Source organism: Microtus pennsylvanicus, chromosome 2, assembly GCF_037038515.1.
Source record: "Microtus pennsylvanicus isolate mMicPen1 chromosome 2, mMicPen1.hap1, whole genome shotgun sequence".
In the NCBI taxonomy this organism is placed as follows: domain Eukaryota; kingdom Metazoa; phylum Chordata; class Mammalia; order Rodentia; family Cricetidae; genus Microtus; species Microtus pennsylvanicus.
In genome coordinates, this window is record NC_134580.1 from 145125608 (window position 1) to 145269786 (window position 144179).

At 46.8% G+C, this 144179-nt stretch overlaps 1 protein-coding gene and 1 non-coding gene across 15 annotated transcripts; both read right to left on the minus strand.

Annotated features, from left to right (window-relative positions):
- Positions 1-19477: 19477 nt before the first annotated feature.
- Bcas1 (brain enriched myelin associated protein 1) lies at positions 19478-107283 on the minus strand. Of its 14 annotated transcripts, XM_075963182.1 has the most exons (14): positions 107152-107283; positions 100653-100729; positions 98802-98880; positions 82986-83560; positions 64655-64810; positions 63997-64041; positions 61007-61141; positions 57255-57467; positions 50215-50256; positions 45544-45711; positions 35372-35437; positions 31011-31289; positions 28513-28583; positions 19484-25370 (listed from the first exon to the last, which is right to left on the minus strand). In XM_075963182.1, exons 2-14 carry the CDS (start codon positions 100722-100724, stop codon positions 25307-25309), a joined length of 1965 nt encoding a protein of 654 aa, XP_075819297.1. In that variant the 5' UTR covers positions 100725-100729; positions 107152-107283; the 3' UTR covers positions 19484-25306. The 14 variants fall into 14 exon arrangements, with proteins under 14 accessions (XP_075819307.1, XP_075819297.1, XP_075819304.1 ...); XM_075963186.1 differs by lacking the exon at positions 61007-61141 and having other exon boundaries at positions 25064-25370; XM_075963184.1 differs by lacking the exon at positions 35372-35437 and having other exon boundaries at positions 25087-25370.
- Positions 107284-118773: 11490 nt separating this feature from the next.
- Positions 118774-118936, minus strand: LOC142845336 (U1 spliceosomal RNA). Its single transcript, XR_012909895.1, has one exon. It is a non-coding gene; the product is annotated as a U1 spliceosomal RNA (small nuclear RNA).
- Positions 118937-144179: the final 25243 nt, after the last annotated feature.

The window sequence follows — 144179 nt, forward strand, 5'->3', positions numbered from 1 at the left end:
CAGATAGGAATGCATGTCACCACCCAGGATGGGTGTGTTTTATTGTCCCAGTGTGTCAGCGCTAAGCCTTGTTTTGAAGCCATCCCACTGCTGTGACAATGATCCATTTGCTCAGTCATAATGCTTCTGTCTTTTCTAGGACTTCCTGTAAATGGGTTCACAGACTTCTTTCACAGACTCCTGCCTGGCAATTGCTGAGCAATATCCCCCTGTCACTCGGACCTGGGCTCTTTTGAGCCAAAGAATGCACGGTGCGCTCTTGCTTCTTGTTCACTGTGAAGGAAGCAGTTGAGGACAGTCGCGTCCAAGTGTTGGTGGACATAGGTCGTTAGTTTTGCGGGTGACACGTAGGAGTGAGGTGGTCGAGTCACGCGCTAAGTATGAGTCTCACGATATAAAACTGTTTTTCAGACAAAAAAAATAGCTGCACTATTTTGTGTTCTCATTGGCATGGTAGGAGGCTCCGCTGTTCCATGCCTTTCCTAAGAGTTGGTGCCACCAATAAAGGTTAACTATCCTACAGTGTGTGGTGGCATTTCATTGTGGGTTCTAATTTGCATTTCTGTAATGACCGGTGACAATGAATAATTGTACTCAATGCTTAGTTGATAATCTAATGTCTCTTTGTTAAATGTATCTGTTCAGATATTTTGCTTAGTTAAAAATGCTGTCTTCTTTTTTATAGGTGTTTTAGAATTTTTTGTTTTGTTTTATTTTGTTTTGTGACAACATCGTCCTATGTAGTCTGTAGACTCTTGATCCTTCCGTCTTAGTCTCCCGTGTCTCTGGATTGCAGGTGTGTTTTTAATTTCATAAACATATTTAAAATAAAAGCCCTTTTCTCTAGTCTATGGTTTTTCTTTCCTTTTCTGTTTATTCCTCCCTCCCTCCCTTCCCTCTTCCCCTCTCTGCACCTCCTTTCTTTCTTCCTTCCTCCCTCCCTCTCTTCCTCCCTCTTTCCCTCCCTCCCTCCCTTCCTATGTACCAGGGTCTTGCTAATACAGCTTAGGATGACCTCCAGTCCCGATTTTTGAGTACCTGATTAGAGGCCTGTATAACACCCAACCCCTTCCATTTCCTTATTGGAGACCCTTGAACATGGAAACATCAATTTTTATGATGACTTAAGTGTCTATATAAAATTTTTTTTAAGGATTTTGAACTATAGGAAAAATTGGACAAATCCAAGGTCACAGGGTTCTTTTCCCATGGTTTCTCTCACGGGTTTTATAAATGTACCTTTCCCATTTATGTCTGTAAGATCTGCCGCCATTTCAAGTTAATATTTTACTTTCAGAGCCATGTCTGCCTTTGCACGCGGATATTCAATTGTTTCAGTGTCTTTCGTTGGGAAGACTCACTGACTTAAAAACATTAAATTAGCTGCACACTCGACTGTATTTGAGTGAGTGTCTTTCTGATGTCCCATGATCTGTCCTCTACCAGTAGCACACTGCCAGGCCCTTGAAGCTTTGTGCTAGATCTTGAGCGCAGGCAGTTGAAATCTGCCATTTTCAGTCTTGGAGAACCCATGTGTTTGCTGGAAGCGTCACCCCAGCCCCCTGGCATCCATATGTTTGGTGGAAAACTCCATTTCAAGCCCCTTCCCTTGGGAGTTGCCACAGTCCAGACTCCACCTCCGAGAAAACCCGCCAAACAGCAACCCCTCCCCAGAGAGGGTCAAGACCCCTCCCACAGGCAAGAATGAACAGGTGGTCTTTCCTGTTCTCCTTTTCCGGAGGGCCACCTGGGAGCGCTGGCATCCACTAAACCTGGGCCTTTTCCGAATTGGTTTGATTTGGTCTGATTGGATTATTGCATCGGTGGAGAGGTTTATTGGGCCGAAAAAACTTTGCACTATGCTTTTGAGTTTTGGACGAAGTATCCATGGGAAAACTGTAGTTAGTGGTTATTTCCATTAGTACGGTCACTAGAGAGAGAGAGCTGAGGGACACTGAGCTCCAAATGTACAGACAGGCAGCCACGAAAGCCCAGACAAGCATTTAGAGGCCTCAGAACAGCAGCTGTGAGGGGTCAGGTGCAAGTGAGTGGGAGGGGTCTTCCAGGTGAAGTCGCAGGAACGGAGACCCACTGGATGGCCTCAGAGCCTTGTCCACCAGGGCAAGCCTGGAGACCGCTGGGTGATGAGGCTGATCTCAGTTTTTAAAAGGTTCTATGTTATATAATCGGTTCTATCAGTCAGCTACTTTGCAATACAAATGAGTACTTGGTCTGTATTTCAGAAACTTCTGGAATCCTGAGAAAACACAACACTCTGGCTGCACCACCTGGAAACTCCTAGTCAGCCTCGGACCTGAGGTGATTTATGCAAACACTCAGGGGCAGATATTCTTCACTCGGTACTGATGAGCTGTCTCCCATGCAAATACGGGCTCTTCATTTTACTGCAAGTCACGGTGAGTCAGGAGGTCCTGTTTGCACGGCGTGACTAAGAGCTGTGAAGCTGATTGCAGCCCTTCTTGGCCCCAGCTCAGGAGATCCTTTTAAACTCGAGGTCAGCTTAAGCTTAGCACGAAGTCACAGGTATATAACCGTGTGAAGAGTCTGTGTGCAGCCTTTCTTTACCTGCTGCCTTCCGGTGATCAGGTTTGGGTTGTCTCCGTGCTCCTGGACCCTGGATGTCCCCACCACTGTCCACTCTCTTTGATGATACTGACATTTTAAATAAATTCAATGGCTCTCCTTCTACTCTGTGCCTCGCTATACCTTGATACTGTGCATTTTGGTTTCTCTGTGACTCTTTCACATCCCTCGACATGGGGACACACAGGCTGTCCCTCTGGAGACATGCGATGACTCCATCACTAGTGGACTCAGATGCCCCCAAACTGTTGTCCAGCATTTGGGAAAGAGACACAACGCAGAAGAAGAGAAAGAGGGGTGGAAAGCGAGACGCGCCTGCGCACCTGACGTTTGTCTGAGTCGTCCATGCTGCTCACTTCACACCGCAGAGTGAGGGAGGGCTGTGGTGAGCACACACACACACACATGGTATGTTCACCATGCACACACTATACACATACACACCCTGCATACGTACCACACATACCCTTCCACATATCACACACATACCATACCCCTGCCCTCTCATGGCTACTCACACATCTCCACCACATCATACACACACACACACACACACACCACACATACCACACACCCATAGGCACACAGACACACACTACACACATACATTTGTATATGCACACATGTATACACACACACATGAATACACACACATAGGTAGATACACACACAGAGTTCTATTTTGCATTGGTTAGCTGTCACAAAATTCTATTTAGCTTGGAGCACACTGCTAGAAATCACATAGGAAGGGCTGGAGAGATGGCTCAGAGGTTAGGAGCATTGCCTGTTCTTCCAAAGGTCCTGAGTTCAATTCCCAGCAACCACATGGTGGCTCACAACCATCTGTAATGAGATCTGTGCCCTCTTCTGGCCTGCGGGCATATACACTGACAGAATATTGTATACATAATAAATAAATAAATAAATATTTAAAAAAAAAAGAAATCACATAGGAAGACTCAGTTTCTTCATTGAGGTTCACAATGACTTAGCAGTTCCTGGTGATCTTGTGGAACCTGGAGAATTGCTGCTGCTGTGAGAAGCAGAAGCATTGGCCTGAGCCCTGGCTGCACATTAGCCTCACCCAGACGAACTAGGTTTAAAAATGAGAGGATCACAATGTGAAACCGGCGGGGGGCCAGTTCAGAGAGGAGACCTACCCAAGCCACCTGAGTGTGAAGACGAGGGATGGACCTGGGGATGTAGTTTAGACCCCTGTATCCAGCTGTGCTTGATGTTGTCTTGCTATATCTTTATTAAATATTCTTTCAGTTTTATGTGTATGACTGTCTTGCATATATATATATATATTATGTGTTCCTGGTGTCTGTGTAGGCCAGAAGGCATCTCTTTAGCTGGAGTTAAGAGACAGATGCGACCCACAGTGTGGGTTCTGGGAAGTGAACTCGGGTCCTCTGCAAGAGCAGCCAGTGCTCTTAACCTCTGAGCCATCTCTCCAGCTCCAAGGAGCTTTATTTCTTTAGGACATCGGGCACGGAATCCAGGGCCGTAGGCTTGTTTGTTCAGCAAGCAAGCACTCTTTCTGTGTATTTTAAGTTCTGTTGTATTTTACTTTTTTTTTTTTTTTTGAGATAGATTAACATTCTGTAGCTCAGGCTCAGCCTGAACTCATGGCAATTCTCCTGTCTCAATCTACCAGGTGATAAGATTACAGATGTGAGCCTGGCTTTGACAAGGACTTTTACGTCCCCAACCCTTCCGGATACTTGTTTAAGAATATCAGATATATCGAGACCAGCCTGGTCTACAAGAGCTAGTTCCAGGACAGGCTCCAAAGCCACAGAGAAACCCTGTCTCGAAAAACAAAACAAAACAAAACAAAACAAAACAAAACAACAACAAAAAAAGAATATCAGATATATATCCTTGATTTACTTTTAATTTTTTTAAATTAAAAAATGACTAGCTACATGTCACCTGTGTGTGTATGTGCCATCTATATTATCATCCCCATCCCCCCTATCCCCCCCCCTCTGTTCTTTTCACCCCCAAGTATCTATTTTCACCTCCTTTGCTTAGGCGATGTTGACAGTCTTGTTGGGGGAGATGGTGAGGAAGAGGGAGATATTGAGGAAAGGGAGATTTCCTGGTGTAGGTCTTTGAAGAGTTCATGCAAAGTGCAGTGTTCTTCCGTGGTCGTGGTCCCTGGTGTCACCTGTCTTACAGCCACCACCATTTTGTGGCCTGGCAGAAGTGAATGAATTGTCGAGCTGGTGACATGTGGGCCATCCAACCCCAATCTGGTCCCAAGAAAGGGCACCTATGTCTGCCTCTGGGGTTCTAGGTGCTGCCCTGGTCGTCTCCAGCTGGACTTGAAACTCCGTTTGGTAAAGAGTCCTGCGAAACAGTGCCTGCGGAGTCACAGCGCCAGGTTCCCGTGCCTTCCTGAAATTCCAGGCATGAGTTCCCTATGAAGCAAGCCTTGCTCGCCAAGCTCCCACGGCTTGCCCTTCAAATGGTCTGAATTATCTGGCACTCTGCATTGCCACTGAAATGAAAAGAAAAAAAGTTTCATTGGAAGCGAGCGTGCTCCCCCAAACCCGCAATGAGTGTGTAAACATTCTACCGTGAGACTCTGGAGCGCAGCTGCCCTCTGCTGGGGAGACCAAGGCGGCTGGTGGGAGCGAGGAACGTGCTAGCATCTTTCCGCGGTGCACGCTAGCTGTGGTGCATGACGGGAACCGAAACGCGGAACTAAAAAAGTCAATCTTGCACTAGCGGAACTGGCAATCAACGAATTCACATTGACTGTTTTTTTCCTTCTTACTGGAACTGTTGGAGTTGATAGGTGGGAGAGGATCGGAGGGGGAGGGGAGAGTAGATGGGAGAGGATCGGAAGAGGAGGGCAGGAGTGGGAAGACAGGGCAGGGGAGGAGGGGTGAAGGATAAGGCATTAACTTTTCTAACCCAACGAGACAAAGATTTGGAGAAAGTGCGCTAAGAGTGACCCTGCTGAAGAAATCCAGGAGTGCCCCCCACCCCGAATCAGACTGTTGGTTCCGACACCGTGCCGAGCGAGAATCTGCTAGACTGATAAGGGTGTTCTGTGCCTGTCCTATCCAAGACAGTAACTACAGCCCACACGGAAGAGAGGCTATACAATCGAAGAAATAAAATTTTCACTTTATTTTATTTTTGTGACTGTGTTCACGTTTAGAGAGCCACCCGTGTCTAATGGCTAATGTGTTGGAGAGTAGAGTTCTGGGTCCATTAGAAACTGGAACAAACCGAACGCCCACCACAGCAGTGAGGCTCCGGGTAGAGCTTGAGGGAGAGGAGCGTGATATGATTTCTTTACATATTTATTAGAGACAAGGTCTCATACTGGAGTCCAAGCTAGCCTCAAACTCATGGCAATTCTTCTGTCCCAGTTTCCTAAGTACTGGAATTATGAGTGTGTTAATGAATAGCTAAGAATTTGTTGATTGAAGAAAAACTCAAGCGGGTTTGGCTAATTCTAGGACCCCAGAGGCTGAGACAGAAGGAATGCAAGTTCAAGGCTTGCCTGGGCTACAGAGTGAGCTCAGTTTTGAGACGTGTGTCAGGATAATAATAGTAATAATAAAGGCTAGGGTGTGGTTCAGTGGTAGAGCAGTTGATTCGACATGCTTGAGGTCTCATGGTCCATCTGAAGCCCTGTGACAGGAAGGAGAGAATGAGAGAAGAAAGAGAGGGGATGAGAGAGGAAGGAAAAGAAGACATTTAGATTCCTGAGAAAGACGTATCTTCCTTTATCTTCCCGAGTTCAGCTGACGCCTGGTGGTCCGCTGTACACCATTCAAGACAGGCTCTGTCTTAAAGGTGGCCTCTGCGTGTCTCTGGCCTGGGTCATTAGGAAAGGCATTTTCAGCTTGCTTGCAGAACCGCCTTGGTAGCACGCTGAGTCTGCAAACGTTTCTGCCCATTAAGGAGAAGTCTCTCCTACTCGTGACCTCACCAGTGAAAATTTCTTTAATTGTCTCCTGGTGTTCTGGGCTTTGCATTTTTGTTTCTAGGGATACATTCCTGGGTGATGTCATGAAGTCCCCAAAGACACAGTGGGGCTGTGTTGGATTGGAAAGACACTATGTTGAGGACTTAACTGGAGGTGTCAAAAGGAAAAGAAGGGCAACAGGCACTTGGGGACATGTCCTCCCTCCAGCTCGTATTTTGGTTTAGCAACCGTGGTGGAGGAGATAAAAAACACATGGAAGTTAGAGGAGGCGGCACGGTCCCAGGAGGAATGGAGGCTGAAGGAGAGAGCTGGGCTGGCAGCGTGCAGGCATCGCACAGACTCAGAAAGGAAATTACAGCGTGGCTGAGTTTTCAGGGATCCAACAGGGACCAGGGTAGAGATTCTGTGGGTTCTGAGACAACTTGACTTCAGCCAGATGGTATTTGAATAATCTGCTAGAGAGAAAACAGAGATAGCAAACACGGCCAGATTTAGAGGCGAAGCTCTCGTTTTGAGTCATGTGCTGCTGCTCCCAGAGGTCAGGCTGACACTCAGCTCAAAAACAAGTGATGAATTGAAGCCATTGCTCAGATCATCCACAGCCATGGCGACGGGAAGGGCCACATCCCCAGAAACAGCGGGGTTGTTAGAAGCTGTTGGAGATTGGCACAGTTGTCTTGAATGTATGGGGCAGAGGAGATTACAGAAAAATCTAGAATGTTAATGAGGATATATTCGAGTTGAGTCATCAGTGTGGGAAACTGAGAAACTCCCATCCCCTAAAAGGAACATTTCGCTCTCAGCCAAAAAGGAAATAAAAATTGGGGCTTAAATCTGGCAAATGATTTAGAACTCTGTGTCGGTATTTCACTCGCACCGTGGATAATTTTCATGTTGGAGTTTATTTGGGCTAAAAGGTAGAAAATGGTAAAACAAAACCACACCTGAAGAATTTTGAGATACCATGGATAAAAGTAATGTTACTTACAGCTGTCTCTTAATTAGTGCTTCCTTCTACCTGAGGTAATTTGCTGGGCTAGTCAATGCAGAAAAGATCCCTCCTCCTCTTTTTTCCCCTCCCTTCTCCTCTCCTCCTTCTCTCTCTCCCTCCCTTTTCTTCCCTTCTCCTTCCCATCCTCCTCCTCTTCTCCTTCCTTCTTTCTTTCCTCCTTCTCCTCTGCCCCCTTCTCCCTTTCTTCTTCATTTATTCAAAGTAGCTTTTAACAGCATTCAGTTTACCTGTGTATAATGGAAAGATAGTTTCAGGCAGCTTAGGGAAGAATTATCTGTGTTCTCCAGTGTGGATTTCAGAGGTGGGTAACAATGAAGGTCAGAATTTGAGGATGTTCTCTTATTTGGCTTGGCACTTAGGAAGTGGGACGGATGAGCCTAATCTACCAGTTTGCACCACTAGACACAAGACCAGCCTTTCCCTTTAAGGGGCTGTTTGAGAAGCTCCCCACCAACCGCTTCTGGCATCTCATTGGCCAGAGGCCTCTTAAATGACACTCATAGTTGTAAAGGAGTCTGTGATTTGTGATTTGTAGTTTTAAAAGCCCCTCCAGACAGTTGCTACTCTCTTACCAAGGAAGAAGGGTGACAGGATATGGCTAGGTGTCTAGTAGATGTTACCACTTTAAAAAGCCTTAATATGAATCTGAATCTATTTTTAAGCTAGTGTCAAAAAATAATCTTCACATTTATTTGTGTGTGTGTGTGTGTGTGTGTGTTTGCCTGTATGTGCACCACATGTAGCTAGTGCTGGAGGAGGCTAGAAGAGGGCACCAGAGCTCCTGGAGTTGAAACTACACATGCTTATGAGCTGCCTGATGTGGGTACTGGGAACTGCAGTCTGATGTTCTGCAAGAGACTCTGAAACTCTATATAAAACAAGCAATTTGAAGAAATGGTCATCTATGACACTGGTGCCTTCAGTGACCTCCACAGGTTGGCCAGCCAGCCAAGTTAGTAGCTACTTCAAGGTCAGTTGGCTTACAAAAGCAGACTTTTTTCTCAGTGTCCTCCTAGGGACACTGGACAGTATCTGAAGATAATTTTAATTTTTTAAAATATTTATTTATTCATTATGTATACAATATTCTGTCTTTGTGTATGCCTGCAAGCCAGAAGAGGACACCAAACCTCATTACAGATGGTTGTGAGCCACCATGTGGTTGCTAGGAATTGAACTCAGGACCTTTGGAAGAGCAGGCAATGCTCTTAACCTCTGAGCCATCTCTAGCCCCTAGATGCCTCTTACAACTTAATTAACCCAATTCTGTTCATCTATATTCTGCCAGTTGGCATTACCTTGCACCTCCTGTTTCATCACCGTGTCTGGCTGATGACTCCTCTGACCCCACCCTTCTTCTCAATGTCCATGATCTGGTTCTCCTGCAAAAACTTATCCTGTCCAGCTACTGACTGAGCATTTATGATTAATATTAAATCTCCTAGAAAGACTCTTATCAGGGGAGGACTTGGGGACTTCTCTCTCCTCATTATCTTCCATTTCTTCCTCTTCCCCTACTTCCTTCTCCTCCATCTTCTTCCTTCATGACTCTTTACTGGCTTCTCTCCTCCGCACCTTCCTGTTCTTCCTCCTCCTCCACCCCTCCTTTCACCGTGTGGATGGCAAGCATGTTTGAGAATGGAGGAGTGTCCCATAGGCATGCCAAGAAACCAGTTGGGATGCTCTGTGCTGGGTTGTGACTGGGGAGGGAGGGCACACACAGTCCAGGCAGTGGAGTGAGCATGGATGGAAGGGCGTGCCACTTTCTGGAGCAACTGCTCAGGTGGAAGCCCAGGATGGGTTTCTGACTTGAAGGGCACAGTTCGTAAGAGGAAGGCCTGAGGAAGGAAGCACGTTTGTCTGAGGTAGAAGCTACGGTCTAGCTCCTTGCTAGCAGCACCTCCCCACGAGCATGCTTTATTAATCATGTGGGATTAAATTCTCTTCTAAATCTATTTTCAACTCTTAGGAAAGTGTCAACATTTGCATTCAAATTTAGATTTGCAGCTCTTTTGGGGGGGAAATCACCCTTAAGAATATGGATTCCCGGGTTCTCAGAAAGCCCTAGCAGCTGGAGCTGTGCGGGACTTCAGCTTGGTTCTAGAGGAGCAGACGTGCAAGATGAAACCCCAGGAGTTTTAATTATTATCTGTTTTTTCATTGTTACTTTGAGACCGAGTCTTATCTTGTCCAGGCTGGCTTCGAACTTTTGTTCTTTCTGCCTCCACCTCTCAAGTCCTGGAACTACTTGGCTGATAAAACCACTTTTATCGGGCTCCCTGAAGTTATGGTTGTGAAACCATGGGAGTCAATACCCTCCCTTGGGCAGAGAGAGAAAGTCCGAATCCCAGCCAATGACCACATCTCAGGACAGGTAGAGCAGAGGACCATGGCAGAAGGACTTCGGAAAGAGAGACGGGAGAGTGAAAAAGCCAATGAAACAGGGAAATGGAACAAGAAGCTCGCTATCCAGAGCCACGCAAGAGTCCTGTGGAAGGATGGAAGTGGGTTGAGTGTATTCAGGGTGAGTATATTTGTGCTACTGCATGTGCGCATGCGTGTGTGTGTGTGTGTGTGTGTGTGTGTTCAATACCTATCAATGGTGAAGGGGAAATGCGTATACCACAGTAGCTTCACGAGCAATTCTTAGATTCTGGCCTAGAGAAAGGAATGGCTTCTACAGAGAGACAGAGCAAATGGCGCCCCCTGTACTTTAGTGTGTGTTAAAGTCAAGGAGAAATAAATATTCTCCCACAGAGTCTCAGGTAGATGAACCACAGTTTATCTGTGCTGCGGAGACCTGGGCAACAGTTAAAAAGATTCGACACCGACAAACGTCCAAAGGCAGCAAGCGACGTCCAACACGCATAGGAAGAGGAGAACCACCCGACTCTTCTCTCGACGTCCAGCGCGCATAGGAAGAGGAGAACCACCCGACTCTCTCCCTAACGTTCCTCAAGGAGAAGATGTCAATAAACGGTCAAAGGGAGAGTTGTGTACTCTCGTCTTTAAATTGCATGTTATTTTAATTAGGGAAACGATTTTCAGCATAACCTGTGAAACCAGAAGTTGATTTGGGGTGCAGGACAATAGATTTGGTGTTCTGCAAGGGCTGGCTGTTTCAGAACAGAGAAAGGCAAGAGAGGAATGAGGAGTGGGGTGGGGTGAGGAGGGAGAGAGAGAAGTGGAAGCTGACAATAAGGGAAGAAGAACGGAAGACCACAGACAGGCTGGCCTTTGGCTGAGAGGAGTCAGTGCGAACTTGGTTAGCGTGTGCAGCGGTAAGCATGGATGTGCAAGCGTCTTCGTGGTGTATGACCAGGAGTGGGATAGCTGGCTTGTTTGGTCCTTCTAATCCCAGTTTTTGAGGATTTTGCTGTTCCATAGTGGCTGCACATTCCCATCAGAGAGCACGGTGTGTGTGTGTGTGTGTGTGTGTGTGTGTGTGTGTGTGTGTGTGTGTGGGCTCCTCTTACCACATCCTCGCCAGCAAGCGTGGTAGTTTCTGTGGTGACAGTGGCTGAGATGAGGTCTCTCTGTAGGTTGGCTTTTAACAGGGGTGACAAGAAAGCTCTACCTAAGGGCATTTTTGCCTTCTTCTTGGACAGCGATGCTTCCGTATAGAACAGTGAGGCCCATCTCTAAGTGGAAGTCAGTCTTGCTGTTACACCCAGCCCTTCCGAGGCAGGAGGGAAACTGGTGGGCAAACAAGACTGTGTCTTGAGATGAACACATTCTCCACATGAAGGCTCCTGAGGGACAAAGGCTGCTTGATGTTCAGTGCTCAGGACGGCCCCTGATGGAGCTGTGGTTAGCGATCTCCATCAGTAGAGCAGACACGGAGTTATTAAAAATCAATGTTTTCAAATTGTTAAATCTTTAAGGTAAAATCATTGACTTAGCAGTGCTGAGCCAGACACAGAGTGAGTGCTCTGCTACTGGACCAAGTCCCCGACTCTGGTTTCTTGAGACAGAGTCTTATTTTGTGCATTAGAATGGCCTAGGGCACAGGGTCCTCCTGTTCCAGGCCCCAGATGCTGGAATGAGCCACTACACCAGCCTGCCTGCCTTCTGGAATTTTAACTCATGAGGAGTAGGGGAGAATACACTTGTCTTCGGGTTTTTAATTGCTTTGAAGATACATCATAACCACAGCAACTCTTACAAAGAAAACATTTAATTGAGGTGGTTGCTTACAGTTTCAGAGGTTCAGTCCATTATCACCTTGGCAGGGAGCATGGCGGCATGCAGGCAGACATGGTGCTGGAGAAGTAGCTGAGAGTCCTACATCTAATGAGCAACAGGAAGTCAACTGAGACACTGGGCAGTATCCTGAGCATAGGAAACCTCAAAGTCCATTCCCATAGCGACACACTTCCTCCAACAAGGCCAAACCCACCCCAACAAAGCCACACCTCCTAATAGCACCACTCCCTATGAAATTATGGGGGCCAGTTACATTCAAATCACAACACTTTAAAGTGTTTTGTTTTTATTATTTTAACTTATGCATGTAGCTGGTTGGCAGTAGCACGTCTTTAATCCCAGCACTTGGGAGGCAGAGAGAGGCAGGCAGATCTCTGTGAGTTCGAGGCCAGCCTGATCTACAAAAGCCAGTACCAAGACAGCCAAGGGTACATATAGAAACCCTGTCTTGAAAAAACAAAACTAAAAAAAAAAAAAAAAGATAAAACAAAAATCACACTGGGATTGTTTTCTGCTTTTGCTGTTTCCCATTTCCCCAGATCTGGACTCTGGGTCCACAGTGAACCAGCTGAAAAATAACCTAACAAATTCCCCTTTCGGCACAGGAGACAGAAACCAGGCCATCTACTTTGTCTGCTTACAGGATGGCCGTAGGCTTTCTGTGTGCTCACTGTTCCAGACTGAAGGGGAGGATGGCAGGAGCAGAGACTGGGAAGGCTGCAGTAAAAACAGGAAGTTCTTCCACCCTGGGAAGGGTCTGGAAATGAGGTTTCAAAACTTGTTCATGCTCAGTTGGCCACAGTCTCCCTCCCAGGTTGACTGACTCATACATGTAAATACCCATGATTACATCTGGACTGCCTCTCTCTCTCTCTCTCTCTCTCTCTCTCTCTCTCTCTCTCTCTCTCTCTCTCTCTCTCTCTCTCTCTCTCTCTCTCTCTTCCAAAATGCCAGTGTACAATGTGAATGAGTCCCATTTGGATCCATAGCCCAGGACCGTCCCCCTCAACCTGGCCTCTGACACACCAGGCTTCATTTCCTCCATCAGAAGGTCTGAGCAGAGCTGTGGTATGCTTGCCCTCCGATCCGTTCCTTTTTTCCCTGAAGATCTGACTTTTGACCTGGAAAGATAATTAAAGGTAGTGAAGTGTTTAACATGGGGACGTGAATTTGGTCTTAAGAACTGGAGGGGGGCGGGGGAGAAAAATGTCAGATGTGGCAGCGTGTACTTGTGATTCCAGGGTCGGGAAGGTAGAGATGGATGGGTACCCTGGGCTCACTGGTTGGTCAGCCAGCCTAACTGAATTGACGAATTCCAGTCCTAATGAAAAACCTTTATCAAACAAATTAAAAAAAAAAGCCACACAAAGTGGGTGGCTCTTGGCTCTTGAGGAATGACTCACCCAACCCAAAGCTTGCCAAAGTTGTTTTCTGGCCTAAATGAGAAAGGGAGAGAGAGAGAGAAAGAGAGAGAGAGAGAGAGAGAGAGAGAGAGAGAGAGAGAGAGAGAGAGAGAGAAAGGCAGAGACTCTCTCTGTGTATGTGAGACAGAGACACTGCGTATGGCACAGAGAGAAAGAGAGAGGCTAAGACATGACTACCTTTACTGTGTGCTCTAGGCCATCAGAACTCCCCCGTCTTGCTCGTTGGCACAGTCCTGGTTATTGGAACAGCACCAGCACCCAGCAGGTGCACCTCCCTCTGTGGGTCTTGAACAAACACAGGTGCATGCGTCTGTCTATTGTCCTGTGGTGAGGTCTTACAGACGGATGCCTGGAGACAACATTGTCCTGGGTTGCTTGCTACTGCTGTGGTAAAGACTGTGGCCACTGGGGAAGGAAGAGTTGATTTCATCTTAGTATTCAGGTAACAATCTATCACTGAGGGAAGTCAGGGCAGGAACTCAAGGAAGCAGCTGAAGTGGAGGCCAGTGCAGGAATGCTGCCTCCTGGCTTGCTTGCCCTGGCTTGTTGAGCCTGCTTTCTGCAAGCCCGTATGCCTGACTTAACCAGCACATTTGAAACTCTCTCAAATGTACCTTTCATTCAGTCAAGTCATCTATCTATCTATCTATCTATCTATCTATCTATCTATCTATCTATCTATCTACCTATCTATCTATCATTTATCTATCTATCATCATTATCCATCTATCTATCTGTCTATCTATCATTTATCTATCTATCATCATCATCATCTATCATCTATCTATCTATCTATCTATCTATCTATCTATCTATCTATCTATCTTCATCATCATCATCATTATTATCTATCATCATCTATCATCATCATCATCTATCATCATCATCATCATCATTATCTATCTATCTATCTATCTATCTATCTATCTATCTATCTATCATTTATCTATCTATCTATCTATCTATCTATCTATCTATCTATCATCATCATCATCATTATTATCTATCATCATCTATCATCATCATCATCATCATCATCATTATTATCTATCTATCATCTATCTATCTATTATCTATCTCATCTATCTATCTATCATCTATCTATCTATCATCTATCTATCTATCTATCTATCTATCTATCTTCATCATCATCATCATCATCATTATTATTATCTATCTATCTATCTATCTATCTATCTATCATCTATCTATCTATCTATTATCTATCTCATCTATCTATCTATCTATCATCTATCTATCTATCTATCTATCTATCTATCTATCTATCTATCTCATCTATCTATCTCATCTATCTATCTATCTATCTATCTATCTATCTATCTATCTATCTATCATCTATCTAATATCTATCTTCTATTTATCCACCTATCATTCAATCATTTATCATTTATCTATCCACCCAGAGGCAGAGTCTTTGAGTCTCTTTACGTAGCTCAATCTGGCCTTGAACCTAAGGTCCACTTCTCTCTGCCTTTCAAATTTGGGGATTTCAGAGTATCACCAAACCTGACTTCTCTGCCTTGTTTTTGGTAGTTCATCCTCTTTCTTTTCTATTTTTTCTTTTGTTTCCAATAAATGTATTTAAATATAAAAATTTGCTTTTTGTTTCTTTGCTTTGTTTTGCTTTTTGACATAGGGTTTCTCTGTGTAGTCCTGGCTGTCCTGGAACTCACTCTGTAGACCAGGCTGGCCTTGAACTCAGAGATCCACCTGCCCGTGCCTCCCAAGTGCTGGAACCATAGGCATGTGCTACCAACGTCTGGCAAAAATTTGCTTTTAAGTATGTCTTTAGGTGAATCTTTGTTTTGGTATGGTAAAGGTTCACTTAGTCAAAATGCTTGCGTATGTGCACCATAGTTTGTGTATGGAGGTCAGAGGACCCTCTCAGGTGTTGGCCCTTGACCTCACCTTATTTGAGACAGGGCCTCATTGCAGCTGCGTACACCAGGCTAGCTGACCTGCGTGCTGCTGGCAGTTGTTGAGGCAGGTCTTCTGGGAAGGTTATCAAGTACCGGAAAAGCCTGCACCACTCAGCCCTATACTTAGGCTGACTTGGGTGGATATATGCTAGAACCTTTTCCACATTCCCAAGACTTGTTTCCCCATGTCCCCTCCAAGACGACTGATCTGTAATTTTCTTCAGTTAACACAGCTTTGGTGTGGTCCTGTCTCTGTCTCCCATCCCCTGTAGGAGTGTTGGGATTGCAGACTCACACTAGTTCGTGTGGGCTCTGGGGTTTGCACATCAAAGGTATTATCCGTTCAGCCACATCCCACGCGCAGGAAATGGTTTCTTTTTTTCCATTGGAATTTGATCTTGAAGCTGTGAGTTTTCAGAATCCTTTCACTCCATTTCCAACTACACAGACAAGTTCTCCTCTGCTGTTAGTTTCCAGCTAATTCTGCAGTGGTCAGGATGCACACCGAGTGTGTGTGTTTATTTTGTGAAGTTTCTTGAGGCTAAATGTATATATACAGTGTTGAGCAAAGTTCTTTATTTTTGGCTTTTGCCTTGTTATCAGTGACAGATAGTCTTGAAGGGCCTGCCACTGTGTGTGCTTTTCTTGATTTTGCCTTTTTAGGCTTGGCAACTTCTCTTTCTTGCATCTTGAGGCTATGTTTCTAGGTACATATAGATAGAGTTGGTTTGTCTTTCCAGAGGGCTTGATGAATTTTTTTTTTGCTATTATAAAATATCACTTTCTATTTATATTGCTTCTTTCCTTAAAATCTACCTCACTTAGTACCAAAGTTGCTAAAGCAGCTTCCTTTAGGTCAGTGCATTCATGTAATATGTTTCCACATTTAAAAACAACCCACTTATTTTTTGTTTGTATGTGTGTTTAGGGGTGCACATGTACTATACACTCATGTCGACATCGGAGGACAATTTGCAGGAATTGGTTTTCTCCTTCTACCGTGTGAGTCTCAGGGATCAAGGTAAGGTCATCAGGCTTCGTAGCAAGTTCCTTAACTAACTGAGTCATTTTGCAGGCTTGGACTAGCCTCAGACTCTCTCTCTTTCTCTTTTTAATTAATTAATTAATTAATTTTTTTTATCAATATTGATATTTTAGCCTGCATGTTTGTCTGTGCAAGATCACAGTGCCAGATCACGGACAGGTGCGAGCTGCCATGGGGTTGCTGGGAATTGAACCTGGGTCCTCTGGAATAGCAGCCAGTGCTGACCCACCTCTCCAGCCCCCTGGCCTAAGACACTTCATCATCTTGTTGTCACCTTGTTAGCATATCTTACTGACACACATCAACTCCACTGCCCAACTGCCAAGAATAGTCTCATTTTTTAATTTTCATCCTTTCTGAGTGTTTGTTTTCATATGCCTCATAGAATATAGTTGTCTTTTCTTCCCCCATTTAGTATGAAATCTCTTCTCTTGATCGATCGATTGATTTTTCAAGATAGGTTTTTTTCTGTGTAACAGCTCTGGTTGTCATGGAAATTGCTCTGTAGACCAGACTGGTGATGTGGGATGTCCCTCTGTGTGCTGTGAATATGTTTTATTACCATTGGTTAATAGAAAAGCTGCTTTGGCCTATGGCAGGGCAGAATATAGCTAGGTGGGAAAGCCAAACTGAATATAGAGAGAAAGAGTGGGGGAGACGCCAGCAGTTGCTCGGGAAACAAGATGTGAGGTAACAAGCCATGAGCCTTGTAGTAAAATATAGAATAACAGAAATGGGTTAATTTAAGTTGTAAGAGCTAGATAATAATAAGTATGACCTAGTAGGTCAAGTAGTTTATAAATAATATTAAGCATCAGAGTGTTTATTTGGGAACTGGTGGGCAGGAAAGAAACCTCCAGTTACAGGCTGACCTCAAACACATAGAGATCTGCCTGCTTCTGCCATTCGAGCGCCTCGGGATTAAAGGCATGTGCCACCACCACCTGGTTTCTTCTTCTTCTTCTTCTTCTTCTTCTTCTTCTTCTTCTTCTTCTTCTTCTTCTTCTTCTTCTTCTTCTTCTTCTTCTTCTTCTTCTTCCTCTTCCTCTTCCTCCTCCTCCTCCTCCTCCTCCTCCTCCTCCTCCTCTTCCTCCTCTTCTTCTTCTCCTTCTTCTTCCTTGCCTTCTTTTAAAAATAAATGTGTGTGTGTATGTGTGTGTATGAGGGAATGGAGTCTGTGCATACAAGTGCAGATGTCTTGACCACACCCCCTTTTGGGATACAGAGCCTTCCTATATAGCCCAGGCTGGCCTCCAATGCCAAATCCTCTGTCTTAGCCAAGTGTTTGGGTTGCAAGTGAGGGCTGCTGTACAGCACAGTCCCCTTTTGTTCTTCTCTTGCTTCTTAAGTTAAGGAGATCTTTGTTATCTTTTTTTTGTGTGTATGTGTGTGTGTTTTAGATCACTCCATGTCTCCTTTTATCTTGCTATTGTTCCATTCTCTTGTTTTTCTTATTGCCTCATGGACTGTGGTGATTATCCCTGATCATCAGAAATAAATAAAACTCAGTGTACTTACTTTCCTAGATCATGCAAAGAAAGAGCACATTTCATTCCTTTCTTGTCTTTCCTACCATGCATGCTATGGCCGCCGTGCATTAAAACTGTACGTATTGCCTGGAGGTGGTGGCACACGTCTTTAATCCCAGCACTCAGGAGGCAGAGGCAGGTGGATCTCTGTGGGTTGAGGCCAGCCTGGTCTACAAGAGCTAGTTCCAGGATCGGCTCCGTAGCTACTGAGAAACCCTGTCTTGAGAAACCAAAGCTAAAACAACAACAACAAAAAAAAATCTGTAAATATCTTTTGATGTCCATGAGACATTATTATCTCTAACTCAATTAGTTTAATTTAAATTCAGTAATGCTTTAATCCTGTTGCTCTTTATCTTTCCTGCATTTATAGTCATCTCTCCAAGATCATTTTTCCTCTGAGAGAACTTACACGCACACACACACACACATAAACACATACACAAACACACACACACACACACACAAACACATACACAAACATACATACACCACACACATGCACCTTAGTTGGTAGTATGTTAATTTTGTTTTTGTTTTTCTGAAAGCCTAGAAGGCTGCTTTCTTAGGAAACAGCTTCCCAGAACTGTCATGCAAAGCTCTTCCGCTGCAGACAGAGTAAATAAAGCTGCCCCCACACTCTAGATGTCCCATATTGTGGTTGACTTCAACCACGCCACCGCTGGCTCAGCTCTTTCTCATCAAGTCTCTTGTTTGGCTCAAGAGGCCATACGTTTGCAAAGCACGCCATTAAACAATTCTGAGACCTTGGCATGGGACCTGTTTTTTTCAAGGCCCTGATTTAGGGAAACTAAAGAAATCTGTCCCTCAGAAGGATTTTGCACTTTAGGTTTTGAGGGCCTAAAGTCCTGTTTTGGTCTTCTCAGAATCACTGCATACTTGTGAGGACTGGCCAGCAAAGCTACCTAGGCAGGGTGGCCAAGTGGGTGGGGCGTGTGAAGGTGGACCCCCAGAGCATGACTGTGGGCTAAGCTGGAGGAGCAGAGCGCTCGAGCTCCAGCTCAGGCCTAACTTCTGAAAAGGAGATGTTTTCATAAGAATTTGAAGAAAGTCTGGAGGCAGATCCTAGACGAGTAGTAAACAGGAGAAAAGAGACATTTTAGCGGGTTAGTATGTATGTGTGAATTTGGGTGCCTGCGTGTGTATGCAGTACACGCGCATGTGTGGTGGTCAGAGGTGAACATTGAGTGTCAGCCTCAACTGGGGCAAGGCCTCTCATTGAACCTCAAGTTCACCTATTTGGTTAGACTGGGTGGCCAGCAAGTCCCAGGGCCAGCTCTGGGGTTATAGGTGGGTGCCCCTACATCTGAATTTTTATGTGCATGCTGGTCATCAAACTGCGGTCCTGGTCCTTAACGTTTGAGCTGAAGGCTCTTTCCCCACTGAGTTTTCCTCCCACCCAGGCAGGGATTTCATGGCCTGACCCACCCTTTCACTTCCGTTTTCATTCCCTTTCCAGACAGCTGACTTTTGTCACCAGTGTCGCCACGGGAACGAACACTTAGTAGGCGCCAATCCACACTTAATAGTTCCACAATCACTTATCTCCTTCTAAGCATCGCCAAATCTCCATCACAGTTTGCTGAGGGGACTTTGCCCATCCCCTCCGTGGTGTGAAAGCAAGGCTTGAAGACCTTAAGCAGTTTGCTCAAGATCACATGGCTAGGGAGTAGCAGAACTCTGTGCACTCGGGGCCTGGGCTCTGACCGTAACCATCATTCTGTTCTTCTTCTTTATTTTTAATGTGTTTATTTAATCTTTAAAATTAACTTTAAGTTAGTGTACAAAATAACGGGGTTCATCCTGCCGCTCTCATACCCTGCCCGCTGCCCTTCCTCCCTCCTCTCCTCATCTCACTCGTCCCCACAATAGACCCCCTTTGGCTTTCACAGCCACGCCTTCCCCTTTCCCTTTAGATCCTCCCCGCACAGTTTGTCTTCCCAAGTCCCACATAATCACTTATTACAATGATCCCGGCCATTTTCTTGAAAATGTCGTAATCCCATTTTTCTTTACCGATGAATATTATGTATATACAGCAATCCTCTTTATACATCCACCTGTCGATGGGCATCTCTGCCGCTTCTGTAGCTTGGCTCTTGTGAATAATACAGCAACAAATATGGGTGCCCAGACGTCTCTGTGGCGTGCTGATGTGGATGGCCGGGGCATGTTCTCAACACTAACTTTGTTCTGAAGATAAAGCCATCGTGACCATTTCACATTGCCATTTACTTAGACCCACATAAGGGCTGGGACCCTCACCCCAGCTGCAACCAGGTCTCCGACCATGCTGTGGTGTCTCTCTAGTCCTCTTTCCAACCTCTTGTTCAAACTGCCTCTCCCAGGTTTTATTCCCGACAGCTTTTGGGTCTGGTGTGTGTGTGTGTGTGTGTGTGTGTGTGTGTGTGTGTGTGTGTGTACTTTCCGGGGCACCCTGGCTCCAGCTGTCCTCACCAACCCCCTAACACTCCTTCCCACAGGCACCCACACTGACACCTCCTCTACCTTCCTTCTCTGAACCTCTCTTCTGCAGGCTAGCTTTCTCTTAACCCTCCAGCACATCAAAACCACTGCACATACCCAGTTCTCGCCGCTGAACTATGGGCATGGTTGCAGCCTTCCTGAGCCGCCCAATATAGACACAGCCCCTGCCACAGAGTGGAGAGATGCTAGCCGTTTACTTGCAAAGTGATGGGTGGCAAAGCGGAGCCACGAGCACGCCACTCACTACTGTGGCTGCCCACTAAGGACTATGCAGGAATGTGGAGAGGACCCCTCAAAGCTGCTCCACAGAGAGACAGGAGGTTTATATGCCATCTGGGGACAAATTCGCAGAGATTTCCAGAACACCCTGAAGGTAGGTTGACCAAGCTCTGACTGCATCTGCAGAAGACCACCAAGAAGAGGGGCAGAGAAGGAGGAACTTCTGAGGTGGGAACCGTTAGTACCTCCTGGGAACTCTGAGGTGGGAACCTCCTGGGAACTCTGAGGTGGGCTGAAGATGGGGCAGCTGCAGAATCTGTTGCCATGGAAACCTTATATTGTTGCAACCAGGGAAAGTCAAAGGCAGATGGATTTCTTCTCCCCAGAAAAATGGATGTACTTCAGAATGGGATGCTCTCTCTAACGAGCCAGTAAGGGGACAGGATGGGACAAGGCATCCCAAAGACCAAATGCCTGCACACTAGAGGACATCCATGCTCTCCCCAGGTTAGATGCTGTCCGCAATCAGTAACTCTTGGTGTGCACTGGTGCCTAGCCACTGAGCTTGCAACCCTCGGTGGCTTCTCACTTGCTTTTCTCTCAACCTCCCAACCATTACCGCGCAGGCTCAACAGAACAAATGGTCTCTGACTTGCTCAAGCTCTCTGAGCCCTGCATTGTGCCTATGGATCGCCTGGGTGAATGGATGGCTGGGCCCGAGTCCAGTCAACACTGACACTTAGAAGTGAATGTTTCAGTGGGTGTCTTTCTAACAGCTAAAGCCATTGATAGGTTTTATCTAAGTGGGCATTTTTTATATAAAAAGATTTTATTTTTAATTATGTGTATATGTATGTGTTTGTATCTGTGTATGGGAGTGCAGTGTCCCCAGAGGACAGAAGGGGGTGCTCAATGCCTTGGAGCTGTAGTTACAGGCATTTGTGATCTGCCCCGTGTGGGTGCTGGAAACCAAACTCCTGTCCTCTGCAAGAACAGTAAGTTCGTTACTCTTAACCGCTGAGCCACCTCTCCAGCCCCTAAGTGGATATTTCTTATAGTCATTACCTAAGCTTAAAAAGAAATGATACATTTTATAATTAATATCTGAAGGATAGTCAGTCACATGGTAAATGCTGGCTGAATTGCTTGTACTAGGCCCTACTGGAAACCAAAATGAAGACATTTTAACTATGTCACCCCTCCAACTCATTTCTCTTGTATGGCTGCTGAGAGAGAGAGAGAGAGAGAGAGAGAGAGAGAGAGAGAGAGAGAGAGAGAGAGAGAGAGAGAGAGAATATGCATGTGCCAGGGGGATTATAGTCCTGTTCACGCTCAGTACATTGTCTTCCACAGGAACTATCCTCCCAGCTTATGGATAGCTTCAGATCCTTAGAGCGGGCTCCTACACATTCTGAAAGATCAGTGCTGTGCTGCTTCCTGGCCTCTGGCCTCTCCAAGGCATGATATCCAGCCAGCCGGCCAGCTGTAGTGAACTACTTACGTTCGCTCTGGGGAGTCTACAGTCCGGCACCTCCTGTTCTTCTGGGAACCCTTGGCCAAGCCTTCTTCATTCTTCTTGAATTAGCTCAACTGTCCCCTCTGTAAAAGGCCACGCTCCATTTAAGTGTCCTTTTAGCCGTGTTTTCTCTCTGTCCCACAATGTCACATCCTCAGACCATCGTCACTATCCTTGTCCTTCCCAAGGCTTCCGCAGGCCTGCAAGAGCTGGTGCTGGCCATGCCGGGGTGGGGGCTCAGTTAGCGGAGGGCTCTCCTGCCACGCACAAAGTCCCATGTTTGATCCTCAGTACCACATGATGTACACTTGTCAGTCCAGCATCAGAAGGCAGAGCCCGGAACAGCAGAAGTTTAAACCCATTCTTGGCTACATGATGAGTTCAAGGGCAGCCCAGCACACATGAGAACCTGTCTCTAAAACATACAAATAATACTTTAGGTTGGGTTTCAGCCTTGGGCAACATGGCTTTTACTCTGTGTAGACTCAGAGAGGTTTTTTTGGGGGGAGTAAACAAGACCCTCGGCATGCTGCACACTAGCTGGCGTCAAGTGAAGTTCAGAGCTGGCTTTTATAACCTGCATCTTCAGGGCCGGTCTTCGGACCACGTACTCAGAGAGGGGACTTCAGGACGTGGTCCCTCTCTGTGGTTTTCAGATTTTCTTTATACTGGAACTGTCTGAAGGCTACATAAGGGCACGGGTTGGCTGGGTCCTCCTCTGGGAAGCTTTGGTCAGAGTGTCTAGATTTGCCTGTGAAGACCCTATATCCCCGTTAAGCTCTCAATCAATGCTGCGGCCACTGGTCCAGGGCCGTCCACTGAGAGCCACTGAGCCAGTCATCTGGCAGGTAGATATGATCAGAACAAGGCAACATTTGGAGCTAAGTGAAGCTCACTCTAGAGCATATGGTGAGCTGTTCTCAGGGCTGGTGGCTGAGGAGTAGCTGTCCATCAAGCTAGCCGTCCAAGTAACATTTACTGAGTATCTGCCATGCCCAGGCACCGTACTAGGCTGCCTGACAGTGTCCATGAGAGACTAAAAAGTCCTGATCTGGGGAAGCCCACAACCCAGTGACTACGTTTGGGGGCACTAAGCTTCCACCCACACTGGCCCTGTGGCTAGCGGAGACTTTATAGGGGTGGTTGGTTTGAGGACGGCTCTTAACTTCTGGGGTCATTGTAGCCGCCTTCTGAGGCCGAGTTCACTCAAACACTCTGGTGAAACGGATTATAACGATCCCATCCACAATCCCCTTGCCTACAGTGGTACTTATCACCTGTCACTAGTTTTAGTCCAAAGTTAACCCATAGAACAAGGCAGAGCAAAGCCTCTTGGGACCCGAGCCAAGCTGTGGCACACCTGTTATATGTAAGGGTGTATTTCATTATCAGCCGGAAGTCTCTAAGAACCAAAGTGAAGGCCGTCACATAACACTGTGTGTGCAATGATAAATATCTGTATTGCTACTTTAGTAGCTGATGTGAGTCTGGCGGGGGGGGGGGGGGGGGGGGCTTCTGTTACTTACCACTAACGGGTTCCTACGCTGGAATGGCTGTTGTTTACTGAGTATTGATTGTGGGTTAGCCACTGCGCTGTTAACTGTGACACTGTAATCCTCACCTTTATTGCTGGAGGAAGTAGAGATGGAAATTCATTTGATCTCCAATTGAGTGTGTTCGGGAGGGGAGTCAGGGAGAGGTACGGTCAGGCCGTGGAACATGGTAGAAATAGCAAGGTTGCTTGGACGCTTGGCAGTCCCATATTTTCCCCAAAAGCTTTCTGCAGGGTGGAACAAAAAGGGACAGAAGACCTATCCAGCTCATCTTTGCTCAGAGGGCTGTGGGGGATCATAGACAGTAACTGGTCAATTTGTCTTAATTCTTCCAGTTCTCCTAATGAAATCCGACTGTATTCTAGAAGTTAACAGCAAACTCTTAAAGTCTCTTTCTTGGGTCCGTAGAAGAAAGCCATAGAAGAAAGCGCCTTGGTCAGAATGCAGAACTCAGGTCCTGGAGCGCACCCATGTGGTCGGATTAGGCAAAAGGCGTTTGAATGACAGACTCTCCTAAGAGCTCGCCTCAAAGGCAACCGTTGCCAGTTGTGCAGCTGGGGCCATTTTGTCAGGAGGCACCCATTTGGAAATCTGAAACAAACCCATACAGGTTCCCGCCGATCGGTTCCTAAGAAAATGTAACGAAGCAGTTAAATTTAGTATGGGGGGCGTGGTGGTGGTGGGTGGAGTCGGGCGGACACAGCTGTACGTTAGAGACTGCTTTAGGAAGGCTGGGTGTGAGATTCAGTCAAACAGCAGGGGCGCTACCCCTGTTTCTGTTAAATCACGTGGTTCGCTTCTGCCACGCAAGTTAGAGGCTCCAGGGTGCAGAGGAGCCAGGAGTAGCTTTATGGGTGGCGCTGCTGAGGCCAAAAAACGTCCAACTTCCTGAGACTCAATCCCTAGCCCTGGCTCGTGTGTCTGCCATCACAAAGACCCAGTGACCAATGTCTGCAAGTTGTTTGTTGTCGTTTGTTTTCCTCTTCTTGCTAACGGGCAGTCATTTGCTGCTCTGTTTTCAACAGAGCCAACACAGTCCCGACCAGGGAAGAACCCGACTCTATTCGCTGTGCCAAACTGCCTCCTTAAAGAGCTCTGAAGAAGACATGGAGAGGGTGGGTAAAGCGAGCCCTGACAGCGCCCATCGCTAATCTCAGGGTTTGCACCGTGGGAAAGTGGGTAACTGGTGCCCTTTCCCTTTCTTTATATTTGGTTACTTACCATGTCACTGCCCCCTCCACCCTCCCAACACGGAGAATGGACCACGAGGCCTCATTTGCGCAGGACCAGTACTTTACCACTGAGCTGCACCCCAAGCTCTGATTTGATTGCTTCAGGCCCAAGACTAGCTTGGGACTATGAGACAAAGAGACCATGCCTGCAGGTCCTGGAGGAAGAGACCTAGCCTTCCTCTATATCTTCGAGGCGGAGGCAGAGGGGCCCATTCTGGACTTGGTAAATTTAATGAGATCCCCACTGCCCAGTTTATCTGGACTGTTTGCACAGTGCTGGGGTGGGGGTGGGAAGAGAGAGACCCAGAACAGTACCCTTTCTCTTCACTCCTATTTTTGGCAGCTCCTTAGGCTTGTGGCTCTTTCGCCAAGAGGATGCTGGGAATCACTTGAGTGAATTCTTTTATCCATATCAGTCAAAAAGTTTCTGTTATCAGGAACTGGAAGGCGTCGTTGAGAGTGTGCGTGCATGTGTGTACACACGAGTGTGTGTGAGTGTGTGTGTGTGTGTGTGTGGTGTGTGTGTATACACTTGCACGCACAGTGGTGGCCATTTCATCTCACTAGCTCCATGCTTGGAAAAGCCACGTCTTCTTGGTAAGGGAGAGGAGACACTTCCCTGTGCACCTACAAACAAATCAGTAAATCGTTAAATGACTCATCGTGACAAACCCGGCACCTTTGTCCCCTCTCCTCCCGAGAACGTCTTAATTTTGTTGTCTTTGGGGGAGAGTATTCTGGAACTTTTGCTGTCTGTCAGGTTTGCCCCCCACTCCACCTGCCCTAGCTTGGCTTGGCTCCGTGGGGTCGAGTTTGCGGCCCCTTAGCCCTCTGACTCCCGTGGGTTTTCTGTGCGCTTTTGTGGGGTGCCTGCTCTTTTGTGGGGTGCCTGCTCTTTTTCACACTCCAGTAGCGCAAGGCATGGCAGTTAGTGCTGACTGTGAATTCATCAGAAATGGGATTACACCCAAAAACACACAACTTTCACACGAAACACCAAACTTCCTTCTTCAGCTACTGGGGTTTAGGGTCCTGGCAGTAAAATCATTGTTTGAGTTTGTGGCTTAAATTTCTTGACCTTCATAAAAACAAAACAAAAAACCCTCGCAATTTCATTTAAGAGTTCCCTCTTCTTTGGCCGAGAAGGGAGGGACCAGGGATAAAAGCCAGGGAGGGGCTCTGCAGGGCTTCGCCACAGAGAGCCCCTCCCCCACCGCAGCTTGGGTTTGGTTTCCAGGAAGTGGGAGGGTGCTGTAGCCCGGTGGCCCGAGTCACTCTTCCCTGCTTCGGAACCTCCCTATCCTGCCTGGAAACCGCTCTCCTCTGAGCCCAAAGCGCTAGTGCCCTGTAAGGTGAAGTGGGCCGGCCGAGAGATGGTCACCTTCCTCTGTGGGCTGCTCTAGCCCAGAGGCTGGCCGAAGGTCACAGCAGGCAACGCCCCCAGGGCTTTGCAGACAAAGGAGCAGAGAGCTGGTTGGTTTCATTGATGGCCACTTGGAGGGACTGGGTGGTGTGGTCACTTCCTCCCCTCTTCCAACTTTCCCAAGGTATTGTAGTAGCCCCCATCCCTATCCCAACTCGTTCAGGAACTGACAGGATTTCTAACTCAGGTCAGGAGGACCCAGGAAGCACTGTAGCTTCCAGAAAACCACTGCTGGACCATGTGTGAAACCCAGAATCCAGTCAGTCTGTTAGCAGCCTGCAGGCCATGCTGCCTGGCCTGCCATTACTCTCCACAACTGGGGGCTTACAGACGTGGCTCTTCTTGGGAGCATCTACCAATTTCCTAGTGTGCTTTATTATGGCCCCTGTGCTCTCAACCTTGCCAGGACAGGATACTCTGTGCTGACTTCTGATTCCTGTGGTTTGTGTGAGCCAGTGTGTGGATATGTGTGTGTGTGTGTGTGTGTGTGTGTGTATAAAACCTGTGTGCTTGGCAGAAACGAATATATCTAGAAGGACACCTGTGGCCCTTTTGAAACAAATTAGAATTTCCCTCAAAGTCCCCAGATGGGAAAGGAAAAGGCTGAAGCCCCGGGGCTGCCAGAGGAGGTGTTTGTTTACTGGAGAAAGTTTGCCAGCTTGAGGGGCAGATTTGTTGCTGACAGAATGGTGGCCTGGAACCTTACCCTCTCGCCAGGACTCTGAAGATGGCAGCAGGGATGGGAGAGGCTCACTGGATCTCTATCCCCTTCCCAATGTGGCCACATGGAACAAATCTCCCTTTTCTGATTTTCATTACTAATTTGGCTCTTTTTATTGGCACACGGAGGACTGGTGGCAGAGCCCGGTTTGCTAGGGCAACGGCTGCAACTGTTAGGTCCAGTCACACATGTGCCCCAGTCTAGTTCTGGATTTATCAGTTTTTCTAAAAAGGCTCATTTATTTCACATGAGTGCTCTACCTGGATGTATGACTTTATGCCAGAAGAGGACGCCAGATCCCTCCAGAGATGGCTGTGAGAGCCATCATCTGGTTGCTGGGAATTGAACTCAGGACCTATGGAAGAACAGTCAGTGCTCTTAACCACTGAGCCATCTCTCCAGCCCTGTATCTGTCAGTCTGTACATGTACACAAAGGTGTGTGGGAAGGGATCCCTGAATATGTATGTGGGCATTGTTTATCGTCTGCTTAAGAAGACTCGGCTCTTGTAGAGAGCACTAGAGAGCTGCGCTTAACATTTAGAATAAGATTTTCTAAAATCCAATAGTTTTTTTTTATTAAATCAGAAAAGATTTAATAGAAAATAAAAAGAAAGGTACAATATACATGAGCATCAGTCAGTCATAGGCTACATAGCATTCCACCTCAATGGAGTCACGCTCCAATTTAGTTCTCTATACAAGAATTAAAAAAAAAAACACCTCGAATATTTAAATAATCTTCTGTAAATTTTTATTAACCAGGTTAGGGGAAGGTTTTTTAATCAGAGAACATCCTGAACACATTAGGAAATTACAGACAAGCGTGAGATAAGCGTCAGATGGAAAAGATGAAGCAAGCCCCTTCACCATCTGAGAAACATTAATAACGAAATATTGCAGACAGTCTTTGTTAGGGGTACCGGCTGCAAAGGGAAAAGTGGAGGTCTTGGCACCCCTTTGTGTGGCAAAACAAACCTGTAACTTAATTTCTTTCTATTCTTGGGTTTTCTTTTGGAGTTGGTAATCCCATGCCCTTGTCCCTACACTTCAGAAATAATTGTTCCCCCAAATCATTGCAATCCCTCTCCAGTTAATCACTTCCCTTCACCGATAACTTTCAAGGACCCTATTTGAAAACCAACTCTTACCCATTCCTCTTCACTCCCCACATGGTCCATTCCAGAAAGCTGGCAGATGCCCAAGGCAGAGCCTGCCTAGAGTCCTCCTTCCTCCCAGTGTGAATCGAAACAAACGGATCTTCCCTTCCCCTTTGAAGCTTAGGGGACGAGTCAGCAGTTACTATAATTCAAAATATTCTTTTTCTCATTTCTGTATTTTTCCTCTACTCACTGGTTACTGCTATTTTCATCACCTAGCACAGATGCCTTTATCTACCTCCTCCACCCCACGCCTGGCATTCCCCAGCTCTCCTGAACTAACCTGCTAACCCATCTTTACAGCTACATTGCCAGGAAAGACCAGACCAGAGACGTAAATAATACACCTCGATCTACAATTCAGGTTGAAGTTGTGGCCAGGAGAAAAACAGATATATACACAGGGTGAGTCTGGACGGGAGGTGGAGTGGGAAGAGGACCCGGTGAGAATGGAGTGATTTGTTTACTTGGATTTTCCAACTGGTCCGATGGATACAGGGTCTGTCTGCACTTGAGCATCCAACATCCGCTTTGGTCCCTGGAGAAAAACATGAAGCGGTCGGTAAAAAACCAACAGCAGCAAGGACCACATACTTATTCTGAGCTAGGTAGCTTGTTAAGTCAATATGTTCTATTCACAAGTAGGTGTCCAGCTTCAACATCTAGTGACATTGCTTTCTGGTTTTGTGAAATCTTATATACATTATGATTTGATTTCTTTGCCTTTAAGATGAGAATGTTCAAACATCTCAGAGGATTGTTCCCAAGATGAAGTGGGCTCATACTGTGATACACTTGAAGTTGTCCTAGGGTGGGGAACTTCCTCTTCTAGCTCATTCTAGACACCTCATGCCATTGTCAAGCAACTCATTCTTCCACTGCCTCACAAAGTGGTGCTCCGATTTATCCCTCGTCACTAATTGAAGGGACCTCACTACCTTTTATCTGGCATCTTCCTCCTCTGTGGATTCGGTCTGCTGCATCCTCAGGGCCATGCATGTGGCTGGCGTGTGGAGGCTGTACCTTACTGCTGTCCCGGTGTGGCAGGTGAATGTGTGCAGGTGGTTATATTGTACTTTCTGTCAGTATAACTTAGACTCGGTCAAACTAGCCCTTTCTGCGTAGTTCTATGAGCTCAGATTAATAGAAACACGGTCATGTTAGCAACACCTAAATCAAAATACATACACCTCCCTTGTCTCTGCCTATCTCCCAACTAACAGGCCCACTTTATAGACCCTTACAACGTCAGGCCTTTCCCCGTTCGACAGTTTTTCTTTTTCTAAGATCCTTCTTTTTGGTTTTATTTTCCAGATAGCATCTCACTGGGCAGCCCAGGCTGTTCTAGAAGTCACTATTTAGCCCAAGCTATCTCTGCTCTCACAGCAATCCTCCTGAGAGTTAGGATTATAGGCGTGCACCATTATGCCTGTTTTCCAGGATGTCATGCCAAGAAATGATAGAATTCTTAGCTTTTGAGTGTTGTAATGAGGAGCGGTGGGCTGTGTCCCCACCACCCGGCTAGTTTATACCCAAAATAACGACACCAAATTGTATTAATTAAATTACTGCCTGGCCCATTACTTTTAGCCTCTTATCGGCTAACTCTCACATCTTGATTCAACCCATTTCTAATAATCTGTATGTCACCACGGGGTCATGGCTTACTGGGAAAGATTCAGCGTGTCTGACCTGCGGCTGGCTCCATGGTGGCTCTCCCTTCCTGCCTTCTTGCTCCCAGAATTCTGTTCTGTCTACTCCACCCACCTAAGGGCTGCCCTATCAAATGGCCAAGGCAGCTTCTTTATTCTTTCCTGGAACTTCAGCCAATCACATTCCGTTTAGGGTGTGTCCCCCTGGGGCCACACAAAACAAATAAAAACATCCAGGTGTACTTGCTTCTTCCTCTTTGCCCTCTGTGCTCCTGGATCACTGGAACCCTGGTTTGTAAGTTTTTCCTTCTGTTTATTAAAGGTGAATATTATTTTAAGTTGGTTTGGTTAATTACAACTTCTGATCAACCACACCCATCAATTGGTGCCCTAAAAGGGAGGCTGGAGAGATGGCTCAGAGGTTAAGAGCATTGCCTGCTCTTCCAAAGGTCTTGAGTTCAATTCCCAGCAACCACATGAGATCTGGTGCCACATCACATCTGAGGAATCAAGATGTGAGAGTTAGCCAATGAGAGGCTAGAAATAATGGGTCATACAGTAATTTAATTAAAACAATTTTGTGTCGTTATTTCGGGTAAAAGATAGCCAGGTGGTGGGGATGCAGCCCGCAGCTCCTACTACTACATTTGAGCAGTTTCTTTCTGAGCTGAGATTTATACATGTCACATGGATTGGAGGCGGTTACCAGGGGCTCTTTCTTCAGTGTAAAGTAGAACCTTACAACACAGGATTATACACAGAGCACAGTTTAGCACTAAAGTGTAGTAAGTCATGTAAAGGGAAGAGTGTGATAAACTATACACAACATAGGATGCCCTGATTTCCCTCCATGGTGGAAATAAACCCTGTCCTCCCCACATTGCTTTAGGTCACGGTGTTTATCACAGCAACAGAAAGCAAACCGAGATAGAACTACAATTGTTACCATGACCTAGATTTTACAAACGGAGAAACTGAGGCACTGAGGGGTTGTCTCAGCCAAGGACACACAGCTAGGAGGCAGGCAGGGCGGGACTGCAGACAAGCAGGGTAGAGAGGCTTGGGAGCGTAGGCTTTTGGTCTCACTCCCGCCTACCATCCCCTATGCTACTTAGATCTTCCCGTCTCCACCACCCAGCATCCTCATCCTTCCTGCCCCTAACCTCAAACTTCTCTGTTATTCTCTGTACCTAGTGCAGTGCCTGACACCCAGTAGGTGCACAGAATCTTTTTTTTTTCTTTTTGCCAGCTTTCTAGCCAGCCCCCACTTTGGAGTTTAATAAGAAACAAAAAGGAAGACTTCATCTACTTACCAGCCCCTTCAGAAAGCCCCCAAGGGACTGTCGCCGCTTCTCTGACTTCTTTGGGGTCTTGTCCCCATTCTGCAGTGCGTTGGCCTCCACCACAGGAGGTTGCACGCACTGTGCAGGTTCTCTGGCTTCCTGTTTGCTGTTCTTCTGCTTGTTGGTCTCGGCCACGGACTTCTTGTCCACTGACTTCTTCTCCTTTGAGGAGTTCTCCTTGCTTTTCTGGGCTGTTTCCACAGGCTCTGGTTCTGGGGGCGAGGGCGTCTTCTCTGTGGAGTTTGACGTCTACATAATTTCAAACAAAGCCTCTGTTTAGTGTCTGAAAGTCCATTCTTAACAGCAGGGGGGTAAATATGTTAAAGCAGTGATGTTCAGATGTTGGAAAAAAGTTTGGATAAAATGGGGAGGGAGCATCAAGGTGTGTGTAGCAGGGGGTATTTATTTATGTGTTTATCTTTTTTTAAAGATTTATCATTATGTATACAGCATTCTGCCTGCATGTATGCCTGCACCCCAGAAGAGGGCACCAGATTTTATCATAGATGGTTGTGAGCCACCATGTGGCTCCTGGGAATTGAACTCAGGGCCTCTGGAAGAGCAGCCCTGTGTTTATCTTTGTAATAATCCATTATTCATTATGCTTTCCCTGCAAGTACCCTCTCTCCATTCTTTGTTAAACTACATAAATGAGCCACTTAACTCCCCACGGCTGCAATTTCCCCACCTGTAAACTGAGGTAGCAATAACAGTTACCCCTATGAAATCTAAGCAAACTAATTCTACCCCTGGATGTAGCATGTCGCCCAGACCTGGCCAGTTACAGCAGTGTATGTGATGGGGCATATACAGCTCTGATTGGTTCAGGATACTCTAAAGACATCTGATTGGTTCACAATAGCTGAAGACAGCTCTGATTGGTTTAGGATAGCTGAAGACAGAAGCTGATCTGATATTAAAGCTTTGCTAAAATAATCAAGAGGTCTGATTTTATTACACTGGATTTGAAGCTATGAAAATATAAGACTGGACCTTTTGGAGTTCCTTTCAGGAGAAAAATATGACCCAATAGGAAGTCAACACTAAAAAAGCAGAGCCAAGAACACTCGAAAGAAACCAGTATGGATGTCAGCATATGTGACCTCGGATCCAGCCTTTCTTTAAGCACTTGCATGTGTAGGCCAGTGTTGAGAGGGTGTCCCATAATTAGCCTGTGACTTATTTCTTGAGGGTGCTCATTTTGAAATTCATAATTATAATGCCTTATAGTTTTATGTGAAACTGTCCTTTTATTTTATGACATGGCAGTTAAAAAAACTGATGGTTATTTATAATTTTGAATGGACATCTTTCAGTACCAAAATGAGACATTCTACACGGCACCTATAATGTAGAGGCTTGTCAAAACTCCAGTCCTATAAGATTCTGGGAAAACTGTAGCTACATGTAGCAAAATAAATAAATAAATAAATAAAGATAAAAAAGTAAAATAAAATCTGGCAGAAAGTTGAAATCTTTTTCTTACCATATTTTGACCTCAAATGTCTACCAGTATAGACAATATAAAAGCAGAACGGAGGGAGACCAAACAGCCCCAGAGAAATCTTACTCCCCAGCAGTAAGCAACCAGAGGCCCAGGCAAGCTCTTACAGACATGCATGGGTCTCAGCAACTCTAGCTTTGGTGCAGCAGAGGTAAATGGGAGTGCCAAGAGAAGTTTGATGAACTCAGTGTCACACACACCATCCCATGGACTGGTGACTGCTCAGATCGTAGCTGGGAGACATTATGTCTTCACATACCAACACGGGCCTCAAACGTGTGATCCCCCTGCCCCTGCCTCCCAAGTGCTGGTGGTCCCACGCCTCCATACGAGGCTTCTGAGACCTTGACAATGAACTCTTGTGAAATGCCATCAGTACTGGCTTTAAAACAGCAGCTTTGAAAATCACAGCAAACAACAGAAGTTTAACTACTATCCCATGGGGCCACATTTGACTCCTTAATTCAGGTCTTCAAACTCTGGTTCATGAAGTCCTACCATGTACCCAGGAAGGAAGTCTCACGGCAGAACTGCAGTGTTGACGGAGAATAAAAGCTGGCATTGTGCATCAGTGAACCCAGCATAGCTCTGAGGAAGAAGCCAGAAGACAAGCAGACTGGCCACTCTGAGCCTGAGCTCCTGAGAACTGCAGCTCTCCAGGAAGTAGATGCCCTTGGAGGAAGCCAACACCCTGCAAATTATCCTGCAGCCATGTGCCCCTAATCCTGTCCTAGCAGCCAAAGCTGTGGCAGGGGCTAAGACATGGAGGAGAATCCCTGAGTAGCATAGGAAGCCAGAGCAACTGTCGCCTTGGGATGAAGGGGCCTCCCACCATGGTGGTCCTTGGGAAGGCCAGGACCCTGCAATGCTGTACAAACCCCTGAACTTTCACAAATTGTGTGGAAGAAGCCAGCATCTGGCAGTGACTCAAAACCTCCCAGTGGATCAGCAACCTAGCTCCAGGACAGTTCTATCATGTCCTTGCCGCTGTGTGACCAGGCACCGAGAGTCTCTTCATGTCCTCATCTGTGCAGTGTTACCGGAGTCAAATGACCACATCCGGCCCATGTGGAATGCCAAATCCACGGCAGAGAGCATCTTGGTTTTCCTTGGAGGGAGGTGACCCTGTGGCACAGAACTGTCAGCCTGATGTTCAGGGAAGTCCCCAGCCAACAGGCTAACAGAAATGCGGTCCCCTCTTAACCTTGCCTGCAGTTCCTCTTTTTATGAAACCGCGAGGCTCTGAGTGCACCGTGCAGATGAGGCGCTGGGAAACAGTGATGCGGGGTAACACACTAGTGGCCCCCCGCTCACACTGCCCAGCTGCAGGGACTCCCCCGCTCTTCTCCGGAGAAACTCCATCTGGGCACTGAGATTCTCCTTGTTCCTCCTGCCCATATATACAGAGTTTTCTAATTATTACTAGAAGTAGACACTTTACACTCTATTCTGAATTATGCTGTAGATTCACATGGTATGAATATAGGATGGTCATTCCCTACCAGCGGTTTAATGGAAATGATTCCTTTTGGGGCTTGTATTTGGAGTAAAGTAATAATCCAATGTTAAATGAGGCCTTACTGATGGTGCTCTGATTCCAAAGGTCTAGCGTCCTTATAGGAAGAGACACTAGGGGGCACTCTTCTTCCCTTGCCACCCACGCCCCAGCCAAGGCAGAAGCAAGGGAGAGAGCCTCACTAGAGACTGAACCATGTCAACACTTTGAGTTTAGCCTTTCCAGCAATAGAAGTGTGGGAGGAGAAACCTCTGTGGTTTAAGCCACTCAGTGTATGGTGTTTTGTTATGGCAGCCTATGATAATATAAAATCACGTATTGAGCCTTCCGTGCCAGGAATGTTCTCAATGCTTTCTCGGTACTGATTTATCCAGGCAGGACTTCCCCTACATCCTCCCAAGTGTGGAAACTGAGGCACTGGGAGATTGGCGGTCTGTCAAAACACTCACAGAAAAAAAAATCCACAAAAAAACAAAAAAAAAAAGACCTTGGCTAATCCAGGATCGGATCCAGGCCTTTTGAGTCTAAAATCCAGGCTTTAGAGCACTTCTTCATATTATTAAAATAAATACAAGAGTATCTGATGTTTTTTATAGAGGTATCTAGTTATATTAAAAAGAAGTGCCAGATTATAAACCAGGGGGTTATTAGATGGTGTCGAACACCTAATTTTCTTCCCTCTGGCTCCCAAGTGTTGGGACTGCAGGCATGCGCTACCATGCTTGGTCTTCCGCGGTGCTGGCATGGAATCCAGGAGTTTGAGGGTGTCAGGCAAGCTTTCTACTAAGCAAATTATATCCCCAGCCCAGTGATCCCGTTTTTAGAAGAACGATCCCACGTGGATATAAAACACTCTGCTTGTTAAGAATAAACTGAGGAAATGAGTTCTAGGATAGTTCCTACTGTGTGCCGGGCACCACACGCGGTGAGAGGAAAACGGAAACACCTGCTTGCTCCACAATGTTCCCGGCATGAGTGAGAAGCGTCAGGAGACAGGCCGGAGAACCAACACAGCATCACAAGTGAGCAAGCAAGATGGCGGTGATGCCCGAAGGGCCTAGGACCTCTTGGAGGAGGCGACATTTCTGCTAACGCTTGAAGGCTGGAAAGGAATTTTCCACACGAAGAGAAAAGAGATGCGACACAGCTGAAAACTGTACACCATGTCTGCAGAGCCCAACAGCGTGGGGTATACAGTGGGTGCTGAATCAAGAAACACAAATGGCTGAGAATTGCACAGAAAACGAGTCTGGAGAGGCGTGAGAAGGCACCGGACAAACCTGCCACCAGACTGAGTTCAAGGTCACTTACTTGGCAACTGGAGTCTTTCCCAGCACTTTCTTCCGAGCGGGTGATCCCTCCATCCCCTTTCACTGACTACAACAACAAACAGACAGTGGCCTCTCAGTGACCGCAATACAGCAATGAAGGACAGATGCAACCGCGCTTCCGAAACCGATGACCCCCGCCATCTGTTCTTGAGATTTAGGATCAAGACCCTAGAAGAGCAACCAGGAAGGGGTCCCTCACAGAGATTTGGACCTTTGTGATCATCGCAGTCCGACAGAATTCAAGTGTCAGCTTCCCAAAGGAGCAGCAGAAGTCCCAAGCCCCTAGGATTGTATAATTCTGGGATGAATAGACGTGAGCCAAGTGTCAGTGTTGAGGCTGGCTCTGGCGGACACACCTGCTGATGCAGAATGCGGTCCCCTGGGCATAACAGCCGCTGTCAGGGAACAGCAGTGACAGCCACAAGAGACCCTCCAAATCAGCCTGCTGACTGTCCCTCACAGAAAGGGGGCAGGGGAGCTGTTTGACTCTCACCTGAGATTCCAGCCACACTTTCCTGCTCACCCTTCCCAATTGTATGGGATTCTGCCCTAGCGTTTGTGGTCTCAGGAGTACTAGAACACACAGAAGATTAATTGGGGGAGAAGGGTGTGGCTCCATCTAGCTAGTTACTAGGAAGTCATTGTCCAGGCTGAGGAAAGACCTTCCAGTGCCGCAGCTGCTTTGGGGTCATCCGAGCTTCTATAAGTCACCCATCACTCACGCCCTGGAAATGAGCCCAATAAGCTCAATGGTTTACCATGTCTGACCTCGGGGGAGCTGGTACTCTGCTCAGTCACTGGCCCCCTGTCTGGGGTGAATAGATATTTGCTCCCGTCTCCCCAGGAAAATACATGTAATCTCAGCACTTATGGGCTGAGGCAGCAGGACCACAAGATAGTCTGGGCTCAATGAGATCCTTTTTTAGAAGGGGAAGGAGGAGAACGAAACAGTCTTGGAAGGAGGAGGTGAATAGATGTGAATGGATGAAAGAATGAACAGCTGGGCTCTGTAGCCTTCACTGGCACCACCTGGCTGCTAACTCTTTTTGCTGTTTTCACCCAATGGAGCATTGAGGGTTAGTGGGCATTCCATTCTTATCCTTTAGCGCCCCCTAGAGCCAGTGGCTTCCTTGACGCGGCTGAATCTTCATCTTTGATTTCTTCAACCAAGTGAGCTGAGCTAGTGGTTCCAATTGTGTGGCCTTAGGCACAGAGGCCTCGGACTCACCTGGGGACCTGTTAGAGAGATGCAAATTCTTCACACCTGCTTAGATGCAGAGCCACTGACTCAAAGTCTGAGGGCTAGGGTTTGGCCACCTGTGCTTAACAAGTCCCTCGGGGGTACTGAGCGCATTAACGCTCCAACTGGCCACAGACACACTCAGACTGACTTTGAGCTCGGCAGCTTTGACTGTGCACACAGTAATGCCCAGTGCTCTACGCAATCAAATACTCACTGGATGGGATGAGCGCTCAGGTCTCATCGACGACACCAACTCAGGTCCAATCTCTTGAACAGCTTAGTTATTAATTCCCACCATCCCTCCCAGCTGTGCAGGGGGCGGGGAAGAAGCAGTGTGGGCTGAAGAGGAGACCCCCACCTGCACTGTGTCAGCTGGGCTATTCTCTTAGCAGGCAGCATGCGCTCATAACGCACAGCCAAGAGCAGTTAACCCTAAGAACACTAGAGCAGGCAGGCAGGGAGCTGGCTCGTCACCTTCTGTGATAGCAGTCAGCAGGAGTGAGGACAGAGTTTAGACCCTGGGAAGCTGGGAGGGCATAGGAATCATTTGTAATCCCAGAGGAAGAAACAAGATTCCTGGAGAATCGAGCTACCTAGGCTAGTCCTATCTGACAGCACCTGGTTCAACCAAGAGACTCTGCCTTAAGACTCCCAATACCAGCCTCAGGCAGGCACACATGTGCATGTATACCCCCACACATGTGTACCCATGTACAAGCAAACATGCATATAAGCACACATAACTGCATGAAAAAGAAAACCATACAGGTCATGTATTTTGACCGGTTAGTGATACCTGCTTCAGCTGTCTGAGACATGATGCTCAAGGCACTGGAGATGAGCGCAGGTGCTGTGCTAAAGGAGAAACATGTGCACGATTTGTTCACCACAGCAGAACCTCAGCAGAGGGGAACCGGCATTTTTCTCATTTTAAGAGCAAAGGAAACAAAAGCTCAGAGATACTAGGCTGGGCTGTGAACCTAGCTGGTTAGAGATCCACGTGGTAACAGCAGGCAGTGAGTCCAGGCTCCATACTCTAAGCCACCTCTGCCTGCCCAAGGAGGAGCAGGCACCACTCAGTCAACTAGCGATGGTTGAACGTTTACTTGAAGTTAGAGGATCTGATTTAGATAAATTGAAGTTAGATTAAGCAAAATAATGCGGGCTCGGAGAAGATAGAGGCTGATGAACCTCAAGTACAGATGTTTGTGGGACACGCCCATTCTCAAGGTGGACCCTGAACTTCTTCAATATTACCTGGTGTTGCTCTCCAAACTACAGAAGCACTGACTAGGACCATCAATGGTTTGAACCTTTCCTTCTTTTTTTTTTTTTTTTTTAAATATTTATTTATTATGTATACAATATTCTGTCTGTGTGCATGTCTGCAGGCCAGAAGAGGGCACCAGACCTCTTTACAGATGGTTGTAAGCCACCATGTGGTTGCCGGGAATTGAACTCAGGACCTTTGGAAGAGCAGGCAATGCTCTTAACCACTGAGCCATCTCTCCAGCCCCTTTCCTTCTTTTTTGAGACAGAATCTGCTACATTGTCCCGGCAGGCCTTGAACCTGTCATCTTTCCGTCCCGGGCTCCTGAGTATTTACCAGCATGCACCACTGTGGTGGTTTGGATGAGAATGACCCCGGTAGGCTCATATTTGAATGCTTAATCCATAGGGAGTGGACCTGTTTGAGAAAGATGAGAAGGTTTGGGGGTGTGGCTTTGTTGGAGGAAGTGCGTGTCACTGGGGATGGCTTTGAGGTGTCAAAACCAAGCTAGGCCCAATGTCTGTCCGTCTGTCTGTCTCTCTCTGCTGCCTGTGGATCAGAATGTAACTCTCAGCTCCTTCTCCAGTACCATGCCTGCCAGTGTGCCACCATGCTCCCGCCATGATGAGCTGAGAACCTGACTAAAACAGCCACTGTTCCTGGGCCCATGCACTTTTCTCAGAGAACTCACTGTTGTGGGATTCACCAAGGATCAGTGTGTCCTGGACATGGAATTTAGATGCTCTTCCTTCCTCCAGGTCTCCTGAACTGTTCAAAGAGGCTAAACCCTGCCTAAGCATGTTGAGAAAGGGGAATCGACTTCTTTGGTACTGTGGCCAGTTCTCCTACCACCTGCTGAAGTTCCGACACTTCAGGTTCTCACTCAGACCCCCAGCTTCAGTAGAAAGAGCCCCTTCTGCTGATTTGCACTCCAGGGTACCCTGCAGAATGTGGCTTCTGGCCACATCGGTTAGCCTCTGCGGGACTGTGTATGATCGTCTGTGTGGGTGAGGGGGGAGGTGTTCTTGTGTGGTCATGTGTGTGTGCATGAGGAGACCACAGGTCAACACTGACTGACATTCCCCTGGAAGCTTCATCTGTTATTGTTGAAGCCGAGTCTCTCACTAAAGAGGCTGACCAGAGAATCCCAGAGAGCTACCTGCTTCTACTTCCGTGGTCCTGGGATTACAAGCATGTGCTACCTACCATACGTGGCCTTTGAACTATGGGATCTGGGGGTGAAATTTAGGTTCTCACACATGGAAACCAAACAGTTTATCAAAGGAGCCACCCATTCCCCTCCCAGGGAAATGTTGAGCTGCAAAATACAAACACCTGTGTGGTGGGTTGAATGAGAATGCTCCCTATAGACGCTGGCATTTGAGTACTTGTTCCCAGCTGCTGACAGTGTTTGAGGAGGCTTGGGAGGTGTGGGCTTGTGGGAGGAAGTGCGTCATTTCAGGCGGGCTTTGAAGGTTTAAAGACTCTCACCATTGCTATTTCCCTGCTTCTCCTTTCTGTTCAAGACATGAACTCTCAGCTTCCAGCTCCAACCATCAGAACCCCCCTTTTATAAGTTGCCATGGCCATAATGTTTTATCCCAGCAATAGAAAAGGAACCACTATAATAACATGCATGTACAAGATAGCTTTCAAACAAAAACAAACATCCAACAACCAAAACAATGGTCCTTCCCCAACTTCTTGACAATCAAGTTGTTTTGTGTTCCAAGAGAGTGCTGTTGAACTTGATTTTCCTTGTTTCAAGTTGGCATTCCATGGATGCCTTTTCAGGTCTAGGGTTGGATTTGCTTTCTTTCTCTCTGTCTCTGGGATAGTCCTGGAGGAGAACTGGGTCAGATCAGTACCATGCTGTGTTGGCAGTGGGAGAGCAAACCTCCGGGACCTCAGGAAGACAGCAGCCAACCCATCCTTTTAAAGGAAAACTGGGAGAGAGTCCCTTAAGCCTTCCCATGGCTTTTCTCGTTCACTGTAGGCGCAAGCAGCTGTGTGTATGTCAAGCTAACTGACTTCTGGCGTCAGACAACGATGTCATTAAGTTCATCCGAGGCTACTTCCTTAATCATCCCTATCATGCGTGACAACGTCTCCCACCTCCCTCCCTCAGAACCTAACTCTGTAGAGTCCTCATTCAGCGACAACTCAGATAATCCATGCTGGGCTTTGCTGTCCAAACAATCCTAACTACTGAAGCTTTATTTTCTCCAGCTGTCAAAGATAACAAAGTTACGGTTTGAGGATACTGAGATTTAGGAAAGATTAGAGGCTTGGAAGCAATTTTGGAGATTTTCCTACTCTCTGTTGAGTAACTTGTCTCATCCATGGTTTTATTCATAAGATTTAAGGTGAAGCATCTCGGGACTCCAGCCTGCAGTTTAGAGACAGAATCTAGTTGTGGTGTCTGAGCCCTGCATGTTAACGATGATGGTTTTTACTGCTTGCACGGTGCCATGCATTTTGGTAACTTGATACTCTGAGGAATGTTCCAACGTATCCAATGTTGGAGATGCTTCTGACATGGGTCCCTCAGATGGCCAACATTTGAGCAGAAACATTTGGTGGTCAGTTCACATTTTGTTTGGAAAGGAATGCGAATGGATTTTGACTCTTCAGCTAAAACTGGCAGTTAAAGGACATGGGATGGGTATAGTGGCTCAAGGCTTTAATCCCAGCACCGGGGAGGCGAGGGCATGGTGGATGTTCTCAGGAGTAACAGAATTTATAGACTGAATCTCTCTCTCTCCTCTCTCTCATCTATCTCTCTATCTCTGTTTATCTATCTATCTATCTATCATCTATCTATCTTCTACAGAATCTATCTATCTAATCTCTCTATCTCTGTCTGTCTGTCTGTCTGTCTGTCTATCTATGACTTTATTGGAATCACAGGCTGCAGCTCAACCAATCCAACAATGGCTGGCTGGAAACAGAAAATCCAAGAATCTGGTAGTTTCTTAGTCCACAAGGCTGGATTTCCCAGCTGGTCTTCAGTAAACATTGGAATCCTAAAGATGTAGGCTCTAATGCCAGGAAAGGCATGAATGTGATGGCAAGGGGAGGGCAGGCAGGCAAAGAGCAAAAGCTTCCTTCTTCCATGTCCTCATACAGACTTCCGGCAGAAGGTGTGGCCCGGATTAAAGCTGTGTCTTCTGCCCCCAACTCAAGATCAAAGCCACGTATCTTCCTACCTCAAAGGTCTGGACTAGGAGTGGATGCACCCAAGCAAAAATAATCTCCCGCAGGTGTGGTCTCCATTTCTGTATCATAGTTCATTCAAGATGTAGCCAAGTTGACAACCAAGAATAGACATCATAGCAGATCTCTGTGAGTTCAAAGCCAGCCTGATCTACATAGTGAGTTCCAGAACAACCAGGGCTACATGGAGAATACCCTATGTCAAAAAACTAACAAACAAATAAATAAAACACCACCTCCAAGCCAAAAGAGAAGTAGGATGATTATTCATTAATATTTATTTATTTGTTTGTTTGTTTGTTTGTGGTACAGGGTCTCATGTAGCCCAGGTTGGGCTTGAACTTAATATGTACCCAAGGGTGGCCTTGAACTTCTGATCCTCCTGCCTCTCTGTTCTGATGTTGTGATTACAGATGTGGGTTACCACTCTCAGTTTGGAGGTAAATTTTAATACAGATTGAGAGAGTATTAGCAATAATGTTTCCTGACTCAGCTGGATTAACTTACATCCAAGGAAATGGATCTTCATTAAATGTCCAGGTCCACAGAGGTAATGCATCCCAGAGTTTGCTTTACTGAGATGTTCATCTGAAGTAAGACTGGGTTAGTCATGTAAATGATCTACCTGAAATGACTTTCATTGTAAGAACAAAGATACTCAAGGACCCTATCCCCAAGCTCAACATAAGCCAAACACCCTATCTCCAAGCTCAACATAAGCCAATCATTCATTTTCTTCTTTTGCCTTGTAAGATTAAATAGACAGTAGCCCCACATTTAAAGACAATGTTTGCAGAGAACCCCAGATGGGGCTCAGCATTATACTGTCTCCACAAACTCCAGAAACCAACCACTGCACAGGAAGCAGCAGTAACAGCTGGGTCAAAGGGCGGCTTCAGAAACAACAAAAACAGCATACACTTGACTTGGAACTCCAAGTTTGCTCCAGGGCTGGGGTGAATTGCTCAGATCCGTTCCAGGCTCTGAATCCTGATGCTCACTTGGAAGAACGAAGAGCAATTATTACAGCTGGGGCAGCTTGACTTTGAAAAATATTTAGTCTATTTTTAACTTATTTATTTGTGTGTGTGTGCGTGCATGTGCATGTGAGTTTTTGTGTGTAGGGGGCGCATGAATATGTGCATGTGTGTGCATAAGTACATGTGTTTGTGTGTGTGCATACATGCATGCACGTGTGTGTATAGGTGTGTGCTTATGTGCGTGTGTGTTGGTGTGTGTGTGCATGCATGTGTGTAGGTGTGTGCGTGTGTGTAGGTGTGTGGGTGTGAGTGCATGTGTGTGTGCATGTGTGTGCGCGTGCGTGCATGCATGTGTGTAGGTGTGTAGGTATCCACAGAAGCCAGAAGAAGGCATTAGAGCCCCTGGGGCATGAGCTGCCTGACATTCATGCCGGGAATCAACCTGATGTTGTAGTACTCTGAACCACTGAGCTATATCTTCACCACCCCGTTATTAGTATTTTAATACCCGAAGGGAATTTGAGATCCAGAACTTTGGCCTAAAGACCTCTGTATTTTGTTTTATAATTCCCCTTTCAAACCATCTTCCTTTCCTCGGCAAACAGCAATTTGATTGAACATGACTGACAGAGAACTAGATTTCTTGGCTGGCTCCGCATTTGGGCCTTTAGTCAGCCCACTATTAAGCCCCAAAGTCTTTCCCTCAGCCTAAGGATGTCACACGGGCCAGAGAAAGACCCCCAAGGAGGACTAAATGGAATAATATATTTAAAACTAGTGTGGAGAAAAAGTGGGGTTTCCAAAAGCAGGGAGTTGACATCCTGACAGATTAGAAACCTGAAATCTCCATATTTCTATCTCCCACCTGCCTACCTGGTGATTAGGTACAGGAACACAGCCTTCTGCCTACTCATGGTATAAAAATATACTAGCATTTCAGTCAGTTTCCTGACACCAGCTGATTAGTACAAGAATCTGTTTCTCTTTTCTGACAGGCTAATGTCTTAGGCGTGTCTTGCGATTATTTTGGAGTCCTGTAGGAGCCTATGGGACTTTGGCGGTTTAGTCCAGCTATGTGTGTCGAATGGTGTCTTAGGATTTATATTACTGATTTTATTACTCTACTTTCTTTGACCTGAAATATAATTACACTAGAAATGAAACTCTTCCAATCTGGGAGAGGTTGATGTCTGGAAAGAAAATGGTTTCTTAAGGAATGAACTTGGCCAGGTGGGGTGCAGAGGCGCACATCTGTAATCCCAGCACTTGGTCAGGTGAGACAGGAGGATTGCCGTGAGTTTGAGGCCAGGTTGGGCCACATCGTGAATTTCAAGCATTATAGTAAAAAGTCTGTCTCAAAAAGCCAAAGAAACAAGATTTTTTAAAAAAAACAATGAAATAAGCAGATCAGTGCATTCTTTTGAAAAAAAAATTTCACAAAGAATTCCTTTGCCACAAACAGTAAGATGTGCCATCAGGAAAAAGGAGACATAAGATGGAGGCTGGCGGTCAACTCACAGGCTGCTGGAGTTGGATACAAACAAGAGGCTTTGCTACTCGGCTTTCCATTAAATCAATTATTTTAAACAACATTATAATTTTCTAATTATATGAAAGCATTTGAGGCATTCAGCTATTTGGCTTTAAAAGGTTGCCCTAAACCTTTAGAGGAGGTTGCATGGTCTATTTTCAATCCCTTAGGGTGGGTTCCCTGCCTTGATCCCATGCGCAAATTCAAAGATTTTAAGTCAACTTAGAGGCCATGAATACACTACCAAAACCAAAAATGTTCCCTGAAAGAAATCATGGGGCCACCTTCCAGGGGTCTCCCCAGCAGGGACGTTAATACACACACATAAAAATGAGTGTGAAGTCCCGGGCATGGCTCAGCGGGTAAGATGCCTGCCGCCCGGTTTGAAAGTAGGCTCCCTCATGCGATGGCACACATGTGGAGGCCAGAGGACAAATTCAGTCCTCTCCTTCCACCGTGTGGTTTTGGGAGATGAAACTCCGGCTGCCAAGCTTGATAGCTGGTGCCCCGACTTGCTGAGCCATCCTCACTGGTCTATAAATCTCAAATCTTCACCCCAGTTTTAGAGCAAATGGGTGATGAGAGGAGTGGGGTTCAGCTTCAGCCTGCCCACCGCTTCTACACCAGGAACCAGCGAGCAGAGCACGGCCCCTGCGGATCCCGCCTAAGTCTTGGTCCCACCTGCAACAGTTTGGCTGCCTTGTATTTTGTCTGCGCTTTCGTTAACAGGCTTCTGAAATTCAGGAGTTCTTTTCCCAAATGGATTAGACTCCCAGATATGAAAATAGAGCCTCCCAAGGGTAAAATTCTTATTTTTCATTAAAAGAGAGTTAAACCGATGACCTTTCTCTTGGGCTTTGCCACTGTCACCTGGCTGACTTTAGTTTCCTTGTCGTCACAGGGACCCAAAGGTGTCAGCCCTTTCTTTCTGTTCCACACAGATTAGGAGAGTGGCAAATTCACCAACCAAGCTATGCAGCCATACAGATTCACTGTAAGAATATCAGGCAACCATTAATGCATTTGAATGGCCCAGGCTATTCATATCTCATGTGTTACCTTCAGAACTTATAGACTTCAATCCATAGCTTTGGCCTTTTTTGTTTTGCAGACTGAGTTTCATAGTGTAGCACAGTTTTGAACTTGGAATCCACTCCAGCCTCCTGAGTGTTAGGATTATAGGTGTAAACCTCTATGCCTGGCTATAAGTTATATTATTCAGTATTTAATCTAGAAATGCCTTATAATGGTTTTTTAAGACCTGTTTTAATTTATTTACATATGCTTTAAGAAATTATTTTTAAAATGTGTATGTGCTTGTGTGCTTGTTTTATATGTGCACCCTATGTGTGCAGTACTGCAAGAGGCCAGAGAGGGCACTGGACCTCTTAAAGCTGGAGTGACAGATAGATGGCTTTGAGTCACTTGATGTGGGCACTGGGAACAGAATCCCAGTCCTCCACAAGAGCAGCATGGGCTCTTAGTCAGCAAGCCATGGCTCCAGCCCCACCTTTACATATTCTTATGCTCATTATGTAAACAATTCATTTGAATAAAAGGAACATTCACCCCAAGGCCATAATGAGAAAGCTGCATCATATACCAACAACTGAAGCAAACATCAAACACACAAGGCAAAGCCAGCAATGAAATTACTTCTGGGTGGATACTGCTGTCAACATTTACAACCAAAAGTCTCTTACTTTACTAAAGGGAATTAGCTGAGGTTAAAGAACAATAGCAAGAAGCAGGCCTTAGGACCTAAGGAGGGTGAGGGACCTACTCACTGAGCCCATCCATAGCGCCCATGTCTCAGAACAGCTCACACCAGGATAGGACCCACCCCCAAGTGCGAGAAGATGAGCTGAAGGTCTGCCCGGTACAGACAGATGGAGGATGGAAGGTGGCTTACCATCTGTCTGAGAAACGCCATCAGAGGGGTCCTCCGGGGTTTGTTTTCTTCTTTAACCTTTACATCTGTGGGTTCGGGCCGGGCCTCTTCTTCATTGAGATGCACGGTTTGTAAGGTGGACTCTACTTCCTCAAGCCTTACAGTCTCTACCGGTGGCTCACACACTGCCTGGATTGTTTTGCCAGGTAATAAGAAAGTAAAACAAAACAAAACAAACCCCCCCCCACACCTAAATATTCCCCCAAGACATGTTTTAAGAAGGAATCTTGGTTCTCCCATCCACGGAGTAGCTGTGGGTTTGAACCTGTGACTAGTTCCTGTGTAGGCAAGTCTTCAAGAGGCAATATTCAGGGTGAATTTAATGAGTTCACAGACAGATGATTGCTGATCACTGCACAGACAGACAGGCAGACAGACAGATAGGAATGGTGTTGGCAAGTTGCTTTCCCATGAAGGTGTGAGTCTCTTCTACCTTTCTATTCTAGTAAGTCTCTTTGGTCTGCCCCCAGAAAAATCACACCCAGCCTGTGTAGAGAGCCTGTGTTGGTTTGAATGAGAATGGCCCCAGAGGCTCATATGTTTGAATGCTTTGCCCCCAGTTGGTAAAATTACTTGAGAAGGATTAAGAGGCGTGGCCTTGTTGGAGGAGGTGTTTCAGTGGGGGGGGGGCTTTGAGGCACCTCATTCTAGCTAGCTCTCTCTGTGTCTCTCTGAGAGCTTGTGGATTGGATGTGAGCGCTTAGCTACTGCTCCGCCACCATGCCTGCCTGCCTGCTGCCACGCATCCCACCATGATGGTCATGTCCTAATCCACTGAAAGGATAGACTAGCCCACAGTCAATGCTTTCTTTCGTAAGTCGCCTTGGTCATGGTGTTGTGTCGCAGCAGTAGAACAGTGACAAGACAGATCAGTAATAATCAGGCAAGAGATGCAAGTCCTTCGGCCTACCAATGACCCTGAGCATCCAGCGGCCTCCGGGTCCATTCAGAGATGGTATATCAGTTACTACTTCTTTGCACACCTGTTGTACAAGGCTCTTCTTATCTATGACCTTGGGACATAGCTACAAAGGTGATGTTATTCCCATTTTACAATGAGGATTATGAACAATCGACTAACTTGGCTGAAGTCACACGAGAAGGCAGTGGCCACCTCGAAAAGAATGGGGTTTCCGGCTGGTAAGTGAAACAGATCTGGCAGCAAGATGTCCTCACACCCATTCGGGGGGTCTGCCACACTCTAGGAGCCTGTGCCCTTTCCATCCATTGTGGGTTCTTCTGTCCTTGGTCTGTGGGGATCTCCTCCTTACATTAGCTACCTCGTGGCCATAAAAGAGCTGTTGCTGTACAGAGGGTGGGAGAGTCGGAGATGGCTCCTGAGTAGGTAAGGACAGACTTTGACCTCCTGACCCTCGATTCAGAATGATCTTTTCTGTGAAGCATTTCGATCCTTCGCATATAAGCGCTTTGAGGGAGAACTCACTCCTAATAAGACAATCTGTGCCGCTGATGTGAGCTGTGCCGTCGGGACAGACCATGAGTGAGTGTGCCTGGGTGTGCCGTAAACCACGACCTAGTGGATGCTCCAGGAGCGTGGCTCACCCTAGCACTGTTACCGAAGGCAGCGGGCAGCATAATACATTCTACTTTTTCATCTAGGTGCGGTTTTTTGTTTTTCGGGTTTTTTTTTGTTATTTTTCTTCCCTTACTGAGAAGTATCTGTAGCACTGATTTTACACATTGTTAGTAGGAAAGATTAGCTTCATCATTTCTAGCAATTTAATCAACCAAGGCCAAAACATTTTTGTGTTACACCTGAGCTAGTCCGTAACTGCTATAGTCAAGACAGATTTTTTTTTTCAACTTTCTTTTCTTTTTTGGGCCAGGGTTTAGAGTACTGGGCCCTGCAGCGAGGGTTTGGAGTACTGGGCCCTGCAGCGAGGGTTTGATGTGCTGGGCCCTGCAGCGAGGGTTTGGAGTGCTGGGCCCTGCAGCGAGGGTTTGATGTGCTGGGCCCTGCAGCGAGGGTTTAGAGTACTGGGCCCTGCAGCTAGGGTTTGGAGTGCTGGGCCCTACAGCGAGGGTTTGGAGTACTGGGCCCTGCAGCAAGGGTTTGGAGTACTGGGCCCTGCAGCGAGGGTTTGGAGTACTGGGCCCTGCAGCAAGGGTTTGGAGTACTGGGCCCTGCAGCGAGGGTTTGGAGTGCTGGGCCCTGCAGCAAGGGTTTGGAGTGCTGGGCCCTACAGTGAGGGTTTGGAGTGCTGGGCCCTGCAGCGAGGGTCTGGAGTACTGGGCCCTGCAGCGAGGGTTTTAGAGTACTGGGCCCTGCTGTGATTAATGCTGCTGCTTCTCCAGGGACGATGAAAAGAACTGCTTTGCATGCTCCTGCACTCCCCCTGGATGCCCCATTAGCTGGAAAAGCATAATCTCCCTGGGAACGGACACATTGATGGCAGGACCAGCACTCACTATGCCCCCTGGCACTCACCAGCAGTGGCTAGTGGGGGCACCCAGCTTTCCCTGCAAAGGCTGTTACCTGTCTTGGTCCACTAGGCAAAGCATCCAGAGACAATGCAAAGAGGGGCATGTGACTGAATTCTAACAAAACTTTGTCAACACTGACATTCAAATTTACATGATTTCCATATGTCATGATATTATTTTTCTTCCATTCTTTTCAGCCATTTAAAAATACAGAAACCACTTTTGACTTGTGGACCAGATTAAAAGTAGATAGTGGACTGATGCCTAAATTATCTTATCACTTAATTCTCACCCGAGCCACAAACTGGCTCCATCGGTATCCCCATGTAACAGATAAGTAAACTGAAGTTGCGGGGAAATGTGACCTGGAGATAATGGTGCCTGGGTCATAGCTGTTTATGCTCATTCTCGCCAAGTGATGGGAAACTAGATGGCAAATGTGGAGCCTTAAAATTGGAAAGGTAAGAAAGAAAAAAAAGCAATATATAAACCATTTCTTTATTTCATTAAAAGTGCCTTGCTTTCCTTTACACCCCTGCTAGCTTTGTGTTACTTTTTAAAATTAGGACTGCGTCTATTAATTCAGCCATATTCCTGTTTGAGGCATATGGTCAAAGTGAAATGTACCTGGCTGGTTCAGATCAACTCCAGATTTTGACCCCTGAGCTGCAGGGAATACAGGGATCCTAGGATAAATGGAAACACTGTTTCTCCCCCCTAAAAAAAATTCTTTAGGGAATTCAGAATCTCCAAGCTGATTTAAGCTTTTCAGGTTGACAAGAGAGAAGATTCTGGGTTCTTAGAAAACATTGGGTAAATTCACAAAAACTTTGTAGAATCAAGAGAGCCCTGAGCTTTTCTGAGCTATTAACTTTAAGTCAAGAAATAAAAGAAGAAAGGCTAGAGAGAAAGAGTGAAGGAATGGACGGAAGGATGCACAAAGGAACACAGGGAACAATAAAGAACAAAACCCACAGACTGTCAAGATGTTTCTCCTAATAAGAATAACAGCACACCTAGAGGAACAACGGGAACTAACGGGACCGGGGATGGGAAGAAAGAGGAGGGACAGGAGTATGGGGGTAGCAATATCAAAGTATGACATGTACTTGTATGAAAATGTCCTTATGTCGTTGAATACCACGTGAAGTGAATATATGCCGATGAAAATAAAAAAATACACACAAGGACTCATACGCAGCCATCCCAGTGTTCACCCCTTATCATGACTAACATTTTAGGGAAAAATGGATTTCCAACATTCATTTGTTTCTGTAACTAAAGAAAAATGAAAGCATACACACTGTTCATGGTAAGTGAATGGGAGACCCCAGAGGGCCCAAGCACATTTTGCTTTGGCAAAGTGATCACATCCTTTTGTCATCTTAAGAAGCTAAGCATTCACTTATTCCAATCACATAAATGTCCAAAGTCAGTACTGCTTTCAGCATTGAGAGCTGCTGTCTTAGTCCTGAAGGTATCAAACTCCCATTTATTAATCTCTCAGGAGGAGATTTTCAAAAGTTACATTGTGTGTGTGTGTGTGTGTGAAAGAGAGAGAGAGAGAAAGAGAGAGAGATATCTCATATAACACCATCCCTTTGGACATGAATAAACTGTTTTAAAGTTTTTGACTATCTCTAGAAGATTAAAGGCCAGAAATGCAGAAATATTTGGCTATCATTTTACCAGGTGCAGACCTCTATGATCAGCTCTCTGTGGAGACACCAGTCTGGATTATTGCTGCAAGACATTCTCATGGCTGATACAAATGGCTGGACCTGAGTACCACTCAAAGTTAGTGAGAATCTGATAACCATGGAAACAAAGGTGAAGGAGCAATGAAGGCAGAATGAAGCAGAAGATGCAGCCCCATCCCTTAAGGATGTGCAAAGCCATTACTATGTGTAGTAGACTCGTTCAGCCCCTAAAGGATGACAAGATAAGGGAATGCTCTGATTTTGGATCTACTTTTACAGAGATGCAACGGGAATGGTAAAGAATTGATTCAGCGTTGGCCCCCCACCTTGGTCCATGATCATGGGAAGGGATGAACGAGTCTACAGAGTCTACAGTGGATGCATAACACAGGACATGCAAAACAAGGGATCCCCGAGCTGAAAACCTGATGGCCCGATGCACTGAAGATGACAGTGGAATGATTTAAGAGGGCACCGAGTCACTTACATTCTCCTCTGCACCTGTGGAAAGCGAATCCTCTTTAACTGACTAGAGGAAGATAAAAACAAAAACAAGAGTCAAGATGTTACCAAAATAAGTCACGTGAAATCAAAGGGCTATCTGGTCGACCAGCCCAGAAGGGCAGTCCTCAGATACTAAATTGCTAATGTGGGTGGGCCTTGTTCAAGCAAGAATTTGAAGGAGGCTTCCACAAAGGCAAACGGTAGAGTAAAATAATTCAAGTTCTGTATTTCAAAATGCAGCGAACCAAGAATAGAAACAGTCACAAGTAGAGTATGTGTGGAATAGAAATGGTTGTCACAGAAAACACAAAGTCAGGGTGCTGGCTGCAGGAAAGAACATTGGCTTTACATTTTCTCGTAGTCAATACAAACAGAACAGTAATAACAACTATATAATATTATATGACAATAGTAAAATTAGTATATAACAAAAGTTATTATTATTATTATTGCTGAATATCATGAATTTCCAGCTAGCTTTGGATTTACTCTATAGTCATAGATGACTCCTGTGTCCACTTTCTTTTTTATTTATTTTTTAAAAATTGTTTCCCTGTGTCCACTTTCCCAGGACTGTGATTCTCAGTGTGCACCTGGCACTACTCACTCATGTGGCGCCCAGGAGCAGACTCAGGACTTCCTGCAAGCTGGACAAACATCCTACTAACTAAGCTACATTCCTAGCCCATGGGGGAAATAATAGCGCATCAATGCACAGTTGCTGTTAGGCAAACACAGGTATTTTCCCAGAGAAATTCTAGAAGAGAACCAGAGAAATGCACCCCGCCTCTCTATGGAGAAAGCAGGCACCCCCATCTCATAAGAGGATCCCCAGCCTTATCTGATTGCAGTCCCTGGTCAGCACTGGGGGCTGCTCCCTACACTGGCCCTCAGTCTGGGCCGATTCCGTTCTGCTCAAGTTCAACCAGGATGGAAGAGTCCATGGAAGGCCAGGGCCTGGGTTCCACACTAATCCAGACACTGTTTTACCCCCTGGGGTCACCTGGCTCTAGAGTCTGGTCCCAAACAAGAGGGGGCATCCCACGTTTTCCAAAGGCCGATGCTATGCTATCTTGATATCTTTCCTTTAGTGATTCTTAAACCTTGGCGTGTGGGTGTTTGTGGACACAGACCACCTTGAGAACTTCCCAGAAACAAAATCCTCTGCAAATGATACCAGGACACTCACAGAGCTTCTCTGTCTTTTTCCCTATACACATTTTAATCTTGCTTAGTAACAGGGAGGAAAGGGGACATTTGCATCTGCATCTCTCAGGAGTCTGCCAGGCCTTATCTCCTTTAACATGTCTCAAACAACAAGCATGCGACTACCATTAATAGTATAAGACATGACACAGAGAGGCCAAGACACTTGCTCAGGTTAAATCCTCGAGAGCAGAGGATACTGTTCTGAAATGTAGTCCCTTGTTTGGTGATAGCGAGCTTGCTGTCTTCCTAGCTAAGATCGGACGTTCTGTTTCTGCTCATCTAATTTTCATATCAGCAGCACCCCAACATTCCTGAAAGCTTCTGTTGATGAGGAAATGATGCCGCCCTCAGAACAGTTTACAAGGGCTGCTGCTTTCCTGGGGTGTGTGCAAGTTGGGGCTCTGTAGCGGCTTTTCATTTGCATTTTTAATAAAATTTGCCTGAGGATCAGAAAAGTAAAACAGCCCCACTGGCCAGCCTTCACAGACCAGGCAGCAGTAGCACACACCTTTAATCCCCGTAGCCACATTAGCTTGCCATAGAAACCAGGTGGTAGTGGTGCATGCCTTTAATCTCAGCACTAGAGAGGAGTATAAAACAGGAGGAGACAGCTCTCAGGCACAGTCTCATCCTGAGATTCCTGGAGGCAGGATAGCCATTTCGGACTGAGGCAGAGGTAAAAGCCCAGTGGCTGGCTGTTTTGCTTTCCTGACCTTCAGGTTGAACCCCAATTTCTGTCTCTTAATTAATAAAGGGTGTTTATTAATCATGCTTCAGGGTTCGTCAACTTGACAAAAGCCTAGGCACTGTCTGGGAAGAGAGGATTTTATCTAGGAGAACGCCTCAACTCAGACTAGCTCAGCTGCCCTTAAATCACCTGTGTTCTATGGAGGACAGAGTCTTCGTGGGTGCTGAGGATAAACCGTATTAAATGATGCACTCAGGAGTCCAAGAAGTGACTTTGAATTTCACCCCCTCCCCCCAGAGCCGAGTCAGGTAGGCAACTTCCTCCCTGTGACACCACAAGTGTCAGATAAACCATGCTGGGGTCCAAGAGCTGGGACAGGCAGAGTGAGTGACCTGGGTCTCCCTCTCAATGACTTTGGTGACAGTTCCCTGGTTCAGGTGATCCTAGAGAGATAGAGAAGCCCGGAACAATTGACAATCACCTGTCTTAGATTCCTAGAGCCACACAGACAGGTCAAGTGGGGGCGGGGCATGGCTGCCAAGGGGACTGATGCAGTTCATTTGCATACGTGGATCATTTCCATAGTGAGGAGTCAATGATGGACAGGACCTCATCTTGACCAACACAGCCCAGCTATGCATACTGTATGCTCTCTATGTAGCCAGGGTCCCAAAGATAGAGTCGGAGGTCAGTGGGACTCTTTTATTTGTTCCTCTTCCAAATGTGGCCACATTAAATACCCCCCTTTCACTATTGATCCATTGAGGAAGAGTGGCTGAGCCTAGCTTTTAGGAGTCACCAGGGCGCAGGCTCTGACCCTACAAACTCCAGTAACAAAGAAGCATTGTAAACACTGCTTCAATTACACTGGCTCCACAGCTGGAACGGGGTAGGCCGGGTGTGATCTGAGGCTCCCTTAAAATCTTAATGGCTCATTCTCTGTAGCCAAGGGGCACGCTGACTTTTGTCAAACGGAGCTCTAGGTCAGATCAACCCTCAGCTTGTTGCGCCAGTTCCTTGAGGTCTTTACTGCTCATTGTTCGGATTGCATTAATGAACTCACGCAGCTGGTGAGTTTGATGAGTGTGCTCTGACGTCATCGCACTCCTCTTACTGATAAACAAATAAAGTAAACAAGACTGAGACCAGATTCTAGAGATGGTTTGCATTCCTCCACTGCATTCAAACACGTGAGATGCAGTTACAGAGCTCAAAATAAACAAAACCACTTCTGATGAAGACCAAAACTGCAGTAACAACCCACACCGCTGGGCTGCCCAGCAGGCTGCTAAGCACTTCCCTTGTCTGTGTCCATTTGTGAAAGTCTAAGCATTGGCTTCACCATCGTGAACTTCGTTGTTACACAAAAGCCTGTCTTTCTATGGAGGGGTGGAATGTGTCTCTGCTCTTCTCTGGAACATGGCGTTGCCCATGACGAACCCAGTCTAGACCTTGTGTTTCATCTGCATTTGCCCCTGGCCTGGTTTCCCAGCTCAGTACATGGGGCAGATGAGAGCCCCAGGCAGCCCCTCCCCTCTTCTCTATCCTTAACAGAAGTCTACGGCAGGAGACTGGGAGGACCAGACTGCAGTTTGGTGCCTTCCACAGCCAATGAGCAGATGTGTCGGGTAACATGGGAAGATGGCAGAGAAGGCTTGACTGCTCAGCCTGGGAATGTGTTCCATGAGCGCGTTGCAGAGGCAAGAGGAAACCTGGGCCGAGTGGCGGAGAAAGAGGCTCACTCGGGAGCAAATGAAGAGTGTGCAGTGTTTTGAAGGAGAGGCTCAAGATGGTCCGACTGGAAACGGAATAGACAGGACTGAGACCAGACTCCACGGGCTTCCCGAAAGGGAGCAGCTTAGTGATTTAATGCTCCACTAAATCTGAATTTCAGATCAGTAGCTAGTAATCTTACTAGCATAAGTCTGTCCCAAATATTGCATGGAACACACTTATCCTATACTAAAATAACATTTTTTATTAATAATTTTTAATAACGTGTGGGTGCTTTTCAGTTTTCAATCTCTTTTTGATAATCATGGAATGTCTAGTATGAGAAAAATCATTCGGATCTCAAAAACAGAATCACAGTGGTCTCTAGGAGCACTTGGCTCTTAATTGGCTAATCTAAAGAACAGCCTGGCCCTGTTAACCACAAGAAGCACTCTGGTGAAAACATTGGCGGGATTTCATTGAAGATTTGTATGTTGCTAAGAGCAAGCAGCTACAAGCCAGACCAAATTCCAGCATGGACAGGAGAGGTGGACAGGAAGTCCCACCCCTAATCAGGGTACTGTGGGCAACTGACAGATGCTGGGAGAGTGGGAGTCAGTTTTCTCTACAACAGCAGCTCCTGGTAAACCGGCCACACTCTGGTGACAGGCACACACATGAGAATAAATGGGCTGCCCAAATTGGACTTCGGTGAAGAAGCTTTAAAAAAAAGAGAGGAGGTCATACTGTTGGGTGGCAAGGGGAGGGAGCGAATCTGGGATGAGCTGGTGCCAGATGACATGACCAAACACATCACACGGGATTCTAAGAGAACTAATAAAAACCTTAAAAACATAAAGAGCTGCACAGCGTGTAACTTACCCATGTCAGCTCCATCTCCAAGAATGTGGACAACTCTTAAAAGAGACTTTTTTTCCTTTAAGATCAGAGATGGCCCATTTTGACCATGGGATAGCTGGTCTGAGCGCTCAGATGTCACATGTCACGGGATATCACAGATGGCAGACCCTTTCCACAGATCCTGGACTTTTCATTTCATCTCCAGCTCTCTGGAAGGTCCCCACACGGAGAAAGAAAAGCCTGCCAGCAAGTCCAAGAGCCCAGATGGCTTCAGCATGAGATGTCTTGGAGGTGCGGCAGGCTTACTGTGGGGACCAGGTCCACCTGTCACCCCTTCAGTACTGTACTTTCCCTGAGGACTCTGTCGCTGGCAGAGCATGGAAGGGTCCTGGGTCATGGTCTCCTGTCTCGTGTGGGCTCTTACCATGAGCAATCTTGTGCGGTAGCAATCCCTCTGCTTCTGCCAGCACCACCTACAAGCCAACCTCTTCTTGCTTTCCTCCTCCTCCTCCTCCTCCTCCTCCTCCTCTTCCTCCTCCTCCTCCTCCTCTCTCTGTCTCCACACAACACAGCCTACAAAACCTCTCACTGTGGCCTCGGTACTGATTTCCAGCCTTTTGCCATTCACAGGAATCCCCCTGCCCCAAACACTCACACATTACTTCTGTTTGGTGTGTGCTTCTTGGAGAATCCAAATTCGCCATCACACCAGGACCACTTTTTATGGCGCGTGTTCCCTTTTCACTGGATTCCTTTCTAAACTCAGTGTAGTTGACCTCACCTTCAGCAATAAATCTGCTTTCAAAAAATTTTTATTTAGCGGGGGGATGGTGGTGGTGGTGGTGGCATGCGCCTTTAATCCCAGGACTCGGGAGGCAGAGGCAGGCAGATCTCTGTGAGTTCGAGGCCAGCCTGGTCTACAAGAGCTAGTTCCAGGACAGGCTTCAAAGTTATAGAGAAACCCCGTCTTGAAAAATCAAAACAAAACAAAAAATTTATTTGTGTGTGTGTGTGTGTGTGTGCGTGCCCACAGAAGCTAGAGGCATCAGATTCCCTGGAGTTGGAGTTGCAGGCAGTTGTGAGCCCCCTAGTGTGGGCACTGGAACTGAACCCGGCTGCTCCACAAGAGCAGTCCTTGCCCTGAACCACTGAGCCATCTCCCTAGCCTGCAAAAGTCTACGTTGACCCAAAGTTGAATGTGTTAATAAGCTTTAAAGATATGTACAATTCTGGTTTGTTTTGGTTTGTTTGTTTTTGAGACCAAGTCTCTCTATTTATCCTGCTGTCCTGGAAATTGCTGTATAGACCAGGCTGGCCTCGAAATCACAGAGATCCTTTTGCCTCTGCCTCATGAATGGCGGGATTAAAGACATGTACCACCAAGCCTGTCTGTTATATATATATAATATATATGTTATATATGTATAACTATCATGTGTATTTGTTTATATGGTATACAGATATATAGATTATAAATATGTATACATAATACACATAAGTCTCATACACATATGAATATATGATCATTCTTAAATGTGAATATTCAAATATGGGTCACTGAAGTCTTTTCCTGTGCCACCAATATGTGCACATAAATCATTTGGAAATTGTTTCCTATACTATACTACTGGCAAAGAGTTCTAAATTAGTATGCAGGCAGGAAGAGGATTAAAAATAGTATCAGTTGACATGTTCCAGTGCATCCTGAATGATTAGAAACAGTGTCCTGGAAAAAATCTAGAAGAAAAACATTCTGTACAACAAGAAATAGACCAGAAAGCGGCTCAGAGGTCCAGCTGGAATCTCAGCAAGAGCGTGTGACTGGCGAGGCGTGTGCCGCTGTTCTGTGCTGCGCACGTGGCAGGGGTTTAGAGGAAGCTGCTGAGATCGTGCTTCCAGCTGTGTGAATCCAGCCTGGCTTCTCACTCACACTTTAGAGAAACTTAAACCAGGTCAGCGTGCTGAGCATGTGTCCAGTGGGGTTTGCTCTGCCCTGACACGGAAAGCCCCTCTCTCGACCACCTCAGCCCGGCCTCCATTCCTGTGCATGCTGCACCTCGGCCACCTTTGTTGTAGACCGCAGACCACACTCCACTGCTGGCGATCTGGTGGACACCCTTATTTTCTAATCTGGGGATGAAGAATCAGCTCACCAGGGCTGCATCCGGACTGGGAGAGGTGAAGACAAAAAGGGGGTCCTCTCCCCAGAGAGGGTGTGTGCAGAGAAAGCTAGGGTTATCGACCTCTGCAGAGGGACAATACAGTCACGACACTCTACAGCCCTCTGTCATTAACCTAGTCATCCAAAGAACAACAACTCTTACTTGTTCACAGCCTCCCCCCCCCCCCCCAGACAGAGCACCTGTGTATAGAGAGCATGGCCAGCATTTCATTTTGCCCAGGCGTGCATTAGGACGTCATCACACAATGGCAAGCTAATCACGAAGCAGGACAATAACCTCAGAATCATCAACATCCACCGGCCCACTGGAGATCATTCCTGACTCATCTCTGTCCCCAGGACCCAGCAAAGGCCTCATGACCAGACTCACCTTCTTCCAAAAGAGCTTTCCCAGAGGCAGCGAGGTGGGCCCTGACTTCTCCTTGCTACCTTCTTTTATTGTGTCGCTGGCTGTCGCAGGTGGCACGTGACTTGGTGGGCTGCAGCCTTTTGAACTCTTGGTGGCCCCTTTGGTCTCCTGGGGTGTGAAGTTGGCTTTCTCTGACGTGAGACTGGCTGAAGTAGTGGGTGTATTTTCAGTATCCTATAAGGTTTTGTTTGTAAAGAGAAAAGTGAAAAATTCAAAGTAATTTCACCGTTTCAAAAGTAAAAGGTTCTCTGTTAAAATAAGCAAGGGGCTAGGGTCATGCATAATGTTAATTTTTTTCCTTTCTAACTTTCTGTTTTATGCAAATATTTACTGTGAATATAGCTTTGTGTTTATATAATTTTCCTTTTGAGAAAGATAAAGGGGGGAGACTTGTTAGTAGTGATGCTCATGTAAGTAACTTAGTGTGGGTAGGTTTGGGGTGTGTTAATAGAAAGTGGAGTTCTGAGCTCTCTCTTGGCTTAGCAGGTAAAGGAACTTGCTTCAAGCCTGACGACCTGAGTTCAATCCCTGAAACCCACATAGTGGAAGGAGAGAATTGATTCCTGCAAGTTGTTCTGTGCCCTGCACATGTGTGTTGTGGCTCACGTGTGTCTATACGTACATGTGTGCACACAAACACACACACACAAGCACAATCAATCAATGTAAAAAAGAAAGGAAGGAAGGGAAGAAAGAAGGAAGACAGAGAAAAAGAGGGATTTTGTTTGTTTGTTTTTTATCAAGGCCCTTTGTTTTCAAGTAGTTTTGGCCAGGCTCCCTTCCATGGAACTATCCTGAACATGCACATACAATCGTACACAATGACTCATGTTTATTTTATGAGCACGATTACTTTACCAAGCCAAACTGGAGATTAAAGAAGGGTGGCGATAAATATGACGGTCATAGGAGTTCTGAAACTTTTCTCCCACATCCCACTTTGGAGAAGGCAGAGAGGAGGCTGTAAAGTGATGGAGATCCACAGACCCCACTCCCATACTTCAGATGCAACCGCCACACTCCACACATAACCTCTTTCTGCTCCCCGCTTCCTTCCTGTTTGTCCCTCCCACCCCTTCTCACCCCCCCCACAGGCTGTGCTGAAGTCCAGATCCAAGGTATCTGATGTTTCTTACCTCTCCCCACTTTTCCACATTCCTTTCTTTTCTCTTTTCTTTCCCCCCTATTTTTTCTCTTTCCCCATCCCCCAAAGGGCCTTATGTAGCCCAGGCTGGCCTCAGCTCGCTTTGCAGCCAAGGACCATCCTGCTTCTACCCACTCTACCCACTCTACCCACGCTACCCACTCTACCCACGCTACCCACGCTACCCACTCTACCCACTCTACCCACGCTACCCACTCTACCCACGCTACCCACGCTACCCACTCTACCCACTCTACCCACGCTACCCACGCTACCCACTCTACCCACGCTACCCACTCTACCCACGCTACCCACGCTACCCACTCTACCCTACCCACTCTACCCACGCTACCCACGCTACCCACTCTACCCACTCTACCCACGCTACCCACTCTACCCACGCTACCCACGCTACACACTCTACCCACGCTACCCACTCTACCCACTCTACCCACGCTACCCACGCTACCCACTCTACCCACGCTACCCACTCTACCCACGCTACCCACGCTATCCACTTTACCCACTCTACCCACGCTACCCACTCTACCCACTCCCTCTCATGCCCAAGTGCTGGGAACACAGGTGTGCACCAACCCACTTACTTCAGAACATCATTTATTTATTCAGTGAGTTCCTGTTAGCTTCTACTCTCTGCCTTCCCTGAGCCACTGGATAAAGACTTGTGAACCCAAAATATGTCTAGGCAAGCGTGAATATGGACCTTAAAGTTTAAATATCAGGCTCTTCCGACCTGACTTCATTAGTATAAGCATTTTCATTTTATGACTTTTCCTCTCTGAACTTAATGACACAATCCCTTTAAACTCCCAGACGATGATTTCTGCCCAAAAGGAAAAAAACAAACAACAACAACAAAAAAACTAGACAATAAAAATGGGATTTAGACTAAAATATTAAAAACATGTATTTAGGATTTTAAAATAGTTTTGGTTATGGAGTCTGTATGGTTGCTGGTTTGTTTGAAGAGGCCTCTGACAGTAGCTCTGGCTCAGCCTCCAGGGTCTGGGGATTACAGGTGTACACCACGACACTGGAGATGATCAGAGTCTTAAGGCCGTCTTTCCAAAGTTTACCTTTTCAGATAAGGAAATTTGGGCCTGAGAGCTGTCTACCCCTAAACTGAGAGGGGGTGGAGACAGAGCAAGAGAGGAGGAGGGACCAAATCCCACCATGGCTAGTTCCGTCCACCCGGACTTCTGGGACAGATTCCAGCAAAGCCTCGTTTGCACTTCCCTCCCCTGCCGGCTCACCTCAGTTCCCAGAGAAAGCCCCCCCCCCAATGATATTCTCCCACCACTAGATAACCTAATATCCTTCCTCTGGGCTCTGCAAGAGCCGTAGGTGCTCACAACCACTGAGCCATCTCTCCAGGCCCCGAGACCACCTTCTGCTGTTCCTTTCCTTACTGCAGTATCAATAATCCTCTCTTTACAGAACAAAATGAACCTTCTTGGAAACTGAAGGTGACCTCATGTGATTTGCATGTGCAAAGGTAGATTCTGCTACTTGAGTGTGCTGTGGGAGCTTCCATTTGTACACACAATCCTAGGACTAGAAAATGGAGCTGGGAACTTTCTTTTTTAAACAGGTTCCCTAAATTTGGAGGACAATGGTTAATAATTAAAAAGGACATTTCAAGTATTTGACCCAACTCAGAGATCCCTGGAATTCGTGGTTTCAGGTGTGCACTGGTTTTCCTTCATGCGTGAAGAGTCTGTCTCCAAAGCTGAGCTCATGTCACTCATTGTGATTGGCTCTGCCAACCTTCACTGCTTTCTTCTGCTTGGCATCTATGTGGGCGCAGGATGAACTCAGTCAACAGAGGGAACCAGGGAGGCAGATGACAGCAAGGTAATATTGTTATCCTGAGGTTAGAAGAGAATTTCCCAAGGAGTAGGTGGCATACCACAACTTTACAATCAGGATACGAAACAAAACTCAAATAGCGTTCTTTTCCTTCTCTAACTCTTGAGTCATTTAACAGCATTCTGTGGAAAAGTCTCTCTGCTGCTGGAAGGGCTTTATCAGTCTCCGCCACCAGCCAATTCCTTCCTAAGAAAAGCCTGAAGGACACTGGATTCTAAACTCTACAGAAATAAGCAAGGACTTCACTTTTAATTAGCCACATACACGGCCATTTTCCTGTTAGGAAAAATGATTCTGGTTTCCACGTATGATGGAATGTGAAGGCATTTTTGAAAGGCACATTTAAATAGGAACAGTCAATTCTAGTATAAAAATATCAAATGATTAATAGTATATTTAAGTCAAGTGGTGAAGGTGTATGCCAACAACTGACATTTGGGAAAAAGTGGGTGAGGATTTCAGAACCCTGCTCTACACTTGGAAGGAACAAATCTGAGATTTTATAGCTCTCAGGACTTAAATGCCTGAAGTTCAGGCCTCAGTGCCTCCAAATCCCTATCAATGACCACAGTCACCCATGGCTCGGGATTCCCCGACTTGGGGCTGGTAAGTACTGGATCCTAAGCATCAGAGGTGAAGAGCAGGGTCCTTTATCCTCCTAGTCGGAGGAGATACAGACCTTATGCCTAAAGAACTTTCTAAAGGCCAGTGCTAGCCTGGGGCTGTCCAGGCGTTTCTTCTTGCTCTTAGCCTGCGTCTCCAGTGTCTTCTGGCCAGCGTGTCCATCGCAGACACTATCTGCCTTGGTTGCCTTCTGGACAACAGCGGGCACAGCTTAGATGTTTCCTTTTACACAAACTCACTTGCTCTTCTCTGTTTCAGAGTATACTCAGACACCATGACAATTAACTACTGGTGTGTCACTCAATCTCCCAACCACAAAGCACCCTGGGAATACTTACCTTCTCAAGGTTCTCAAGAATGAGCCACTAAACAGGACATTCACACACTAGTTTTTAACTGGGTCACCTATGCAAATGACCCAAATCAACACATCCCAGAATCCCACTCCAATACAACCCAAACAACTCCCCCCCGTCCCTATTTTCTTAAGACAGTGACAGGCCATTTAAGCTGTGACTACATGACTTAAAACATCAAATGAAACACAACCAAATCCAAAAACATAATGCTACAATCTTGACTATCAGCATTAAATATGTAAATGCCGCTGTCACCTGGGAAAGGAAAATGATAAACCACCTGCTGACAAGCGATGTTCTGTGTCTTGATTTTAATCTCATGGCTAAATGTTACCACCAAATGACTTCTTCCATCCTCAAACCAATTTCCTTTGAATCTGGAGTAGAACCTTCATGGAAAGACTATCATGCACAGAGGTTCCAGTGACTTCTACATGGGCAGATTTCCCAGGCAAAGGAAGTGTCTGGGGTGAGCCAGTTCATTAAGCCAAAATGGGAGGAGACAGGAATCAAAATAACTCAGCTACAATCGCTACCAACTGTTGGCCCAGGTCACAAATGCTGTGGGGTTGTCATGAGGCACGGAGGGCATGTAGCATGTTGCATGCACCATGATTCATGAGCAGTCATCCAGGGGCTGGAGAGGTAGCTCAGCAGTTAAGAGCACTGTCAGCTCTTCTAGAGGGTCAGAGTTCAGTTCCCAGCACCCACTGGGCAGCTGATGACCTCTGTAACTCATGTTCCAGAGGATCAGATGACCTCGTCTGACCTCCATGGGCACTGCACACATGTGGTGCTTTTACATACATGTAGACAAAGCACCCATAAACATAAAACAAATACATAAAAGTAAGGAAATAAAGGTATATATAAAAAAGACTCAGGGTTGGGGACTGGAGAGATGGCTCAGTGGTTAAGAGCACGGGTTGATCTTTCAGAGGTCCTGAGTTCAATTCCCAGCAACCATATGGGGGCTCACAACCATCTGTAATGAGATTTAGTGTTTTCTTCTGGCCGGTAGGCAGGGCAGACATACAGGCAGAACATGATACATTAAAAAAAAAAAGTATTCAGGGTCAAGTGTGACAGAGATGGAGACTTTTCAAAGGCACCTTGGGAACTTCAGAAGAAAAAGACGCCCCAAAGACAAATATAGAAGAAGCCACGTCAGCTCCTGGGCATCCCAAACAGTCTGTATTCATAATCCCTCATCTAAAATACTGGTTCCCAGCAGGGACTTCTCAGCCCACTGGATGGAACAATGAGATTTTATCATCAAGGTATGCCTGGTGAGGACCACATCTGCACTGTGGATGGGTTTTGGTACATGGGCCAGCTGAAGAGAAAGAGCGAGTCGGGTCATTTGGGAAGCCATCCAACACACCCACACCCTCCACTGTTGACAGTCCAATATGCTGAGCATGGCCCACAGACTGAAAAGCACAGAAATGAACATCTCGACCCAACCATTCATTGAATTTGACCTTAGCTGCCTTGTAGCAAACAAGTCATTTTAAGAAATCTGTTTTTCAATGGGAGGAGAAATTTCTAGAGGAATCGATTGGTCCACTACGTGTTTGTAGAAATAAGGGTGACTACATTCAAACAGAGCTTCACAGTTTGCAAGGCACGGAAGCCCCTTCCCTCAACTCTGGGCCAGTTTTACAGATGTGGAGACGAGGTGAGGATCACATGGCCCCTACATCAGTGACCTGGAGCTCAAACACAAGCTCTCCAGGATGAAATAAAGGGGGCTCCCCACCACTGCTACAGCGGCAGATGAATGGGGCTGGGTGAGCCATCTATTGTCCCCTATCCCCGCCAAAGCTCTTCCAGCGGGCACTTATCCCTCTCCAGCTTAAACTGTCCCGCGGGTTCCATGAAATTTAAACCATGTGTTCCATTACAGGCCGTCTGCCCAGTCACATGGAAGGAAAAACATCCGTAAGACGGTGGCTACTTCACCCCAAGTTTACTTGGAGAGGAATGCTCTCCACTTCCAGTCTATAAGCCTCCAGGCTCAGCAGGGTCCACACCCTACCTAGCCTTTCATGGGGCAGGTGTCCCCATGGCAGCTATTTTAATTCAACATTGCTGTGCAGTAGATATCTGCTTTTCAAATGATAGGAAAATAGAAAACATATTAACACCCCAGAGCTGCAGCTTCTGCCTTCTACTTCAGAGGAAGTCTTTAAAAAACAAAACAAAATAAAACAAAAAAACAAAACAAAACAACAACAACAAAAAAACAATTGCTTCATTTTCTTTTCTACACACAATGAACAAAATAGATGTCGATGGTGTAGTTATTATTAATTTATATCCGCTGTATATTTAGCGCCTGGGCACTGTGACATTCTTTAGCCAGAACTACTCTATCACCTTCCAAGCGTTCCACTGAAATGTTTATTAAAATACCGTTAACCAGGGCAGAGGACTGTAGCTAAGGTAGCGGGATTGCCTTCCAGGCAAGAGGCCCTGGATCTAATGCTGAGCACTGCAGAATCCAAATAAACAGAACCACAATCTTAAGCTAAACCAAATACAGCACCATTAAGTTCCTATGTAGATTCATATATGCACATCATAGAATATTCATGATATGTACATCACCCAAGACACATATGCAAATCGAAACCCAATTCTTTGCATCAAGTCAGACATAGGTGCATGTCAGGACACCTACCGTGTCTTCTGGGTCCCTTCTGGTCTCTGTTTTGTTAGGCGAAACCTGGAAAGTGGGAGAAACACAAATGGTAGGACTCTGCTCTAGAGGCTGACAGATTTCACAGAGACAATTCTCACCAAAAACTGAGAAACAAAAACACTCTTGACCCAATGGAGACATGAGCAGCTCTAGGTAATAAACAGTTTACAAAACCAATATTTTATTCTGAAATGTATTAAATCTTACACATCCACCAAGGGTTCGATCTCATTCAAAAATCATCTCCCCAAAGGCCATCAGGTGTCCCCTCGATTCTCTGATCACTAGTTGAGACACAGTACCTGTGATACATCCTGTTGATTTTTTTTTTCCATTTTACCTGGTGAAGTCAGACTGATACTGGCATACAACTCAAACACATTTGGGACCGGCTACTGCTGGATTCTATATAACACCGCAGCTCATGTCCCACAGTTAAGATCCCTGCCCATTGTTATTATGACTTCCTGTCCTAAAGCTTTGTCACTGAAGGCCAGGCCAGCACAGCATCCTGAGAAGGAACATTTACATCGCCCTCATGCTAATCTTGATACCACAACATTCAAGCATCCCTGATTCCTAGAATTAGACACGGGGACAGTGACATTAAGGAAGCAAACCAGAGATGTCTACTTACAAGGGTCTTGAAGAAGCTCATAATGGAGTTGATATTCTCTATGGTTTCTGCCTCCTGGGGGTCCTCCTTCTTGGTCCCCAGCGCCTCTGGATCCCCAGGGACAGAGTAACTCGGAGTGTCAACTTCGCGTCCTCTCCCCTCACCGTCAACTATGTCCTGGGAACAAAGCAGAGTTTTCACAGTTGCAGCCCCTTGGATGCGGACTCTCAGAGTCTTCCTTTGATTCCACACCCCTCTCTTCCTCATCCCCTAATTCCTGCCATAGCTCTGCTGCCCACGGCCCTGCAGGACAATCGCCAGTTTATGAGAGTCCTTCTTGCCTCCCTTCCCCCTCCTGCTAACACATTCATCGCACATGGTAGGAGGGACATTGTTTGGGGCCAGAGGGTAACAAACTGAGCGGTGCATATCACACCCCAAACAAAACTCCTTTTCTCTCAAGTCTCAAGGAGATGGTCAGAGAAGCCAAGGTTTCCATCTCTGCATCTGATGGTCTGTGTGTTAGGCTAGAGATGTCCCTGTGGGATTTCCCACAATTCCCAGAGCCAAATCATATCAATAGCAATAACAATAACAACTCTTTCCCCAATAACTACTCTGGGAGTCTGTTGGTAACTGGAATATGGCTTGGGAACTGATTTCTTTCCTTGTCCTGTTTTTTTTTTACCATGATCCTGAGCCAAGACACTGTCACCGCTCCACTCCAAGACAGTCATGACTCTTGCCCTGTTTACTCGTGTCCTGGCAGCCTCCCTCACTCCACAGATTCATGCCTCATATCTTACCAGCTTCCAGTGCCCTCTCACGGCTTTGGAGTCAGGCCCACACTCTGACACTGCTTCCTCAGGGTCTTTCTTTCTGAGAGAGAGGTGTGGCTCCCTCCACAGTCTCTCACCTCTCTCTGATTCCTCTCTCTCTGTTCTTTCTGGTCTGATTTCTTGGAGTTTCTCAAACACTCTATACTACAAATTATTTCTAACTCCATGGCTCTGGAATCTTCGGCCCCTCTGGTGAAGATCCTCCACATCTTCTTTTAGGGTGTTTGAAAAATTAGGGGGGTGGTGTGTGTGTATGTGTGTGTGCGCGCACGTGTGTGTGTATGTGTGTGTGCACGTGTGTGTGTATGTGTGTGTGCACGCGCACGCGTGTGAGTGCAGTTGCCCATGGAGGTCAGAAGAGGGTGTCAGATCACCTGGAGCTGGAGTCACACAGTGGTTGTGAACGGCCTGATGCTGAGTTCTGGCAACCCCGCTGGGGGCTGCTCTAAGCACAGTAAGAGCTGCTAAGGTCCTAGTCCTCACTCCAGCCCCCACCCTACATCTTAAGTGGTACCTTTTCCAGGAGCCCATCCCCCAAACTCCAGCTAACACTCTCCTCCCACACCTCTGTCCTTTCTACCTGTAGTGTCCCAACACCTTCACTAACCTCATCCATCTCAGACTTTGTCCTTACCTGCCCATAGACCAGCATCTCCACCAAGACAGAAGCTGTGTTAATTTTGTCCAAAACTGTTTCTTATGTATCAAGGGTAGTGTCTTAATTATGGTTTCTATTGCTGTGAAGAGACACCATGGCTATGGCAACTCTTATAAACATTTTACTGTGGCAGCTTACAGTTCAGAGGCTCAGTCCGTCATCACTACAGTAGGACACGCTGGCATGCAGGCGTATATGGTGGTGGAGAGGAGTCTGAGAGATCTATATCGTGTGCAGGCAACAGGAAGTAGTCTGAGACACTGGGTGGTACCTTGAGCATATATAAAACTACTAAGCCCACCTCCACAGTGACACATTTCCTCCAATAAGACTATACCTACTATAATAAGGCCACACCTCCTAATAGTGCCACTCCCTTTGGGGACCATTTTTTTTTCAAGCAACCCCAGGCAGTGAGGCCACAAAAGACATCTAATAACTCTTTACTGTTTAAATGCTTAGCAGATGAATAGAGGAATTAAAAGCTTCAAATAGGGGCTGGAGAGAAAGATCAATATCAAAAATGCTTATTGATCTGGCAAAGGACCTTGATTCAGTTCCCAGCACATATATCAGGTGTCTCACAACAGCCTTTAACTCTAGTTCCAGGGGATCCAACACCCTTTTTCTGTGGGCACCTACATGCATGCAGTATACATAAACACACAGCATCATATACATACATCTAAATGAATCTTTTTTGAAAACTTGATGTAAGTGAGTCAAGGATGTCTGTCTTAACTAGCTTTTCATGCATAAGAAGAGGACAGAGTTGGCTCCCTATACCCAAGCAGCTAGACCCTGCCATCTGTGTGCCTCCCACGATACTTATTCTGTTTCCAATGGATTTATTTATTGTGCACTATCTTTACTTATGGGTAACTGTGTTTGTGGTTTTACATTTTGTCCATTATAAGCATCTCATAGCTTTACTTTAGAGTGTGCGTGGTGTGTGGGGATGGTGTATGTTCATGCATGTGCCTCAGTGTGCATGTGGAGGTCAGAGGACAACTCTCAGGGTTGGTCTTCACATTCCACCTTGCCTTTGAGGCAGAGTCTCTCTCGCTGCTACTGTGGCTGCATACCCCAGGCTAGCTGGCCTAGAACTTCTGTGCAGCTCTCTTGTCCACCTCTCTTATTTCACATAGAATGTACAATTACAGATGCACGCTACAAAATTCAGCTTTTACACGGATCCAGGAATCGAGTTCGGGTCGTTAGGCGCCTGTGAAAAGCACTTTCTCCCCCCTGAGTTATCTCCTCGGCCCATACTTTATTAAGCCCTCACATGTTGCTCCATTTCCTTTGGCAAATTACCAGGGTGAAATTTACAGGTCAAGAGTTAAGCAAATTTTATAAATGGATATTCCTGCCGGACAGCAGGGGCGACAGCAGGTTCCCTGCAGTTCTGACCATACAGGCAGCTCTGTGTTTCTGCCAAGTAGGTTGGTAGAGCAGGCAACACCTGTAACATGCCCTGGACGGGTAGGGGAAGAGGATGTGACCAGGGACTGACAGCCAGAAGCTTCAGGTGTGGAAGCAGAAGTGCGCTTTCCTGGCACTTCGTCACCACACACACACACACACACACACACACACACACACACACACACAGTCTTTTCCTTCATCTCAAGGGTTAGGGGTCATTCTTGAATTCCCCAGCTGTTCTTCCACTGCTGCCAACTCCCCAGAGGAAGGATGGGAAGGATGGCAGGGAGTCCTTTTCCCTTTCTCACACCACCTAGGGCGTGAACTTCCAGGAGCCCACAGAGACTCCGAATTTCTAACTATTTTGATCACTTCCCCCAGCAGAGGAGGATGAAATACAACAACCTTGCTCTTAGGTCAGATTTTTGGCCTTCTTCCCTTGGTAGTTTCTGGAAACCTAGGACAAACTAATCTTGGTCTGAATGTCTCAAACCAGAAAAGCGTTTCAGTTAGAGGAATGGAATGGTTTCTGATTTTTGTGAGCTATTATAACTCAGACAAGATTATTAGTCATAATATATCACTATTCATTATGGAAATAATAAAATGGCTAGTTTTTTTTTAAAAAAATCTTTTTATATGTATGAGTGTTTCTTCTGCGTGTATTCATGTGTACTACATGCCTGACGTTAAGGGAGGTCAGAAGAGGGGGTCAGATCCCCTGGGACTGGAGTTACAAACAGCTGTGGGCTGCCATGTGGGTGCTAGGAACTGAACCCTCATCTTCTGGAAAAACAAGGGCTCTTAAGCACTGAGTTATTGCTTCAGCCCCTCAAGGTTTTGAACGTCAACTGGACATAACCTAGAATCACATGGGAAAGAGAGTGTCAGATGAGAGACTGTCTAGATTAGCTTGGCCTGGGGTCATGTCTGTGCAGACTACCTTATTAGTGGAAGGCCTGCCCATGTGCGTGGCACCATTCCCTGGGCACGGGATCCTTGATTGTATAAAGAGTGCAAGCTGGGCCTAAGTATGCATGCACGTTTAATTCATGTTAATTTACTTCACTGCTTTCTTCCCTTAACTGAGGCTATAATTAGACTAGTTCCTGATGGCATCACCTCCACAGTGCTGACGTCATCTCCACAGTAACGTGCTGTAACCTGTCTGAATTCCCGCTGACGTCATCATCTCCACAGTGACCAGCTGCAACCCGGCTATGTGACCTGTTATAGGAGGCTGCTTGTTTCTTCCCAAGCCACCCAGCAGCTCAGACTCAAAATAACCACAAAGAAACTGTATTAATTAAATCACTGCCTGGCTGTAGTAATATGGGCGGCGGCGGGGCTATGTCCCCAAAACCCCAGCCGCCTGGCTCTGCCCGGCTAGCTTATGCTCCGAAATAATTACACGGAAACTGTATTCTTTTAAACACTGCTCTGGCCCATTTCTAATCATCTGTGTAGCGCCCCTAGGTGCGCTTACCGGGAAGATTCTAGCCTAAGTCCATCCTGGGTTGGAGCTTCATAGCGTGCGTCTTCCCTGGAGCAGGTAGCATGGCGTCTCTCTTGCGTCTGCTCCGGAGAGGAGAGCTGTGGAGTCTGACCTCACTCCCTCTTCCCAGCCTTCCCTTCTGTTTACTCCACCCACCTAAGGGTGGGCCTATCAAATGGGCCTAGCAGTTTCTTTATTGCTTAAACAATGAAATCAACAGATTGATATATGACACTCCCACATCACTTCCCCTTTTTCTGTTTAAACAAAAAAAAGGAAGGCTTTAACCTTAACATAGCAAAATTACATATAACAAAACAGTTATCAAGTAAAAGTTACATCAGAAACATTTATACATATAACAAAATTGACCTTAAATCTCTATAAATAAAGCAAAATCTATACTAATGCAAATTATTCATATCTATATCATATCCCCCTTTAAATGTAAAAGAACTTTTAAACCATATTTGGGAACATGGGCGCAGTTTTTTCTCTCCAAACTGCTTCCTGCTGAATGGGGGCGTCGTTAATCAGATTATTTAGGGTGTAACCTGTGTGCCAGGTTTATCTCAGTTGGCAGTTGAGCAAAGCAATTTTCTGAAGATGTTCACAGCAACCCTTCAGGAGGACGTGGTCCATCATACCAAATCGGAATAGAAGAAATGAACAGGGTCTCATCCTCTGTGAAAACAAAATAAGAAACTCTTTTCCAAAGTATCATATCCTTAGATCCAAATTCTGAAATCGTAATACCCTTATATCCATTCTGGTTTAGCTTGGCAGCCCATGTAATGAAATATCTCTCTGTACTTAGCTCCTTCACAGTCAAAAATTTTAAAGAAAACACAATAATACAAAGAATCCAGACTCTCTGTGAATTTTTCATCTTTACGCGGCTTATTTTTACTCTATCACTTTACTTTATTTTGTCTCTTTAAAGACTTTACCTTTTTTTTTTTAACCATTAACTTTATTCTCTATATTCCTTTTCTTCTCTCTCTCAAGCCTACGTACATTCATCCAACAGTGTGACTCGTTTAGTGGTCTGAATCTGTCCTATTGTGAATCTGCAATTTTTTACTATCCAGGAGCACTTTTGATTTACGCCTTTAAATCACTAGGTGCTTAAGAATCTAAGCTGTGACATTTCTAGGTTAACTTTTTGCCTTTTGAGCGTACATCTTTGACCAGGCTGTCTTTGAACTCTCAGAGATCCGCCTGTCTCTGCCTCCCAGGCATTGGGATTAAAGGTGTTTTCTACTACACCTTGAACTCACAGAGATCTGTTCGTCTCTGCCTTCTAGGCACTGGGATTAAAGGCGTGTGCTACCACACCTTGAAGTCACAGAGGTCTATCTCCCTCTGCCTCCCAAGTGTTGGGATTAAAGGTGTGTACTAGGACACACAACAACTCTCTTCCTTTTTTTTTTTAAGAACTTCAACTTTTAGCTTGCATATATTTTTAACACACAGTAAACCATTTAGAAATTTTCTTTGTCTCTGAATCTCTCTTTACTGTATATCTCTCTTTTTCTGACCACAAGAGCCTTTAATTTGCCAAGCAATATCAGTAGGACTAAAGGCGTGGCTTTGCCAGCTAGATCCAGTCCATTCCTTAGCTTTCCAGCCTCATGGCGGAAATACAGGCTGCAGCCATGTTTATAGCATTTCAAGGTCCCTGCCAGCCAGCAAGCTACAACAGACAACACTCAAATCCTCTCTCGGTAGCCGGCCCTCCTGCCTCAAACAGTCAGAGTTTTCCCTGGCAGGATGGCCCAGAAAGCCTGCATTTTTAAACGGCACAGCTTTTTTCCTGCTACGGCTTAAAACCGAAAAGCATGCGTTCAGCTTTTCATCAACACCGTTTAAGTGTTTTGTGGCAGGACCTCTTAATGAGCCGCAGGGTTTTGCAGCTAAAGCTGAGTCAGGAAGCCTCTTGGGGCTACCAGGTAGGAGCGGCACTCAGCATTTTAATTCTGAGACTGAGCGTGCAGCACAGAAATTCTTTTCATCCAAGTTACATCCAAATCTGACACGCAGAGCACTATGCAGTCTGAAAACACGTCTCTGTATGGCGGCAGGAATCCGCCATGCTCTTCCGCCTGCCTAAGCCTGATTCTGCCTTCTGCCCAGGAGCAGGCGGGGAGCTCTGAGTCATTGTCAAGGTCTCAGAGCACTCTCCTTCCGATCCCAAGCGGGAATACAAACATAAAGCCAGAGTTTGCACTGGTGGCACAGCCCCAGGAAGCAGCGCTTTAAGATAACGCAGCTTTTTTTCTGCTGCTGTTGCCGAATCAGGAAATCTCTCTACAGCACGCCACCAACAAACAGCAAAAATCTGTGTTAAACTCTCTCTCCCTTATTTTTAAGCCTTCTCAAGTTTTTTGTGGACTCAGTTAGCCACACGTCTGGGCGTCATTTGTAGTAATATGGGCGGCGGCGGGGCTATGTCCCCAAAACCCCAGCCGCCTGGCTCTGCCCGGCTAGCTTATGCTCCGAAATAATTACACGGAAACTGTATTCTTTTAAACACTGCTCTGGCCCATTTCTAATCATCTGTGTAGCGCCCCTAGGTGCGCTTACCGGGAAGATTCTAGCCTAAGTCCATCCTGGGTTGGAGCTTCATAGCGTGCGTCTTCCCTGGAGCAGGTAGCATGGCGTCTCTCTTGCGTCTGCTCCGGAGAGGAGAGCTGTGGAGTCTGACCTCACTCCCTCTTCCTCCCAGCCTTCCCTTCTGTTTACTCCACCCACCTAAGGGTGGGCCTATCAAATGGGCCTAGCAGTTTCTTTATTGCTTAAACAATGAAATCAACAGATTGATATATGACACTCCCACATCACCTGGCCCATTAGCTCTAATGGTAACAAACCACAAGTCTCTCGGTAAAATATAAAATAACAGAAGTGGATTAATTTAAAATGTATGAGTTAGTTAATAAGAAGCCTGAGCTAGAAGACCAAAAAGTGTTCTAATTTATATAGTTTCTGTTTGATTATTTGGGTCTGGGCAGCTGGGAAAATAAAGTGTAGTCTCCTTTTACAACATGGGGGATGAGGTTACCGGCCCAGAGTTATACAGATGTCAGGACTTCACCACCTTTGACATTACAGACCTTCATCACGATCAGCTCAGTTCAACTGAGCAGTAAAATTCAGCACCATGTAAATGAAACTCGGGGTCTGAGAAGCCAATAGCTTCACAAGGCGTGTCCGTATGCCTATACTCAATGCTGAAATCCTCCAACACCTCCTACAGCTTACATCCTTAAGCCCTGTCCTGAGAATTTGCCTAAGCCACATCACTTTTATTTCTTGGACACGCCTGTGTAATGGTGTATATAGTGTGTCTCGGTTATCAGGACTTTCCCAAACCCTCCATCTCAGTCTCGCAGAAATGGTCGAAAGCATTTTACAGGAGAGGAAACTGAGGCCCAAGAAGCCACTTCGTGTTTGAGGCTACACGGTATCCAAGCATTCTCAATAGCCCATTTCGTCTGACCAGTCTTCACGCCTCCTTGTGATGAAGAGTCCCAAATACCCGTCATGCATCCTGTCCTCAGTTCTCTTCTGCCCCTTCTGTGTTTGGATATTTTCCCTTTAATAGTCTCGATCGCAGCCTTAGCAGTCTTTCTGAAGTTCCTGGAACGCGCTGGGCAGGTTTCTGTCCCAGGTTGTTGCATGAGCTCTTGCCAGGGAATAATATTCCGTTTTACTTCCTTCAAGTCTTTGCCAACCGTTACATTTTTTCATTGAACTCTTTCCTTACCACCCCACTTTCAATGGCTACAACTCCCCCAGTCCAGCCTGCGTTCTTCTAGGGCATTTCACCCTAACACTGGGCCTCCTCCTCCCACCAGGGACCTGTAGTAGTGATTGCTGAGATAGTCTTGGTTTTCACGACAGAGGGTCCCACTGACATCTGGTAGGCAGACTCCGGGAATACTGCCAAGCAGATCCTGCAATACACAGGGCAGGGAATTTTCCAGCCTGGGCATCAAGCTAGAGCAAGGACCTGGAGAAATCCCTCATTGTATTAAAAGTATCACCCATTCATTCCTTTGTGCCTCTTTCGCCCCTAGAATGGGAAGCTTTGTTCTTCTTCACCAGTGTCCACCACTTACACCTGGACTCGTGCCCATAGCAGATGCTCCGAAAGAAGGGATGAATGAACAAATGAATGATTTGATCCAAGTGAGACTGGCGTCATTCATTTTTATTAAGGAGTGTGCTGACGAGTTTCCAAAATCACAGCCTATACATTAGCTTCTCCAAATTTAAAAGAGCTCACCTTCATTTTTTTTCCTGTACCTGTGATAAAATGCTCTGGCCTGGAGCAACTGAAGAGGACAGGACCCCCTTAGTTCCTGGCCAAAGTCCATCACAGCAGGGCAGTCAAGGCACCAGGAGTCTGCAGAAGCTGATCCCATTAAATATGAAGTCAGAAGAAGGGAGCAACGGATGCATACATGCTGGAGCTCACCTGGCTCACCAGCTTAGGGAATGGTGTTGCCCACACTGGGCAGGCCTTCCCACATCAGTTAACACAATGAAGGTTTTTCCTATCAGGCATGCCCAGAGGCTGATCTCCCAAGTGCTTCTAACTTGTGTTATCTTAACAACGCTTTCTTAGCCATTGTTCTTTTGCTTTGAAGAGACACACAACCACATCAACTCATAAAAGGACACATTTAACTGGGGCTCACTTACAGCTTCAGGGGTTAGCCCATTATCATCACGGTAGGGAGCGTGGCAGTGGGCAGGCAGACACAGTATTGGAGAATGAGCTTAGAGTTCTGCATCCAGATCCACAGGCAGCAGAAAGGGAGAGAATGACCAGGCCTGGCATGGGCTTTTGAAACCTCAAAGCCTACCTGTAGCAGGTTTTTTCTTTTGGGCCACCAACCAGCTCCCAAATCCTGACACAGAGACTTACTGTTAGTTACGAATGCTCAGTCTTAGCTTAGGCTTGCCCCACCAGCTCTTATAACTTAGATTAACCTGTTTCTCTTCATCTCTGTTTGGTCTCAGGGCTTTTTTCTTTTCTGTATGTCCTACTTTCATTGCTTCCCCTGCGTCTGTCTGTCTGGCAGCAGCTACCTGGCAGACCCCAGGCATTGCCCTCTTTTGCTCCCTTGTTCTCTCCCCCTTTCTCTTCTAGAGTCCACATTCCTCCTCCTACTTATTCTCTCGGCCTGCCAACCAACCTATCCCTCTCCTGCCTAGCTATTGGCTGTTCAGCATTTTATTAGAGTGATCAGGTGCCTTAGTCAGGCAAGGTGAAACAAATATAACACAACTTTACACAGTTAAAGTAATATTCCACAACAGCCACACCTAATGACATACTTTCTCCAACAAGGCCACACCTTCTCCTATAAGGTCACGCCTCCTAATCCTTATAATCCTTTCAAACAGTTCCACTCCCTGATAACCAAGATTTCAAATACATGCCTCTATGGGGAGCATTCTTATTCAAACCACTACAAACACGACCATAACTTTGTCCTGTGAAGTACCTTGAAAATATAAGAAACTCAACACCGTTAAGAGCTATGGCTGCTCTTTCAGGGGACCTGGATTTGATTCCCAGCACCCACATGATGGGTCACAACCATTTTTAACTCCAGTTCCAGGGGATTTGATGTGTTCTTCTGTCCTCTGAGGCAAAGCCTTCGCGTGCATAGAATAAAAATAATGAGTCAAACAGAGCTGCTTCAGCAGGTGAAAGCACTTACCGCTAAGCCTGATGACATAAGTTCAAGTTCGATCCCTGGGATCCACACGGTAGAAGGAGAGAAGTGACTCCCACAAGCTGTCCTCCGACCTCCACATACATGTGTGTGAGCACACGCATACACATAAATAAGTGCAGCTTTACAACAATACCTTTTATTTATTCTTTGACAGCTTCATACATCCATACAGAGTATTTTCAATATACCCAGCCCAGGGCTCCACTCACCCCATACCCCCAATACAGGTCCCTTCCATCTTCATGTCCTCTCTTTTTATTTTGGAATCCACGTAGTCCAGCTGCCTACTGGGGTAGTCACCGATCACGTTGACTTGACGTCCTGAAGGTCTGCTGCAAGTGATCAGCGCTGCAGCGACCTTGTGCCAGTGAGAGTCGTGTTGTGTCCAGAGCACAGCCTGCCACAACTCTCCCGCCATCCTCCAGCTCTCTCTTTCTCTCTGTCCCTCTTCTCCAGCGTTCTCCATGACTTGGGGCGGGGTTGATATAAATGTCATGTTAGGGTTAATCTCTCAACAGTCGCTCTCAGCGTTTGGCTCAGTTGTGAGTCTCCACGTTGACCTCTATTGTTCTAGGAGCCACTGAACACACTGGTCTGGCTCTATGCTACTACACTGGTTCTCATGAGGATTGATGAAGGAGAGTCTGCTTACAATTCCAATTTTGCAGGTGAAGAAATTGATGTATGAAAAGAATAAATACTTGCCTACGGTCAAAGAGCAGAGTCGAGATTGAATGCTGACCTCTGCGATTCCATAGCGAAAGGCTTGCAGGTACCACCCTGTCCTCACTGGCTCATCTCCGCCCTCCTGGTTTGCTCAAATGCCCACCCAGCAATGGGTTTGATCTTAAGTGCACTCCTCCCTATCCTTCTTCACTGATGGATATTTCCCCATGTTCCCGAAAGCTATGTGACCTCTTTGATCCTAAAGATGTGCGGGGCTCTAGTCTAAGACGGGAATGATACGCAAGCCCAGGAAGGCGAAGGAGGACATCCTGAGGAAACGCGTAGGGACAAACAACGGTCAACTGAGAGGTGTGTGTGTGTGTGTGTGTGTGTGTGTGTGAGAGACATTTAGTTTGTTGTCATAGCCCCACCTCAGCTCAGGGGAAGGATCCAAATGGGTAAAGGCGCTACTAAAAGAAAACCCGAGGGAAATTGTACAGTTCTAGACTTGAAGGTTTTTGTGTCTAGGACAGAGAAAGAGTGCAAAGCAAAGAATCCGAATGTCTGTGCAAAACCTCCATCCGGCAGGCATGCTAGCAGGCGCCCAGGCGTTGCTGGTCAAAGCAGAAATTAAGTCAGTCTGGGTAGAGGGCAAGTTTGGAAAATTTTTAGTAAATACTTGGTAATTTATGGTAAGCACTTGCCAAATATGAAAAAAAAATGCCTAGCAATTCCATTTCTCAGAGTTTATTCTAAACCTCAGATCACATGGGCTAAATGAGAGAGGGAAAGAGTTGTTTGCTGTAGGAAGGTTGAGACAGGAAAGACCGTGAATAGGACATGGCTGAAGACATGATGGTATGTCTGTCTATTCGTGGACTACTTCTTAGGCATGAGGAATGAGGAAGTCTCTACGTGAAGACCAGGAAAACACGACCTGAGCAAACAGCGTGGAGCAGATAGCGGCTAATTCTAGATTAACATGTCTGGAAAGGGGAGAAATAACAAAGCAGATGTTATTTCTGTCCAAAGAAATGATAGAAAGATACACTAACATACAAAGGATGTTCAGTCAGGGACATGGTAGGCACATGTATCGATCGTAATTTCTTGTTTTGAGCCAGGAGAGTGCATTACCGCGTTGGTTTTAAGTTTTAGGGACAGGCCCGGATGTGATTTCCTGCCTTCTCCCTCTGGAGAAAGCTGTGGCCTCCTTGGCTGCAGGGTCTTGGGAACAGGACCACGGTGGCTGAAAGCTGGGCAGCAGCGATTTCATTGGAATCTTTACACCAGGAACCTGGCAAAAGCACAGGAGCTCCAATGGACGGAAAAGGAGGGGAGGCACGAAAGGGACTTCGGCTCATGTTCATGCCTTGACTCCCTTAGAAATTGGAGCTGTGCGGGGTGCTGCCTGGGATCAAAGGAAAGCAAGGGACCTGGCTCTCCTCTCCCTTGGGATGTTGGGACAGCAGCGAGGGTTTCTTTGTCTCAGAGCAGAGGCACCTCGATGGAGACATTAGAGTCAGGGAGAAAAAGATGCTAATTTGCCTAAAACGGAAGTAAATCAGCCACTGGGAATAAGATACCAAAAGCATTTTGAGTGGCTTCATTAGGGAATTGTGATTCTTCCAAACACAATATATGTTTTTTTGTTTTGTTTTTTTGTTTTTCCCCACGAAGCTCACAGTTACTGAAGAAAATCAAAGATGTATTATTAGTGTAGGGAAATGTTGCTTTTATTTTTCTCACAATTCCTATTCTGATTTTCATTGACTAATAAAAATGCGTTCTCATGCTTTAAGCGCAGGGCCAGACAGGGAAAGAATGCAATTGAAGCAACCTAGAAACTGTCCATCAGGAAAGGGCATTTCTACTGCCACGGTCAGACAGTGCTGAAGATAGGTTTCTTTGAAACGCCAGCGTTGTTTCAGAGCAAGGAATTGCCACCCAAGGCCGGGATCGCTGAGTTTGGGAAGTGAGGAGAGAGAGGGAAATCATCTCTGGGCAGCCTGAGACCAGCGAGAGAGGGATCCAGATGTCCAGTGTGACTTGGGATGGGCCAGCCTCATAGCGCCACCTACTGGAAGAACCGGGAAAATGCTGGGTTGTGGGTTTTGGTTTGTATTTTGTTGGCTTGGGGATTCACTCCATGGCTCATTTTAGGAAACAGACAAACCAGGCTTCCTAACTCATGCTTGTAATCCCTGTACTCGAGAGGCTGAAGCAGGAGGATTGCCTCGAGCTTGGGGTTAATTTAGGCTATATTACAATACTCTGTCTCAATACCCTGCCCCAAATTAAAAACAACCTAAAAATAATGGAAAATATAGAGAAACAAATAGAAAAACTACATTCATTAAGCCATCATAGGAAAGAAATCACTACTAATAATTTCAGTATTTTTCATTCTCTTTTTCTCCGTGGAAGAGTTGGTGCACGCGGAGGCTGGCGGAGAGTTAAGATATAGTGGAGTCTTTCTCACTCTGAACGGTTTTCTTGCAAAGGACCCTAGAACTGAAAAAAAAAATCCCTGTACTGGGGTTGAGCACTCATTGGAAGAGTGTTTGTCCAGCATCCACAAAGCCCTGGTTCCATCCCCAGCACTGCAATAAATGCCTCAGAAAATAAATTTAACTATAAAGTGGGCCATTTGAATGGTGAGTGTGCTTGGAAAAAATAGTTTAAATGTGTGTTGTCACCATACAGGATTGAAACAAGATACACAGAGATCCACGTAGACCAGACTTTGAGTGGAAATAAAATAAACCTGAAAATATAAAAATCTAAGGGCTGGAGAGCTGGCTCTGCAGTTAGGAGATTTGTTGCTCTTAGGGTGGGTGGTGGGTATAGCACCCACCCTAACTCCCGCTCCAGGGGTTCTAACACCCCCTTCTGGCCACTGAGGACACTGCATGCATGTGGCACACAGACAATCAAGCAGGCAGCATACATATGTAAAATGGAATATATATATTTCCATGTCCTCTGCCATGTTTTCTGAAAGAGATCTACGAATTCTTACTTTCCCACTTCCTTCCTCTTTGGGGGAAGAAAGAGGCAATTCTGCCAACTTTATTTGCTTTTTCTAATTGAGCCCAGTAACTGAGGCATTGCGGAGCGCCACACTGAACACAACCGCCCGCCTTTGTTCCTCTGCAGACAAACCTTAGCGTGTGTAAAGCTCATCTGTGTCTCCCCAGAGGAGAGCAAGGGCTCCAGACACTGGATTTACATCACCCAAAGCCATGGGCTCGCTGGGGAACGCAATTCTTCCATTAACCATGCTGATTGTTTGGGACTGGTGATGGAGGGGTAGAAAAAGCATCAAAGAAGGCCAATGGTTCCCCCTTGCTTCCTGTACCAAGAGTCTCCTTCCTCCTCCCTCCCTCCCTTCCTTCCTGTGTCTCTCAGTGGCTCTTCTTGACCCGAAGGCTTGCTGTTTTTCAGCTTGATCCCCATCAGCACAGACAGGTGAATAGAGATTTTTAGTTTAATGGAATGTTCTTGTTTGTGTCTTTGTTTTGGAACAAGGTCTCGTGCAGTCCAGGCTGGACTCAAACTCACTATATAGCTGAGGATAACTGAATTCTGGATCCTCCTGCCTTCCATCTTCCTGATGCTGGGGTTCCCTGCTTGAGCCACTATGCCTAGTTTATGCAATGCTGGGACTGGAACCCAGGGTCTCGGGCACACTAGACAGACACTGGCAGCTGAGGTACACCCCTAGCTTTCGGCTTTTGTTTTGGGAATTAGTAACTACTTTGGGGCTGCACCTGGGGACACAGGCAGGAGCTCACTCTTACTTGGGCATGAAATGGAATATGAGTTTTGTGGCTGGCAAGGTGTGGAGGGGAGAGGTGGAGGGGAGAGGTGACAGGGGAGAGGCCAACGAGGGCTTGCAGGGGGCACCTCTGTAACCTGCATCCTTCTAAACTGATAACTGAATTCACAGTTATTAGAGGGGGAAAACCTCAGCATTAATAACTGCCTCATTCTAACACAAACTCGTAACCCACTGTTCATAACAGATAGGTTGTGGGCTTAACAAACTTTCCCAACAGTGTGAAGGGTTTTTAGTGCTGCTGAAACGGGGCAGTAGACTCTCTAAGTACTGCTTGGTGTTGTGGAAAGAAAGAAAGAAAGAAAGAAAGAAAGAAAGAAAGAAAGAAAGGAAGGAAGGAAGGAAGAAAGAAAGAACACACGCACGTACGCGCGCACACACACGCACCCCCCCATACGCTCTTTTCCTTGTCATTTTAGATAACACTTTCCGCATTGCCCTCCCATCCATTTTAATGGCCATTCTCCTATTCCCAACCCCAATCCACCTACAGCTTAGACACTCAGGAGCTGATTGCTCACTCATTCGCGGTTTCCTTTGTGGTTGTTTGTTTTGCTCTTTTGAGACAGGATCCTGTGCAGCTGAGGCTGGCCTCTTGCTCACTGAGTAGCAGAGGATAACCTTGAACATCCTAGTCTTCTGCCTCGGCCTCTCAGGTGCTGGGATTACAGACAGGTATCATCACATCTAGCTTTTTTCTCATTTTAGAGCTTGGTGAGCACTTCCGAAGGCACTGCTGGACGAAAGGAGAGCAGGAAGCAGAAACAGCAAGCTCGCTCGCTCTTCAGATGTGGGGCCCCGAGTGACTCAAGCCATCCCTTAAGAAAATCTACAAGGACCGAGGAGATGGCTCAGCGAGTGAAGGTGTTTGCTGCCAAACTTGACCAGTGATTGATTCAGGGACCCACGTGATGGGAAGAGAAAATCATTCCCACAGGTTGTCCTCTGACCTATGTGTATGCGTGCACACAGAAGAAATAAGTAAATGTAACGATAAAAAGCTTGGGAGAGGGGCGAAGAAACTCATTAGATGAGATGCCAGGACTAGGAAAGCCAAACTACTTTCTCTTGTACAAGGTTCGTGTTTAAATAATCAGCGCAGAACTTGAATACATTTATAAGCAAAGAGAAGCATTTTGAAATCTTAAGGTCTTGTCCCTGGCACCCACCCCCAACCACAAAGATAGCCCTGGAAGGACCACGGGGGAAACAGAAACCCAGTGTTTCCTTTTATAACCAGGAAGGCCTGATTTCCATCATAGGATCATTTTGTGCACGTGCGAGGAAATCTATTAAATGTTTATCTTGGAAGCTCGGTTCAGCTGGGGAGAGAGAGGGGAAGAAAGCCGCGTCCCTGCCAGCCAGTTGGTCTGTGTGAATCACAGCTCAGTCAGACTTTCAGGTCTATAATTTATCTTTTCTTTGGCCTCTGGGGTAAATGCTCCATTTGTGCGTGAATTCTGGCCTTGTTTTAATTATGCTATGGTCTGAATGTAGTTTTATAAGGCACACAAATGAGATTGTTATTCTGAAAACACAGATTTGTGTGTTCCCCTCCCCTCCCCCAGGATGAGCTGGGGGCCGGTTATCTCGGCTCTAATTCAGGACTCGGTGGGTCGGTGGCTGGAATTCCAAACCCAGCATGCGGTGACAGTGGGGGGTGGAGGCACAGAACTGTGGGGGATGGGAGCCGGGGAGGGAAAGCTGACGTGGCAGAACCCAGCGCCTAATTCACCCTAAGAATTCTGAATCCAGTGTTTAACTTTGCGCTGTGGCGGTACTAGCTGCAAGAATGGTATTAATTGGGACGTTATATTCGTGTTATTTTCTGAGGGCTGTATTTTCTCACTATACTTAAAAAAAATTGGTTTTCCTCTAAACACAGAAGTAGGCCACAGGGGCCACATAAGAAACCTGTACAAATCAGAAGGCTATGGACTTTTTTTTTTGCTGTTCAGTTTTTAAAAAACTTTGCACATATACGCATCCAAATATCCATGCACTTGTGGGCTGAAGGAGAAATGGTTATCTTATACTTTGCAAAAAAAATATTTTACATGAGCATAGTACACAATGGACACTCAATATTTCCAATTTCAGAGATATTGCCAACCAAAAAAAATGCAAATTTGAAGTGTAACACAATTAGCCATACACATTTCTTTGGCAAATATAAGTAGGAGAGGTCTTTTCTCCAGGAAAGAAAGCATGTTTATAATTGGGGGAGGGCTTTCTCCGGAAGATGATTTCAACCCCAAACCCCCTGGGCCAGACTCCTCCACGCTTGCTGTGATGCTACCGCAGATCACATCTCGAAGCCAATCTCACCTGGGAACCACAACCAAGTTCAGGTGCCGTCTGGGAGGGTGTCCCCTCATCCCAGCCCAACAGAGGAGGCCGACTTCACAAAGCAAACCTCAAAACTGTTGGCCCGCAAGAGAGTCAGGGTGGAGACTGAGTATGCCTGGGGTTTGTGACTGAACACCTTCAAGATCTAGCTGAGGGATGCTGGTCTGACTTGTTTAAGGAGGATTTGGTTGAATCACTAGGCCGCCAGGCACAACGGGTAGAGCACAGTTCTTCACTATCTCCTTACGAATAGCTTGATTTTTTTTCCTCACTCAGGCGATGGCCTGGCTTCAAATCCCTACCCCTTATAAACCTACGGTTGTTCCAAAGCCATGAGTGGCTCTCGGAGCCCATGAGCAACGGTGCAAACCCAGCCAGAGCTTCTCTACCTGGGCCATGGGTATCAACAGTTGCCCTCAACTGTGAATCACGAATATGGGTGACCAGCTCATAGCCCTCAGAGGAGCAGCTCAGGGCTCTTGGCCTGTGCACACGGCAAGGCGCTTTCTGCAGTAAGGCTGACCCGCGGTGAGTCCAGACCCCTCCCGCACGCTGCTCATTGAATTGTCAAACTGTACAGTTGTTTGGGAGTGGACGCGTGAAAGGACATTTGAAAATAAACCCTGAGTCCAAATTTGTGGGCGTAGTGAAAATGTTGATAGCAAGAGGCATCAATGTGTTGGTCTAATTGTTTTGTTTTTTCAACTTCAACTGCCTAGAAATTTTGTCTGGAATCTTATAGTCATGGCATAGTTCATTCTTTCGGGTTTGTTTGTTTGTTTTTTGTTTTTGAGACACGGTCTTATGTATCTCAGGCTGGCTTTAAGTAGCTAAGGATGACCTTGAATTTCAGATTTTCTTGCTTCCACCTCCCAAGTGATGGGATTAAGAGCTCGAGTCTCCTCCATACCTGGGGTATCCAGGACTGGGGATCAAATCCAGGGCTTCAGATACACTAGGCTAGGCGAGCACTCACACGGGGTTACAGAGCATCCCCGGCCTGGTACGTAAGCTTGTTAGAAGTCATTTCCGTTACTCTAGTACCTTTCTGTCTGGGCTCATAAACATGGCCCTGTACCACCAGCCTTGGATAAGGAGGCTAGGTTTATCTCTGCAGACATCACCTACCACCATAAAAGAGAGGTTTCAGATACTTAGCTCTTTGGATGTTCTGCCTACACAAACACAGAGGAGAAGCTAAACTTACCTTGTTTAGGACCTTGGAGATATAGGGTGACATGCGCAGTAGCCTCACGCGGTCAGTGTCCCCCACAAAAGCACCCCATTGGAGAGGAAGTAGGTAAGCTTTCACACACTTACCTCCCCAGCAAGGACACCATGGGGATTCCCGGGCAAAGCAGGAGTCTCCGCGGCCTGGTTTTGGTCCCTCACCTCCTTGGCTTCTTCAGGCTGGCTGTCGACTGGGATACTTCCTCTTCCCCTGTCCAGTTTAAACAATCGGTCGAAAAAACCGAAGTCTTTGGGCTTGGAGGGGCTTTCTGCCTGGGACTCAGGTGGTGAAGGTGCGGGCGGGCAGGTGGCAGGGAAGGCCTGCTGCTTGGCCTCAGTGCACCCTGGCCTTTTATCCGCAGCCTGCCCGGGTGCAGCTGCCACCGGAAGTGCTCCGTGCTCACTTGGGTCTTTGTTCACAGGCGCTGTGCCGGGGCTGACATCAAGCCTGCCCGATGCAGCCGATGAATCCGTGCCTTGGTCCCCGGGACGTCCTGGTACAGGCCGAGAGAGTGTCAAGAAAAAACGCGATCTAGCAGCTGGTGCCGCGGGCTTGGCTTCTCTCCCAAGATTCTTTCCGCTGGCATCGGCCACAGCTTGGGCCTCCATTGTCTTGGGGGAAGAAGCAGCCGCATTATCCTTGGAGATGCTTATTCCCAAATCGACTGTAAACACAAACATAAACAGTGGTCATTCATCGAGCCAGGAAACTCAGGGGTGAATGATGGACTCCAGCTTTTAATAAACAAAGGCTTCTCTGCAGACAGAAGGCCTTTTCCTCCGCCGCTAGCCCGATGGGCATCTTCTGACCCTACTCTTCCTAGGAGAGAAACCCCTGAGGCTGATGAGGTAGAAAAGCCGCTGCCTGGGAAGTCACTGCCAGCCGGGCACCATATGAGTGAGACCCAAAGTCTGCTGTCCCCGTTTATCTCCCTGGAATCCAGAGAAGTGTTACGATTTTCCAGTAGGAAATCAGAGTTTGGGCTCAGGAGCCGGGAGGTTGGTCCTTCAACCCCTCCACACTCTAGACATCTGGGCCTGAGCCTTTCTGTATCATGGGACCCTGTCCTGTGTATTTGCCTCTCAGTTCCATTGGTCCCAGCCCCTTAAATGCCTCCCACACCCCATTGCTGTGATAATGAAATATGTCTTATAAATGTCCCTTCACACTTGAGGCCTGCCTCTAGCAGGGAGCCCCCTAGTCCCAGGATTATGGAGGCAGATGCAGGCAGATGTCCGCGATTCCCAGGCCGATCAGAGCAACACAGTGAGACCTTGTCTAGAAAACGAACAAATAAACAACAACAACAACAAAAAACCTTTTTGACTCCAAGCCCTTAAATTTTTCTCTGCTTTACTCTCTGGTAAAGATGAAGAAGCAGTAGCCTGCCCTCACCGCTGTCTTAGGGAATGACACTAGTTAATATGTCTAAAGTGTACAGAAGCATGGCTGGGATGCGCTCACTGCTCAGTACATGACATGAACCATGGCTGCTGTCACTGTTGGTGAGGCACAGCACTGCTACCCTGCTGAAGGGACCGTCCCTCTAGTCCCTGGTGACAGAGCTCAAGCCTCCTTCCCTCCCGTCTCCAGCAAGAGCAGAAACCAACTCCTGAGTTCGTGTTCTCTCTGTCTCAATGTAAGCCATCTATTAGCGTAGACTCTGGGGACTGATTCAACAGTATTGCTCAGAAGTCGACACTTTGCAGTCATGAAGAGCAGGTGCATCCAGGAAGGTCGGGGCAGCCGCCAGTATGGCGAGCTCACGAATTCTGTGTGTGTAGGAGGCAGCTTTCCAAACCTCCCGGGAGCTGCACTCCCAAACAGCCGCCCTTCCTGCCTTGAACCAACTGAATTGCCTTCTTCTCAAGGCCCCTTGGTAAGAAAGCAGTGGGGAAGAATTTTGGAATCTTATTTGATTCTGAAGATCTTTTTCTACAAGCTTTGAGATTCTGCGAAAATCCCTAACCAGCTTGAATTTTCCTTATTTATGAAATGGCGATGTTGGGCTGAGGACATGATTCATTCAGTCAAGGACTTGTCTCACAAACATTAGGACCTGAGGACCTGTCTCTGGCAGTGGGTGGTGTCCTCACTGCCACAACCCAGGTAGAAAAAGCTGGGTGTGGTATTCCAACCCTAGGGAGGTGGAGACAGGGAATCCCTGGGACACACGGGGCAGCCAGTCTAGCCCGATTGGTGAGTTCCAGGCTTATTAGACGGTGAAAAAGAGGATGTGTATATAGCTCCTGAAGAGCAGTGCTTGAGGTTGTCCGCTGGCCTCCACCTCACGCATGCACGTGTACACATGCACCCGAACCTCTACGAACACTGCATACACACAAGCATGTGTGAGTACACACACACACACACACACACACACACACACACACGAAATAGGATAAAATAAATAAAGCAAGTGGGAGCGTGGGTAGCTCCCTGGAATGCCCGTTGTGATACTTGTGGGGAAGCTCATCTCATCCCGGTCCAGGCTGCTGCCCCCACCCCCCAGCAGGGACCTAATGACTGCAGATTCTATGATAACGATGATGTTGTCGAAGGCATCTCTCCATCCTTGACAGCACTGCATTTTCTTCAGTATATACCTCGACAGACAAGTCCTGGTGTGTTTGCAAGAAGCCAAGGAGCAGGATGAAGGGGTGGTGGGGGAGACGATTGGAGAGTTCTTCATTATATTTCCATTACACGTTAACATGGATGATAAACACATGCCCACACACGCACACATTCATTCACAGCGGCTCTGCCAGACTCTAGTATCTAACAGTGTCTGGAGTCAGGAGGCTGAGGAGAGAGTCTTCTTTCTGCGTGACTCAGTGACCTCTTACTAACACAGAAGACAGAGAAGTGACATAAGACAGGTCAGTGACAGACTGAGAGAGGTTCATGAGGAGGTCCCCTGTCAATCAATGCCTTAGCTAACCCGGCGAGCTCTTTTTCAATTTTCTCCTGTGCTCCAGGCACTCCAGGTACTGGAGGAGCAGGCACTCCAGGTACTGGAGGAGCAGGCACTGCAGGAGGGAGGGAAAGAGAGAGGGAGAGGAGAGAGAAGCAAGCAGAGCAGGGACCAAAGGAGCAAGGAGGCCTTTAACTTTAACAGAAGGAACAAAATGGATTGTGGGTCTGGTCTGGAGGGAGAGGAAACTGTTCATAAAAAGGAGAGCCTGGGACTGAAGGCAAGGAAGGTGAGGCTTTTGCAAACTCCTGAGAGGCATGGACTGGTTTCCCTGCTTCATGTCCTGGCTGGGAACCAAAGGAGCCAAAAGATGAAAACAACAAAAGACAACATTTTCCATGGCAAAATAATAATAATAATAAATAAAGCCAGTATTTTGCTTTGAAAGGCTCAATACCAAATAGGACACAACACATTACATGTAGACAGTCAAAAGAAACAAGAGCCCTTGTCAGAGATCAGGTAAAGCTACTCGGTGGCTTGGCCGAACTTGGAGAGCTCTGATTGGCTCCCTTCATGACAGCTGAAGCTCTGCTCTGTAGGTTGGGTAGTTCCTACTGTTAGTGGAGTATTAGGGAGAGTCTAGGCTCTGGAAGCCCTGACAAGCAAGGCTTGAACACTCATCTCAACAGGTGGATGAAAAGTCCACAGATATCAAAAAGCAGAGAAAGGAAAAGTAGTCAACATGTCACACTGGGAAGAAGAACAAATAAAGAGGTCCAGTGACCCCCACCCATCCCCAAGTCCATCTTAGGGGTCCAGTGACCCCCACCCCTCCCCAAGTCCATCTTAGGGGTCCAGTGACCCCCACCCCTCCCCAAGTCCATCTTAGGGGTCCAACCTCTTATGATCACTAATGTTTGTTTTATGAAATTGGTGCATGTATATTATATCTTCTTGGTGAATTGACTTGTCTCTTTACTAATATGTAGTGGTCTTTTCAAACCTCTTCTGACTATGCTTGGTTTAGAGTCCTCTTTAACAGATACCAGGTAATTGATGGCAGTTCATTTGTCTGCTTCCTGTTTACTGTATAGATTGTTTTTCATCCTTTGCCTGTCAGCCCGTGGGGGCCCTTTGCTAGCACAGCGTCTTTCTTTTTCCTTCCTATAATGGCACCAACATGCACAACTCCCTCCACGTAAAACCTGAGAGAGCTTGGGAAGTAATTATAGACAAAAAAGAACAGAGTTAAGCATGGCTTCTTGATAGCAGCATTTTCTCAGGTGGGCTCTGTTTGCTAGAGGCAAGCACATCTCATTTAAGATAGGCTTCCTGACTCAGCTTTAGCTGCAAAAACCTTGCAGCTGTTTTAAGAGGACCCACCAGCAAACACTTAAACGGTTTTTATGAATAGCCGACAGCATGCTTCTTGGTGGTGGTAGGGACCTTGAAACTCCATAGAGTAGTGGCAACGAACATGGCTCCAGCCAGTACCTCCACCATGAGGCTAGACTCTCTGAAAGCTAAGGATGGGATGGATCCAGCCGTCAAAGCCACTGCTTTAATCCTAGCCATATTGCTTAGCAAATTGTAGACTCGTGTGTCAGACAAAGTGAGATATACAATAAAGATAGATTTAGGCAAGAAAAACCCCTCTAAACAGTTTACAGTGTATTTAAAAATATAGAATTGGGAGAGAAAAGAAAAAGGGTAAAGTCTTTAAAGAAAGAGAGAGAGAGAGAGAGAGAGAGAGAGAGAGAGAGAGAGAAGTTAGGTGTAGTGGTACACACTTTTAATCCCAGCACTTGGGAGGCAGAGGCAGGTGGATCTCTGTGAGTTCAGGACAGCCTGATCTACAGAGTGAGTTCCAGGACAGCCAAAGATACACAGATAAACCCTGTCTCAAAAAACCAAAAATTAAAAATTAAAAAAAAATAGAGTTTAAAATAAAGCCATGTAAAGATGGAAAATACACAGAAAGTCTGGATACTGTGTGTTATTGTGTTGTCTTTGAATTGTTTGAATGCTGAGGAAGGAGCAACAGTTGCTAAAAGACATATGATTATAAATCTGCTGGATTAATCAAACATATATACTTTGAAAATGCTTTGACTTCAAAATATATAGTCAAAAGATATGTTACTGTGGAGAAGAGGTTTTATTTTTGTTTCCACAGGAAATAAGAGGCTGTGGATTCATTCTGGGGTAAAAAAAAAAATCAGCTTTGATTAAGGAAGACCCCTTGAGAAATCTCCGATAGGAGCAGATGGCCCAGATGTCTGAGTTTTACATCCAGAATGGCCTTAGACTGCTGGCTGAGATGATCAAACCTTGCAGAATATTCCATTAAGGATTTAACCATAATTCAAAATTTTCTTTGGGTTCCTGTAAGATTATCAGCGTCCCCAATCAGCAGGAAGTAGCCTGGAAAACTACATTCACGTTCCCCAAAAATAGATTATGGATGTTTGTCTTTGTTTAGAGTGTTGGTTTCAAGTTGTTATGGATAATAGTCGGGAAGAAAGCTAAGCAAAGGAGATTAGATTCATAATTCTTGTTTTGAAAAAAAAAAGGTGGGGGGGGTACTGTGGGACCATGGTCTTGTATGCTTTAATGATTTGTCACTTGTATTAGTTTAATAAAATGCTGATTGGCCAGTAGCCAGGCAGGAAGTGTAGGTGGAGTGACCAGAACAGGAGAATTCTGGGAAGGGGAAAGGCTAAATCTGCAGTCATTACCCAGACCAAGAGGAAGATGAGAATGCCTCACTGATAAAATGTACCAAGCAACGTGGCTAACACAGACAAGAATTATGGGCTAATTTAAGTTATAAGAAAGAGTTAATAAGAAGCCGGGGTACTAATAGGTCTACCAGTTTATAATTAATGTAGGCCTCTGTGTGTTTTTTTGGAACTGAATAGTTACAGGACTGGGCAGGACAAAAATCTCTGTAACCTTCTTTCCTTCCTTCCTTCCTTCCTTCCTTCCTTCCTTCCTTCCTTCCTTCCTTCCTTCCTTCCTTTTGTTTTTTTGAAACAGGGTGTCTTTTTATAGCTCTGACTGTCCTGGAACTTTCTCTGTAGACTAGGCTGACCTGGAACATACAGAGATCCACCTGTCTCTACCTCTGCCTTCCAAGTGCTGGGATTAAAGGTGTGTTCCCCCATTGTCCAGCTGTACAATGTCTTTCTTGGCAACAACACAGTTGGTTCTAGCTGTGTAACCCAGCCTGTCTCTTTCTGGACAGAGACCATTTACACTTAAGGTGATCACTAACCTTATTCTCTACCTCTGCATTTCTTTCTTCTGCTTGGTGGAATCTATCGAGGATTCTTTCCACTGTGTGTGGGTATTTATTTATTTTCTTACATACGATCCATCAATTATTTTTTTAGTTCTATTTATTTTTTGAAAGTCTCACCTCCTTTGCTGCTGTTTTCCTATGCTGCTGACTTTTTCTCTCATATTGCTGGTTTTCTTGTCCATTTTGCTAACTGTCCCTCTGTGTAGTTGATTTCCCTCTCCTGGCCCTTGATTGAATTCAGTGGCTTCTTGGTGTGCTGTTTCAGGTCATCATTCATTTTAAAGGAAAGCTTTTGAAATCTCCCTGGCTTTATACCTGAGTCAGTGTCTTGAGCTTGGGAGTTGGGAGTTCTGGCATTCGTAGAAGTTCTCTTGCTTTTCTTTTCTTTCTTTCTTTTTAAACAGTGTTTTGTATTTCTGTGTCACAGTTTGTACATTTGTTGGTTTGGACTTTTCTTCTGGTTTAGGGGGCCCCTACTTATTTATTATGGATGTGGGGATGGGGGCAAGTGCTATGACATATGTGTAGAGGTCAGAGGACGACCCAAAGGACTCCTTCCACCACGTGGTATGGAGGCTTTGAACTTAGGTCATCAGCGTGGTGACAAGCGCTTTCACCTGCTCTGCCATCTTGCTGGACTATAACCACCACCTTAGGCATATATGGATAAAAAACAACTTAGTATGTCCCAAACTTAGTACTGTCAGGTGTTTTAGGCAACCACTGGGGGTAGGGGTCCTAGAGTATGTCCCCCGTGAAACAAGAGAACTATTGAAATGCCTTGTTTCCTCCCCACTGTTTGTGAGCCCCAAGTGAACAGTCTTAGGATGTCTGATTACAGTCCCAGGTGTCTTTAGGAGTGCCCAGTAGTAGGGCTAAGTCAGGCGACATGGGTAAGTCAGAGCTGAGCCCTGGGTGAAGCCTTGCACACTCTCAGAGGAAGAAGCTGATGGCTACAGCAGAACAGCCACCCTGTAACGAGCTGCTGGGGACAGGCTCCTCTTATTCTGAGATTTATTGTCCTAGTTCTCGAAGTTTTCCAAGGGAAAGCTGAGGCTACTCATCTTTGCTCTCCCAATGAAGCGTTCATTTCTGAATTCCTATTCTGTTGATTCATGTGCTAGTTCTCCCCCCAGAACCTCACTTTTGGGCATGTGGTGTCTGTACAAGTGTGTGCATGGGCACATGTGTGGGGGGTACATGCACACGTGTGTGCACCTGCATATGGAGGCCAGAGGTCAACTTTGATTGACTTCCTCAATCACTCCACCTCATTTTCTTACTGTCTGAGGCAGGTCTCTCACTGAAGCTGGTGCAGACTGGTTTGGATGACTGATGGCTCCCCAAGTCGCAGAGATCCTCCTGTCTCAATCACTGGGATTCTAGATGTGCGGCTGGGCTTTTTTGTTTGCTTGTGTTCTGTGATGTAAGCACTGGGGATCCAAACACAGGTCCTCCTGTTCTCAAGGCAAACACTTCACCATCTCTGCCGCTCCTCCAACATCACGTCCTACGCAACCCTGTCTCACACACTGATATCCTGATCTCGCAGGTTAAGTTGCAGAGTGGACATAGGATGCTCAGTAATCTTGAAGGGGCACTGTTACAAATCCTGCAGCTGCTGTGGGAGTTTGTAGAATTATGGGCCAACATGGGTAAAACACATGGATCAGACAGAGCTATTGTTGGGTCAGGATCCAAATGCAGACACAGGGCACGAAGCAGTTCATTGCAGAGGGAGGGAAGGAGCTGCTGATTTCTTCAAAAGAGAATTCTATTTAAATATCAAAGGGCTATGGGAAGCCCTTGGGGGAAGAAAAGCGCTGATGAAGACCTCTGAGAGTCTGCAAAAATGACCCTCTGCGGGTCGCGTTGCAAGAGTCAAATGACACTTCAAACAACTGTGGTTTTCAGTCCCAGGCAGATGCAGTTGTTGTTCAGAAGTGTCAGAGTCGGGCTTCGTGGGACAGATGCTTATGGCTTGGAGGAAGATGGTAGATTTGGAAATTTCACTAACGATCGTATTTCAGGCTTTTCATCTCAGTTCTGAAGAGCCAGGATGTCTTGGCAGGAAATCCTAGCACAAATAACAGAGAGGGCTTTTGGACTTGGGAATGGAGTCTTGATTATCAGCTTGATTTGCCTGGACCGTGAGTGACATCACGGATCTGAAAGCACTGTTAACCCTGTGCTGCCCAGAGGACATTTTCAAGAGTGACTTTCAGTTTCTGAGGACAAGACAGCAGCGAGACCACTTTTCACTCTTGTCTTTCCCCAGTGTCTTCCAATGCTCCTATGCTTTGCGAAAATGTGGAATATGCAGGGTTACTTCAGATGCAAAGCCAACTGTTCCAACAGGAGAAGATGCAGCGGATGTTTGAGCTGCACTTGTGGCGCTTTGTTTGGATTTCCTTCTTAAATCAGTGATAGTATGCATTCTGCATGTTTGTATATGGTGGTTGCATTTGTCATTGTGAGTGGGTATGGAGGTCAGAAGAAGACAATGTCAGGTATTGTTCCCCTGGCCAATGAGCCTCAGGGACCTGCCGTTTCTGTCTCCAGCATGCTAGGATTACAAACATGCCACTCCTCCCGGATTTGGTTTGCTTTTGAAGACAGGGTCTCACTGTTTAGCTCTGGCGAGCCTAGACCTGGCTGTGTAGACCAGGCTGGCCTTGAACTCACAGAGATCTACCTGCCTCTGGCTCTAGAGTGCTGCGGTTAAAGTGATACACTGCCACACCCAACATTTTTTTTTAAAATTAAGTCTTCTGGGTGTCAAACCCAGATGCTAATGCTCTTGCTTGCAATGCAGGTGCTTTACAACTGAGCTATCTTTCCAACCCTATATTAGACATATTTTTATTTAATGATTTTATATGAAAATGTTGTCCCTCGTAGCCAAAATATCCAAATCTGTCTTCTCTCTCTTTTAGACATCACATAATATTTCTTAATATAGATGCTGCAAAAGCTGTGTAAGCCATTGTCTGTTCTAGGAACATTCTGGTAGTTTCCATATTGTTTCTTTCATCTCCCCTACTAACAATTCCAGTGTAAACATCCGTGTTTAACAATCCTAAGCCAACGTTTTCCTTTCTTCTGTAAACTACCAGAGCAAATGTAGAGTTGCTGCCCCCAAGCCAATGAATATGCAATTAAAAAAAAAAGTCGCTGCCAGATTGCTTTCCAGAAAGAGCATCAGGTGAACCAGAAATGTCGTCCTCACTAAATGAAGATGTCCCCTTGCCAGCCGGAAATGTCCCCCTCACCTGTCATTGAGGGAAGCTGATCAGGTGCTATGTTAAGCATGTTTTAACTGTTAACTAGCTTGACAAAGAAGGTGGCACCTCTCTCTCTTGTGCACACAGCTGTTAGGGTGGGCTCTGGAGATAGATGATGGAGGTGGGTCATTTGTCTGTCTGTTGCTTTCATTGGTTAATTAATAAAGAAACTGCTTGGCCTTTGATAGGACAGAAAATTAGGTAGGCGAAATAGACAGAACAGAATGCTGGGAAGAAGGGAAGTGAGGCAGAGTCGCCATAGCTCTCCTCTCCAAGATGGATGCAGGTTAAGATCTTACCGGTAAGCTACCACCTTGTGGTGCTACACAGATTATTAGATATGGGTTAATCAAGATGTGAGAGTTAGCCAGTAAGAGGCTAGAACTAATGGGCCAAGCAGTGTTTAAAAGAATACAGGTTCCGTGTAATTATTTTGGGTAAAGCTAGCCGTGCAGGAGCCGGGCTGCGGGAAGCAGCCCACCGCTCCACACAACAGATAGAGGTCAGGTAAGAAATCAAGTTCTTGGCCCACAGGAAACTGCTGAAGGCTAACTGTTGTTAATCTGGGATTCTAGGAAAATCACTGAGCCGATAGTACCAGGCAAGGTTCCCAGGCGAGCAGGAGGCAGAAAAGCCATCCGGTTAGGAGGGCAGTACTGTTCCAAATATAGATAAGCAGTCACTGGGGACACCCGAAGATGCTTAGTGTCCTTGTCACTGGGGGAATGCAGCAGTCTGAAGGACAGTGCGGCTTTGCTCCACACCCACTGGGATGGCTGTAACAAAAAGGTAGCCAGCAGTCTGCGCTGGTGAGAACGCTGAGCAACTGGAATCTATGTACATTACTGGGCGGTTGCTTTGGAAAGCAGTTACGAAGTCCTCAGAAGGGTGGACATTGAGCCTGCCTATGACCCACAGTTCTGTTCCTAGATAGACATGTCCAAGAGAATCAAAATCTGTATCTACTCAAAACTGAGCTCATAAATGCACAGGGATATGCTATCTATAAGCACTGGAGCTTAAACAATCACCACCAGAACATCCGTTTATGTGTGAGTGAATCAAAAAAATGGGGCCTTTGTGCAGTGGAACGCTATTGACCTTAAAAGAGAACGATGCAGTACAGATGCATGCCGCGACCTAGGTGACCTCTGAAAATGGTCTGTGACCAGGCACTTTGAAGAAGAGGATTTGGGATGGGGTCCAATAATCCATGAAATTAGAATGGAGGCATCATCTCCCAGCACAACCTTGACCTTGTTACGTACACTGTTGGAAATGTCTACTGTGTCTATGAACACTAGAGTCACTAACTGAATGCCGCTAAAATGTACAGAGAGGGCTTGTGATTCAAAGCACTTGACTGCAAGCAGGAGGACTTGATGCAGGTCCTGAGAACCCATGTAAGTGCTGGGTGAGCATGGCAGCCAATGTAACTCAATCCCAGCCTTGGATGGTAGAGACCAGGGGTCTCCAGAGGAAGCCGCTAACCATGCTACCATACGGGTGAGGTCAGGGTTTGAAAGACCCTGAATTGAAGAATAACATTGAAGAGAAATGAAGGACGATTGCTGACACCAACCCTGAGTCTCCACATGCATGTGTGCGTGCACACACACACACACACACGAGCCGACATACATGAAAACATGTATGTTACATATACATGAAAAGAAGAAAAGCAAAAAAAATGTACAGGTAATGAAAAAGAGAAAATGAAAGGAAAAGAGGGGTATAGAAAAGAGATACAGGACTCAAAGCAGATGAAAGAAATATTGATAATGGTGATTCTTATGATGACGGTGATGATGGTTTGATGTTGGCTGATAATGGTGGTCATGATGATTATGATGGTTGATGATGACAGTGGCTGCTGCTGGTAATGGTGATGATGGTTGATGATTATAGTGATGATAACGGTCATAATTAGGTTGAGTGTTACGACTTTTCAAAAGCGATCTTCTGAGAAGTTTGAAGTAGTGAGTCAAACGGAATGACGGGGTCTACTGTGTAGTGTGTTTGGTCAGAACGCTGTTGCAGATGTCCTGAGTTGGGGGATCCTAAACAAAAACCCTAACCTGGAGCACCGCAGATCTCTTACTGACCTCCTCCAGAGTCACACATGGAGCTGTGAAGACAGAGCTCATTTCTAGCTCCTTGCAGTTTCTGTACTTCACAGAGCCTCAAACTGCCTCTTAGCCATCCTCACATCCTCACATTCCCATGGCATCGAAATCTCCCAGAAGGTTGGAGAAAGCTATGCTGGTCTAGGCCTTGAGTATGTTGTGTGTGCTGAGCTCTGGTATGTTATACCAAATGACAAGAAACCCTTTGCTCTCAGGAGCTTAATTTAAAAAAATTTAAATTAATTGATTAATCCTGTGTGTATTCTCACATGTATCCAGGTGTATATGAGGTGTGCATGCATGCATACGGGTGTGCACTGCATGCATGCATATGGGTGTGCAATGCATGCATGTATACGGGTGTGCAGTGCATGCACGTATACTGGTGTGCAGTGTATGCATGTATACGGGTGTGCACGTGCATGCATGCATATGGGTGTGCAATGCATGTATGTATACGGATGTGCAGTGCATGCACGTATATGGGTGTGCAATGCATGTATGTATACGGGTGTGCACTTGCATGCAAACTAGAGGATAGCCTGGGGTATCATTTCCCTAGCATTATCTTTCTTGCTATTTTGAGACAAGATCTCCCTTGCCAAGTAGGCTTGGCTGACTGGCCAGTGAGCCTCAGGGATCTGTCTCTCCACCTCCCCAGTGCTGGGATTATAAGCATATGACACCATACCAGCCTTTAAAAATAAACAAACAAACAAAAAAGAAAGACAAACGTGGATTCTGGGGATCAACTCAGGTCCCTGTACTTTACTGACTGAGCCCCAATCCCCTACCAGACTTTTATCCAACTCATTCAAGCATTTAAAAAATTATAGTAGTAGCTTGGCACTGTGTTAAAGCCTATAACCCCAGCTACCGTAGGGTGACATAGGGGGGTTGTGACTTCAAATTCAGAATGAGCCACAACAGCAGCAAAACCCAAAGCAAACACAGACAGAGCAGTTGGAAATGGCGGCTGCCAAGGGAATACATGGATTAGCTTCTGCCCAGGCCCCATCATTTTTCCACTGCCAGGCGGCTGTGATTTGGGGCATTGTCTGGGGAGAATTCCTCAAGGATGAAAACTGGCAAATTCTCACCCATTATCTTATCAGCAGAAACCTTTCTTACTTGAGTCAGGATTTTTCCCTTCACTACATCGATCCCATCCATGTGTGTATAGATACACATGTGTATTTTAAAGATACAAAATTAGACAGTTCTTCCTTTAAGGACAATTGACGAGTGATGGAAAGGAAGATATTAATTCTAAGAAATGTCTTAGCCGTGTGTGACAGAGACAGGTATCAGCTTCCGAGAAATGACACACTCCTGCAGATCAGTCACATGCCGGGATCTGCTATCCCTCAGCTGTGAGAACAGACACTTTTTCCTCTTACAGAGGATAAATTTGCTAGAACAGATTCAAAGAAAGAAAGAAATGGGGGCATTTTTATTTCCCCCAAAGATCTGTGAAGTTTTGAGAATAAATACCCAAAAGAAAAGATCTGGTCAGGTAAGATTGATTCATCCAGGTTGGAGAGATGGCTCAGCAGTTAAGAACACTGGCTACTCTTTCAGAGGACCCAGGTTCAATTCCCAGCAACTTACACCTGTCTGTAATTCCAGTTCCAGGGGATCTGACACCCTCATACCAATGCATATAAAATTAAATATTTTTTTTTAAAAAGATAGACTCATCAGGGGTAGCCAGTGACAAAGGTTGGCACTGCAGACTACATTGCTTGTAATTGGCCTCCCCTCCTCCGTCTCAAGTTCATCCTTCCTAACTGCTATCCTTACAGACCTCTTATGGCCGGAGAGAATGGCATGACTCCTGTCTTACAGGTCAATCTTGGACAGTGCCAATTCCACCCACCATTATTCAGCTAGCATGCCGCAGAGCTGACACCCCAGGCCCAAAGTCAAGTTAGTTAGACTGCAATGCTTGCATTCACTGGGGCACCAAATGGCCACAAAGTCTGGGCCTTAACACAACACCGGTATCTTACAGTTCAGAAGGTCACACGTTAAAAGTGGGCCAGCGTCTAGACATTTTCAAACCTGTTCTGAGGCTGTTTACTGCTTAGCGTATGGTCTCCTTCTCCACAGTCAAATCTACCAGCACCCATCTTTAAGTCTCTCTCTCCCTCTCTCTTTCTGCCTCTTTCCGCCTCTTTCCTTCGTCCCCCCTTCTTTCCCTCCCTGTAGCATCTGCTCCCAATGTCACGTCCTCTTTTCCAGCTCTGTCCCTCTTGCTTCTTTCTTTATAATGGCCATCAGATGGCATTAGACCTCTCCGAATACCTCAGGACCGCCATTTCCATCTCACCCACTCAGCAAGCCTTCTTTTGGTCACCCATAGCTAAGGCACCATGCTCCCAGGGGGCAGGGTGACACCATTTGGGAGGGGTAGAACACTGATGTGCACCTTACTGGCCCTCACCTGCAATGCTCGTGGCTTCCTAAGTACAACCCCTTGCAGATATACATTGCACCCCAGTGCATGCCTTCTTAACGAGGATGCTGTGGTCCCAGGTGAGGGGATAAAAACCTTTATTCTTTTCACTCGAACGCAGACACAAATCACACACTCGTCTGAGCCAACCTCCCTGTGATATGACAACATAGAAGACGGGTTCCTGTGTGTCCGGTACATCCTCCCCACCCACCCTACTCCTTTATTGTCCCTGGTGCTCACTCCTTGCCTCCTTGGCTTCTACCCCAAACTTCAAGCCTGTTTCAGTGTGAAGGTGACTCGGGCGCCTCTCTGGAGAACAGATGTGTCTTTTTTTTTTAAATATTTATTTATTTATTATGTATACAATATTCTGTCTGTGTGTATGCTGCAGGCCAGAAGAGGGCACCAGATCGCATTACAGATGGTTGTGAGCCACCATGTGGTTGCTGGGAATTGAACTCAGGACCTTTGAAAGAGCAGGCAATGCTCTTAACCTCTGAGCCATCTCTCCAGCCCCCAGATGTGTCTTTTTAAAGCACGTTTTTGTGATTAAGGAACAAAATGTTAATTAAACTGCAGCAGCATTCTCTCCGCTCGTACAGTGTGGCGTTATGTGAATCCCTGCCTTACAGTCCCCGAGGGGACATGTGCCCTGGCTTTTGCAAAAACAAAACAAAACAAAAGCAAGCCAATTATCATCCACAATGGTTAAAGCCCCTTTGACAAACCCAGAGAGCAATTATCTTCCGCAATGGTTAAAAGCCTCCGTGACTTTCCTTCCTGGGATCTCTGGGCTTAGCGCCATCTCATCTTTCTTGCTTTTCATGGCAAGGTAAGCTGGGAGCTGACTTCCTCTCGCCTTACCTGGTGGGAAGAACTGTCAGATATCAGGGGGACTGTGGCATTTCTGTAGCCAACAACTTATGAAGCGGAAAGTACAATCCTTCATCTTTTGAAATGTGTATGTGTGTGTCTGTGTGAGCGAGTACACTACAGGCATGCTGGAGCCCGTGGAGGCCAGAGAAGGCATCGGAATCTTAGAACTAGCATTTTAAGATGGCTGTGAACCACCATGTGAGTGTTGGACAGCGAACCCATATCCTATGAAAGGACAGCAGGTGTTCTTAACCACTGAGCCATCTCTCTAGCCCCAGAACAGCTCATTTTCCTGTAAGGACTATTGATTCGGTCAGTCTGGAAGTATGTGGGAGCGTTTAGGTTCATCCCCTGTAACTCTGATCTCTGGGATGTCTGAGGTTTCTTGTCTTCCAGTTCTCCAAAGTCACACAGGGAAGGAAGCCCTGTCTGCGGCAGGGAGGTGAGGCCGGATCAGCCATCAGATGGTCATAAACCGCAGTAGATTCACACCTTGTTGTACCACGTGACATAGACAATGAGCTGCCAAGTGGGGCTTCTAAGTCACGTATGCCGACCCCAAAGCCAGACCCTTGGGACTCCCACTTTATCATGTGTTCTAACCTGCTGGAAAGCCGTGCCCAGCTGCCACGTGTATCCACGTGTATTTAGAGATGTCGTGGTGATCCAGGGAGGAGCCAGCCAACCTTGAGTCAGAACGGCCTGAATTAGGTCCTCTCCAGGCTGATGATAACTAGATTCTGGCTCTAACACCCTCAGGCAGGCAGTTTCCCATGGGTAAGCACCCAGTGTGGGCCCAGGGTTCTGCCACCCCAGGAAATGAGCATGTGAGCTTTCGAGGCAAAGCTGTGGTTCCACCCTTGTTCTGTCCACTGTAAACAGGGACACAGGTGACCTCACACCCCGGCAGAGCCGTTTCCCACCCAGCACTGACCTTCATCATAGTGTTGGGTCACGTAGGTGGACACCATCACCAGGTTCCCATTCTGAACACACTCATTGTCTGAAATCACCTGCAACAGAAGAGTTGGTTTTGGTGGTCAGGTCTTGGAAGGCCGAAACTCACGGAAGACCCTCAAGGCTACAGGAGCACCTTCCAACGTCAAACTCAAAGGCTGTGTTTGCAGAAACTGCCAGCCTTTTATCCAGCTTTGGAGTAGCAAAAAGACTCACTCAGGCTGGATTCCTGTCATTGGAAGAGCACTCCTGGTTCACGCTTCCCCTCATCAGTCTCATGCAGGACAGCAAACCCCACAGCACGCCTGGGGTGCCGAAGCCCCAAAGACACACTGTCTAATAGGGAACCGAGCAAGAATCCATGGCGACTCAGTGACCGGCAGGCTAAGTTCACTGTCTGTGTCTATGTGTTTATGTGTGTATGTAGATGCACATGTGCGTGTGTGCACGTGTATGTGTGTGCATGCTTGTGGACAGGACAGCTTCAGGTGTTGTTGCTCTGGTCACATCCACTGTTTTGAGACAGTGGCTTAGTGACTGGGAGCTCACCGAGTCATCTACATGAGCAGGCCCACAAGTCCCATGGATCTGCCTGTCTCCACCTCCTCAGAATTGCTATGTACAAATGTACAAGTCTACCCTTTTTATTTTATCTTATTTTATTTTTAATGTGGGCTCTAGGAATCAAACTCAAGTCCTTGTGTTTGTAAGGTAAACACGTGACCAACTGATCTAACTCCCTAGTGCTTTGGCCTCAGCTCTTGACAGGCATCTTTTAAGAGAGAGCCCTAACTATTCAGTACTGTGTGTGCCATTATCAAGGAGCGCATTGAAAGTGCTCCCATACACTCTCGTTTCCACATAATTTCCATTAAATCGTTCTATGGAGGAAGCCAGATGCTGTGATTTCAGGCGTTTCCTAGAGATCAGTCTTGAACCACTAAAATATAGCCAGGGTTGCCAACCTTAGCACTATGGGCATTTGGGCTAGGTAACTCTTAAGTGTGTGTGTGTGTCCTGTGCACTGTAGGACAGTTGGTGGCAATTGTGGCCTGTATGCATATGCACCACATGTCAGAAACAACCCCTTCCTGAATTGACTATTAAAACCATCTTCAGGGGCTGGAGAGATGACTCAGCGGTTAAGAGCATTGCCTGCTCTTTCAAAGGTCTCGAGTTCAATTCCCAGCAACCACATGGTGGCTCATAACCATCTGTAAAGAGGTCTGGTGCCCTCTTCTGGCCTGCAGGCATACACAAAGACAGAATATTGTATACATAATGAATAAATAAATATTAAAAAAAATTAAAATTATCTTCAGATACTGTCCAGTGTCCCTAGGAGGACACTGAGAAAAAAGTCTGCTTTTGTAAGCCAACCGACCTTGAAGTAGCTACTAACTTGGCTGGCTGGCCATCACCTGTGGAGGTCACTGAAGGCACCAGTGTCATAGATGACCATTTCTTCAAATTGCTTGTTTTATATAGAGTTCAGAGTCTGTGTTTTGTGGTGGATGTGTGCTCATACATGTGTGTGTGTGTGTGTGTGTGTGTGTGTGTGGGTCAGAGATCACACTGGGACCCTCATATCTCTGTGTTGACACAGCATGGGTACCGGGGGTCAGAACTCAGGGTCTCATGCTTGCAACCTCTCCAGAGCCCTACACACTGGACCTGAAGTTTTCCCCAGCTCCTTGGTAGATTCTAGGACCAACGGTGACAGCAGGGGCCCCCACACCTCATCTCCTCCGTGAGCCCCGGGAAGGCAGAGTAGAGTCCTTTGGACTCTGCTTTCTGGTACCTATGTGCCAGTGACTGAGATTGTTACCTTGTAAGTGTCTGTTTCCGGTTCCTTCTCCTGGACGTCTGTTTTCAGCGGGACACTCATTTGGTTGCCCATTGTTCCTTCAATAGACAAAAAAGAGAAAAGAAAATCAAAACAGAAACCTAAGTCTGAACACTTGCTTCCGAAGCCAAGCTGCAGAGACAAGCGCCCTTTACTGACTGCAGTCTGGCACCAGGCTTCAGCCTTTTTCTCCACAATGAAATTCTTGGGTGAAAAAAATCCTCATTTCTTGGGTACCATTTTAAAAATTATTTTTTAAAGAAAGGCTTATTAATTTTTATTTTATGTGTATGGGTGTGTTTTCCTGCACACACGATGTCTGTGTGTTGTGTGCAAGCAGTGTCCTCAGGGGCCAGAAGAGGACTCAGGATCCCCTAGAATGGGAGTTACAGAATTGGGAGCCATCATGTAATGTGGAATCAAACCCAGGTCCCTTGGAAGAGCAAGGGAGGAGCCTAGTGTCTCCAGAGCATTATCATCGCTGGCAGGGCAAGGTAGAAGCTCAGGCAAGCACAGTCATGAAAAAATGCTGACAGGGGCAGCAGTTGCTGAGGGCGGTCCCTGTGGAGACCCCATCTAGAAGCTTCGCTCCGAGGAAAACTCATTGACCCCTTGCAACATATCAGCAGGACTGTGAGAATATTGTCCTGAATTTGCAGATGAGGAAACTGAGGCATGTGGGTTGAATATCTTGTAAAAGGTCATGCATAAACATACACACACAAAAATACATTGATACACAGGACATACATAACGGCTCTATCTAAATTCCAAATTTAGCTTTGTACAAGCTTAAACAATGTTATTTAACAATCCAACAATGGGGTTTGTAGACTTGTCAGCTCAATCGATCAATCCAAGCTAGAGCTTACTTAGCAGCTACTGTGGGGCCTTGTGAACGTATGTGCGCCTGTCTTTGTGTGTGTGTGCATGTGTCGAAGGTCAGAGGTTCACATCTGGGTGACTTTCTTAATTGTCTCCACCCCATTTTTGAGACGGAGTCTGAACTGAACCTGGACTCCCCAGATCAGCTGGACTGGAGAACAGGCCTCAGCAATCTTTCTGCAGTTATCACCCGGTGCCGGGATGCCCTCACATGGGACTTTTTGCTTGAGTGTGAGAATCTAAACTCAAATCCTCACACCTGTGTGAGAGCACTCGGCCAATGAGCGATCCCCCCAGCCCCTTGGCAACTGCTTTCAGTACACGTTTAAGGTTAGGGAATATCTTGGCTGGGAGATGTGTGATCCCCACAATCAGGGGACATGCCTTTTCATCTCACAGAGTTGAGGTTTCCTGAACCTTCCATTTCATACTTTAGTCTTTTGGCAACTTCAGGGCCATGAGGAGCAAACAGTAGGAAATGCAGGACTTTTTGCTGAGATCACCTGGAATCAGACAACACGGTTTTTCTCCAGCAATCAGAATGTTCCCATCTAAAGCTGGCCTAGCCTGTCCATCAACTGTTTTATGCAGCAGCATTTAAATCAAACCAAAACAAAAGGTTTACTGCCACCTACTGGCAGATATAAGTACAACAGAAACAAAGACCTGAAGGTTGAAGGGAGCCTTTGGATGGTTGGAAATAACATCTACTAACAGCTGGCAGGAGGGTGATGTTTTTGTTTTTGCAGCATGAGCAGACTAAAGGGTTTGTGGGTGGCTCTGGAGGTGAAATGCTTGCAACACAAGCAGGAGGCCTGTGTTCAGTCTCCAGTAATTCCACATGTAGCTGGCTGCAGTGATGTGCACCCCTAATGCCAGCACTGAGGAGGGGAAGACAGACATATACCTGGTTATATATCCCAGCACTGAGGATGGAGAGACAGGCATATACCTGGGCACATATCCCAGCACTGAGGATGGAGAGACAGGCATATACCTGGGCACATATCCCAGCACTGAGGATGGAGAGACAGGCATATACCTGGTCACATATCCCAGCACTGAGGATGGAGAGACAGGCATATACCTGGTCACATATCCCAGCACTGAGGATGGAGAGACAGGCATATACCTGGTCACATATCCCAGCAATGAGGATGGAGAGACAGACATATACCTGGGCACATATCCCAGCACTGAGGAGGGGAAGACAGGCATATATACCTGGTCACATATCCCAGCACTGAGGATGGAGAGACAGGCATATACCTGGGCACATATCCCAGCACTGAGGATGGAGAGACAGGCATATACCTGGTCACATATCCCAGCACTGAGTATGGGAAGAAACACACACACTCACACATGCACACGCGCGAGCGCGCGCACACACACACACACACACATTTGGGCTTACTAGTCAGCCTATCTAGCCTGCTGTGTGAACTCCAGACCAGCAAGAGACCCTGTCTCAAAAAACGCGCTTGCAGATTGGTTCAATACTCAGCACTCATATGGTGGTTCACAACTGTCTGTAACTCCAATCCCAGGGGATCTGATGCTCTTTTCTAGTCTCTGTGGGCACCAGACATATATGGTATACAGTTATAAATAAGAATGAAAAACAAAAAAACAGGATAGTTAGCATCTAAAGAATGACTCTTGAGATTGGCCTCTGGTATTCACACACACACACACACACACACACACACACTCTCATAAAGTCTCCATGTGGGTCTTGACCTCCATGGGACTTGGGTGCATAAATAAAATAGTCAGTGATTACCAATGTCATGAACATTACTGAAGCAAGCAGTTATCACGAATAATCTCTATTTCTCGCCATAATGCCTTGAGCTCAGCCGCTCTGGGTTCTGATTCATGGAACGTGCCACTCTGAGTATTGCTAAGGAAACCTCTTGATTGACAGCCATGGCTGTACTCTTGCTCCCCATTTCAGCTGTGGATTAGCAGTGATCCCCGCTCCTGGGATGGGGATAAAGGTCCACATCCCTCAAGTCTGCCATAGCAAAAGAGTGTTTCTGAGAACCTCCTCCCGGGAGGCAGCTAAATGACTGTGGGTGCAAGGGGAGGGCCTGGGAGGGTGGAATGGTGACAGAATTAGTCACCCTGCAAACAGGAAACACCTTTGATCAAGGCACTGGAATGCAGCCAAACCCCAACCACCCGCCACTCCGCTGAGAGTGGGGCCAACATGGCCAGCCTGGCATTCTGGGCAGCGTTAGCCTCTTTCCCAGTCCCCAAAGCAAGGTCAGTACGGCTGGTGAACCATGAGAGTGGACCCTCCGTGTTCAGCCCCGTCATCTAGATCCACCTTCCTGGGTGCCTGGCACAATGCTGGGGGTTCGGCCGCTACCTTCAGGGGGCTGTGCACAGTGGTTAAGGTTGCTTCCGGTATGGGGCTCAGGAGAGACATGCTCCCTCTCTGAATTCCTCACCCCCAGCCCTGCGTGGGATGCCTGGAGTCCAGGGGAGGGGCTTCTTGCTGGGTGTCTAGGAATGTTCCGTGACACCTGTACTGCTTCTGGTCCACACCACTGCTTCTGCGTATATAGCGACTGCTTCTAGAAGGTGGACAGCTTCCTGGTCTTTTCTTCTGTTCTATCTCTCTCTTCTTAGTACTGGGGATTGAAGCCGGGGGCCTCAAGCATATTAGGCAAGCCCTCTATCACTGAACTATACCCCAGTCCCCAGTTTGTTTTTAAAGAGAGAATCTCACTAGGTTGCCTAGGTTACTCTTGGGATTACTCTGTAACCCAGGCAGGCCTTGAACTTGCACCCCCTGCTTTAGACATCCCAGAGTAGCTGAGAGAACAGGTCTGTACCTATGCTACTATGAGGTCCAGATTTGATTATTTGATTATTCTTGTTCTGAGGACTGACCCAAACATCTTTAAGTGAAGGATGGGGCAGTGCCATGAACTGGAAGCATTTGGTGCCCTGTGCAGGACCCGCACTGGCCTACCTGGGCACCCAGGCTTGCAGCTATCCTTAGAGCCTGGGCAGCCACAGCGTGAGTGCAGAAGGGAGTGGCACCCTGCAGTTCACTGCAGGTTCTGCTAACCTCACATAGCCTGCCCCCAATTCCAGATGTTTGCTTCCCTTCCAAAAGCGCTGGTTCCCTGTTCTGTAGAGAAGAAACCAAGGCTTGGTCCTATATGCAGCCCCTCCCCATAAGCAGTGATCACTAAGAAGACTGCACCTTGTCTGTCCTTCCTGCATCCTTCCTTCCTGCATCCATCCTGCTTGTTGGTTAAATGGAGAAGGAAGAAGAAGGCTACAGAGAGACAGAGACTGGGTTCGAACCTAGGTCTGTGAGAACTCAGCAGATTTCAGTCACTTGTCTGCACAGGGTTGGGTTGAAGTATAGAAGCCACTGCCACTGCCAGGCACTGTGTAGGACACCAGCCAGAGCAGAGCCTGGGAGGCGGTCCTCCTGAGAGCTGTCTATCTGTCCCCTGCAGCGAGCATCAGCCCTGCATCCCCACTGCTGCCTAGAGCACATACCCTCTTCCCTAAAGAGAACACTTAACCAGGACGCCTGACTCCGTGGTGTAGGCCTGTAAACCCAGCATTCAGGGAGCTATGGCAGGAGGATTCTGAGTTTGGAACCAGCCTGGGCTTCATAGTGAGGCTGTCAAAACACTCAAACCAAACCAGAAATGTTTCCAGGGGTCTTGGAGTTCTTTCAGAAAAATAAAGTATAAAAGAAGTTTCTGTGGCTCAGAGCTGGGCTCTTCCTTCCACTCCACCTGGGTTGAAACCAGTACCGCGTACACACCTTCTCTTGTTAGGGAAGTAAAATACACGCCCCAGGGATGATGGCAGCTGGCTCAGATCACAGTAGGGCTGGAACCAGGGTGAGCCAGTGAAGTGGCGCTTCAGGTGTGGGGACAGGCAGGAACCACAGGCATCAGGATGAACCAGGGTTCCCAGGCGTCAGGAAGAAGCAGGGTTCCCAGGCATCAGGATGAACCAGGGTTCCCAGGCGTCCGGATGAACCAGGGTTAACAGTTTTCTTTCCTTTTCTGAGAAAGTATCTCCTGCTACAGTGCAGGCTGATACACTGTGTGACTCAGCCTGGTTTCCAGCTCACTGCAATCTGCCCGCCTCAGCCTCCCAAGTGTTAGGTCACAGGTGAGAGCCTTCTGTTCTTTTATTTATTTAATTTTTTATGTTGCGCTGACAATGGAACCCAGGGCCTCATGTTTGCTACATAAGTTTTCTACCACTGAGTTACATCCCAACACCTTCAACACAATTTTTAAAATCAAGATTAATGCTGTCACTGAGCTTATCTTTACTGAGTGACTTGAGATTTTTGTTAATCAAGGATGTCTTGGATTAATTTTCACTTTGAGAATTTTGTCTTAAAATGTAATTGATCTTTTTATAGGTTTCAATTATTTTAAAAAAGTATTTTTATTTTATGTGTATGTTTGCCTATGTGTGTGTGTGCTCACAGAGGCCAGAAAAAGAATGATACCATGATTGTGAGCTGTCAGCTGGGTGCTGTGAACAGAACCCAGGTCCTCTGTAAGAACAAGTGTTCTGAACTGCTGAGCCACCTCTCCAGCCCGTCTTCGTCTATTTATAACAAGGCCTCACCGTATTCTATCAATTGGCCTAGCACTTGCCATAGGGACCAGGCTGGCCTCAAACTTGTGGTGGTCCTCCTGCCTCTGCCTCTTGAGCACCACAGCTCCTGGCTTTAGCTGATCTTGATGGCTGAGTCTTTCAATGCCCCCTGTGAACAGGTTCCCTCCTTCTGGCTGTCAGTGGGACCCGCAGCATCGCCCCTACGGCTTTAGGACCAGCTCCCACCTCTCTCCACTGTCTGTCCTTCTCTCCCTTGGGAAGCAGACGCGATGCTGACACCAAGCGCAGACCCATAGCTGAGGCTAGCGATGAGTGTTCATGTACATTTATCCTGAGTTCAGAGTTGTGGTGATGCCCATTTTACAGAGAAGGAAACTGAGACCCATAAGGCTGAAGGAACCTGCTCTCAGGGCACCTGGCCAGCTTGTGATAGGGTTGAGACCACCCTCTGAGCATCATGCTTCTTCGGGCTAGGGGAGTGGTTCAGAGGGTGACCCAAATACCCAGGGATTTGAACCCAGTACCCGGCTCAGTGTGTGTCACCATGAATGTCAACACGATCATAGATAGAGTCAAATTCACATACAATACTTTGAGAGTCCCTTTGCCTGTCTTCTTAGGTCTTTAGTCAATGTCCTTAGCCACAGATTTGAAGTCTGCTTGGCTGTGAGATTCTTGCTCTGACCCTGATCCCCAATCTTTGATGACCCTCCAGGGTCCTACAGACAGGAGTGACTTATGTTGCTCCCTATCCAACACAGCCCACTTGGCCACAGAAGATTTTAGGAAGCACAATCTTAAGCCCATTTCCCAGATTGTAAAACCAAAGGTCTTGCAAACCAAGACCACACAGCAAATGAGTGAGAGATGGGGGTGGGCGACTCACATTCAACCCTCGACTCCCCAGCCTTTATCTCACCCCCAACACAAGTAACAGACACCCCAACAAAGCTTCAAGACCCTGGAAGGTGGTTACCTGCTGAGCTGCTGCTGAGAGTATCTTGGGTCCCCTGCTGTTTCCAGCAGTTGTTTCTGTTCAGGGTCCTGCGTCTCCAGCTGCTGCTGTCCAGTACCAGACTAAGTGCAGAGCCTGGCCCCCTGCCCTTTGCTTCCTTGTCGGGCCTGCTGGCTGAATACACAGAACAGGACAAACACACGCCTGGGAGGAGTCCTCCCCTCCCCTGCCTGCCCCATGGAAACGCGTCTCTTCCTGGATCCAGGTGCCTCTCCACCCAGTAAAACACAGCGCCTAAATTCTCTTACATTCATGCCTCCGGGGCACTTGGAGCATCTCATGCAGTGCCCTTGACCCCATGATCTGGGATGCAGCAACTCTCTGTGACAAGTGTACATCGCAGTAAGAGCAGGGAGAGGATGCTCTGTGAGGGTCTGCAGCTCTGTGTTCTTTTACCAGCACTGGTTCCAGGGTGCCATTTCCCCCATAATCTGACCACCTCACTAGGAAATGCCCCCCTCCTACATACACACACTGTACACACACCACACACATACCGCACACACATACACACATCACACACACAAACACACACTGCATACACACATACACTGCACACACCACACACACACACCACAAACACCGTACTTACACACACCACACACACACCACACACATACTGCACACACACACCGCACATACACACACTACACACATACACATGCCACACACACACACACACACACACACACACACACACACACAGCACAATACCTAGTCCTGTGAAAGATCTGAACACCAGAAGCCACTTAGACAAAGAGTGGCTTATTGTTGTAACAATGTGACATTACTGGCCAGAAGGTCACGACAGGAATTTTTATTTGTTTGTTTGCTTGTTTGAGACAGGGTCTTGTTCAGTTTAAGGACATCATTTGATCCTCCTGCCTCCTCCTCCTCAGTGCTAGGACTCCAGTTAGGCACATGCACCTCCACATCCAAGTTACAGGACTCAAGAGATGGAACTCAGGGCTTTGTGCAAGCCGGACAAGCCGCTCTACCAACGAGTTTCATCCTCAAGCCTAGACAGCTAGAGTGTGCACCGAGTTAAAGGCTCTCGCCAGGATGTACGCCATAAACGTGAGAGCGGGAGTGAGGAGGACACGCAGGGATGAGGAGGGACACAAAATGTAAGTGTGTGTGTTGTTTACAGACTTGCTGAGGAGTCTCCCAGTCACGACTCTGAGCTTCCTGATGGCCAGGGCAAGAGGGAATGTGTTAAGGACACTCCTGGGAAAACATTCAAGAGAAATGCAAGCCAGTTATTACCGCAGCTTCAGTCAATAACACAGTCATGCAGGCGCTCATCATGACTGTTTGCCCAGCATCAGGATAGATATATACATATAGGATATATATATATATATACATATATACATACATATAGGCTGGTGGGTGGGGCTCCTCGCCTACCTGGGCTTATTGTTACCTGACACAGAGTCCTAACAACATAAACACTAAACTCACAGTTCACAAGTCTTGCTGGCTAAGAACAGTCGCAGCCTTGGAGTGCTGAAGTCACAGCCAGAAAGCAGCAGAAATGTCACACAGGATTGATGTAAACTCAATTTCCAATCCGGAGCACTCAGCTCGGGACTATGCCCCAGGCATGCCAGAAACCCCCTGCAGAGTGGCCCTCAGGGCACGCTGTGCCGCGCAAGCCTCTACCCTGGTGCTGGCTCAGACCTTGATTCTTCCGGAGTGAGTCACCAACTCCCCGAATGTTCTCCTGGCTGTGAGAGCCCCACATTCCTTTTGAATTTGACTTCATAGTCCACTGGAAAGTGCAGGAGATGAAGGAGACTCCAAGGGCAAGGTTCCAGAGTTATGAGCTGCCCGACTCTGGCTGAGGACGCTCACTGAGGCTGGCCTCAGTTCCAGCAGGTGGTAGGCTGGTACTCAGTGCTTCAGTCAGCAGCTGTAGTGTGGTTCCTGGTGTGTTACCAGCCCCGCATCCCTACAGCAGCTGTAGTGAGGGTTCCTGGTGTGTTACCAGCCCCGCATCCCTACAGCAGCTGTAGTGAGGGTTCCTGGTGTGTTACCAGCCCCGCATCCCTACAGCAGCTGTAGTGAGGGTTCCTGGTGTGTTACCAGCCCCGCATCCCTACAGCAGCTGTAGTGAGGGTTCCTGGTGTGTTACCAGCCCCGCATCCCTACAGCAGCTGTAGTGAGGGGTCCTGGTGTGTTACCAGCCCCGCATCCCTACAGCAGCTGTAGTGAGGGGTCCTGGTGTGTTACCAGCCCCGCATCCCTACAGCAGCTGTAGTGAGGGGTCCTGGTGTGTTACCAGCCCCGCATCCCTACAGCAGCTGTAGTGTGGGTTCCTGGTGTGTTACCAGCCCCGCATCCCTACAGTAGCTGTAGTGAGGGTTCCTCGTGTGTTACCAGCCCCGCGTCCCTACAGCAGCTGTAGTGTGGGTTCCTGGTGTGTTACTAGCCCCGCATCCCTACAGCAGCTGTAGTGTGGGTTCCTGGTGTGTTACCAGCCCCGTTCCCTACAGCAGCTGTAGTGTGGTTCCTGGTGTGTTACTAGCCCCGCATCCCTACAGCAGCTGTAGTGTGGGTTCCTGGTGTGTTACCAGCCCCGTGTCCCTACAGCAGCTGTAGTGAGGGTTCCTGGTGTGTTACCAGCCCCGCATCCCTACAGCAGCTGTAGTGAGGGTTCCTCGTGTGTTACCAGCCCCGCATCCCTACAGCAGCTGTAGTGAGGGTTCCTGGTGTGTTACCAGCCCCGTTCCCTACAGCAGCTGTAGTGTGGTTCCTGGTGTGTTACCAGCCCCGTTCCCTACAGCAGCTGTAGTGTGGTTCCTGGTGTGTTACCAGCCCCGCATCCCTACAGCAGCTGTAATGAGGGTTCCTGGTGTGTTACCAGACCCGCATCCCTACAGCAGCTGTAGTGTGGGTTCCTGGTGTGTTACCAGCCCCGCATCCCTACAGCAGCTGTAATGAGGGTTCCTGGTGTGTTACCAGACCCGCATCCCTACAGCAGCTGTAGTGTGGGTTCCTGGTGTGTTACCAGCCCCGCATCCCTACAGCAGCTGTAATGAGGGTTCCTGGTGTGTTACCAGCCCCGCATCCCTACAGCAGCTGTAATGAGGGTTCCTGGTGTGTTACCAGACCCGTGTCCCTACAGCAAAATGCCAGAGGGGGGTTGCTTATAGAGAGAAAAGGTTCAGTTTGGACCATGACTTGGGTTCAGTTCATGATCAAATGGCCCCAGTGCTTCGAGAAGCATGCATAGTGGGCTGAGGAGGGCAGGAAGTGAAGAGCAAGAGGAAGAGAGACAAGGAGGGAACCCATAATCCCCCTTGCAGATGGGTTCCCAAAGATTGAAGGGCTAGTAAGCCCTCCATACTGCTCTCTGCCCCCTCGTAAGACCCTACTTCCTCAAGGTCATGGCACTTCCCATAGCACCAGAGTGGGGAACAAGCTGGTACCTTGGGGCTTTCTAGGGACCCCTTATCCCAACCATAGCTGCCGGCTATGGAGCTTGCAGTATAAAGAGAAAACAAGGCAGGCTTGTTCCAAAAGCAGGGAGAAGTACCTCGGAAGGAGCGAGAACAGGATTTCCCCTTCCGTCTACACCCTATACTGCATTATCCGTGAGTTACATCGGTTGCTCAAGTTGCTGCGAGTTAAAACGGAGTCAGAAGTTTAAGCCATGAGTAAGGATCCTCCCTTCTCCTTTACACTGTGCAGATGGCTTGAAATACAAGGACCTTTGGCGTGGAACCCTAGAAACCTTACAACGGCTCTCTCAGCAGCTTGTGTGTGTGTATGTGTGTGTGTGTGCGCGCGCGCACGTCTATGTACACATGTGTATGTATGTGTATATCCGTGTGCATGTGTGTGTGTGTATATACAGGTGCACTTGTACGTGTGTGTGCATGTATGTAGAGACCAGAGGTCAACCTTGGCTCCTGGTTCTCAAAAGCTGCTCACCTTCTCCTTTTGAGAGAGCCTTTTGCTAACTTGGAGTTCCCTGATTAGGCTGACCCCTGACCAGGTGACCCAAGAGCCCCAGGGATTCACTTGTCTTCTGCCTCTGCGGCCCTGGGGGCTACAAGTGTGTAGCACCATGCTTGGCTGTTCCACATGGGCGGGGCTACAAGTGTGTAGCACCATGCTTGGCTGTTCCACATGGGCGGGGCTACAAGTGTGTAGCACCATGCTTGGCTGTTCCACATGGACTCCTGGGATTGGATTCACTTTACCAACTGATTTATCTCTCCAGCCCACATTTGGGTTCTTAGAACCTATTCTCCTCCCCTCCCCCACCCCTGTGTTTGGCGTCATACTGACTTGCCTACAAGCAGGCTAAATGCCAGGCTTGCTCAACACCCCCATGTGGATGGTGGCACTGTTGCGGGAGGTCCTCCCACTCCTCCAGCCAATAGCTGCTGAGACACCAGCCCATTGGGGCGTGGTCTCTCTCCCTTTTAAAAAGCAGCCACTTCCCTCTCTTCTCTCTCTTCACTTCCTGCTCCGCCGGCGACTAGACTCCTGGTTGCGTTGCATAGAGGGCTGTTGCCTGGGACAGTGATCTGTAAGTTTTTTCCCCTTTAAATAAATATCACCCTATTAATCATAATCCCAAATTGGTGTGGCATTGTTTGTAACTTACGCCTTCAATGGCACCATGAGTGGTTTGTGTGGAAGGGTGGTAAGGGCAGCCATTGTGCATACACCCCCCACACACAAGTTATACACCATCAGCTTTACTTATACAACCTCAGCCCATAGATTACACTATTAAGAATACCAAGGGGTGCCCGGAGAGACGACTCAGTGATTAAGCACCCTTGGGACTCTTCCAAAGGATTCAAGTTCAGTTTCTATCACCCATGTTAGGAGGCTCAACACTGCCTGTAACTCCAGCTCCAGAGGACCTGACCCCATCTTCAACTTTTCTAGATATCTGTACTCAGGTGCACAGATTCACACAAACAAAAACATACATACATAATTAAGAATAAAATAAATAGCTTAAAAGAAAGAAGACTTTCAAGGGGGCTAGGGAGGTGGTTCAGCCATGCAAACGTGAGGACTGGGGTTGAGATTCCCACAACACTTGTGAAAGCCAGGTGGGTATGGTGGCTCACCAGCAATCCTAGCGTGTGGGGCCAGAAGTAATGAGTACCCAGAGCAAGCTGGGAGTCAGACCAGACTGAAACAGTGAACTCTGGCTTCAAATGAGAGACTCTGTCTCAATGTACAAAGTGGAGAGTGACCAAGGAAGATGCCTAGGGTCAGCCGTAGACCTTGTCTCAGGGTCACTATTGCTGCGATGAACTCCATGACGAAAGCAAGTTGGGGAGGAAAGGGTTTATTGGGCTTACACTGTCACATTGTAGTCCATCACCCAGGGAAGTCATGACAGGAATGCAAATAAGGCAGGAGCTGATGCAGAGGCCATGGAGGGGAGCTGATGCAGAGGCCATGGAGGGGAGCTGATGCAGAGGCCATGGAGGGGAGCTGATGCAGAGGCCATGGAGGGGAGCTGATGCAGAGGCCATGGAGGGGAGCTGATGCAGAGGCCATGGAGGGGTGCTGATGCAGAGGCCATGGAGGGGTGCTGATGCAGAGGCCATGGAGGGGAGCTGCTTACTGGCTTGCTCCCCATGACTTTCTCAGCCCGTTTTCTTACAGAATTCAGGCCCCCAGCCCAGGGATGGCACTGTAGTGGGCCAGGCACTCCTCCATTAATTACTGAAGGGTTGTCTACAGCCAACCTTATGGTGGCCTACTCTCAATTGAAGCTCCCTCCTTTCACATGACTAGAGCTTGTGACGTATTGATGTAAAACTCGCCAGCACAGACCTCCGCATACATGCACACACATGCACGCATGCCCCTATGTGTGTACCCATAGACATGTGATACTCAAATGTACACATGTACACAGAACCCCCCCCCCCCCCCCACATACGGAAAGAAAGGAATTTCAGGATGGTGACCATGGACGGTAAGCAGAGTAGAACTTCTGGGTGGAGGCAGCAGTGAGCCTCCAGAGCGTGGACTTCCTGGTGAAGACAAGCCGGACACTGAGCAGAGCCACTTGGCATACAGACTTGAGGTGCTCACAACACACCCCTGAGGTGATTCACCTCTTAATCTTCTCTCCCTAGGATCTCCACCCGTCTTCAAATATTGACTGACCCACTCCGTTGTCAGCTCCTGTGTCCAGAATCTGGATGGAGCTGGTTGCAGAAAAACTGCCAGAAATCCAATATATCCTAGCTAGCACCGTTCTCCAAGGTAGTTGCTAGCAGCCCAGCACACAGGCCATTCTCCTCCGTGTAGAGCTTTGCCTATGCTCACCGAGCTGCTGTCAGCTCTCTCTCTCTCTCTCTCTCTCTCTCTCTCTCTCTCTCTCTCTCTCTTTCTCTCTCTCTCTTTGTGTGTGTTTGTGTGTACAGGCCAGAGAACAACCTTGATACAGGTCCTCAGGTGTCACTCACCATTTTTTGTTGCTGTTGAGTGGTGTGGGAGGTGATGTATGTATGCTGCAAATATGTTTTATTGCCATTGGTTAATAAAGAAGTTGCTTTTGGCCAATGGCTTAATAAAGTAAAGCCAGAGTGAAAGAGATAAATAGAGAGAGTAGGTAGAGTCAGGGAGAAGACATGTAGCCCGGCAGGAGACTGACGCAGAACGCCAGATGGAACTTTACTGGGTAAGCCACAGTCACGTGGTGAGACACAGATTAATGGAGATAGGTTAATTTAGTGATGGAGGAGGGTCATCTGTCTATCTGTTACTTTCATTGGTTAATAAAGAAAGTGCCTTGGCCCTTTGATAGGACAGAAAATTAGGTAGGTGGAGTAAACAGAACAGAATGCTGGGAAGAAGGGAAGTGAGGCAGACACCATGATTTTTCGACCCAAGACAGATGTAGGCTAGAATCTTTCCTGGTAAGCCACCACCTCATGGTGCTACACAGATTATTAGAAATGGGTTAATCAAGATGTGAGAATTAGCCAATAAGAGGCTAGAGCTAATGGCCCAAGCAGTGATTAAAAGAATACAGTTTCTGTGTAATTATTTTGGGTAAAGCTAGCCAGCGGCCAGGAGCCAGGTGGCGGGAAGCAGCCCGCCGCTCCTACTACAGTTTAGGATATAAGAGCTAGTTAAAAATAGGCTTAAGCTAGTGGCCAAACAGTATTGCAAATAATGTAGTTTCTGCATGATTATTTTGAGTCAATGGACAAATGATAGACAGTCTTTGGAAAGGTGGGGCAGAGATAGAGAAATGCAAAGGCAGCAGAATTCCTCTGTCCTGCTAAACCAAAACAGAACAAACCAACTTATTTTAAAAACTCTTAAAGGGAATTCAGAAACATTTATTCAATCAGTGGTTAAATATAAGAGTTACATGTGCTTTAATGTGCTGGCCAATGTGTCATGTGTGTCCCTAAGGTCTTTTTGCAATCTGTCATCTGTGATCTCCATGTTTTTGTCTTTGTTAGCTTTAGCTTGACAACTTGACACATGCCTAGAGTCACCTAGGAAAAGGGAACCTCAGCTGAAGAATTGCCTACACTACATTGACCTGGGGCCATGTCTGTGAGACCTTTTATTTTCTACATTGCTAATTGATATCAGGGTCCAGCCCACTATGGGTGGTGCCATCCCTTAAGCTGGTGGTTCTGGGCTGTCTAAGAAAACTGGGTGAGCAAGTCAAAAAGAGCAAGCTAGTAAACAGTACCCCTTCATGATTTCTGCTTTCTATTACTGCCCTGCACTCCTGCCCTGGCTTCTCTCAACCATGGACTACAAACTATAAGATAAAATATCTCTTCCTCAAGTTGCTTTTGGTCTTGGTGTTGACCATAGCAGCAGAAAACCAGCAGGAACAATCTTATGACGTTAAGATAAAGACATAAGTGAGACCTGCGGCCATGCTATAAAGTGAATGCACGGGGATGTAACTACATCTCTTTCAAAGGTGTGGTGTGTGTGTGTGTGTGTGTGTGTGTGTACAGAAATATAAACGTGGAAGATGATAGAATCTTTAAACTACATAACCGGCTTGAAGACACACAATATATATTTAGAGTCTTCACTCCACCTATGTTCACGCCTGTTGGATACTGGGTTGACAGCATACATGCCTTATGTGCTTAAAATACCATTATGAAGTCTTAAGATGTAATTGATTTCAAGATTTTACAAACAAAATTGTCATAAAAAGTCACGAAGTTAAAGAAGACACAAAGGAACTATTGATATAACTAAAATGACACCCCAGGTTTTAGGGTATGCCCTCCTCACCAGCTGTTCTGTCTTCACAGCTGCTGCTTACAGGCTGCCAGGTTAGAGCTGCCATGGGCACACCCACCACCACCTCCCGCCCCTGCTTCCTCTAATTCTCTCACCAGCCTTCCTTACATCCTGTTAGGGTTCTCAAGGCTCTAGCAGGCTCTCTTTTGGGCCACCAACCAGCTCCCAAATCATGACACAGAGACTTATTGTTAGTTCTGAATGTTCAGTCTTAGCTTCTGCTTGTCCCACCAGCTCTTATAACTTAGATTAACCTGTTTCTTTCCATCTACGTTTTGCCTCAGGGCCTTTTACCGTTCTTTCCTTTTGTATGTTGTACTCTGGCTGGCTGGTGGCTGCCTGGCTGGCTGGCTCAACTCTGTCCTCTCTAGCCTAGATTTCTCCTCTCTGCCACCAGCCCTGCCTATCCCTCTGCTACCTAGCTATTGGCCGGTCAACTTTTTACTAAACCAATCAGGTGGTTTAGGCAGGCAAAGCAACACATCTTTACATCATTAGACAAATGCAGCATAAACAAATGTAACACATCTTTGTCTAGTGAGAGTACTATTCTGCAACACCTGGCCCCCCGGACTTTGTCTTACTGTTGGGGTTTTGTTGCTCCTCCTCCTTTTTTGGCTCCTTTCTTTCTGGGTTCCCAGACTTTTTGGGATTTCTGTTCCCTCTTCCATTCTCCAGGACCCCTGATCACTGTGACAAGATTTCCAGTACTGAGTTGAGGGACCCAGCAGCTGTTGCTACTTAACTTCATTTTTACACTCATGCCTTTGAGCTATGTTCAGCAGCACTGACACTCTTTCTTACGCCGCATTCCTTTGGAAAGTTTGAAAAGCGATCAGAAACCCCACGTTCCTGTGAGAATGCAAGAGAGTGTTTGTAAAGGGGGCATTTTGTGTTTCACATTTTATATTTGAGATAGTAACTATACAGTTTAGAATAGACATAGTTACATGAAGTAAAGTTACAAAGACCATTAATGTTTAGAATAGCATGCATGAGTTTTTCCCCATCCAGTGCTTAGATATGATTACTTTAAGGTAAACGTTAGAATGTGCTGAGGTAAGCAGGCCTTTCAAGCCAGAGACTGGGTGGAGGTATTGGTCATAGGCTCCGTAGCACCTTCCTGACTTCTCTGTCTGAATGTGTGCATGCCTATATGTGTGGGCGCTGTGCGCATGTGTGCGCGTGTGTGTGGAGGTCAGAGGTCACCCTCAGGTGTTATCCTCAGGATGCTGTCTCCTTGGTTTTTAGAACAGAGTCTCTCCCTGGGCTGCAGCTTGCTACCTAGGGGAGCTTAGACAAGTGAGCTCCAGGAACTATCTCTGCCTCCCCGCAGCTGGAATGGAAGAACTTTGTCTCCACAGCCAGCTTTGTTCTTTTATTCTGGCTCCATGAGTTCTTGGACTCTCAGGACCTCATACTCGTACAAGCATTCTGATGGAACCATCTCTGCCTCCTGGGCACTTATCTTTCTGACTCCCGGGGTCATTTGAGCTACCCATACACCCATCCGCCTCCCTGGTGCACATTGGACAGTGTTTCAAGCTGAACATTTTGAGTCATGGATCTTTCCCTTGAGAAAAGGAGTTCCCTTCTCTGCCATATCAGGGTCGTCTTTGTCTCTCCAGGGCTATCACTAGGAACTTGAGATGTCGTCCCCCGAGGAGCAATAAAGGACTGCTTAGGCCAACAAAGCAGACGCTAAGGAAATGCAGGGAAGATTGTCACAGGCCTGTGCGGACGCCAATGATGCAGCTGTGTCTGTGTTCCTTTCCTCTTACTGCTGTCCCCAGACTTGAATTCTCCACAGTCTCCATCCTGTCCCTCACCTGCTATGCCATTTACACATTTCCTGGAAAGGGATTCGCAATTTACCATGTGAATCTGAAATAGAAATCAGGGCAGCGAGACGGCTCAGCAGGTACAGGTTCGTTGCCTCCGAAGCTGACAACCTGAGTTCAAGCCTCAGGACTCCCACGGTGGAAAGAGAACTGACTCCTACTGACCTCCACGCATGCTCCATGGCAGACACATACCCTAACATTGGTGGCTGCCACAAGTAGAAAGCAAATAGTGTCTTTAATAAATAAAAAAAAGTTATTCTAAAAGCTAAAGGTATGATCGAGGTTTGAAAATACCTTATAATCCGGTCAAATTTTGCTGCCTACATTGACGGTTCATCGTGACTGAGATCCATCCAGGAGTTGAGGAAGTATGGTTCTGCATGTATTGAAGGGCATCTCCAGCCAGGCCTCACTAAGGAATGAGCTAGTTAATCCACTCATTTCCCTGGCCAAGTACCCAACAAAAAGCATCTGAAGGAAGAAAGCATTCATTTGGGTCCCAGTTTGAGGGTGCGGTCGACCATGGTGGGAAGTACTGCTGGCAGGAGCAGGAGGCAGGGGCCACATAGCACCTTCTGGATAGAAGCGGAACGGATGGCTATTGGTTCTCAGCTTGCTTTCTCCTTCTTTCTGATCTGATCCCAGCCCATGGGGTGGTGGTGTGCACCTTCAGGGTTTATGGTAATTTGAATGTAACTGACCCCCATAATCTCATAGGGAGTAGCACTATTAGGAGGTGTGGCTTTGTTGGAATGGGTATGACCTTATTGGAGGAAGCATGTCACTGTGGGGGTGGGTTTTGAGGTTTCCTGTGCTCAGGATACCACCCAGTGTCTCAGTTGACTTCCTGTTGCCTGCAAGATGTAGGACTCGCAGCTACTTCTCCAGCACCATGTCTGCCTGCATGCCGCCATGCTCCCTGTCATGATGATAATGGACTGAACCTCTGAAACTGTAAGTGAATCCCCTCCCACAATTAAATGTTTTCTTTATAAGAGTTGCTGTGGTCTTGTGTCTCTTCACAGCAACAGAAACCCTAACTAAGCCAGGGTTGTTCTTTCATTTCTGCTAAGCCTTTCTGGAAACACGCTCAGAGACACAGCTGGAGGTACCCGCATCTATGGTGAATCTAAGTCTTGTTAAGTTGGCAATGAAGATTAACCACCATGGGGGATGACTTGCCCAGTAATGTGAGCACTGCCCTCCATATGCTGAGGGTCTCCAGAATGCATAAAAGGTGAAGAAAGGGGGAACTTGGGAATACAGGCTCCCCATCCTCTCCTATTCCTTCCTGGCTGCCATGATTTTGTTAACCATTGTGTTCTGTCCACCATGATGGAATAAACCGTATTGAAACAGTGAATTAATTAAAGACTGGCCCCCATAATCTCATAGGGAATCGCACTATTAGGAGGTGTGGTTTTCTTTTTTTTTCTTTTTTTTTTTTACTTCTTTACTTCAGGAGAGAGCGCGAACACAGTCCCCCACTACCACAAATTATGCAGTCGAGTTTCCCGCATTTGGGGAAATCTCAGGGGTCAGCACATCCGGAGTGCAATGGATAAGCCTCGCCCTGGGAAAACCACCTGAGGGAAGTCTTCTCTTTTCTCTGAGGTATTTATCACCGTGAGTCTGGCTGAGCCACCTGCCTATGATCTACATCTAGGAGGAGCTCCCTGAGAGATGCTAAAGAAATCCTGGCATCAAACCAAGGCTTTGACCTGGGTGCAGCTGGAAGTGTCAGCTGGCAGCTGAAAGGAAACAGCAAAGGGAGACACTTCGTCTTTTTCCTGGGTGCCTCAGTGTCATTTAAGATAAATTTTACATAAAACCTCTTCACTGCTGCTGGCGAGTACCCCAGGGTTTGTGGAATGCCGGCGAGTACCCCAGGGTTTGTGGAATGCCGGCGATGTTGCTAGCCGTCATTGTTAATCGGATCGAAAACATTTTAGTGACTATTTGATGATTAACCTACCAGCTACCATATCCATGTTTTACTGGTGTATCAATTACTATACCACTTTACTTTTTCCCCTTAATACAATTCTTTGCAATAATTATTATACTATTTAAAAATTAAGGTTTATTCATTTTATTTTATGGATATGAGTTTTTACCTATATGTATGTATACATTTCCCAAGGAGGCCAGAGGAGGGCATTCGATCCCTTGGAACTAGAGTTACAGATGTTTATAAACCACCATGTGGATGCTGTGAATTGAACCCAGGTCCTCTAGAAGAGCAGCCTGTAGCACAAATAATAAAAACCCAAAGACAGATATTGGGGCTCAACCTGAAAAGCAGAGTAGCCAAGCCACTAGAGAAGTCTGACCTCTGCCAAGGCTGGGCGACTGCAGAGCCTCTCTCTCCTCTCATTTCATAGTCCCTCTAGAGCTGGGATTAAGGGTGTGACCCCCTAGTGCTGGAATTAAGGGCGTGACCCCCTAGTGCTGGGATTAAAGGTGTAGGCCACTACCCCCTGGATTTGTTTCTATGTTGATCTTGTGCAGCCCAGGGTGGCCTTGAACTCACAGAGATCCATCTCCCTCAGTCTTTCAAATCTGGGATAAAAGGTGTATGCCACCGCTGCCTGACCTCGAGAGGCTTTAGCTTTGCCTCTGGTCTTCAGGTAAGAATTATTTATCAAAATACAAATAATATACCACTCCAGCAGCCAGTACTCTAGACCACTGAGCAATCTGTCCAACCTCTATATTACTATTTTAAAATGTCTCCATTTTTAAATAAAAAGCCTAGGCTTAGAGAGCGAAGAAACCACATTTCCTAACTGGTGACAAAGAGTAGCTTCTGTGTGGCACACTAAGGAACACTGTCTAGAGAGGTGTGTGTAGGAACTGGGAATATTCGAAGACTAACCAAGGGAAAGACGGAGTCCAAGAAGAGATGCTCTACCCCAGCTTGGGGTAGACGAAAACACTTTGTAAATTGAGAGTCGTATTTCAAACACACTGGCGGGCACTGGTTATGTGAAACACACAGGGAGTGAGGGACGGAGAGTCTATGCCTAGCACACGGAACATCTGTGCAAATGATACTTCTAGTGGTCCAGTGTCCGCGTCCGACAGGGGCCTTGGCATCAGGTCCTGAGGGGACTGCCTCAATCCTTGATCAGTCCTCCTGGGTGTTCAGATTCCTTTGGCCTTTTCCTGCCCAAGAAGTTGGATTTTCATTTGTGTTTGCATTCCAATGTTGGCTGGGTCGGCGTCAATATTGGCCAAGTTTGACTGGCACCAGGATCAAATGCCAGACACTCCCTTGGAGTAAGTAACCTTTAGTGTTCATCCCAGAGTCTAGAACAAGGGGCCAGGCTCTCCTCCGGCTCATGTCTTCAGTTCAGAGTTGCTGAGTTAGTTTGTCCACCAAGGGAAGTGGCAGTTTTAGCACAAGTCTGAGGTTAGACCAGGGCAGGGTTGCTTTGTGAACTTTCCAGGAGGCCACTATCAACTCTCATATATTTTTACAGTGTGGCTGATGGCTGAGAGCCAGTATCTAGTTATTCAGTCTTCGGAAACCCACAGAATGACAGCATGGTGACAGTCTTCATTCCTATCAACAATGCTGTATGCAGATTCAGTCTTGTCTGTCTTGAAACGCTGTGACCCGGATGTCAATCTGGGCAAAGCTGGGCTTGGATTAGAAAGGCTGTGCAACCTTGGGATATTTCTTAATGTCTCTGGCCCTGAATATTCTGTTTGTATTTTTGGGCAATGCTAACTGTCACAATATTGGAAATTTTTATGAAGAGTATAGAATTAATATTTAAAGTGTCCAGAACAGTGGGGTTTTTTTTGCATAAAGAAAAAAGGATAGGAAGGTTTGTCAAAACACCACACTCACAGAACAGGGACTAAGTACAGGGCAGTGGTTAAGAGTGACTGTATGGGAACCAGGTAGACATGGGCATCTGTTTCTGCTCCCTCCTGCCTGTGCACCCGTGGGGGAATTAATAACATCTGTGAGACTCCATCTGCTCTCTCTAAAGGAGCAGGGGCATAAATGGAGGAGATGGCTCAGTCTGTAAAGTGTTTGCTGCATAAGTGTGAGGACCTGGGTTTGAATCCCCAGCACCCAGGTAAAAAGCCAGCACGATGCTGCATGCCTGCAACTCTGACAATAAGGGGGGGGGCCAAGACAGGTGGGTCCTTGAAGCTCATTGCCAGTCGGTCCAACCAAGTCCATGGGCTCTGGGTCCAGTGAGAGACAGTGCCTCAAAAAGTAAGGTAGACATTGGCACACACACACACACACACACACACACACACACACCACATGAATCAATATTTACATGAGCATGCATGCACACATATACCACACTCTCAATAAAAAAATAAGTAAGGGATCCTCGTGGTTCTCTTTTTCCAGGATAGTGTGAAGTGGAGACGAGGTGCCCTGAGCCCTGCTCTGGTTCTTTGTTTCATTCATGGTTATTATTCTTCAATTTCTGCTCCAGTTGAGGTGGCAAAAAAATATATAAAATTATATAACCACAGGCTGGATAAATGACCCATGAATTAGGAGAACTTGTTGCTCTTGTAGAGGACCTGGATTTGGTTTCCTAGCACCCACATGGGGGCTCACACTCATCTGTAACTCCAATTTTAGGAGATCCAACGCCCTCTTCTGGCTTCCAGGGGCACTGTACCCACATGGTACACACAAATACATGTAAGCAAACACTCATACCCATACAATAAAAATACATCTTAAAAAAGAGCTATGTAACCAGATATGCAAGGGAAAAGGGAAGCCCCGCACCCTGGCAATTCCCTGCTTCCTGAAAATTCTTGAATGTTCATTAAGTGTTGGGAGCAGCAAGGGGGAAGGCCTCCAGTTAATGCTGGTGACAGACCTGCAGTAAAGCTAGCATTGGCTTCATTTGACCAGTGTGGGATGCTGCTTCATGACCTGCCCAAGGTAACACAGATGCAAAGGGGCAGAGACAGTAATTTAGATTCTTTTCTTTATTTTTGAGAATTTCATACTTGTATACAATGAAATCTGATCATTTTTACCCCCATCTCCCTAACTCACCCCATATCTTCTCTAACATGTTCTACGTTCAACCTCATGCCATTTTTTAAAGACTTCCCATGTGTACATGAGAATTCAACCAGCAGCCACATCTTCAAAAATACAATCATCTTCTGCCCTCTCAGCTCTGATCATTTTCCAGTTGCTCCTCGGTAAGGGGGGGGGTCCTGGAGATGATTTACCCATGCCGTGCCAGGATTCTGGCTGGCTTGATTGTGTGCAAGGAACCACAGGTGTCAGAGGTTCACTAACACAATAGCCATACTGTGTCCGGATCACATTTCACAGCGTCCCTCCCCACCCTCCAGCTTTTACCCCCCACACCCAGAAGTTTCCTGAGCTTTGGCGATGCTAGAGTTGTAGACAGAAGCTTCTGTCCCACCTGCTCTTGCATCTGCTCAGTCCCAAAGAAACACACATTGGGCGCCGAATGTAGCACAATTAATAAAAACCCAGAGACAGATATTGGGATTCAACCTAAAGACCAGAAAAGCAAAGCATCCAGTCACTGGCTTTTACCTCTACCTCAGTCTGAAAATGGCGATCCTGCCTCCAGAAATCCTCAGAATGAGACTGAGCTTGAAACCTATCTCTTCCTCCTGTCTTATATTCCTCTCTAGTGCAGGGATTAAAGGTGTGCACCACTATTGCCCAGTTTCTATGGCAAACTAGTGTGGCTACTCGGATTAAATGTGTGTGCCACCACTGCCTGATCTGTATGGCTGATCAGTGAGGCTGTTTCGCTCTCTGAAGTTCAGGCAAGCTTTATTTATTAAAATACAAATGAAACACCACTCCATGGAGTTGATCAACCGGTCCCCTGTGGTGAACACCAGTCTCCTGCTGAGGACTTTGACAATTACAAATCTGCACTGACTGTTGCCCACTCTCTGGCCAAGGCAGAGACTATCCCCAGGGCTATGGGTATAAGAATAAATATTTAGAGGGCAATTTGGCAGCATGTCCTTTAGCGAGGCAACATCAGCAGGTTCTGCCCTAGGCTTATGACCTCCCGAGCCACAGGTTTTTGCTCAGGATTACAGTATCAGGCGTGAAAATCGCTCCTGTGGAGTAGACATCAAATCCAGTCAGCAAGTGGTTAGCTATTCCACAACAGTCACGCTACTTTTATACCAGGGGTCATCTCTGTTAGGTCGGCATTACCGCGTGTGTGGTCTAGTGCTGGCTAAGATCATCAGCGGCCTTTCTCCCTATGCAACCTGCACAACGCCTTCTTGCCCTAGGAAAGCTTGCCAGCGTCAGCGGAGTCTTCCTGTTGGTTTGGCATCGATTTCTCTACGACAAGGATGGTATTGGACCTCTGGGCACTTCCTTTTCCCATGCCCAAGCAGGTTTAGAGCCACAGATCTCCTGCTTGCTGTTTGGGTAATGGATTGCGAGTCATTTACCCCTCCCCCCCGCCTCCCAAAGTGCAGCAGGACCTGGCCCACGGTAGGTGCTTTGTTAGTGTCTGTGGATCTTTGCCCCCTTTACTTTTTTTTTTTTTTAACCACTCATAGGCTCTGGCACGGCACATTTTCAACATCCCCTCCTTTAGGATTCTGCAAAAAAGATTTCTAACAAGCAGAAGCTGACAGTTCTTGACCTTGCCATCCTCCAGAGTGACACATTTATGGCCGCTGACTTCCCGGGAACTCCGTGTTTTTCTTGTCCGAGTTACAGTGTGCAAACTTTCTAGATCGCCTGGCCCGTGGAAACAGCTGTCCGGGTACATGTGTGGTAAGGAGTTTTGCAAACAACAGCACACCCTCACTGCCAAGTTTGCTTCCTGAGGCGGGTGGCTTTGGATTCCTAACACCTACTGCTAAAAGGAATGCATCTCAGTAGCTGCTTCGCCCCGCCCACTCAGTTCCTCCTATGATTCATAACCACAAGTTACCCAGAGATCCTGGGAGCCATCCACGGTGAGGGTCGAAAGGAAATGGGCGTTGTGTTTCAATAAGCAGATGATCCAAGCGAGGGCCATCTCCAGAGAGACCCATTGCCGCGAGTAGGAATGGCAGGACCGGACAGCATGGGGAGCAGTCATGTCCGGAGGAGGGACGGTAGGCTGGAGTTGGTTACTTTAAGAATAGTAACTTTGTTTTTGAAACCTGCTCTCACAGGGCAGCACAGGCTAGACTGCATCTCGCTATGTAGCCTGGGTTTGGCTGGAAATCTCAGTTTTCTGGCCTCCTGAGTTCTGAACCAGAGGCATGAGCTGTATGCCCAGGATAAGAGCAATAACTTTTTTGTTGAAGGACGTGCCAACTGGAGGGCCCCGCCCTCACTCCCCTGTCTCTAGTTTCTTGCTTGGATCTACCTCAGCCAAAGCAGCTAGGAGCCCAAGGATGCAGAAGCTCATCACTGGGAGTGAATACAGCTCATCTGGGGTGGCCACAGGAGGCAGGAGCCGGGAGAAAACCCAGATGGACAAACTGACTTATATAGACAGCAGGAGGGCCAAGACCAACGAGCTGCCTGGACTAGATGGTCCCAGAGATGCTGGTCCTGCTATCAGTCCCATGGTTGATCAACAGCCCTGTCCAGTGAGCGGCTCTACCAGCAGGCAGAGCTGAACAAAGCCTCAAGCCAACATGAGTATCGCGCTGCCCTGTGATCCCAGAGACAAGGTGTTTGTGAAGAAGTCAATTACAGAGGCCAGCGAAGAGAAGGACTGGCTAAAGTTAAATAGAACTTGTCACTCATGTTTGTGATAGAGCCATTTCCTCATTCACTTTGTCAATAAGCAAGTCTTTTGTTTGGGGACAGTGGCCTGTAAAATGCCCAGGCTACCCCTGGCAGATGACAGCATCTGGGGATGTGAGTTCTGGACTTTGCCCTCACCTACTGAATTTGTGTGTGTGTGTGTGTGTGTATCAGAATGAGGTTGTTTGTTCTAGGCTTGCTTTCAAACCTGAAACACTTGCTAGGGGTCATATAAAATATGACCTCAAAAAAAAAATAATAAGGCCTTGGAATACATAAGGTGCATCTCAGTTCTCACATTTCCCAAAAGCCTTTGCTGCTCTCAAAGCCACCGAAAAAGGCTGTGCATTCTTTGGAAGTTTTGAAGCATTCCTCAGACAAACCCCTTGGCTCGCTATCCAAACCCTTCAAATTAGAAAGAGTTGGTTTGAGGCTATGCTTGTTGAGGGCCATGATTGAATAAGCAAATCATCTGAGACAGAGAATATGAGGTGTTTTGGGGGGGCGTGGCTGGAGAGATAGTTCAGTGGTTAGGAGAGCTTGCTGCAAGTTCAGTGCCCCATTATGGACCTTGGTGGCTCCCAAAGGCCCATAAAGTCAGTGAATCTGTCGCCCTCTGCTGGTCTCCATGTGCAACCTACTCAATGCACAGACATAAAAAAATGAAAAATAAATCTTCACAAAAATGTATTTCTAAATCCACATAGACAGGGCCCTGAGTTCTGTTCATTTCTTATTTTAATCACTTCTTCTTCTTTTTTTGGCAAATCTATGCATTTTTAGGGAATTCTTTTGGCTCCAAGTAGCAGAATGCCAGAACACGGGGGTTCTAATGGCAACACCCCCTTATTTATTTCCTAAAAAGTCCACAGATTAGCAGCCCAGGGTGATGCAGTGGCTTGTTATCTTTCCATCTCTCCATGGACTCATGTTCTGAGCACAGGCTTTTGCTCCCAGTCCTGTCATAACCCATGGTGACCACCGACCTAGATGTCACACGGACACTGGAAGAGGAAGGTTGGTAAAGAAGGGTCTCCCCGATGTGGCCTATCTGGATGTGAGCAGGGAGCTATTCTTAGAAACCCTAACCAGGTTTTCTTCTTGCTCAGGTCATGTCTGAGCCAATGGAATTACCTGTTCACCCGGAGACAGCTCGCTGGCAGCTGTCCCCTCGCCATGCCACTACATGCTAGAGTTGACTTGAAGCAAACTCCATTGTTCCTCCACGTAGCATTGCCTGGGAAAACGAGCAGGGCTCTGCCTACAAAGAGGGAGAGAATCAAATTTTGCTGCCACACGATCTTTGCCTCAGGGAGGACACGCATGGAGGGACTCGCTTTTAATGTACGAATCCTGAATTAAGACCCCTCTCTCACAAGAGCATCCGGGTTCTCTGTGTCTAGAGTTCACCCTTCCCTGGATAAAGTTTTACATCTCAAGACCCCAAAGAGAAGTTTCTGGATATCCCAAAGACAACAGGCCGCTTTTTTTAATATTTATTTATTTATTATGCATACAATATTCTGTCTGTGTGCATGTCTGCAGGCCAGAAGAGGGCAGCAGACCTCTTTACAGATGGTTGTGAGCCACCATGTGGTTGCTGGGAATTGAACTCAGGACCTTTGGAAGAACAGGCAATGCTCTTAACCACTGAGTCATCTCTCCAGCCCCCACGGCCGCTTTTGACGGAGGCAGAGGTGCCTTTGACTCCGTAGTTCACAATGCATGCTGTGTGGAGCAGGGAGCCATCCTCCCAGGGATTCAAATCTGGGCACTCATACCTCATGTTATTTAAAGTCGGCTGGAATTTTCTGTGTGTGTCCAAGGCTGAAAGTCTCCGAAAGAAGGGGCCTTATCGGTTCTTCTGGCTTCCTCTGTTAGCTAGTTCCGGGATGAGATTGCAAAGCAGGCTAGCTAATCTGCTGGGGGCAGGTGTTAGCCCAAGTTAGCTGATGTGCACAGATACGACACTGGGCGTGTTACTAAAACAAACGCGGTGTAAACCACCGCGTGCCTTCAAATGCTGTGCTGCGTCTCCCTCCCTCAACCGGCTCGTGGTGTAGATAGCCAGAGAGAAAAACACAAAATGCCATTTCTGGATAAGATCTGCACTCTTTATGCCTTCTCTTCTCCACCGTTCCAGGAGGAACAATGCCCCATTGAGGAAATTTGTGGCTTGAACTTGAGCTGGTTTTAATAACCCCTGTGTTCTGTTTGTGCGTAATTATTTAAACATCCTGGGCTCATGAAGCCTGCCTTGAAATTAAGGCTTGCCTTCTCAAATCCATGGCATTAAAAGCCCAGAGGATTTATCCACATTGGAATCCCTCCCTTGAGTTCCAAATTGGAAGCCCTCCCTCAAACAGATGGGAGAAATTACGAATTCTAAGCAGTTTCTTTTTATGAACAGTGTATTCTCGGAATCAGGTGACTTCCCTTCATGAACGATGGAGAACCCATCTTCAGGAAGGGTGGCCACTCTTTAGGAAGCAGCCTTGGGAGGTCACAGCCTGTTGTCCTTTGACACAGAAGAAAATATTCCCTTCCCAGAATTGGCTCCTCATTCAGGTAAAAATTGGAGTAAACATCACTGCCTGATTTTTAGGTGTGGTGCAATGTTATATTTTGGAGCTTTGCAAAGAAATGGGGCAGAAAAAGTTTGCATGTTAAAATATCTTTTAGAGGGCTGGAGAGATGGCTCAGAGATTAGGAGCACTGCCTGTTCTTCCGAAGGTCCTGAGTTCAATTCCCAGCAACTACATGGTGGCTCACAACCATCTGTAATGAGATCTGGTGCAGAATACAGTATATATAATAAATAAATAAATCTTTAAAAAATCTTTTAGAGATAATTACATAAGAAATTATTTAGGGGTACTTTTTACCGCTACTTTTTTTTTTGGAAGGTTGAACAGCAGGGAGATTTAGAGCAGGATCTCTGTCCTCTCCACTTTTTGCTATGTTTCTTTAAAGAAGTTATGTGGGTTCCCTGTGCCCAGATTCCCCAATGGAAGCAGGGAGTAGTGGTGTCGAATGTCCCCACAGAGATGCCTGGTGCGTTGCAGGTATAGACAGTATCGGTTGGTGACAACGGGCCAGGCACCACTAGGAATGAATCAGGAAGCTGGCTTATTGGTTTATGTATGTATTCTTTATTTCAGTGCGTGCGTGCATGTGTGTGCGTGCCTGTGTGTGTATGTGTGCACCTGCCACGGTATGGGTTGGGAGGTCAGAGGACAGCTTGTGGGAATCATTTCTCTCCCTCCACCATGTGGGTTCCCAGGATCAAACTCAGGTATGTAGGCAAGCACCTTACCCACCGATCCATGTCACTGACTCAACAAGATAATTTTTTTTTCAAGACAGGGTTTCTCTGTAGCTATGGAGCCAGTTCTGGAACTAGCTCTTGTAGACCAGGCTGGCCTCGAACTCACAGAGATCCTCCTGCCTCTGCCTCCTGAGTGCTGGGATTAAAGGCATGTCCCACTACCGCCTGGCTCAACAAGCTGATTTTTTAAAACTACTCAGTAATTTCCTCAGGGAATACAAGTGAGCAGCCTGGCGGTGTCCAACATGGTCCTGTGTTTGCCCAGGTATTAATTTACCTCAGTCATTCTAAAACAGTAACCAGACGCCACATGTACTTTCTGACATTGCCAGCAGGTGGCGTAGTTAGATCACAGTTTTAGGCGGCCGTATCTGGGGAGTCCTGCCTTGGGGTTAATTAACAAAAGCAAATTCCGGTGAGCCTCTGGGATAAACAGATGTGTATTTGTCAGACAGAAACAGACGAAGGAACTGTCTTGGCTACTGCCCTGCTTCTAAGATGTCAGTGTCCTGCATCTTTAGCCTCACTTTAGCCCCAACTTCACATTTAAGATAACAATGAAGCTTCTAATAGTTTAAGGTTCTGGGAGTCGAACGGTCTTCAAAATGGCCGCCAGGGTCCGTGATGGCAAAGCTGTGTTTTGTTATCGTGGTTAAGAAGAGCAGGGTAATAGCTAACTCCTGGCCTGAGCTTAAAGAGTCTACTTTCTTGATGTCTCAGCTGTCTTAGCAAGCTTGCCTTCTGTCTGCACAAGGATGTGGACTTCTGGCAGGCTACACCCCCTGAGTGCAGGGGCGAGGGGTGGGGAGTGCTGCTGGGGTGGACAGAAGCTAGATAGCAAGGGTTACAAGACAGAGCCATGTCCTGTGGCAAACTGTGAGCTGCTCACAATGTCTTGTGCCTCCCACGTTTGAGGGGCTCCTGAAAACCAAAGCTCAGGAGGCTGGAGAAATGTCCCAGTCCATAATGTGCCTGCATTGCCAGTGTGAGCACTTGACTTCAGATCCCCAGAATTCATGTAGAAAGTTGTGTGAGACACTGAGTGCCTATAATCCCGGGGCTTCAAGAAAGGAAGGGCAGATAAGGGGCTCCCTGGACGTCCATGGGCCAGATAGCCTGGGTTGGCTGTTCAGTTCCAGGCCAATGGGAGGCCATTTGTCAAACAAAAGGTAGAAGGACCAACACAAGAGCTTGTTAGCTGACTTGGACATGCTCATCTGCACATCTTTCCCCTGTGTGCACCTCCACATACCCCCCTTGGCAAAGTATGGGCCAAGGAGACCTTTCCCTGACTGACAGTGGTGCACGCCTTTAATCCCAGCACTTGGGAGGTAGAGGCAGATGGATCTCTTGAGTTTGAAGCCAGCCTGGTCTACAGAGTGAGTTCCAGGACAGCCTGGGATACCACAGAGACACCCTGCCTTAAATAACTATTATGATGCAGGGCGGTTGAAGCACAAATAATAAAAACTCAGAGAGAGAAATTGGGGGTCAACCCGAAGATCTGAAAAGCAAAGCAGCCAACCATTGGCTCTTTCCTCGACCTCAGTACGAAATGGTTCCCCAAAGCAAAGCTATGGTGTGGAGCAATCTTTGTGTACACTGTGAATATGAATTACTCTCATTGGAGAGTAATAAGGAGCTGACTGGCCAATAGCCAGGCGGGTGGAGCGTAGGCAGGACTTGAGGACAAACAGAGAGCTCTGAGAGGAAGGAGGGCAGAGTCACCAGGAGACATGGAAAGAAGCAAGATGAACATGCTGTGTTGAAAAAAGGTACCGCCATATGGTACAGCATAGATAAGAAATACGGGTTAATTTAAGTTGTAAGAGCTAGTTAGAAAGAAGCCTAAGCTATCAGCCAAACACTTGTAATTGATATTATGTCTCTGTGTGATTATTGGGGAGTCAGCGATCCTGACAAAAAACTCTGTGTACAAAGCTACTTCTGGCCTTGTCAAGCTCTCTCTGAGAGCTCATTTCAACTTTGAACTTGCTAGGAATGAAAAAGAGAGGAGAGTTAGATGTGCCATTAGACTTCCCTTCCCCCAGTTACCTTGAGATGTGGTCCAGCCTAGCACAGGTGAAAAGAGCAATATATATTCGGAGGAATGTACGGCACACTTCATCTCATAGACTTCTTAAACTATCACCCCTTCCTGCAGGAAGGACAAGGACTGAGAAAGAAGCAAAGAAGAGGTAGTTATGGAGCTTGATGGCCTGGTCTGGAAAAACCATCTTCATATATGACATATGCACAGGAGGCAGCTTCCAGGCAAGGGCAGCGTGGAGCACAGAGGACTGGAGTGAGTTTGTGTGGCCAAGGCCAGGAAGAGCAAAGTGGTCCATGGAGTAGGTTGAGGAGAAGATGCAGGTTGAAGGTGATGGGGTCAGCGAGAAGGTCCCCTTCCATCGTCCACTGTCAGTGTTTGGTCAGGACTTTCATCATCTTTCTGGTGCTGGGCCCACTTGGGGTGTATGGGGAAGGGCACCTTGATGAGTCAAAACAACCCTGCATACCTGGCCAATCCTCAAGTCACTGCAAATCTCCTCCCTTCCCCACCCCTCTCCTCTCTCCCTCCCCGTTTCTTTTCTCTCCCTTTGTATCACAGATCTTTAAGTTTCTCCCTCCCAGGAGTGTGTGGTGCTTGCGCGAATTAAACTATCTGGGGTCTTTTGAATGAGAACGGCCTCCGTAGGTTCATAGGTGAGCCATTTGGGTAGGATTAGGAGGTGTGGTCTTGTTGGAAGAGGTGTGTCACTGGGGGTGGGTTGTGAGGTTTTGAAAGTCCATGTCATTCCCAGAAAGCGCTCTCACTCTGACGCATGGTTGTTGTCTCGAGATGGCTTTCAGTTACTCCTCCAGCTCCATGCCTGCCTGCCTCCAGCCGTGCTCCCTGCTGTGACAATCATGGATTCACCTTTTGAAACTATAAGCTCCTGATGAACTTCCCTGTGTTTCCTGGACCACGAGGCTTTTTCTCGGTAATTGAAAAGCAACTAAAACAAGTTTCACAGGAAGAGTGTGACCATACAGTATGTCACTGTTGGTGGGGGTAGTGTGGGGGTGGGGTCTAGGGAAAAATGTTGACGTTCAAAGAGATGTTTTGAAATGATGGATTTTGTACTATGCTGAGGGGCTTCCTGAGACCAAGGCTCTCAGGACTGGCTCGATTCCTGAGTCTTCCATCATCTTCTTCAGGGATGAAATGTTTCAGTCTTATGGGAGTCTCCACACAACATCCTGCACACACAACATGTACCAATACATGGGCCATGATTCCATGGCTTGCACTGTGGTGATCACAACATGTACCAACACATGGGCCGTGATTCCATGGCTTGCACTGTGGTGATCACAACATGTACCAACACATGGGCCGTGATTCCATGGCTTGCACTGTGGTGATCCCTTCACAGTGGCCACCACTCTCTCCTTGGAAAGACCTTGATCCACATCTGGCTCTCCAGGGGCACATCTCCGGAACCCCACTTATTAGCTAGGTCCTCTTGTCAATGTACTGAGTTCCCTGAGCAGAATGACCAAGGTACTTGAGCTGCCTGAGACCATGTGGGCATTAACCATGTAGATACATCCTAGCACAAAGACCCATTGGTATTGTGACCCAGTGAAGGATTTCACACCTCAGTTCTTATCTTATGGAAGGAAATAATTCAGCCAAGAGACACAGTGTATTTATGTAAAGTTTATTTAGTAAAGAAGAGAGAGAGAGAGAGAGAGCGCCTGAGCCCCCAGAAGATAGTCCACAGGGCTGGGTTCTTCATGGCAGATTTTTTAAATGTTTTATTGACTATTTATGAGGTAGGTGCCATATTCATGAGAGTAAGGGGACCCCTTCTCCCTCCTAATCCATGATGGTGCAGAACCCGCCCCCCATATTTTAGGGTATTCTCCCTATGATTCCTTTACAAGCCTGGAAGGAGTACTGGGGAGAACTCTAAGGTGAATGACGGATGATACTGAGAGAAGACATTTTTAGCTTGTGAGTCACAGAAATTGAAAAAGTGTCCTCTATTTTATTTTTTATTTTATTTATGTATTTATTTATTTGATTTTCGAGACAAGGTTTCTCTGTAGCTTTTGGTTCATGTCCTGGAACTAGCTCTTGTAAACTAGGCTGGCCTCGAACTCACAGGGATCTGCCTGCCTCTGCCTCCCGAGTGCTGGGATTAAAGGCGTGCGCCACCACCGCCCGGCTTGTTTTGGTTTTTGAATACATGTTTTTTCTGTCCTAGAAATCCCAGTGTGGCCTCAAACTCACAGACACCCATTTGCCTCGGCTTCCCAAGTGCTGGGATTAAAGACGTGATCCCCTATGGCTTGGCTGCATCTTTCTTTTGATATCATGGGGTCCACACAGCTGCAGCATCAGGGACAATTAGCTGTAGAGGGGTGTCTTCATGTTCAGGAGACACATGGACTGGGGCTGAGCTGAGCCTCTTCATTTCCTTATGTTTAACTCCCTGCATACGTGGTCTCAGTCCCACTCAGTAAATATCATCCCTCTTGGTGTCTCCCCCACCAATTTCCTTCTCACTGCAGTGGTAGCAAGACCCCATCACAGACCTTAGGGACTGTCCAATTGATGAGATTAACATTCCCGTGAGACGAATGTGTCACATCTGTGCTGACTTTCAACTGAGTTAATCGAATGCAAATGGTGTCAGTGATACAGGGGGTCTTCATCTTTGAGTGCAATACAGAGACTGGGTGAGCAGATGCCATTGAAATTCTAGGTGGTGATTCTGAAGAAATAGCACTTGACCTTTGACCTGTAGCGGCAGTGTATGTTTCCTGGGCAGGCACACTGCCAAGAGTCAGCATGGGATTATCAGTCATGGGTGTGCCTCAGTGGGGAGCATGGGGCATCCCTGGGCAGGGTCACTGAGTTTTGGGGATGGTTGTTTTCTCCAGGTCATTGCAATCACTGAGTGTGGAGAGCGTCCCCGTCTGTGACTGGGATAGACTGATGATGCTACAAAGTTCCCTTGTGAGTGTCTGAGTGCTGTGGGGACAATGCCAGGTGTCAGGGCACTGAGTGCAAAGCCAGGAGGAGACGCTAGGCAGGCAAGGGTCATCAGGTCCACACGAAGAGAAGCAAATCTGCTTACTGAGGAACATATTTTCAATGATGCAATGATGTGTTACATTTGTTTAATGCTCTGAAGCTGTTACATTTCCTGCCTAAAGCACCTAATTGGTCAGATAAGGAGCTGCATGGCCAAGAGCTAGGCAGGAGAGGGATAGTTAGGTCTGCCAGACAGAGAGAATAAATAGGAAGAAGAGAGGCGAGTGGGAGGAGGAAGAGAACGAGAAGGGAGAGAACACCCAGAGCCTTGTACCCAGCTGCCCAGCCAGCTGTGGAGTAACAATTTAAAAAAAATATAGAGTAGAGAAAGGTAAAAACCAAGAGGTTAAAGGTATATGGGAAAATTTAAATGAAGAAAAGCTGTCTAGAAACAAGGCCGGGTATTCACAACTAGGAACAAGACTCCTTGTGTTTATTTGGGGGTTGACAGTGAAAAACAACCCACTTCAGAGAGAGAGAGAGAGAGAGAGAGAGAGAGAGAGAGAGAGAGAGAGAGAGAGAGAAAGAGAGAGAGAGAGAGAGAGAAGCAGGCAATAAGTGATTCTCACAGAGACACAGACAGCGATAGGGAGGGCACAGTATCTTTATGTTTTCAATGTGGATTTTTTAGGAATTTCAGTGAATAATAATGAGTTGGGTAGCACATCATGGAGGGGTCTAAGATGACCCTTTTCTGCTCCTAAATTGTGATGGAGCAAATTTCACTTTTGGGTATTTCTCTCCAAAATTCAGTGAAAAGTGTACAGAGGGCATTGTGGGAAAGTACAAAGCAAACACCATCCCAAGGGAACACACACTCACAGACAGTGCACCGTGGCAACTGGGAAAATGCCCTGCATCTTTCTTTAGATATTGTGGTGTCCACACAGCTGCAGCATCAGGGACAATTAGCTGTTAGGGGTTTCCTCATCCTCAGGAGACACATGGACTGGGGTTGAGCCAAGTCCTTTCCTTTCCTCATGTTTAACTCCCTGCATAGGTGGTCTCAGTCCCACTCACTAAATATCATCCCCCTTGGTGTCACCCCCACCAATTTCCTTCTCGTTGAAATGGAAGCAAACCTTAGAGACTGTAAAATTGATGAAAAGAGCAGTCCCGTGAGCTAAATGTGTCACATCCGTGCTGACGTTCAACTGAGAGAATCGAAGACAAATGGGACCAGTCATATAGGGGTCTTCATCTTTGACTGCAATCCACAGACTGGGGTGAGCAGATGTCACTGGATATCCTAGTAGGCCACTTTGAAGAAGTAGATTTTGATCTTTGACTTATAACAACAGAGTAAGCTCCGTGAGCAGGCACATTGCCAAAGAGTCAGCTAGGGTTAATCAGTCATGGGTGTGTCTCAGTGGAAAGGAGGCAGCATCCCCGAACAGGGTCACTGAGGTTTTGGGGACGGTTGTTTTCTCCAGGTCATTGCGGTCACTGAGTGTGGAGAGCATCCCCGCCTGCGACTGGGATAGACTGATAGTGCCACAAAGTTCTCTTATCAGTACCTGAGCGACATGGGATAAACGCCAGGTGTCAGGGCACTGAGTGCAAAGCCAGGAGGAGACGCTAGGCAGGCAAGGGTCATCAGGTCCACAAGAAGAGAAGCAAATCTGCTTACTGTGTTTGCAGGCCGACCATGATGTCAGGGATATCATTGCCAGATGAGGAAACTGAGTCCTGGGAATTCTGCTGCACACTCCAGGACAAACCATAGTGATAAATAAATATCAAGATGTAAAACCACAACCCTTTCTGTTTATGATAGACAGGGTCTCAAGTAGCTCATGCTGACCTCAACTGTCTCATGTAGGATGACTTTGATTTTCTGCTCTCTATTTTTCCAGTCCTGAGATTACGAATGTAGCCATCAAGCCTGGTTTCATGCAGGACTAGGGACCAAAGCCAGGCTTTTACACATGGCAGCCAAGTATTTGACAAACAGAACTCCATGGCCAGGTCAAAGCTGCTTGCTGAATGAGTGCAATGTCAGGCAGTGAGTTCATTTAGGAGGGATCAGCAGGTACACAAGGTGAGGTGTTAGTTTGCTTCCTGAAGACCATGTGTGCAGGCCAAACATGGTGTCGAGGATGTCTTTGCCAAGTGAGGAAACTGAGCCATAGGGGTTCTAGAGCACACCCCAACACACACCATCATCACAGAGAAATATCAAGAATTCTTTCCATTTTTGAGACAGGGTCTCACTTAGCTCAAGCTGACCTCAAACTTCCTGGGTAATGGAAGATGCTTTTTAACTTCTGACCTTTCTGTTTTATATTCATAGTGCTAGGATTTCTTTGTATCCTACACATGTTCAGTTTGTATGTTCCATGGGATGGAGTCCATAGCTTAGCATGCATGCTAAGAAATCACTGTTCCAACTGAACCACACTGCAGATACTGAGATGCTAAGTCCCCTAGAATACTGATGGGGACATCAGATGCTGCGACCCTGATGGAGACCCATTTGGTTTGCTCTTACAAAGGCCTGTATGCCTGTGACTTTCAGTTCCCTAATGATCTGATAACATACTCACAGGCATGCATGAGGAATATATATGACAAGACCATGCGAGATAGAAGCCCAGCTTTCATGGTTGGTAGCCAAGTCCTTCACAGGCAGAGCTCCATGCCCAGTCCAAATCTGCCTTGTCGAATGAGGGTGTGAAGGGAATAGACTGCCAGGTTCAGGCTCTGGTGCTGTAATGTCACAGAGTGACATGGGGAGCTGGACTTAAGAGCCCAGAGAAACAGTCAAGGAATGAAAAAACCAATTTGAGCTTCACAATGACCCAGGAAGAGAGAGCACACAGGAAGTGACAGCAGAGCTGGAGTCACAACAGGAGAGGGTGGAAGATGAAGGTTTCCGGAGTTTTCCATAAAGGTCCAGAAAGTTGGAGCTAGAATCCTGAAGAAGAAAAAGAAAAGTTCAAAGCAAGACCTGTTAGCACACAGTGAGGGAAGAGCTTGTGAGAACTCTTGAAGTCAAAGATCTCTGAATATATATACTTAATTTATTATTCTACGGAGACGGATGTTTTGTGTGCATAGTGTCTGTGTACTGTGTGTTTCTGGTGTCCATGGGCTCCAGAAGACAGCATCAGATCCCTTGGAACTCAAGTTTCAGATGGTTGTGAGCTGTCATGTGGCGTTGGGAAATAAACCCTGTCAGTTGCAAGAGCAACAGGTGCTGTTAACCACGTAAAAGTTTTTCTAGTGAAGGATTTCTCACCTCACTTCTTACCTTATGGATAGAAAGAATTCAGCCAAGAGATGTGGGCAATTTAATATAAGTTTACCTATCAATACAAAGGGAGGGAGGGAGGGAGGGAGGGAGGGAGGGAGAGAGAGAGAGAGAGAGATAGATTGTGGAATACTATGATAAGTCTAGTTACATTCGTTTATGCTGTGTAATACCTGTTTCATGATGGAAATATGTGTTGCATTCTTTTATGTTACATTTGTTTAACTTGGCAAAGCTGTGTTACCTTGCCTGCCTAAAACACCTGATTGGTCTGATAAGGAGCTGAATGGTCAATAGCTAGGAAGGAGAGAACTAGGCAGGGCTGCCAGACAGAGAATAAAATAGAAACAAGAGAAGCAAGAGGAGGAGCAAGAAAAGGAGAAAAAAGAGGACACCTGGGTCAGGCACGTAGGCACACAGCCAGCTATGGAGTAAGAAGAAAGGTATATAGAATAGAGAAAGGTAAAAGTTAAAAGGCAAAATGTAGATGGTAAAATTGAAATTAAGAAAAACTGGCTACAAACAAGTCAAGCTAAGGCTGGGCATTCAAAAGTATGGACTGAGGCTAAGCCTCTTCATTTACCTTATGTTTAACTATACTGCATGTGTGGTCTCAGTCCCCTTCAATAAATGTCACCCCCACGAATTTCCTTCTCATGGTAGTGATAGCAAAGCCCCATCACAGACCTTAGGGACTGTACGGTTGATGAGATAAATATCCTGTGAGCCAAGTTTGTCACATTCACACTGACCTTCAACTGAATTAATCAAGAACAAATGGGATCAGTGATAGAGGGGGTCTTCATCTTTTTGTGTGCAATCAACAGATGGTGTAGCAGATGTAATTGAATATCCTAGTTGGTGACTTGAAGAAGGAGCACTTGTCCTTTGACCTGCAGAAACACTGTGTGTTCCCTGGAAGGCATGCTGCCTGGTGTCAGCTAGGGTTTATCAATCATGGGTGTGCCTCAGTGGGGAGCATGAGGCATCCTCAGGCAGGGTCACTGAGGTTTTGGGGACGGTTGTTTTCTCCAGGTCATTGCAGTCACTGAGTGTGGAGAGCATCCCCGCCTGTGACTGGGATAGGCTGATTATGCCACAAAGTTCCCTTGTCAGTGCCTGAGTGCTGTGGGGACAATGCCAGGTGTCAGGGCACTGAGTGCAAAGCCAGGAGGAGATGCTAGGCAGGCAAGGATCATCAGGTCCACACGAAGAGAAACAAATCTGCTTACTGAGGACCAAGTCTTTGCCAGGTGAGGAAACTGAGTCATGGAGATTCTGTAGCACACCCCAGGATAAACCACCATGGTAGAGAAACACCCAGATGTAAAACCAGAACTCTTTCTCTTTATGAGACAAGACCCCATGTAGCCCATGACCTCAACTGTCTTAAGTAGCATGACTTTCATTTTCTGAACCCCTTCTCCACCTTCCAAGTTCTGAAATTACAAATGTAGCCATCAAACCCGGTTTCATGCAGGACCAAGGACCAAAGCCAGGCTTTCACACATGGTAGCCAAGTACTTGACAGACAGAGCTCCATGCCCAGTCCAAACCTGCCTTCTGAATGAGTGTGTGAATGGAGCTGACAGCCAGGCTTAGGCTCTGAGTGACCACGGGGAGCTGGACTTAAGAGCCCAGAGAAACAGATGAGGGTGATCATTCAAAAATCCAAACTGAACTTCACAATGACCTAGGAAGAGAGAGCACACAGGGAAGTGACAGCAGAGCTGGAGTCACAAGAGAGGGTGGAAGCTGAAGGTTTGGGGAGTTTCCCATAAAGGTCCTGGGAGCTAGAATCCTGAAGGAGAAAGAGAGGAGTTCAAAGCAAGCCCTGTGAGCACACAGTGGGGGAAGAGCCTGTGAAAACCTTGAAGTACAAAGATCTATGAATATACATAATTAATTATTATTTTATGGATATGGGTGCTTTGTTTCGATGACATCTGTGCACTGTGTGTGTTCCTGGTGTCTGTGGAGGCCAGAAGACGGCACTGGATTCCCTGGAACTTGAGTTTAGATGGTTGTGAGCTGCCATGCTCTGAGAAACAAACTCTGTCTGTTGCAAGAGCAGCAGGTGCTGTTAACCATATGAAATTTCATCTAGTGAAGGATTTCTCACCTCAGTTTAAAAAGAAGTTCACCTAGCACAGCAAAGGAAAAGAGAAAAACAGAAGACTGATGGAGAGACCATGAAATATTAGTTTAAGATGTGTTACATTCCTTAATGTGGTGGATCATTTTTTTTAATGATGCAATGATGTGTTACATTTGTTTAACTCTCTGAAGCTGTTACATTGCCTGACTAAAACACCTGATTGGTCTGATAAGGAGCTGCATGGCCAATAGCTAGGCAGGAGAGGGGTAGTTAGGTCTGCCAGACAGAGAGAGTAAATAGGAAGAAGGTAGGCGAGTGGGAGGAGCAAGAAAGGGAGCAGGGAGAGCACACCTAAACCAGGTACCTAAATTGTGATGGAGCAAATCTCACTTTTGGGTATTTCTCTCCAAAATTCAGTGAACAGTGTACAGAGAGCATTGTGCAAAAGTACAAGGCAAACACCATCCCAAGGGAACACACACTCACAAACAGCACACCATGGCAACTGGGAAAATGCCCTGCATCTTCTTTAGATATCGTGGGGTCCACACAGCTGCAGTATCAGAGACAATTAGCTGTTAGGGGCTTCCTCATCCTCAGGAGACACATGGACTGGGGCTGAGCTGAGCCTCTTCATTTCCTCATGTTTAACTCCCTGCATACGTGATCTCAGTCCCACTCAGTAAATATCATCCCCCTTTGTGTCACCCCCACCAATTTCCTTCTCACTGCAGTGGTAGCAAGGCCCCATCACAGACCTTAGGGACTGTCCAATTGATGAGATTAACATTCCCGTGAGACGAATGTGTCACATCTGTGATGACCTTTAACTGAGTTAATCGAATACAAATGGGACCAGTGATACAGGGTGGTTTTCATCTTTGAGTGCAATCCACAGACTGGGTGAGCAGATGTCAGTGACTATTCTAGTAGGCCACTCTGAAGAAGTAGATTTGACCTTTGACCTGCAGCAACAGTGTGTGTTCCCTGGGCGGGCACACTGCCAAGAGTCAGCCTGGGTTTATCAGTCATGGGTGTGTCTCAGTGGGGACCATGGGGCATCTCCAGGCAGGGTCACTGAGGTTTTGGAGAAGGTTGTTTTCTCCAGGTCTCTGTGGTCACTGAGTGTGGAGAGCATCCCCGCCTGTCACTGGGATAAATTGATAGTGCTACAAAGTTCCCTGTATAGTCAGTTTGTGTTTGCTGTGGGGAAAGTGCCAGGTGTCAGAGCAATGAGGGCAAAGCCATCAGAGGGTTCAAGCAGACAAGGGTCACCAGGTACACAGGTTGAGTAGTAAGTCTGTTTATCGATGACCAAGTGTGCAGGCCAAACATGGTGTCAGGGATGTCTTTGCCAAGTCAAGAAACTAAGTCATCTGGGTTTTGAAGCATACCCCAGGACACATCATCATGATAGAGAAACACTAAGATGTAAGAGCAGAACTCTCTTCATTTTGAGACAGGGTCTCATGTAGCCCAAGATGACCTCAAACTTGCTGATAAATGTAGGATTCCTCTAAACTTCTGAACTTTCTGCCTTACCTTCCTGGTGCTGGGATTCCAGGTGTGTCCCACCCATGCCCAGTTTGTATGTTCCATGGGGTGGAGTCCGTAGGTTAGCATGCTTGCTAAGAAATCACTGTTCCAACTGAACCACGCTGTGGATACTGAGATGCAGAGCCCTATAATACTGATGGGGACCTCAGATGCTGTGACCCTGATGATGTTCCATCTGGTCACTTTTACAAAGGCCCTGTGTGCCTGTGACCTTCAGTTCCCTAATGACCTGACAAGATACTCACAGCACCAAGATAATGGTTAAGTGAGTGAGTGAGTTCAGTCATGCAGTCAATATTATGTTCAAATTAAAATCAAATGAATCTCAGGGACATATCAGCAAGGTAACATTGTTAAAGCAAGATGCTGAATTTGAAAGCAAAAGAAGACAGGCCAAATGAAGCCCACAGACACTGCCAGGTACTGGTGATGTCCTGAGCTCATGGACTTGCAGAAGTGTGAAGAAGGCTCTGAAGCTATACACCACAGTCTGGGATTGGGATGGGTGTGGCCTCTGGGAGAGAGACAAGGGAGGGGCTTGCCTTATGGAAAGATGCGAGCTCTGACCACATCTGGTGTATTGTATTTCTCATTGAAGTGCTGAAGTGTGAAAGTCCAAATAAGGCAGATGACCACTTCTTTCTGTATGCTGAATATGTTTCTTATTTTTAAACAATGGTGTTTTATGACTGGTTTTTGCTGTCTTTTTTATGTGTAATGGGGCGGGCAGGGGAGTGCATGCCGTTGGAGATGAGAAACAGGGAATGGGGTCTTCTGGAGTTCCTTGGACTTACAAGTGGCTGTGAGCCTCCTGCAACCACACTCAGTCCTGTGGTAGGGCAGTAGATGCTCTTAACCAACTCCCCAGTCACTTCCCTTTTTTGGTCTCTCTCTCTCTCTCTCTCTCTCTCTCTCTCTCTCTCTCTCTCTCTCTCTCTCTGTGTGTGTGTGTGTGTGTGTGTGTGTCTGGAAAAGATTCATTTTGTGGCTGGAGAGACGGCTCAACAGTTAAGCATTGATTCCTCTTCCAGAGGACCTGTGTTTAATTCCCAGCATCCACACAGCAGCTCACAACTGTCTGTGGCTCCAGTTCCAGGGGATCCCACACCCTCACGCAGACTCACATGGAGGTAAAACACATGGTATCTAAAATAAATAATTAGAAAACAGATTTTCATTTTATGTGTGCATGTGCGCATGTCGAGGGGCTCCAGAAGAGGATGTCCATGGTGGTCTCTCTCCACTGGCTGTTTGAGATGGGATCTGAGTCATCCTCCTGTCTCCACTCTCCTCAGACCTGAGACTTCAGGTGTGCAGGGGACACCAGGATCAGTGGGTGCTGAGATCTGGGCTCTGGTCCTTGTGATTGCCTAGAAGCTCTCTTAGCTTATGGGCCATGACTCCAGACCCTTGTTTTGTGTGGGGTGTCTTTGTGCGTCTCAGACAGGCCTTGGACACGCAGGAATCCTTCTGCTGTGGTCTGGTCGGCTCTGGAATTAAGACAGGCACTGCATTCCACTCCTCTTTACTGCTTCTGCACTGTTCTGTACCTTCTGGAGCATCCTGGGCACAGGTCTAAGCCTTTCACAAAATGTTTTGGTTTTACAGATTACAGTTTGGAGGGCCGAGACTTAAATTCTGGGCTCAGAAGTGAGGGCTATCACACAGGCTGGAGAGGGGGTGGCGTGAGTTATCTCATCAGTTCCCATGTGGCCCTGTGTGTTTCGGAGCCCTTTTGCCAAATGACTCACACATTCAGTGCCCAGAGGAGCATGTGGGAGCAGAAGTCAGAGGGCGGGCCCACAGCATTCCCCGCTGCCAATCACTTGCCACTCCAGGACTTCCTACCGCCCTCTTCAATGAATGAATCAACCGCCGATTCTAGTTCAGAGGAAGTTAAGTGTGTGCAGAGATCACTGACCTACTGAGAGAGGGGTCAGAGAGGCCAGGGAGGCCGTGGCTTCCCAGTTAAAGTGTGACTTCAGCAGAGGAGGACACAAGGCATTGAGTTCACAGAGTTGTGTCAACGGAGCGATTCCCATGTGGTGACTCGCTCGGCGTGTGCCTAAGCCATCCTGGGGCGGGCAGCTTCAGCTTGAGGACTGCATAATCTTTAGGCTCAGCGGGCTGTGAGGTGTTCACACACGGTCTTAGCAGGCAAAGACTCATGTTGGGTGCCCCTTACCACTGTGAGGGAGCCAGGAGGGATCAAACCAATTATTCCCTCTGATGGATTGGTGGTGATTAATTCATTCCATTTTGTTATTTTTATTTAAAATTTTGTCTTACTGTAGTGAAAATGCTTACAGAAGGATCGATGCTCTCGACTGACTTGCTTGTTTGTCTTAAGACAGGGTCTCCCTGTGTAGCCCAGGCTTGCCTGGCGCTCTTTCTTCCTCTACCTTAGCCTCCTGAGTGCTGAGGTTTTAGTTATGCGCTACCCACCCCACCCCTGACAGCCCTTTGAGTGCCATCGTCGCCTATAGGCACGGTGCACAGAGGGCAGAGGTTGTCAAGCTTCAATGTGCCCAGCCCTCCATCTCCGGCAAGTCCATTCAGATGCAGAAGCCTGGCCCCGTGCCCCAGAGATGTACCTCATATGCATTTATTCTGGGGTCCATTAGTTACATTTTAAGATAATTAGGGGTGTGTGTATCTGTGTGTATGTTTGTGTGTGTGTGTGTGCCCATGCTCACACAATGACTCCCAATGATTTGCCTGCATCTGCTTCCCAAGTCCCAGACTGGACGGTGCACACCATGCCTGGCACCATCCATATATTAAAGTGCCACACCTACTTTGTAGAGAAATCGGTGGGAAAGAAGCAGGGAGATAAGATCCAGGATGTTCCAGGGAATCGTGACTCTGTTTTGGTCACCAGTGTTTCCCAGTGATCAGTAAAGATCACTCTGTGTTTGTGGCATGAATGAATACATGGTTGGATGGAAGAATGCAAAACTACATCCCTTCAGATAGCTTCATGCCAAGTGCAGAAATCCCCTTTCACTGATGGCACATTTGTGCTGAGCTGTGATAGGACCATGTTCCTCTGAATTAAGTCTCTTCTCTATTTCCTGACTGAGGTAGTCCACAGAGGAAGTCTGCACAATTCAGAAAGAAGCGGAAGAGCAGGCATTGTAAAGCCCTCTGGAGCCCACAGTGGAAGGACTTGCCTAGCTCTCACAGGCCGTGGCTGGGCCTGCCGGCTTCTTTCCTTGGCATTGGGGCAGTGACTGCTACAGCTCCAGACATCCGTGTTCTTCGCTGCCTTTTCTCATTTGAATCCTGTTCTGTGTGGATAGCTGTTTGACTTCACAGAGAGGGGCCGTCTTTCATGCAGGTCACTCACATGGGGATCCTTGAGAGATGGGGAGGAGGCACACAGTTTTGGGGCATCTTGGAGGTTTGGGGTTGTCCCCTGTCTCTCCTGCTTCATCTCCATCTTCTCTGCTGCACATCCTGCAGACCTCAGGAACCAGCTAGGATAGAAACATGTGTCTCAGCATCTCATAATTCACCCCCCCTCCCCCGCAACAATGCCTCCCTACCCTGACAATGTTCCCCTCCTCCTCTGCTTCCGAACACACCCTGAGCATAGTAACCAAATCGATGTACTTATTAATCCTGTAGTTTCTTGTGTTTTTCTATTCTAATGTTTGTAGAAAAATGTTAAAATAGTAAGGAAAAGTAACTCTTAAGCTCTTAGCTGGCTGACACCAGTGACTCTCAGTAGTCATCAAGAAGAATGTTCTAGTGGGAGGGTGTCTCTCTCTCCCTC

What these genes read in the sequence shown, in the direction of transcription:
- Bcas1 (XM_075963182.1), bottom strand. Translation starts at nt 100,724, where the DNA reads ATGGGCAACCAAATGAGTGTCCCGCTGAAAACAGACGTCCAGGAGAAG. An exon ending in GACCCAACACTATGATGAAG is followed by an intron (nt 83,561 to 98,801) that starts GTCAGTGCTGGG and finishes TTGTGTTTACAG; the next exon opens with TCGATTTGGGAATAAGCATC. An exon ending in GAAGGGACCCAGAAGACACG is followed by an intron (nt 61,142 to 63,996) that starts GTAGGTGTCCTG and finishes GCTGTTGTCCAG; the next exon opens with AAGGCAACCAAGGCAGATAG.